The sequence below is a fragment of the Ovis aries genome, chromosome 19 (genome assembly GCF_016772045.2).
Source record: "Ovis aries strain OAR_USU_Benz2616 breed Rambouillet chromosome 19, ARS-UI_Ramb_v3.0, whole genome shotgun sequence".
In the NCBI taxonomy this organism is placed as follows: domain Eukaryota; kingdom Metazoa; phylum Chordata; class Mammalia; order Artiodactyla; family Bovidae; genus Ovis; species Ovis aries.
Window position 1 is genome coordinate 16,447,028 of NC_056072.1, and position 128,946 is coordinate 16,575,973.

Sequence of the window (128,946 nt, forward strand, 5' to 3'; positions counted from 1 at the left end):
CCCATTATAGTTTAACAAAGTGTTTCCAGATATATTGACGTCATGGTCAACAGGAAGAGTGAAATGCATGCAGGTGTAGAAGCACAGCTGTGTGGACTGGAATATCCTTGCAGTAAGAGAGACAAGCTGAGCAGTCATGCTGGCTTGGCAGGAGAGTAGTTGAGCTTGAGAACCCGAATATGGAAGGCCTTCCTGAACTCATGGCTTTTCTTGGGGCTCTGGAATGATGAAGAATTAGAATGTGTTGCTTATATTCAGTGAATCAAAATGTAATTTGTGACTTTAGAAGAACATGAGATGAGGCCACATGAGATCCACAAAATGAGAGAGGAAGACAGAAGGATGGTTGAACTTGCCTGAGGTAACACAGCTATTCTCAGGTGAAATTGAAATTCCAGTCTCCTTGCTTTTCCCTCTGATTTCTCTTTATTGTACTTCTGCTCCATGATGCCTCTTTCTTTGTGTCTGTTATGCCCTAATTCTGAGAATGGGAGAAGCTCACTTTAGATCAAGAAGATTTTTGGCCTGTAGAATAAGACCTTATTGCATGTAAGTGAGGCGGAGAAATAAGTTGATTCTGCATTTTAACCCCATCTTTCCCCCTACATAATGCAGAAATCTGGTCTTGACCCCTAGTAGCTCTAGTTTCACTTTCTTGCAGCTGCTGGCTAGAGCAGGGCTAAGGTCATCTTAGTTCAGTGGGATTTTTTGGTGTCCATTCCTCCAATCCATTTTCCACCTCTCACTGAAGAAGCTCATCACAAATTGCAGTTAAGCCCCAGATTCCTGTTTCTAGTAACCTGCTCTGCCTGGGGCACCCCACTGCAGGGTTAGTTTCCACCCAGCAGAGCCTTTTGATAGAGATTCTTTCAAGTCTAAAAGGGAACAAATATGTAGGCTTAGTATCTCTGGCATGTGGAATATTAGGGCTATGGAGGAAGAAGATGGTCTCTGATTCAAAAGAATTGCGAGGCTGAGACACTGGGTAAAAAGAAAGGCAAGCCCAACGTTGTTCTCTGGCTTGTCAGCTAACAGTTCTACAAAGAGTCCTCTTTTAGCTGAAGATAGTGATGGTTTCAGTCTGGCATTTCCACTCCTGTTTTCAGCATCATAAATGGACTCCATTTTGTGAAAATGGTCCATCTGGGAATTTTTTAAAGTTTATTTATTTTAATTGGAGGCTAATTACTTTACAATATTGTCCATCTGGAAATTTGAGCAGATAACTTTGTTGCATCTCATTCACTTAAATGCTTCCTGAAAGCCTACTACTGCACACTAGGGATATTGATGGTAAGAAGTGTTAGTCACTCAGTCGGGTCGGACTCTTTGTGACCCAATGAACTGTAGCCTGCCAATGGTATTCTCTGTCAATGGTATTCTCCAGGCAAGAATACTGGAGTGGGTTGCCATTCCCCTTCCAGGGAATCTTCCTGACATGGGAATCTAACCTGGGTGACAGCCCTTTTTTCCTGAGCTTGCAGATCATTGGAAATGCCTGGAAGTGGATCAGGTGCCCTGCTGCCAGTGGCTTCATTCCTGGAATATGCAAATACTGCCTGAATGAAGATCAGCAAGATCTAAAGTTTCTCAGAAGGGGGGCAGGGGTGCTACCTTGAAGGCAGGAAAGTCCTGTAAGTCATTGCAGTCAGTGGGGCTTGAAGCTGGGATTTGGGGAGCATGGTAATGTTCTGCAAACATTATTGACCATGTTTTAAGTACCAGAAAGTCTTGGTAAATTACACGGATTAACTTCATTTAATCCTGACAGCAACACTATGAAATTTGGTATCTTTGAAATTAATATTTTTTTTTAAAATTAATATCTTTATAAGTGAGGGAAGTGGCACAGAGGGCTAACTTGACCAGGTTCACACAGAGAGAACCTGGGACTTCAAGGCAAAGCAGAGCTCTTGTCTTTTGGCCAATTGTTGATCAAACAGCCGGAAGCAGTAGGGTGTTTTTGGTTCCTATGAGGAGACCAATTATCTTACAATTGAGAACGTGTAGCAGAAAGGTTGAAGCCAGGTTTAGGGAAACTTTCAGAAAACCATCAAAGGATGATGACCTGGAACAGAATTTGGGGGAAGATAAACGTGGTCCGATTGCTGGGTAAATTAACCTGGGGTAAGAGCTCCCGGGAACGACCCCGACTCTCACTTGACTTCAGCATCCTTATTCGGGGAGGAGGTATACTGAGGTGCGTTTGCGACTGTGTCGGTGCGGGGAAAGAAGCCCGGCGGCTTGCCAGGGAGGAGACGGCTGCATTTGCTGGTGCGGCGCGTATTGTTGCCGTCAGGCTGGGCTGGAGCGCGGGAGGACCTGCGGGCTGCCTGGGAACCCGCAGACGCGAGAGGGCGGAGAAGCGCGGCGGGCGGTGCCTCGCGTTTCGCTTGGTGAGCAGACTTGGCCGTCCCTGGCAGCGGCTGGTCCCGGGAGTTGAGCTGGCCTCCACGCCTCTTCTTTCTGGAAGAGCCAGGCCTTTGGAGCACAGGCCTGGGGGTTGGGACCGGCTCCCTTGGAGAGGGAGGGAGGAAGGCTGTACCAGAGCCCTGGTCTGGGAGGCCCGGTTCCATTTATTTGTACTTGAGTGAGCGAACTTGTGGGTTACTTCCGTTTTTTGTGTCCTAGAAACAAATACTATCCCTCGTTTTGCCACTTCACAAAGTTGTGCGGGTTGAATAAGTGAATGTGCAAGTCATCTCTTTCTTTTCATTAAGTTTTTATTACTAATAGCAACAGGGTAGGTGCTGTGTGAAGACATCCAGACTCAACAGTTTAACAGCTGCTGCTGCTGCTAAGTCGCTTCAGTCATGTCCGACTCTGTGCGACCCCATAGACGGAAGCCCACCAGGCTCCCCCGTCCCTGGGATTCTCCAGGCAAGAACACTGGAGTGGGTTGCCATTTCCTTCTCCAGTGCATGAAAGTGAAAAGTGAAAGTGAAGTCGCTCAGTCGTGTCCGACTGTTAGAGACCCCATGGACTACCAGCCCACCAGGCTCCTCCGTCCATGGGATTTTCCAGGCAAGAGTACTGGAGTGGGGTGCCATTGCCGTACTATGTATTGTATGCTTATCAGCCGGTATTGTTCTAAATACGTTCCATGCATTAATTCATTTATACATCATCACAACCCTATGAAAATAATTATCAGTTCCATTTAACATTTGTTAAGAATGGAACACAGAAAACATAAAGTAACTTACCCATACCACTTGTTGGCTAATAGCTGATGGAACGTGGATTCAAACCCAAGAGACTGCCAGTTTCCAGCTCATGTTATATACTTGTCTTCAAAGTTTAGTGGAGGGAGATGGAATGTAATCAGAGTGTTAAACACAGAATGGAAAGTACTACAGTAGATAATGGGTGACATTCTTTTAGAATGTTGAGAAAGTGCCTTGGAAAGGTGAAGGAAACTTTTCTAGAGGAAGAAATGTGGTTCATACTTGACCTGAATATTAAAATTGTTTAGAGGTGTGAATTAATCTGATTAGAAATTTGAAGGTAATTAACTTGTTCGGTGTCAAGAGGTGCTAGTGGATTGGGACAGATTAGACTGGTAACCCTGTCACTGTCTTTTGATAAATATTCTTTCCTTTTTCTTCATAGGGGTTCCTAAACCCTTTCCTCTTAGGAGGTCCCTAACATCTTCCAATAGGCTCTCTGTCTTTTGTTGAAGATTCTGGTTCACACTAAGACTGTCTTATTTTCCTGAAATTCATCAGCCTATGATTGTGAGACTGAGGTGTTGTCCTGTTGTTCACTTTGTAAGGCAAGCGCAGAGAAAAAGAAGCGAGCCGGGCAGTCAGGCAAGAAAAAGAGATTTATTAGAGGGAAAAGAGAGGATGACTGGCTCTTAAGGAGAACCAGCATTCTCCCTTTCTGATGGAGTCCTTCTTATACTCCACCAGTGAAAAATTCTCTGAAGGGATGGTCATGTAGCCAGAGGTCTGGAATCTGGTGTTCTTGCAGCTTTGAGAAGATAGACACTAGTGAGATAACAGGATGCCATTTGGGCAATTTGGTCAGTCTCACAGATCACCTGATTTATTATCTGTTTTCTAGGTTGACATAACGAGCTATCTTATTAATGAGACCCCATGTGGGCCCTATCACACTTAGCCTATTTATTTATTTTGGCCATGCCAGGCAGCATGCAGGATCTTTGTTCCCTGAGCAGGAATCAGACCCATGCTCCCTGCTATGGAAGCCCAGAGTCTTAACCACTGGACTACCAGAGAAGTCCCTCAGCTTATTCTTAACAAGAGGCCATCTCACTGCTTAACAAATAGTGGCTGCTCACTTAGTACTTTTCATATAAATGAATAACCAGCTTCAATCAAAGAGGGAGTGAAAGGGCTTGATTTGAGATTTCTGCTTTTTCCCCATCTATCTTTGGAGTCAAAGGATCACAAAATGTTGGTACTAGAGGAAGCTTTAAATATTATTTTTTCACAGATTAAAAAAAAAAATGAAATCACAATTGAAGTTGAGTGACTTGCTTCAGGTTACCGAATGAGATAGTGGAAGAGCAGAGACTAGAACCCAGACATTTTGATTCAGTCTAGTGCTTGTCTCATTGCCTTTCACTATTGCCCCACAGTCTTTGATTTTTGAAATCAGTGGCTTCTCCTTTAGGTTTGGAGTGTGTGTATGGTTGAGGGGGTGTTGGTGGGCTCCAATCTTATTCCTGGTGGAGAAATTTTACCCCAGGATGCTTGGTCCTTAAGAGCACCAGCCCTCTTTTTTGGTGCATCGTCACCTCTCCCTGACTTTTCGTCATTAGTGATACTCTCCCAGGAGAACGACATGCTTTCATTTAGACTTAAAATAGTCATTTGGGTATGGATGGGCTATCCCTGAATTCCCCTGAATCTACAGTATGAAGGAAGTAAAGTAAACTAACAGTTTATGGGTAGTCTTTCTCTTCCCTCTGCACCTCAGATTCCTACTCCTCCTCATGGGAAGTGTGTCCAGGAGACAAACCGGTATTGCTTGCGTTCCTAACAGCTTGTCTCTGGGCAAGTGAAATCTAACTAGAGCCCCGGATGGGTTGTTATGGGAGTGTTATGGGCCACCATTAGGCAGACTTAAGGTGGCAACCACCAAGTGACCACTGAACCTAGACCTTGCAGACCAAACACAGAACTCTCCAGAAATGGGGCTCTCTTACTCAAATCAGAGAGTGGCTTGCTGTGAAAGAAGGCTCTGGGGTAATTGGTTACAGGATAGATCAGAGTGTGCAGTAATTTCTTATCATGGATACTTAAACCGAAGTCAGGTGGAACACCCTGAAACCACTCACTGAACTGCTAAGTATGATGGTCTAATCGTGTAGTGGTCAGAAACTGATAGTAAGGACATCCCCGGTTGGTCCAGTGGCTAAGACACTTCGTTCCCAATGCAGGAGGCCCAGGTTCCATCCCTGGTCAAGGAAGTAGATCCCACATAGTGCAACTAAGAGTTTCCATGCCACAGCTCAAGATCCCACACGCTAAAGCTAAGATCTGGCACAGCCAAATAAGTAAATAAAAAGAAACTGATAGTAAATTATTGGAAGACCCATTGTAAAGGTGAATTAAATGTTTCCCTAGAGGATATGCAATGAGTTCCTGGCCTTGTCTGGAACAAGAGCTAGAGTAATCACACCAGTGTTATTGGCCATTAGAAGGCAATGTGGAGCCTGGGTATCCGTTACACTCAGTAAGAATAGTACTAGGTGAACTGGATTTTTAGGTAATGGGAACTCTGTGAATAGATATGACTATTTATTTCCCAAAGAATTCATTCTAGTCTAATATGTACACATAATACATGTATACATATGTGTCTATGTGTGCACTGAGAGATCTTAGAAGAAAAATATCAACAGTTTCTTCTGGATGGTAGGAGTTCAAGTAATTTCATTTTTGGCCTAATCACTTTTTATGATATGTTTCATTCTATATAATTAAGAAAACAAAATGATTTTTATTTGGGGACAATAAAATTAGAGGAAATAAAGATGTGCTTAGAGTTTTGGTTTTCTATTTAGCTATGTGAACCACTTAAGAGTTTATTTTTGTGTTTAGTATGTTCATAATGGAAGTTTATACAGCAGATAAAGATAAATTCACACAAAATAGTCACTTTATTAACAAACATTGTGGTACAAGACTGCCCAATCAGATCAGTCTCTGACCATAAACTATTAAAAAAATTTTATTGTATTATAAACATTGTGAGTTGACTCACAATGTTATGTTAATTTCAGGTGTACAGCAAAGTGATCAGTTATACATATACATATATTCAATCTTTTTCAGATTCTTTCCTCATATAGGTTATCAAAGAATACGGAATAGAGTTCCCTGTGCTGTAGAGTAGGTCTTTGTTGGTTATCAATCTTATAAATAGTAGTGTGTGTATGTTAATTCCAAGCTCCTGATTTATCCCTTCTGCCCACGTTTCCCTTTTGATAACCATACATTTGTTTTCAAAATCTGTAAGTCTGTTTCTGTTTTGTAAATGAGTTCATTTGTATCGTTTTTAAAAATTAGAGTCCACATATGAGAGATATCATATGGTATTTGTCTTTCTCTGTCTACTTTACTTCACTTAGTTCATCTTTAAGTCCAAACATGTTACTGTAAAAGTAATTATTTTGTTCTCCTTTAGGACTGAGTAATATTCCATTGTATATGTGTATCATATCTTCTTTATCCTTTCCTCTGCTGATGGACATTTAGGTTGCTTCCATGTCTTGGCTATAGTAAATTGTGCTGCAGTGAACATTGAAGTGTATGTACCTTTTCTGATTATGGCTTTCTCTGGATATACCCCAGAGTGAGATTGCTGGATCATATGATAGGGCTACATTTAGTTTTTTTAAGAAACTTCCCTACTGTTCTTCATAGTGGCTGTTACCAATTTCCATTCTCACCAACAGTATAGGAGGGCACCCTTTTCTCCACACCCTCTCCAACATTAATTGTTTGTATTTCGATTATGACCGTTCTGACCAATGTGAGGCTATTCCTCACTGTAGTTTTGATTTGCATTTCTCTAATTAGTGATGTTGAGATCTTTTCATATACTTTTTGTCCATCTGTAATTCTTTGAAGAAATGTCTATTTAGATCTTCTGCCTATTTTTTTATTTTTTTGACATAGAACTGCGTGATCTGTTTGTATATATTGGAGATTATGACTGTAAACCATTTGTGCAGATATACCAGTGTATATCAGTTGACTCTCAGCCCCAGTAGATCTGTATGTATCAACATGAAATGATCTCACAGACATATTCCTTAGTGAAAAAAAGCATCAAATTGTATAGCAGCATCTATAGAACAATTTTATTTATGTAAAAAAATCAAATGCTATATATGTGTAAAAAATATGTAGAAAAAAAGACTGAAAGTATATACTTCAAATTATCTCTGGGAAGGAGATGGGTTTGTTATGGTAGAGTGGGGTGGTGATGGTTATACAAATTACAGTTTTATCCTATATACCTTCATGTTATTACAATATTTTAAAGTGAAGATACATTCATGTGTAACTTGTATAATTAACATAGAAGGTGACCTCAGGAAATAAGAATGTGTTTGTGTCTCCAGACCATCTAGAGAAGAGAATGCTCTGATGGTGGGGTGCCTCAATATTTGTTCTCTGATTCTGTGCAGCTTTATGAGTGCACCAAAGTTTGATGCTGTTAAGATTGTCTAAGTAGTCCACTCTTTCTCCGTTTCTGTGCTTCCTGAGGTGTGTCCTGATGACAACAATTTGGTTGTCATACAGTTTTTCTATAGTGGGGAGAATGTATTAACCAGCTGGATGTTAAGCATAAAAAATTTTCACTGTAAACTAGTAAAGTGACTTTGTGTTTGCTACATCATTCTCCTTGTGAATTTGATTAGTACCTGTCAGATAATGAAGAATTTTTTTGGCTTCAAAGGTGAGGGCCAGATCCTGGCTGTAGTGAAGTTACTATCCAGTAGGGTCTTCTTCCTTAAGGACCACCTCTATCTTATTTTTCTGTAAACAAAACAGTGGCATATTATTTTCTTTCATTGAGCAGAGCTCTAGTTTCCAAACCTGTGAGATTTCCCAGTTGTATGTAGGGGGAGAGCAATGGATGCTGAATGTTTTGGAGAGAGAGAGGTCCAAAGAGACACTATCAAGGTGAGTGAATAGGGAAGGATTGGTGAGATGGACCTAGCAAACGTTAAAGCCTGGATCATCTTTGAAATCTTGACAGAGAAGCTCTTCACTTATTACTAGTCTGTGAAGATACTACTTATAGGCAACTGAAGGAAACATCATTACTTTTCACCCATTTTTTTGAGGACTAGAGACTGAGTAGTAATTTTCCCCAACACTTAAGTTACCCAAGATTAGTATCTTATTATTCTATTTATCAGTCTGGATAATCCTAAATTACTGGATCAGGTTTTAGTATTTGTGTGTTTCAGAATAAATCACAATAGGGAAGTTTATAGATTTCCTAAGACCTGTCATTACTTAATCTCTTTCTGCCAATCACCTATTCTAATCTTTTCCCCCCATCATTGTAATCTCCCTCTGTTATTGACAAGAGGATAAAAATCAGGGCTCTACAATGCAGGTCCTCTGATCTGCACGTAGGATATTTTCCTTTGCGAATTTTTTTCAGGTGAGAAAACCAAGCCTGATGGTGCAGTGTTAAATGACTTGAAAAGATGCGGAAGATCAGAGATCCTGGTCATCAGAGGTTTGCATTCGAAGCTGAAGATGCATGCTGAACAAGAACTAGGAAGGGAAATTGTGAGCAATGACTGGGAGGACACCACGTGCACACAGACCTTTTATAGGAGAGCAGTGTTACTCTAAAGATAATCATCTTTGAGAAAGTTCCTTGTAAATATTATGAATTTGACAGAACATTTCTTATAAACTGGAGCCTATCAGACAGATGTCCTTTTATTGTTACAGACAGCATGAGTTCCAGCCAGATTTCACTGCATATGAAACATCAGCGATTTAACAGGCAGAAGAAACCTTCAGAATGTAGTGAATGTGGAAAGTGTTTTACTCAGAGACCACCTCTTACCCAGCATCAGAGGATTCACACAGGAGAGAAGCCCTATGTATGTACTGAATGTGGAACTTGCTTCCGTAAACAGTCAAATCTTACTCAACATCTTAAGATTCATACAGGAGAGAAACCTTATAAATGTAATGAATGTGAGAAAGCTTTTCAAACAAAAGCAGTCCTCATCCAGCATCTGAGAATTCATACTGGGGAAAAACCATATAAATGCAGTGAGTGTGGCAAAGCCTTTTGTCAGAGTCCATCCCTTATTAAACACCTGCGAGTTCACACTGGAGAGAAACCCTATAAATGTAGTGAGTGTGGCAAAGCCTTCAGTCAGAGTATATGCCTTACTCGTCATCAGAGAAGTCATTCTGGAGATAGACCTTATAAGTGTAATGACTGTGGGAAAGGCTTTAATCAGAGCACATGCCTCATGCAGCATTGGAGGATCCACTCAGGAGAGAAGCCCTATACATGTACCAAATGTGGTAAAGCTTTCACTCAGAACTCTTCCCTTGTTGAACATGAGAGGACTCACACTGGAGAGAAACATATTTATAAGTGTAGTGAGTGTGAAAAAACCTTCCGCAAGCAAGCACACCTTAGTGAACATTACAGAATTCACATTGGAGAGAAACCTTATGAGTGTGCTGACTGTGGGAAATCCTTCAGGCACAGCTCAGCACTTGTGCAACATCAGAGGCTTCATGCTGGAGAATAAACTTGAGATACAACCAGGGTGAAATATGAAAACAATTTTTTTTTTTAATTCTTAGATTAGGATTCAGCACTAGCTTAGCACTTGGGCGACATCAGAGGCTTCATGCTGGAGAATAAACTCGAGATACAACTAGGGTGAAATATGAAAACAATTTTTTTTTCAAAATTCTTAGGAGATTAGGATTCAGTCTTTGGCTGGGATGAATATTTTGTGTGTTGCACAAGAGGCAATTGTGTCCTAAAAGTTAATAAAATAGACCTACAGAGTCTTGACTATGAGGGCTTCTCTGCCACTTAATGGGTATCTATCTAACCTTACCTGTCTGAGCCTCAGTTTTTCCCATCCCCCCTAAAAAATTATGATGATACTTATTACGGTTATCTTGAGAATAAAATGACTCGTATATAATAACGAGCTGCTGTTAGTTGATTTTGAATGATTGATAGATGTTCCAGAAGTCAATATTGTTATTGAAAACAAAGTTCAACATCTTTTTTTCTTTTGGTTCCATAATGTATTTTTTCTAAAGAATATTCTTGTAATTGGACTGTGATTTCATACTTAATCTACAGAAGGCTGTTTATGCTATGATGTGAAGATTTAAATAGGAGAACACATTTCAGACCAGTTTCTCCTTGAAAAAAATTCAAATTTGATCAGAGAAGGAAGAAATTACTGGGATTTGAGTGAACATTTTGGGTACTCTAAAGAGCTTTATGTAGATTTTTAGATCCATTGTATGCTGTGCTAAGTTTGCTTCGCAAACCTGTGGACTGTAGCCTGCCAGTCTCCTCTGTCCGTGGGATTCTCCAGGCAAGAATACTGGAGATACAGAGATATGTGGATGGGAGTGCCTCACAACAATGAATGGCTTCGTAAAGCTCAATAGAAGCAAAGAAATCAAAGGACACTTTTGATTGTGCCTCATATAATGCTAATAAGCTGCTCAATGTAAACAAGCATATCTGACACTAAAATGTACCCTTGTAAGAAAAGCAGGAGCTGTTTTCCAAATTCCAGAGTCAAGAAAAAATAGAAAGGAACTTGATTTCCTTGAAGTCAAATAGGCAATGTCAGAGTTGAATTTCAGTCTAGATCCTGGTTTTTATGGTACCAAACTCGCAGGTAATTTTCCATCACTGAACATTTCCATTATGTGAGATGCCAAAATTGTGAAAACCATTAAAGGAAAAAAAGGGTTTTTTTTTTTAACTTACAGTAGTGTGTACTTATTGAAACACAATTATAAGAGTGGAAAATTAAAATTATATGCTTTTATCAAATAAATATACTAAAATAGTTATTTTAGTATATTTATTCTAGCCTTTCTTCTCTGCTTAGTTTTTCTTTCTTTCATTAAAAAAAAGTAACTGGGGGATTCCCTAGTGATCCAGTGGTTAGGTCTCTGCATGTCCACTGCTGTGGGTCCAGGTTCAATCCCTGGACAGGGAACTAGGATCCCACAAGCTGCATGGCAAGAAAAAAAAAGTAACTATGATAATTGTGTTATATCTTGCTATTGATTTAACATAAGGATTTAGACATACTATTAAAGACTTCCTATAAACCTTGTTTCAATGGCTGCCTAACATTTTACTGAATTATTCATTATTTACTGACTTGTTTCTCTTGTTTGATATTTAAATTAATGCCATTTTTTTTTTCTTATAAATCCACTTGTCCACTTAGTGCATTGCCTGACACATGGTATGTTCTCTTGTTAGTAATATTATTAATTCACTGGTGAAACATGTTTGTATATAAAGCTTTTTCATCATTTTAAGTTATTGCCTTAGGATTTAATTTTTTAAATTTCATTAATTTTTTTGACTGGATGATACAAGCTTATGGTTTAACGTTTTAAAAGTACAAAAGTAAACAGTGAAAAGCCTTTTTGCCAGCCACTCCAGATAACCAATATTATCAGTTCCTTGTTTTCCTTCCAGAGATAGATGACTATAAGCAAAGAAATATGTTTTCCTCCTTTTTTGGAAACAGGCCTTTTTTTTTTTTTCTTTTGGCTGTACCATGCTGTATGCAGATTCTTAGTTCCCCAACCAAGGGTCAAACTCATGCCCCTGCAGTAGAGGCATGGATTCCCAGCCACGGAGTCTTGCCCATTAGACCACCAGACACGTCCCTGAAAACAGACTTTTATTTATTTATTTATTTTGGCCCTGAGGCATGTGGAATCTTAACTCCCTGCCAGGGATCAAACCCTCACCCCCTGCATTGGAAGGCGGAGTCTTAACCACTGGACCGCCCGGGAAGTCCCAAAAACAGACTTTTAAAGAACAGTTTTGGGTTCACAGCAAGACTGAGTAGAAAATACATGGAGTTCCCACACATGTAAAATCTCCCCATTCTCAGTGTCCTGCATCTGGGTGATACAGTCGTTACAGTCATGAACCGACATACCATGAACTAAAAGCTCATAGTTTTAAGTTAGGGTTGACTCAAAAAAAAAATTAAAGTATAGTTGACTTACAATGTTGTGTTAGTTTCTGGTGTACAGCAAAATGATTCAGATATATATGTACATATGTGCTCAGTCACTCAGTCACGTCCAACTCTTCTGTGTCCCCTGGACTGTAATCCACCAGGCTCCTCTGTCCATGTGATTTCCCAGGCAAGAATATTGGAGTGGGTGACCATTTCCACCTGGGAAGGCCACATATGTGTGTGTGTATGTGTGTGTGTGTAAACGTATATACACATATGTATGGGCTTCCCAGGTGGCTCAGTTATAAAGAATCCACCTGCCAATGCGAGAGACTTGGGTTTGATCCCTGGGTTGGGAAGATCCTCTGGAGAGGGAAATGGTAACCCACTCCAATATTCTTGCCTGGGAAATTACATGGACAGAGGAGTCTGGTGGGTTACAGTCCAGGGGACACAGAAGAGTCGGACATGACCTTGTGACTAAATAACAAAAACAACACATATGAATATACACATTCTTTTCCATTATGGCTTATCACAAGATAGTGAATATATTTCCCCGTGTTGTGCAGTAGGATCTTGTTGTTTATCCATTCTATATATAATAGTTTGAATCTGATAGCCCCAAACTCCCAATCGAACCCTCCCCTTCCCTCCCCAACCCCACCGCAACCGCAAGTCTGTTCTCTATTTGTTTCTGTTTTGTAAATAAGTTCATTTGAATCATTTTCTATTGGATCCCACATATAAATGATATCATACGATACTTATCTTTCTCTGTCTCACTTCACTCAGCGTAGCAGTCCCCAGATTCATCCCTGCTGCTGCAAATGGCGTCACTTTGTCCTCTTTTATGACTGAGTAAAATCCCATTGTCTACGTGTACCGCATCTTCTTTATCCATTCATCTCTTTTTGGACATTTAGGTTGTTTCCACGTCTTGGCTATTACGTTTTTTCTATGAACACAGGGATGTGTGTATCTTTCCGAATTATAGTTTTGTCTGGAGTGGAACTGCTGGATCATATGGCAACTCTATTTTTAGAGTTTTGAGAAACCTCCATACTGTTCTTCATGGTGGCTGTACCAATTTACATTCCCACCCACAGTATAGGAGGGTTCTCCTTTCTCTGCACATAAGGGTTCTTAAGAGTCATGCATCCTAAGGGTTTGGATAAACATATAATGACATGTATGCACCATTATTGTTTCATACAGAATAGTTTCACTGCCCTAGAAGTCTTCTGTGCTCCACCTATTTATCCCCACATCCTCCCCACCCCTGGCAACCACTTATCTTTTTATTGTCTTTATAGTTTTGCTTTTTTTAGAATGTCATGTAGTTGGAATTGTATGGTTTTGTAATTTTTGAATTAGTTATTTTCACTCAGTAATATGCACTTAATTTTCTCCATGTCTTTTCATGGCTTGACAGCTCATTTCTTTTTAGTGCTGAATAACATTCCATTGTCTGGATGTACCACAGTTTATCCATTCACCTACTCAAGTATATCTTGATTGTTTTCAAGGTTTGGCAGTTATAGCTGCAATGAACACCTGTGTTCAGTTCTGTGTGTGGACATAAGTTTTCAAGTTCTTTGGGTACATACCCTGGGGTGTAATTGCTGGATCATGTTTAGTTTTGTAAGAAAGGGCCAAACTGTCTTCCAAAGTGGCTAAACCATGTTGCATTTCCCACCAGCAATGAATGAGAGTTCCTACTGTTCCACATTTTTGTTAGCACTTGGTGTTGTCAGTGCTCTGGATTTGAGTAATTTTAATATGTGGGTAGTGATAGCTCATTGTTTTGTGTTTCGATAACATACAAGGTGGAGCATCTTTCTATGCCTACTTGCCGTCTGTATAGCTTCTTTGGTGAGGTATCTGTTCAGGATGTTTCCTCATTTTTAATGGGATGTCCAGCTTCTGTTGCATACAAGTTTATAGAAACTGTCTCCAGGAGGTAGACAATACTGTCTCAGTTACACCAGAGACCTGGCTTGACTTGTTGACCCAAGGAGAGGTAGGGGCAATGGGAAAACTGACTCTCTGCTACCGTCTACTCAGGGCACCAGGTAGGAGGGGAGGAGTGTAGCTGTGCATGGCTGGATTGGTGTAGGGAGGAGAAGGCTGGGAACGACTCACTGTCAAGGTGGTAGGACAGACAGTTTGTGTTCTCAGACCTGACACTGCAGGTTCAGAAGGATCGGGCTCTGGAGAGAATGAAGGCTGTGATGGGATGAGTAGCACAAGAAGGTATGACTAGACTTGGAGAATTTGGGGAATCAGCTACATGGATACAAAGTTCAGGTCCCATCCTGCAGCTGACGAAGTTGTTCAGCTCTCCCCCAGCAGCTCCTGGGACCAGGACTGTGCTGTCACTGTTGCCAGTCTCTAAGGAAACATTCAAATCAATGATGATAACTAAATGGTCCTTCTGTGCCAGGTTCTGGGACCACACATGCCTAAATCGTGTTAAACTTGGGGCTCCCATTAGCCTAGAATGATTGTGGGGCAGTGGAGAGTTCCTAACCTGAGACTTGGACAGATGCCTTCTGTCTAGCCTTTCGCTTGTCTGAAAGACCTCATGTATGTCTCGGGAGAAGCAGTAGGTTGGTGAGAGTAGATACAGTGAAGAGACTGTTTCCATAGCAGTGTGAGGCTCTGAAAGCAACAATCTCTGGACAGACAGGGCCCAGGACTGGGGAAAGGGTCACAGAAACGGGAGCCTGCTGCCTGATTTGACTGTATGGGCCTGGTTATCTTGAGCCACACAGATATAATTGCATTTTGCACTGTTTGTTGTTAAATATAAAAACATCTCTGACCTTTACAAAGTGGGAGAGACTTCCTCATGAGCTGCAGGACTCCTAATGAGTTAAAAATTCCTGTCTACCCCAGTAATACCTAAAACTGTACTGTCCAATACAGTGGCCGCTAATTACATGTGAATACTTTGGCTTATAGGATTTTAGTTCCCTGATCAGGGATTGAACCCCAGCCCTTGGTAGTGAAAGTGCTGAATCTTAACCACTGGACCACCAGGGAATTTCCTATATGTGACTATTTAACCTAATTAAAATTAACAGAAGGAAAAGTTAAGTTTCTCATTCTAGCCACATTCCAAGTGCTCAATGGACCTGTGGCTAAGCAAAGCTAAGCTATGATATAAAACATTTCTGTTACTATGGAATAGTCTATCAAACAGCTGGCCTTGATGTTTGGCTTTCCTCGGCCATAAACTTCAAAATATTTTTTGGAAGCTGATACAGATTTATTGGCCTTTTAATTTGAAGAGTAAGCATATTAAATTAACCTACCATTTATTATAAACATTGTTTCATAGAAGAAACACCAGAGATAAGAAACCTATCTCAGAATAAAGGACTTCTTCAGAAGAAACTGTGTGTGTGTGTGTGTTAGTTGCTTAGTTGTGTCCAACTCTTTGCAACCCCATAGACCGCAGCCCACCAGGCCCCTTCGTCCATGGGATTCTCCAGGCAAGAACACTGGAGTGGGTTGCCATTTCCTTCTCCAAAAGAAACTATAGAAAGAAAGAAAGTGAAGTCGCTCAGTTGTGTTCGACTCTTTGCGCCCCCCCCCTTGGACTGTAGCCTACCAGGCTCCTCCATCCATGGAATTTTCCAGGCAAGAGTACTGGAGTGGGTTGCCATTTCCTTCTCCAAGAAGAAAGTATAAGCTGGCATCTTTGCACTGACACTGGCAGAGAAGCTCTGGTGTCTGTACTGACATTCTGTGCTTTGTCAGCTGTTAGGATTTGGGTCTCTTCGGTATTAGACTTGAGCTCCATCTTTGAAAAGGGCATCAGGAAGGTCCTAGGGGGATCTTCCTGGCTTTTGGAAAGTGATATGCCCTTCTCAGTTCATCATGTCAGGAAGTCATGATGTCAGTATACTGGTGATGTTATATGATCATTTAGATAATGTGGCACCTGCCTGGTTCTCCACGGTGACTAGTTTTCCTTTTGTAATTAATCAGTCTCTGGTGGAACTATACTTTGATACTATGCAAATATCGTTTTTCAGCATATTTCTGGCCACTAATTTCCTTTTTTTTTTTCTTGGCTGTGACATGTGGCATATTGGATCTTAGTTCCCTGAACAGGAATCGAACCTGAGCCCCCTGCAGTAGAAGCATAGTCTTAACTACCAGACCACCAGGGAAGTCCCTAATTTTGATATCTTTTGATGAATCTTGCCAACACCACGTGTTAGTTTCCCATGGCCACTGTAACAAACTGTCACAAACTCAGTGGCTTAGAAGAACAGAAATGTGTTCTCTTAAGAGTTCTAGAAGTCAGAAGTTTGAAATCAGTTTTGTTAGGCTGAAGTCAGTGTTGGCAGGTCTGCTGTCTCTCTGAAGACTTCAGGGGGCGTCGTCGTCTTACAGCTCCTGGTGGCTGTGAGCATTCGCAGCCTCTCTTTGTAGTTTCTTGTCTATGTCTAAATCTGTCTGCCTCTCTCTTGTAAAGAGATGTGTGATGGTTTTCAGAGCCTGCCCAGATAATCCAGGATTCTCTTGAGAACATTAATCATACCTGCAAAAACTTTACCACATAAGGTAACATTCCCAGGTTCCGAGGAATTAGGACCAAACTCTTTGGAGGTTGCCATTCAGCCCACTGGAACTTATTACTGTGGAATTTGCCAATTTTTTTCATTTTTGGTGGCCACACCACACGGCACATAGGATTTTAGTTCCCCAACAAGGGATCAAACCAGTGTCCCCGCATTGAAACTGGAGTCTTAACCACTGGTCCACCAGGAAGACCTGTGATTTTTCTATTTCCATCATTCCTCCTACACTGATTAATTAGGATTCTTTTGCAAGGAAGACCTATCCCTTCTCTTCTCCTTCCGTCCTTTTGACATACCCCCATTACTCTCTGAGGACCGCCTTACTTTGGGGCACAGACGTTCCATGCTTTTGTTAACTTGGATGCACTGAGTCTTAGTTGCAGCATGCAAAGTCTTAGTTGCAGCAAGTAGGTTCCAGTTCCCTGACCAGGGATTGAACTTCAGTCCCTTGCATTGGGAGTGTGGAGGCTTAGCCACTGGACCACCAGGGAAGTTCCCAGGCTTGTCTTTTTATTAATATGATTCCTGCCTCAGCCTTGGGATCACATTATTGGCCTAATTGTCTAACCTGTACATATGGTCCATTCATGAGAAGCAAGGAGGCACTCTGCGGCTGGTGTAGGGGGAAGGATTATCCTCTCCCCTCTGGCCCCAAACTCTCATCTTTCTCAGAAAACTAGATTCTGCAGTTAACAGGACCCACTGTCCTTAGAAAGCAGTTTACAGAGATGAAACAGTGCTGTGAAGGCTGCTCAGCATCTCTCACCTGCCACTCTGCCTTGATCGTGGGCTTTTGTCAGATGTGCTTCCTGGCTGGCACCACTCACACTGTCAGAAGTATCGCCTACAGTCAGGGCTTCATCAGCATGGTACATTTTTAAATTTAAGATCTTTTAACCAGTCTTCCATGTTACTTGTTTAAATTTTTGGCTTCATCTCCCTTACTATAGGCTTTATCAGTATTTCTCAAATTTGAGTGAGCATCAGAACCTTCAAGTGGGCTTGTTACAGAGAATGCTGGGCCCTACACCTTAAATTTCTGGTTCTCAGGCAAGGCATACAAATTTGCATCTTTAGGTTCCCAGAGGTGCTGATGCTGCTTGTCCAGGATCTATACTTTGAGAATCACTGGCCTATTAAAATATTAGAGAAAGTCATTCTCACTGTATTTATTTTGCTCTTAATATGTTGGGTACTGTTCTGGGTACTGAAGATACAGAGATAAGTAAGACAAGGTCCCTGTCCTCAAGACTCCTACCTGTAGATCCTAAGACATATTAAAATTTACAGTGATTAAAGCAGTGGGGTGTTGGTACAAGAATAGATATAGCAATGATACAGACTAGAAAAACCCTGGTTTATATAACAAGTTGGGTACACATTAAAGATAGCACTGCAGAATGGCTTTGGGACTAGTCTGTGTAACTTACAGAGCCTATTTCAAGACTTGCAAGCCCACTCACTTGAATCACTTTTGAGACTCTTTACATTAGGTCTTAAAATGACTGAAAGACAGATGTAGCACCAAATTCGTACATGGAACCTCTGAAAATCCTAATTCCTGGCTGGTGAAGAATGGGATCTTGACAAGTCTCTGGTTGTGGTGGACTTGCTGTAATGAGGAAAATTTTTAGGTAACATGAAAAACAGTTGAGCTTCCCTGGTCAGTCAAAGAAAATGCTGGTTAAATAGGACTATTAAACACCATTTTCAATACATCAAATTGATAAAAATGTAAAGGTGCTAGTCCAATGGTGGTACACTGTTATCAGAGATGAGGTGATGTGGGTTCTTGTAGGTGGTATGAATAAAATGGTAAAACCTACCTAGAAAGCAATTTGAAAGCATCAAAAGCTTTAGAAATATTCAAATACTTTGATCTAGTAATTCTGTTTCTAGCAACTCATTCTAAGGAAATCATCAGAAATACACTTGGAGGTTTCTATACATACACATTCTACCATTGTATCATTAGGCTGCATGTCACAGAAACCCGACTGAAGTTTAACTATGGAGGTGTTTATCCTCATGGATCAGTAAGTCCAAGGCTGGTACAGCAGATCCTCCAGGCATGCCATCAAGATCCAAGCTCCTGGAGTCTGTCCAGTGTACCAGCCGGAACAAGTGGCTGTCTTTTTCATGCCCCCAAATGGTTCTGGAACTTCTTGGTTGCCTGTTTGTGCTCCAGGCAGGATGGAGAGAGGACAACCGTTCATGCTTGCCAAATCTGTCCTTTTGTATCAGATATACAGGAAGCAGATTTCCACTTGTACCTTTTTTAAAAATCATGTAACAACTATAGTCACCATGTGATACAGTAGATCCGAACTTGTATCATGGTCCCTGTATTAGATCCTTGCTCAAGATCTACTTGTATCTCTTAATTTATCGGAGCTGTCACAAGGCTGTCCTTAGCAGGAGCTGGGGAAGTATTGGTAACTAGGCCCACGATGATTTCCCTCATCCAAAGTGAGGTTCTGCTGAAGAGGATGATAAAACATGGGAGCTGTTTAATTACAAAATCCTCTGTAGTTATTAGTGTCAGGATTTTGAATTTTACTGACCTGGAAAAATGCTCATGTACAATGTCAAGTGAGAAGCAGGATAGAGAACATACAGAATACAGTAAAAATTTGGTTACAAAAATATAATTTACATACACACACATCAAACATCAGGAAATGTTAGTGGTAGTTAATGTTAGAGAATTAGCAGTTCAGGTCAAAAGGGTATTAATGGATAGATACAGTTTTTATCTTGCTGAATGTTTTCTGAATTTTCTAAATTTTCTTCAATGAACTTATATTACTTTATAATAGGAAAAAAGATGTTATTTTTTAAAAATCCCATATATTCTTAAAGAAGTCCATAATATGTATTTATTCATTTTCATCTTCATTGTCAAAAGAAAGGAGGCTACTGTTTTTGATCTGCTTTCGTGAGCTCTTTTCAACTGAGTCCTGCTTATTTCTTTCATCTTCTTCTTTTGTTTTTTTCTTTTTTGAGCTTGCTGATAAACCTGCATATTTTTCATCTGAGGAACGCTTGACTGGTTTTCGATACATAATTCTTCCATCAGCTGAAGCTGGCTCTTCATCTGCACCAAAAAACAAAGTTAAAACACTTTCTTTCTCTCATTATTTTTGACTTTATTGGAGAGTCAGATGGCAAGAAAATCTCATACTGTATTTATGGATGTTCTTGAGTAAATTCAGCCTGTTCTCTGCTCCCTCTAGCTATGTACCCACAAGACATGCAGTCACTTAATAAAAAACCTAATAAAAACTCATTTACTGAAGTATACTGTAATACTGGCAGTCCACAATTCAAAACAATCAGGAGATACACACACACACACACACACACACACACACACACATATTTTAAACTTTTTATTTTATATTGGAGTACAGCTGATTAACAATATTGTGATAGTTTCAGAATGACTCAGGCATACATATACATGTTTCCATTCTCTACCAAACTCCCCTCTCATCCAGGCTGCCACATACCATTGGGCGGATAATACTGTGCTATACAGTAGGTCCTTGCTGGTTATACATAATCATGCTGTATTTTTAAGTATTCTGAAAAGTGATTGTTTGAAACTTCTCCTCCGAAAGCAATGTAATAAAAACTTACAAATAATGAATAAAATGCTATATAGCATACCACACTTCAGGCACTAAATAGACCTCTGTTGACTAGTGTGTAAACCTAACCAGCTATTTAAAAAAAAAAAAAAAACAGGATGTTTTTACTTAAATTTGCATTTAATCCTTTTAACAAACCAGGAAGGTGGGTACAATTATTGTCCCCCCATTTTACTGATGAGGTAACTGAGACTGAGAGGTGAAAAAACTTGTTCAGAGTCACAAATCTGGTAAATGAAATTTGAACTAGGACTATCTCCTTCAAACATACCATCAGTTCAGTTCAGTCGCTCATTCATGTCTGACTCTTTGCGACCCCATGAATCGCAAAACACCAGGCCTCCCTGTCCATCACTAACTCCTGGAGTTCACTCAGACTCATGTCCATCGAGTCAGTGATGCCATCCAGCCATCTCATCCTCTGTCGTCCCCTTCTCATTCTGCCCTCAATCCCTCTCATTCTGCCCTCAACCTCCTTGCTGAAGTGGTCAGCAAACCACTTCAGTATTCTTGCCTTGAGAACCCCATGAACAGTATGAAAAGGCAAAATGATAGGATACTGAGAAAGGAACTCCCTGGGTAAGTAGGTGCCCAACATGCTACTGGAGATCAGTGGAGAAATAACTCCAGAAAGAATGAAGGGATGGAGCCAAAGCAAAAACAATACTCAGTTGTGGATGTGACTGGTGATAGAAGCAAGGTCCGATGTTGTAAAGAGCAACACTGCATAGGAAACTGGAATGTCAGGTCCATGAATCAAGGCAAATAAACAGGAGATGGCAAGAGTGAAGGTCGACGTTCTAGGAATCAGCGAACTAAAATGGACTGGAATGGGTGAATTTAACTCAGATGACCATTATGTCTACTACTGTGGGCAGGAATCCCTTAGAAGAAATGGAGTAGCCATCATGGTCAGCAAAAAGGTCCAAAATGCAGTACTTGGATGCAATCTCAAAAACGACAGAATGATCTCTGTTCATTTCCAAGGCAAAGCATTCAATATCATGGTAATCCAAGCCTATGCTTGGAAGAAGCTGAAGTTGAACGGTTCTATGAAGACCTATAAGACCTTTTAGAACTAACACCCCAGAAAGATGTCCTTTTCATTATAGGGGACTGAAATGCAAAAGTAGGAAGTCAAGAAACACCTGGAGTAACAGGCAAATTTGGCCTTGGAGTACGGAATGAAGCAAGGCAAAGGATAATAGAGTTTTGCCAAGAGAACGCACTGGTCATAGCAAACACCCTCTTCCAACAACACAAGAGAAGACTCTACACATGGACATCACCAGACGGTCAACAACGAAATCAGATTGATTATATTCTTTGCAGCCAAAGATGGAAAAGCTCTATACAGTCAGCAAAAACAAGACCGGGAGCTGACTGTGGCTCAGATCATGAACTCCTTATTGCCAAATTCACACTTAAATTGAAGAAAGTAGGGAAAACCATTGACCATTCAGGTATGACCTAAATCAAATCCCTTATGATTATACAGTAGAAGTGAGAAACAGACTTAAGGGACTAGATCTGATAGACAGAACTATGGACAGAGGTTCGTGACATTGTACAGGAGACAGGAGACCATCCTCATGGAAAACAAATGCAAAAAAAGAGAGATAAGAAAGCCTTCCTCAGCGATCAATGCAAAGAAATAGAGGAAAACAACAGAATGGGAAAGACTAGAGATCTCTTTAAGAAAATTAGAGATACCAAGGGAACATTTCATGCAAAGATGGGCTCAATAAAGGACAGAAATGGTATGGATCTAACAGAAGCAGACGATATTAAGAAGAGGTGGCAAGAATACACAGTAGAACTGTACAAAAAAGAGCTTCACAACCCAGATAATCACGATGGTGTGATCACTCACCTAGAGCCAGACATCATGTAATGCGAAGTCAAGAGGGCCTTAGAAAGCATCACTATGAACAAAGCTAGTGGAGGTGACGGAATTCCAGTTGAGCTATTTCAAATCCTGAAAGATGATGCTGTGAAAGTGCTGCACTCAATATGCCAGCAAATTTGGAAAACTCAGCAGTGGCCACAGGACTGGAAAAGGTCAGTTTTCATTCCAATCCCAAAGAAAGGCAATGCCAAAGAATGCTCAAACTACTGCACAATTGCACTCATGTGCTCACATGCTAGTAAAGTAATGCTCAAAATTCTCTAAGCCAGGCTTCAGCAATATGTGAACCGTGAACTTCCAGATGTTCAAGCTGGTTTTAGAAAAGGCAGGAGAACCAGAGATCAAATTCCCAACAACCACTGGATCATCGAAAAAGCAAGAGAGTTCCAGAAAAACATCTATTTCTGCTTTATTGACTATGCCAAAGCCTTTGACTGTGTGGATCACAATAAACTGTGGAAAATTCTGAAAGAGATGGGAATACCAGACCACCTGACCTGCCTCTTGAGAAACCTGTATGCAGGTCAGGAAGCAACAGTTAGAACTGGACATAGAACAGACTGGTTCCAAATAGGAAAAGGAGTACATCAAGGCTGTATGTTGTCACCCTGCTTATTTAACTTATATGCAGAGTACATCATGAGAAACGCTGGGCTGGAAGAAGCACAAGCTGGAATCAAGATTGCCGGGACAAATATCAAACATACCATACCATTATATAAAATGATTTCATACCTAACGTTAAATTGGTGGGAAAACCAGCTTACTTTCAGACATACCTGCTTTGGCAGCCTTTATTTCCGCCTTAATTTTCATGACTTCTTCAGCTGACAGATCTCCCTTTTTTAAAACCACCACTTGGGGCTGTTCATCTTCTTTGTCACTGTGATCACCATCTTCTTCTGGGAGCTGAGGCTGGATTCTCTAGGAAAAAACACAAACACAACAAATTTAGTTCTGACCCTGAACTAAATACAACCACTGTCTGTGAGAAACTGTAATCAGTAGAGTGAGAAGAGTAACCTTATTGACTAAATGTGTTCGGCAGTCAATTTTCAAGTTAACTCTTAAGAATCTAACCTCGCCAGAGTAGGGAAGAGGTCCACCTGCCAGTTATTCTGGGGTGCCTATCCAGGGGAACCAGTTTCCATCCCAGCAGGACCCCAACCTGCAGTTCCTGATGTCAGGGGCCCTCTGTTCCATGCCCAGTCTACTCAGGGAAGTGCTGGACTGCACCAGTTCTTGCTGCTCTTCATCAACCCTTTTCACTTCCATCTCTTCTCAAAGCATAACAAACAAAAATACACCACCAAAGTACAGGAAACAGCAAGTAAAAGGTCCTCCTTCTCTGCTTATCTTTCTTCCCTCCCAGCAGCTTGTTTGGTGGGTATCCCATCAGCTGTTCTAAGTGTATAAAAATGTGGAGGTATAGAAAACATTTTGTATACAAACAGGACGCTAAACATACTACTATATAACTTGATTTCTTTTTTCTTTTTAAATTATTAAAATTCCCAAACATAAAAAAGTACAGAGAATAATGTAACAGAAACCATGTACTCACTTTACACAAGTAACACATGGTAACATTTGGCTAATTGAGATTTTTAAGAAAAATATCAGACACCATAAAAGCTCCACTTGCCCAACTTTTTTATTCAAAGAAAAAACAAAACGCTTTGCACAAAACCCTGAGATACATATGGCATCACCTATTTTTAAAAATTACTATTATTTAACTCTATATATGGTTATCTCATGGTTTATTTCATCAGTTCTTTGTAAGCAAAAATTTTGGTTGTTTGTAGTTTTTTCTACTACGATAAAATTTTTGCATGTTTTTGTTCACTTTTCCAAACTTATACATGGAATTCCCTGAATGGAAATGCTAGGTTTCAAGGCTTGCACACTCCACACACAGTATTCAAACAGCTGATTAGTCCACTTCTCACAGAGCCTTCCTTGTCCCCCAAACAGGGCATCAAAGCCCTGCAGGATCTGGCCTGAGTCAATAACCACAGCTATAAGCACAGTCTTATCTTCTTGCCATGCTCATGGCCTCTGGGCTCCAGGCAGGTTTGAGTTTTGCAGATCCCTGAACATATTAGCTCCTCTGCCTCCCCTGTCACTGCGTAAATTCCCAGGGCCTAGAAGGCCCCACTGACCCTGGCCAACTCCTAATCAATCTGCCTTCTAGACTCAAATCCTTCAGCAGTGCTTTTGAGATCCCACCTGTTCTTTTCATATAGTCTATAGCTCACAGGTGGCATGTACCACACCGTGTCATCAATGTTTTCCTGACTCTACTAGGCAACACAGTATGTGTTTCTTCTCTGTATCTAAAGGCACAGAGCCTGGCAAACAGCAGAGACAAGAAACACTGACCAACACGATGAATGACCAACAGGATGATAAGCACAGTCATCTAACCATTGTAACTTCTCACACACTAGTTGAGGTCACAGACACTGTACTAGGAAAATAAAGATGGATTAAGATACTTAAAAGAATTAGATTTACTGATGGAGATATACAGGAGAGCAAGCAGCTGCAATGCAGAATGATAAGTACTACAGATAAGATATGGATAGAGTGATACAGGAGAGCAAGCAGCTGCAATGCAGAATGATAAGTACTACAGATAAGATATGGATAGAGTGAAGAGAACAGAGGAGTAACTATTGAGGGGGAGGTTCAAAGGGCTTCACTGAGATGGTGACCCATGAAGGTTGCAATAAGGCAGGCAGGAAGCTGTTTAAGTACATGGCAGGGAGTTCCCTAGTGGTCCAGTGGTTAAGAATCTGCCTTCCAACAAAGGGGATGTGGGTTCAATCCCTAGTCTGGGAACTAAGATCCCACATGCCATGCAGGGCAACTAAGCCCACTAGAGACAATTACTGAGCCTGCGCACCCTGGAGCTCAGAACCACAACTAGAGAGAAGCTAGCATCCCACAACAAAGATCCTGCGTCCCACAGTTAAGACCTAATGCAGTCAAATAAATATTTAAAAATTAAAGAACATAGCATTCTGGAAATCCATCTCTTTGTCCTTTCAGAGTCTGGCCCAGTGCCTGGGGTTAACACATACTCACTGGACTAACTGCACTTGAGTCAATCTTGGGTTCTACTAGGTGACAAGGGAGTGGGTCTTACTGCAAATGCTAGATAAAGTGCTAAATAAATTATTTCTCCACACATGTCTTAAGCATAAGGGCATGTCTCTTTCTATTAGAAGAGATAGGGCAGGTTTTGATGTGAATCAGTTCAGGAAGGAGCTTGGGAGGGCACAGAAATTGACTCTCATGATCCTATTCAGATCTAGGATATGAAAAGTATTTGCTTTCCATCTTTTTTTTTTTTTGTAAGAACAAAGGACAGAAGTATATCTAAGACATTCTTAAAGATGTTCTAGATTCGAGGCTTCAGTTCAGTTCATTTCAGTTGCTCAGTTGTGTCCGACTCTTTGTGACCCCATGAATCACAGCACGCCAGGCCTCCCTGTCCATCACCAACTCCCGGAGTTCACTCAAACTAATGTCCATCGAGTCAGTGATGCCATCCAGCCATCTCTTCCTCTGTTGTCCCCTTCTCCTCCTGCCCCTAATCCCTCCCAGCATCAGAGTCTTTTCCAATGAGTCAACTCTTCGCGTGAGGTGGCCAAAGTACTGGAGTTTCAGCTTTAGAATCATTCCTTCTAAAGAAATCCCAGGGCTGATCTCCTTCAGAATGGATTGGTTGGATCTCCTTGCAGTCCAAGGGACTCTCAAGAGTCTTCTACAACACCACAGTTCAAAAGCATCAATTTTTCGGCGCTCAGCCTTCTTCACAGTCCAACTCTCACATCCATACATGACCACAGGAAAAACCATAGCCTTGACTAGACGGACTTTAGTCGGCAAAGTAATGTCTCTGCTTTTGAATATGCTATCTAGGTTGGTCATAACTTTTCTTCCACGGAGTAAGCGTCTTTTCATTTCATGGCTGCAATCCCCATCTGCAGTCATTTTGGAGCCCCCCAAAATAAAGTCTGACACTGTTTCCCCATCTATTTCCCATGAAGTGATGGGACCGGATGCCATGATCTTCGTTTTCTGAATGTTGAGCTTTAAGCCAACTTTTTCACTCTCCTCTTTCATGTTCATCAAGAGGCTTTTTAGTTCCTCTTCACTTTCTGCCATAAGGGTGGTATCATCGGCATATCTGAGGTTATTGATATTTCTCCCAGCAATCTTGATTCCAGCTTGTGTTTCTTCCAGCCCAGCGTTTCTCATGATGTACTCTGCACATAAGTTAAATAAGCAGGGTGACAACATACAGCCTTGATGTACTCCTTTTCCTATTTGAAACCAGTCTGTTGTTCCATGTCCAGTTCTAACTGTTGCTTCCTGACCTGCATACAGATTTCTCAAGAGGCAGGTCAGAGGATATTAAAAAGAAAGAAAGTGAAGTCGCTCAGTTGTGTCCAATTCTTTGCAACCCCATGAACTGTAGCCCACCAAGCTCTTCCATCCATGGCATTTTCCAGGCAAGAGTACTGGAGTGGGTTGCCATTTCCTTCTCCAGGGGATCTTCCCAACCCAGGGGGACGACACTATTACCTACAGTGTTAACTACAGGTTTTGGAATGAGCAAGTGAAAATGAAGAAACAGAAAAATGATCGTTCCTAAAGTACTATCTACCAAGGATGGGGCGCTTTACCTGCGTCAAGTCATTTTCAGAATACAGCAACACTGTGAAAACGACCAACAGCTTTCTCGGGGCAAGAGGCTGTAGTTGTTTGAAGAGGAGCAGCTTGGGGTCCGATGACCTTCGGACTGAAGGCCCAGCATGGGTGGGAGGCGGGACCCGTCAGTATTTGGCCTCCAAGGCAGAAGCCGAAAGTAGCGGAGCCGGCCGCGTTTCTGCAGTAACCAGATAGGCCCGGGCTCACCTTGGTTTCTACGGTGGGCCCTTCCTTGTAGCCGACCCGTTCCTTGAAGCGGGCCAGGAAGGCCGGCTCGGCTGGCCGCACATAGGACACCTGGTTCCGCTTGCTCATAGCTGCTCTGGGGGAAAACAGTCCTCCCCGGCCGCCTGGAGGATGTACAGAGGCGGCGGCGCCTACTCGTGACGTCACATAGCCCCGTCACCTGACCCAAGGCCGGGCAACATGGCGGCCTCCATGCTGGCGTCAACGTCAGACCTGAGCGCCAAATTTAAATTCGCGGCCATCTTGAGTGGGCGGAATCCCCGCGCAGTGCGCGGCTGGAAGGGAGTATTGTTGCTCCGTAGGTCTCGGGACCGAGGGCTGAGGGGACGATGGCGCCCGGCTGCAAAAGTAAGTGAGGAGCCCCCGCTTCGAGACCCCGTTCCCTCCCACAAGTACAAGCTTTCCTGCTGGCCGTGAAGGGCAGGAGCGCACAGAACGGCGAGGGAGGGTGTTTGGCGTCTCTGTCTCTCCAAGATAGTACATTAATAGAACAGCTGTCTTCCCATCTGTGTATTGGGCGCACGCTAAGAGCCTGGCGCAGTTCTAGGCACTGGGGCTGAGCCGCAAAGCGAAACGGAGAGCTGTCATCCAGGCGCTCCTAAGCGAGGTGCTGATTCTTCCCTCCCGATCTCGGACCTTCCATTCGTCGCTGGTCCCTTCCTGAGTCCCAGTCGGGGCTGCCTCTTTAGTATCCTCACATGAGGGTCGGCTCACACTCTCCCCACTTTCTGCTTAATTCTACATTACTGACTTTTCTGAAGGGGAGAACCTACTATATTGTTCTATGCACCTCGTTCTCTTTTGGAAGGTCCGCTGTGGACTCTTCTTAGATAGGAGATTTTAAAGCACAGAATTCAGTGGTGTCTTTACATTCTCACAATCCCGTTTTTTCTTCTCAAGGAGACCCCTGGAAGTTCTTCCTTTTTCTCACGGAGGGGAGCCTGTCGTTTTTGCTTTTGATAAAACCTTCCATTGTCCTTTGCTGTTCCTGGCTACGTGCCCCACCTCTTACATTGCCTAACCCTTTAAGAAATCTTGGTTTTTAAAGCCAAGGGACTGGATTTTGGACTAACTTAATGTATCTTAGTGAATGGTATGAATGGTAAGGAGGCGATGTTAGAAGATGAAAGAAATGGTGAATTTTTGGTGTTTGAGTCTTCCAATAACGTTAATGCTTTTAGCTGTCCATCGTAATTCTTTTCTAATATGTTGTTTCACTTACTTTTTAGGTCGCTCGTACCATTAAAACATCCTTATGCTCTCTTTTTCCATCTAAAATGTTCGTTTTCCTCCAACATTTTCAGCATTCAGAGGATATTAGCGCACAAATTGGTACATTATTGGACCAAAATATTCATTGTGCTTTCTGCACAATCAGTGTTTGTTCAATAAATCTGGACTCAAGCAAGAGAATTGATACCTGTGCTATAATTAGAGCAACTGTTTCCTTAATGGAAAATATATTGTCGAATCCACAGCCCATAGTTTACGTTTGTTAGATGTCCCAGTGATGTATTTTTATAGTTTTTCCCTAAAACCAGATCTGATACCAGATTTCTCATTGCAGTTTCACTGCATTTAGTACTCATTTCTGACCTCTTTAAAAGAATTTTTTAGCAGATAATTGAGATAGATCACATACTATCTCATATAGTTTCTCATATAAAATGTTAAATTCAGTGGTTTTTAATATATTTACAGATATGTGCAACTATCACTGTAGTCAATTTTAGAATCTTTTCATCACCTCAAAAAAATCTCATATCCTTGAGCTCTCACCCGCTACCTCCCCATCCCCCACCTGCCCTAAGCAACAACTAATTGGCTTGCTATCTTGTCTAGTTGTAGTCATTATTCAAAGTGGCATGTTGAAGTTTCCAACTATTATTGGTGAAGTCTCCAACTATTAATAGTCTCCAACTAAAATTGTCTGTTTTCTGTTCATTTCTTGTCAGTTCTAGTATTTTGGTGCTTTGGTATTAGGTAGATATGTTTTTATCTGTGTTATTTTCCTGGTGATTCGACCCTTTTATCATTATAAAATGTTCCTCTTTATCTCTAGTATCTTTGTCTTAAAGTCTATTTTGTCTGAAACCTGTGTGGCCACTCCCACTTTCTTATGATGGATGTTTGCATGAAATAATCTTTTTTTCATCCTTTCACTCTCAAAGTGAAAGTGTATCTTTGAATCTAAAGGGTGTTTCCTGAAGACAGTATATAGTCGAACAATCTTTGCCTTTTGATTGGGTTGTTTAATCTACTCATGTGTTGTTATTGATTTGGTTGGATTCGCAGCTGCCATTTTACTTTTCTTTTTCTGTGTGTCTCATGTCTTTTATGTTCCTCTGTTCTTCATTCACTGTGTTTTTGTTTAACGGTTGCTCTAGGGTTTAACATATCCATTTTAACAGCGTTAGCTTCAGATTTATACTAGCTTAATTCCAGTGATATAAACATTACTCCTGCATAGATCTATTCCCTTTTATCCTCTTTTTTGGTGGTGTTATTATTGTTATTGTTATTATCTGGCTGTAATGTCTTGTGGGATGTTAGTTCCCTGACCAGGGATAGAACCCCAGCCACTGTAGTGAGAGCCCAGAGTCCTACCCACTGGTCTGCAAGGGAATGCCTGGTATTGGTGTTAAACACAGTAACATGTATTGTTACAAACGCAACAGTATGTTGCTTTACATCTTATTCATTTCCTTAGTCTATGACGGGTTTGTTCCTACTCACCTTCTTTGTGATATTTTGGCAAATATACACATAGTACGTTTCTATATGTTATACATCCAATGATACCTTATCAGTTCAGTCGCTCAGTCTTGTCTGATTCTTTGCGACCCCATGGACTGCAGCACACCAGGCTTCTCTGTCCGTCGCCAGCTCCCAGAGCTTACTCAAACTCATGTCCGTTGAGTTGGTAATGCCATCCAACCATCTCATCCTCTGTCATCTGCTTCTCCTCCTAACTTCAATCTTTCCCAGCATCAGGGTCTTTTCCAATGAGTCAGTTCCTTGCATCAGGTGGCCAAAGTACAGGAGTTTCAGCTTTAGCATCAGTCCTTCCAATGAATATTCAGGACTGATTTCCTTTAGGATAGACTGGTTGGATCTCCTTGCTTTCCAAGGGACTCTCAAGAGTCTTCTCCAACACCATAGTTGAAAAGCATCAATTCTTCAGCGCTCAGCTTTCTTTATAGTCCAACTCTCACATCCATACGTGCCTATTGGAAAAACCATAGCTTTGACTAGACGGACTAGCTTTGACCAGTTGGCAAAGTAATGTCTGCTTTTTAGTATGCTGTCTAGGTTGGTCATAGCTTTTCTTCCAAGGATCAAGCATCCTTTAATTTCATGGCTGCAGTAACCATCTGCAGTGATTTTGGAGCCCAAAAAATAAAGTCTGTCACTGTTTCCACTTTTTCCCCATCTATTTGCCATGAAGTGATGGGACCAGATGCCATGATCTTCGTTTTCTGAATGTTGAGCTTTAAGCCAACTTTTTCACTCTCTTTCACTTTCATCAAGAGGCTTTTTAGTTCTTCACTTTCTGTCATAAGGGTGGTGTCATCTACATATCTGAGGTTATTGATGTTTTTCCCGGAAATCTTAATTCCAGCTTGTGCTTCATCCAGTCTAGCATTTCTCGTGACGTACTCTGCATATAAGTTAAATAAGCAGGGTGACAATATACAGGCTTGACGTACTCCTTTCCTGATTTGGAACCAGTCTGTTGTTCCATGTCCAGTTCTAACTGTTGCTTCTTGACCTGCATACAGATTTCTCAGGAGGCAGGTCAGGTGGTCTGGTATTCCCATCCCTTGAAGAATTTTCCACAGTTTGTTGTGATCCACACAGTCAAAGGCTTATGATTCTTTATATGCTATGCTAAATTGCTTCAGTAGTGTCTGACTGCAACCTACCAACTGCAGCCTGCCAGACTCCTCTGTCCATGGGATTTTCCAGGCAAGAATACTGGAGTGGGGATTTGGGGGATCCCCATGGGGTCCAGTGGGGATCTGGAGTGAAGTGAAGAATACTTCTCCGGGGGAATCTTCCTGATAGGGGTCAAACCCACTTCTCTTGCATCTCCTGCATTGGCAGGCAGGTTCTTTACCACTGGCGCCACCTGGGAAGCCTGATACCTTTTATACATATTATTATATACATTTTTGTTTACAACTTTAAAAAATAAACAGGAGAAAACAGACATTTCTACTTTTTTTTTCTTTTTTTATAGTTATATGATTGCTGTAACTTGATGCTCTTTGATTTTTTTTTCCATGTGAATTTCAATTTTATTGTCTGTGATCACTTACCTGGTCTTAAGACTTAATGAAGCTCAGGTTCTTGATACCTTGTCAGGAAAGAATTCAGTGAGAGACAAAGTGATAGGTAAGAGTTGAATTTATTTAAATATAAGCACACTCCACAAATGGAGTATGGACCATCTCAGAAGGTGAGGGGCCTCGAAATGTGGCATGTGGTTAGTTTTTATGGGCAGGGTAATTTCATAGCCTGTTGAGTGGGAGGATTATTTCAGTTACTTCACAGAAAGGAGGGAGATTTCCAGGAACTGGGCCACTACCCACTGTTTGTTTGTTGAAGCCTGGCTTGGAGAATTTTGAGCATTACTTTACTAGCATGTGAGATGAGTGCAATTGTGCAGTGGTTTGAGCATTTTTTGGCATTGCTTTCCTTTGGGATTGGAATGAAAACTGACCTTTTCTAGTCCTGTGGCCACTGCTGAGTTTTCCAAATTTGATGGCATGTTGAGTGCAGCAATTTCACAGCATCATCTTCCAGGCTTTGAAATAGCTCAACTGGAATTCCATCACCTCCACTAGCTTTGTTTGTAATGATGCTTTCTAAGGCCCACTTGACTTCACATTCCAAGATGTCTGGCTCTAGGTGAGTGAGCACACCATCGTGATTATTTAGGTCATGAAGCTCTTTTTCGTACAGTTCTTCTGTGTGTTCTTGCCACCTCCTCCTAATACCTTCTGCTTCTGTTAGGTCCATACCATTTCTGTCCTTTATTGAGCCCATCTTTGCATGAAATATTCCTTTGGTATCTCTAATTTTCTTAAAAAGATCTCCAGTCTTTCCCATTCTGTTGTTTTCCTCTATTTCTTTGCATTGATCGCTGAGGAAGTCTTTCTTATCTCTCCTTGCTATTCTTGCAACTCTGCATTCAGATGCTTGTATCTTTCTTTTTCTCCTTTGCTTTTCGCTTCTCTTCTTTTCACAGCTATTTGTAAGGCCTCCTCAGACAACCATTTTGCTTTTTTTGCATTTCTTTTCCATGGGGATGGTCTTAATCCCTGTCTCCTGTACAATGTCACGAACCTCTGTCCATAGTTCATTAGGCACTCTATCAGATCTAGTCCCTTAAGTCTATTTCTCACTTCTACTATATAATCATAAAGGAATTTGATTTAGGTCATACCTGAATGGTCTAGCGGTTTTCCCTACTTTCTTCAATTTAAGTGTGAATTTGGCAATAAGGAGTTCATGATCTGAGCCACAGTCAGCTCCCGGTCTTGTTTTTGCTGACTGTATAGAGCTTCTCCATGTTTGGCTGCAAAGAATATAATTAATCTGACTTCGGTGTTGACCATCTGGTGATGTCCATGTGTAGAGTCTTCTCTTGTGTTGTTGGAAGAGGGTGTTTACTATGACCAGTGCATTCTCTTGACAAAACTCTAGCCTTTGCCTTGCTTCATTCCGTATTCCAAGGCCAAATTTGCCTGTTACTCCAGGTGTTTCTTGACTTCCTACTTTTGCATTCCAGTACCCTATAATGAAAAGGACATCATTTTTGGGTGTTAGTTCTAAAAGGTCTTATAGGTCTTCATAGAACCGTTCAACTTCAGCTTCTTCAGCGTTACTGGTTGGGGCATAGACTTGGATTACTGTGACACCGAATGATTTGCCTTGGAAATGAACAGAGATCATTGTGTCGTTTTTGAGATTGCATCCAAGTACTGCATTTCGGACTCTTTTGTTGACCATGATGGTTACTCCATTTCTTCTAAGGGATTCCTGCCCGCAGTAGTAGATATAATGGTCATCTGAGTTAAATTCACTCATTCCAGTCCATTTTAGTTCGCTGATTCCTAGAATGTCGACTTTCACTCTTGCCATCTCCTGTTTGACCTCTTCCAATTTGCCTTGATTCATGGACCTAACATTCCAGGTTTCTATGCAGTATTGCTCTTTACAGCATCAGACCTTGCTTCTATCACCAGTCACATCCACAGCTGGGTATTGTTTTTGCTTTGGCTCCATCCCTTCCTTCTTTCTGGAGTTATTTCTCCGCTGATCTCCAGTAGCATATTGGGCACCTACCGACCTGGGGAGTTCCTCTTTCAGTATCCTATCATTTTGCCTTTCCATAGTGTTCATGGGGTTATCAAGGCAAGAGTACTGAAGTGGTTTGCCATTCCCTTCTCTAGTGGACCACATTCTGTCCGACCTTCCATCATGACCCACCCGTCTTGCTTGGGTAGCCCCACACGGCATGGCTTAGTTTCATTGAGTTAGACAAGGCTGTGGTCCATGTGATTAGATTGACTAGTTTCTGTGATTATGGTTTGTGTGTCTGCCCTCTGATGCCTCTCACAACACCTACCGTCTTACTTGGGTTTCTCTTACCTTGGATGTGGGGTATCTCTTCACGGCTGTTCCAGCAAAGCGCAGCCACTGCTCCTTACCTTGGACTAAGTGTATCTTCTCATAGCTGCCCCTCCTGATCTTGAAGGTGGAGAAGCTCCTCTTGGCCCTCCTGCTGAGATAATTAATTATCCCTCCCTTAAGATCATTAATTACTGAGACCTGTTGAAGGGCAAACATTGGGCCAGGATTAGATCACAAAATAGCTTAAGCCACAATGAGTTCTTTTATGTTGAGAAAGCTATTCTTGGTTCACTTTCTTCAGGGACCCCTTAACTAGTCTGCTCACAGTTAGAATGGGTAGGGAGATCGAGGCCTGTCCCCTGTCATGCCCATGCCAGGGAGCCTGGAGACTGGTGAGTGTGAGCAACTGAAGAACAGGCTAGAAGAATGGGGTTTTTATGTTGCACTCTAAAAAATCTTTCATGACTTCTTATCTTTTTTTCTAGCTGAGTTACGCAATGTGACAAACTGTCAGTCTAATCAACCAAGGTAAGGAAAAAAATATTAAGAATGAGGCCAAAAGAATTAAGGATGTAGTATTTCAAAAACAACCATTTAGCGTAGTAAGTAAGGGATCCTTGTTTCAGTGTTCAGCTACTTGGAAATACAGAAAAATCATGTCTCCTCTCTAGCCCTGTCTCCTCACCTTCCAGGTTAAAAGATGGAATCAGTAACATAGTTCTCCTTCAGAATGACTTAGTTTATTATTGCTTTTAAGATGGAAACCAGAGATAATCAGAGTTTGGAACTACCTTTCAGTTAGTTTCAAGGAGTAAAGTCTTGAAAATGGCAATTGTGAAGAGATTGGAGGAAGTTATAGATCAGTAAAGGGTTTGGGCCATGTGTGACTCTTGAAAAGAGGTCAGTGTCAATTGACAGATTTTGGGCTTGTTGGGGAAACTTGATGCAGGATCACTAGAGGCAATAGGAGGCTCAGATTCTTTTTCTCCTGTAAATTGAGCTGCTGTGTCTTTTGTCTTTAGTAATGAAGGTGATGCTATCAAAGTTTTCGTTCGAATACGCCCACCTACAGAGGCTTCTGGATCAGCTGATGCAGAGCAAAACTTATGCTTATCTGTGCTCTCTTCTACGACTCTCCGGCTGCACTCCAACCCTGAGCCTAAGACCTTCGTGTTTGATCATGTGGCCAACATGGACACCACTCAGGTAATGATAATTTGGGGAGCTCCACTTTTCATTTGGAGCACACAAGATTCTGTTACTTGGGAGAATTTCATTTCTGATTTCATCAGTTTGATAGATTTCAGATAAGTAAGGAAGCTCACATATTCCATTAGCATTTTAGATTTAATTTTATTAAATATTTTTCTGGCTCCTTCAAAGTTTGCAACAGAATGGCAAGCCTGTTTTACTTTCCCTCTCCAACCAATGATGGAGGTTATTGAAGGTATACTTTTGAGAACCCCTGGATGATTGATAAGTAAAATTGAACTGCCTAGTTTAAGAAGGATATTTTATTTCTGGTTGCTGTTACACAAATAGGAGACTGGGTGGTTTAAACAGTAAACATTTATTTCTCAGAGTTCTGGGGGTTGGGAAATCCAAGAGCAAGTGCCGGAGATCCAGTGTCTTATGAGGAGGACTTTCTAGATTGTAGCAGCTTCCTTCCACTGTGTCCTCATGGAATTCTGTGTGTCTTGCTACAAGGGAACTCAGGCATACCTTGTTTTATTGCACTTTGCAGATACTGGGTTTATTTATACACAGTTGAAGGTTTGTGGCAGCTCTGCATCGAGCAGCTCCATTACCATCATTTTTCCAATAGCATTGCTCACTTCATGTCCCTGTGTCGCACTGTGGTCAATATTTCTTGAAATATTTCATTCTTTTTCCTTTGCAACCCCATATCCTTTGCAACTATATATTTGTTATGGTGATGTGTGATCAGGAATCTTTGATGTTACTGTTGTAACTCTTGGCATTTTTTAGCAGTAAAGTATTTTTATATTAAGACATATACATTGTCTTCTTAGAAATAATCTGTCCCACACTGAATAGACTGTAGTATAGTATGAATTTAACTTCGATGTGGACTGGAAAACCAAAAAGTTGATGTGACTCTCTTTGCTGCTGTATTCACTTTATTGAGTCGTCTGGAAATGAACCTCCAGTATCTCCAAGGTGTGTCCATACTGGATCATGAGGGCTCCACTCATGATTAATTACTTCCCAAGGACCCCATCTCCAAATACCGTCTCACTGGGGCTTACTATTTCAATGTGGGAATTTTAGGGAGGATACAGACATTCAAGGGCTTCGGACATGGCTCACTGGTAAAGAATCTGCCTGCCAAGCAGGAGATGTGGTTTCGATCCCTTGGTTGGGAAGATCCCCTGGAGAAGGAAATGGCATCCCACTCCAGTATTCTTGCCTGGAGAATCCCATGGACAGAGGAGCCCGGTGGGCTACAGTTCATGGGGTTGCAAATGAGTTGGATATGACTTAGCAACTAAAACCACTTAGAGAGTGATCGATGTAAGATTACTATGGTGTTGGGACTTCCTTGATGGTCCAGTGGTTAAGATTCTTCACTTCCATTGCACGGTGCATGGGTTTGATCCCTCGTGGGGGAACTAAGATTCCCACATGCTACAGGGCGCAGCCAAAAAATAGTTGCTATGCTTTCAATAACTTTTGCTAACTAAGAACAATTTGGTTAAAATCTAGTCAGCACTGTTCACTGGAACTTTCTGTGGTGATGGAAATGTTCTGTATCTGTGCTGTCCATTCCATTGGCCTCTAGCCACACATGGTTGTTTACGTTTAATTAAGATTAATTAAAATTTAAAACTCACCTTTTCAGATTATTAGTTTCTCAGATGTCCTAGCTACATGTGAAATACGAATAGTGTGTCTGAGGACCTGACTTTAATAGCCACATATGGCTAATGTTTATTGCATTGGACAGCACACATATTGATTGTTCTCTCATAATACACATGATTTGCATTTTTGGTGAGACATAGATTTTTAGGTCTTTTTTCACCTAGGACATGTCTGAAAAATGGAAATAGAAAGTGAGTCACATATATATTAATAATTTTAAATTTTTTAATAGCTACATTTTTGGCTGTTCTGCACACCTTGCAGGATCTTAGTTCCCTGGCCAGGGTCGAACCTGGGCCCTCAGAAGTGAGAACACCGAGTCCTAACCACTGGACCGCCACGGAATTCCCTAGTAACTACATCTTTAAAAAATTAAAAAGAAATGGGTAAAATTAATTTTAATTCTATATCTTATTTGACCTTGTATGTCTAAAATACATTTTGACATGTAATGAACATAAAGCAAGTTATTAATGAGATATTTTCCGTTCTTTTTTTCATGTTCAGCCTTTCAAACCTGATGATTGTTTTATATTTACAACACAGCTGAAATTGAACTAGACGCATTTCAGGTGCTCTGTAGCCATATGTGACTCATGGCTACTAACAGTGGACGGTGCAGGGGTCTGAATTCTTGCCTTGTTAATACAAGTGCATCTGTTGTTGTACACTCACTCAGGCGTGTCCAGCTCTTTGCGACCCCGTGAACTGCAGCCCGCAGGGCTTCCCTGTCCTTCACCATCTCCCGGAGTTTGCTCAAACTCATGTCCATTGAGTCAGTGATGTCATCCAACCATCTCATGCTCTGTTGTCCCCCTCTCCCAGCTTCAGTCTTTCCTAGCATTAGGGTCTTTTCTAATGATCCATCTACTTGTATATAAAAATGAAAGTAAAAATGAGATAAAAGTTTGTGGGAAAAGTACTGAAGAACATATAGGGGTATGTATTTTATGCTAATACCAGTATAATATTGTGTGCAACATGCTAATTTCTATATAAAGTCTAGATGTGGGGTTTAAATCTATAATTGCATAGCAGATTAATGGATATAATTATGTTTACAGTTTTATCATCTTAGATATTTTAGCCTTTTTTTGTATAGTGGATATAATTTTCACATTGCAAATGACAATTTACACACAAGTCTTATTATATTTTAGAATGTCATTTAGGGAAAATGTTTTCATTTTTGTAAAATGTTAACATGTTTGGTGCTTACATTTATAGGAGTCTATGTTCTCAACTGTGGCCAAAAGCATTGTGGAGTCTTGCATGAGCGGTTACAATGGTACCATCTTTGCATAGTAAGTTGTCCCTGTGTTCTTATACAAGGTTACGATAGTATGTGCTTCTGTTTGTTCCCTATGGCTGCTGTAACAAATGACCACATACTTAGTGGCTTGAAACAACACAGATTTATTATCTTATAGTTTTGTGAGTCAGAAGTCCAACAAGGCTCTCTGAGCTAAAATAAAGGTGTCAGCAGGACTGTGTTTTGCTTCTAGGCCATCTAGGGAGACAGAGCTTGGTAATATATGCACATACACTGAGTCATGTGTGGAGACATATCTACAATTGTTTTTGTTCCTGTCTGTTTCTTTTGAATATATACAGTAAGCTAACCTTGAGTTTATGCTGATGTCTGACTAATCCAACAGTTGAGAATCGACATGGGTTCATTCTAACCTTCCTTTCTTTTTTATCTGTAACTTCCTGGCTGACAGAAACCTGGATTCCTACTGCTATCATCCGTTTATTTATTTGTTCAGCCCCAGTACACATGTAAAGCAGTTGCCAAATTGTTAGCCTGGATCCCTGTGAGAAACAATTTTACTGAGTACATTGTTGATGCACAGACCCTTTTTTTCCCCAAGGACTACAATTTCTAATCAAAACCTCATTTTGTCAACTTAGGTCAGCTCCTTTTCTGCCTACTGCCTTAAATTCAGTGTGTCATGAACTTGTAATTCAGTTAGATGCATTTCATCCTGGGGTCTCTGAATCCTAGTTTGATGTGTTTTGCTTGTTTATCAGTCACCCTTTGTGATGTACGGCTGTATAGTGTATTGACAGTTGCAGAGTCATGTTTTTGGCATGCCTCCTGAAGAGAACAGTCCCTTTCCCTTCAAAGTTCCTCTTGCATTCATAGTCAACCACTTCTTTCTCTCCCAACAGCTGGATACGCTAATATATTTTCCATTGCCGTTGTTTTGCCTTTTCCAAAGAAATCACTCAATATGTAGCCTTTTGGATCTGGCTTTTTTGTTTGGTAAAGTGTATTTGGGATTTTTCTGTGTTGTTGCATGCGTCAATAGCTTTTTCTTTCTTTTTGTCTTTCTCTGATTGCTTCCAGTTTTTAGTGATTATGAATAAGTTAGTACAAAGATTCCAATATTGGGTTTTATGTGAACATAAGTTTTCAAATCACTTGAGTAAATATCTACAGATACAGTTGCTGGGTCCTATAGTATAAGAAACTATCAAACTGTCTTCAAGGCATATATTGAAAGTGCATAATGATGGGAATTCCCTGGTGGGCCTGTTATTCGGACTTGGTGCTTTCACTGCAGTGGCCTGGGAAAGGGAACGGCTGCTGCTGCCAAGTCACTTCAGTCGTGTCCAACTCTGTGTGACCCCATAGATGGCAGCCCACCAGGCTCCCTCATCCCTGGGATTCTCTAGACAAGAACAGTGGAGCGGGTTGCCATTTCCTTCTCCAATGCACGAAAATGAAAAGTGAAAGTGAAGTCGCTCAGTCGTGTCCGACTCTTAGTGACCCCATTGACTGCAGCCTACCAGGCTCCTCTGTCCATGGGATTTTCCAGGCAAGAGTACCAGAGTGGGGTGCCATTGCCTTCTCCGGGGAAAGGGGACTAAGATCCTGTAGACCCCTCAGTGCAGCCAAAATAAATTAAGTGCACAGTGATTGTGAATTTCTAAGTATTGGCAGCCTTCAAATATTGCTCTGTATTTAATATTAGCATGTAAGCTGACAATCTTGGCAGGTATACAAGGTGAATTTTATAATTATATTTTCCTTTTCTTCTAGCAACAGACTTCCTAATTTTGTCTAGAGCCAGAAGTTTTTAATAGAATGTAGTGAATTTAGTGAATTATATAGTTCATTTTGAATAGCTGATTGTTGTGTGTGTATATGTACCCTTGGTTTATCCTTAATAGGCTCAAAATAAAAGTAAATAAAAATCCAGAAGTCTGAAGCTTGGGTTCATCTTGCACACACTTTCTTCCTTGAAAATTTCCCTTTGCCTTTCATGCTTGCTTTTCAGTTGTGTTCTGCAGAACTAAACGTTCTCTCTTCATCAGTGAAACACTTAACCATTTTCTCATATTTCTTCTCAAGAGAAGAAAGGATTCTTTCTCACAGAATATTTTAAGTGGTAAAGCTCAAAAATGAAATCCCCAGTAACCAGAGATTATGTATCTTCAAAGTGTTTCCTGTAGGCATACTAATCATAGTATTTACTTTGAAAATTACTTTTGATAGTTGAGGGTAGAAAGGAGAAGTACATGGAGAGAAGTGAGCATTGATTTATTGGTTGAATGAGCATACTTACTGGTTCATGAGCTATTTTTAAAAATCTTTATTTATTTAATATATTTGGCCGCACCAGTTGTTGGTTGTGTCATGTGGGATCTTGTTTCCTGACTAGGGATCGAACGTGAGCTCCCAGAACTGGAAGCGTGGAGTCGTAGCCACTCGACTGCCAAGGAAGTTCCTAAAGTTATTGTTAATAGTGTCCCCTTCCCTTTCAAGTAGGGCACTCAGCAATATCTGTCACTCATTCTGAGTTAACTGAAGAACTTATTTCCAACCTGCTTCTAAAAGAAATAGATAAACAGGTAGATTATGCTGTTTTCTAGCTCTTGGGGCATTGAACCAAAAAGTAAACTCAAAATTTTATGTTTGTGCTATGAATCCAAGCTAAACACATTTATCATCCTAACTGACAACCATATTCAACTTAAATTTTTATTTTCGTATTTTGTTTGTTACCCCTGTTTCTCAGGGTACCTGAGAAATTATGACACTACCCAAAATAAGCCTATAGCATAAGGTTGTTTTTAATTGTTTCATTTTTAGCATGACCATATCTTAGTATCTTTTAAAGGTAGAATTTAGGAGAATTGCTGCATTATTTAGAACAGAAAAAAATTAGGAAAAAAATCCAGTTGGTTCTGGTTCAATAAATTATGATACATTCATGGAGTACCACATAGCCATTAAACATAAAGAGGTAGATTTCTATTTACCCATGTAGAAAAATGTCAAATAAAATTAAGAGGGGAAAAAAATAGATTGCAAAGAAGTATGAATAACATCATTCCAATTTTGTAAATAAAAATTAAATGAAAACTCTGATGGCTGTGTTTGTATACTCTGGAAGGACTAATCAGACAATTCAGAGTAGTTAGCTCTTAGTAGTAGAATAAGAGAAAGAAAATGGATCATTCACTTTTTACCTGGTATAAATTTTAAGAAAGAAAGAAAATTAGTTCTTTGTGGCGAAAATGTATATACTAGTAGACCGTATTAAAATTAGGTAGTCTTCTAAGTTTCATGTGTGAAAATAATATATAAAACATTCTTTTTTACAGTGGACAGACTGGTTCAGGGAAAACATTTACCATGATGGGTAAGTAAACTAGAGATTAACATTTACTGGCTTAGTCCACTCTTTTGTGATAACAGAACTTAACATGCTTTTTGGAAAGTCATACTTTCTGTGTTTGATGTTGAACTCATGAAATTAGGGTCATTTCCCACATTCTTGTCAGATTGCGACTTCCATTATATAATAGTGAAATCTGTGTTTTTGGCTGTTTCCAGGTCAAAGCTTAGCACAGAATATGTGCTTAACTAACAACTTTTGAAGAGGGCTTAATGAATCTTTGTATATTTATATACCCGTATAACCACTCTTCTGACCCAGACCCTTAGTCGGTAGCTGCTCCCACTCCCCACCATGGTGCATGTGTTGCTCTGACTTCTGTCGTCACTAGTCTCGCTTGCTTTTGCACGTCTGTGAATGACATTTTACTGTGTTTGCTCTTTTATGGCTGGAGTCTTTCTGTCAGCATGAAGTTTCTGAGATTCACTCATGTTATTGCATGTAGTAGTAGTTTATTTCCATTACTGTATAATATATGATTGTATGAATAGACCACATTTTCCATTCTGCTATTGCTAGAGAGTTTTAGACCCCATGAATAATGGTGTTATGGACATTTTTTTCTTGTATGTGTCTTTTAAAATTCATTTCTGTTGAACTGTAAACTTTTGGGAGTGGACTTGCTGGCTCATAGTATGTGTACGTCCAGCGTTTGCAGGTAGGGCCATGATAGAGATGTGTCAGCATGGAATTTCCCAGCGCTCCATGCACATGTCCACACTTCATATTGTCCTTTTAAAAAATTGAGTTGTTCTGGAGTGTGTGTAGTACTGTCTCATTGTGTTTTTATTTGCACTTCCTTAATTTCCACTGACCACCTTTTCTACATTTATTGAACATTTAAATAGCCTCTCTGTTAAATGCACATTCAAGCTGTTTTTCTTATTTAAAAATTAGCTTATCATTTTCTTACTCATTTGTGGGGATTCATAAAATAGATTAGCTCTTTGTCTATGATACAGATGACAGATTTTTCTCTAGTTTTTTTTTCTGTTGGCTTACATAAGTATTTCTTATGCCAAAATGTTTATTTTTATATGGTTAAATTTCAGGTTGAATTTTTAATGGTTTCTGAATTGTGAGTTTTAGTAAGAAAAGTCTTCCTTTCTCCGAAATTACAGCAACATACATAGAAATGAGTACTAAAATATGCCAGGCACTCTTCAAGGCTCTGGTGGTCTGTTCAAATAGAAGGCAATGTCAAGGCTCTCTTGGAGCTTATAATTCTCATGGGGGGGATGTACAGTTGAAAGCAAATGAATCTCTAGTGCTTAAGCCAGAGGTAATGAGTACTATGGGCTTCCCTAGTGGCTCATTGGTAAAGAATCTGCCTGCTGAGCCGGAGATGCAGGTTCAGTCCTTGGGTCAGGAAGATCCTCTGGAAGAGGAACTGGCAACCCACTGCAGTATTCTTATCTGGGAAATCCCAAGGACAGAGGAGCCTGTGGGCTACAGCCCATGGAGTTGCAGAGTTGGACATGACTTAGTGACTGAACAGCAGCAATGATAAGTGCTGTGAAGAAAAATAAGGGGATAAAAAGGAGCAGGGGGTACTGTTTTAGGTTGGTGAATCAGAGAGGGCTCTTGGGGTGACATTTGAAGAGACTTACTGTGGAGAAGGAAATGGCAACCCACTCCAGCATTCTTGCCTGGAAAATCTCATGGACAGATGAGCCTGGTGGGCTAGTCTGTGGCATCACAGAGTCACACACAACTTAGCAACTGAACAACAACAACAACACACAATCAGGCAGATTGTGATTTGGGGAAATAGTTCTTGATGGAAATGTGACATAAAATGAAGAGTGAAGTGACCTAGCAATATGGAATACAGAGTTTTGTAAGAAATTAACGTTTGTGTATAGAATAATAATTGGAAATATGCAAACAATAAAGTCCATGGCTAAAGAAAAAAAATAATAAAAGAGACTTACTGAATGAAATGAGAAGGAACCTTGAGACTATAGGAGAAGAATCTTCTGCAGAGGGGCTGTCCCTGCAAATTCACAGGCAAGCCCCGAGTTGGGAGTATGCTGAAAAGTATTCAGGGAACAGCAAGAAGACACATGGGGCTAGAGTGGAATTTTCCAGAATTAGGGGCAGGTTGGAATTGTAGCCAGAGGGCAAGTCATGGATTTTGGATTTTTTTTATGAGGGGATGTGAAGTCATGGGAAGGTTTCTTGTTTGTTTGTTTTTAAGAAGCATTGCACGAAATGAAGTTAAATTGAAAGTACTACTCAGGCAGCTGAATGGAGTAGAGGCTATAAGAAGGGGCTAGAGCAGAAGGAGGGCTTCGAGCTGAGTCAGGAGACTAGGCAAGAATAAGGTAACTGTGACGAGTGTGCTGAATATCTTTGTATAGAATTTAGCAGGAAAATGTTAAAAAATTATCTGCACATACTCTAATATTCTGTCCTCTATGTTCTTCCATTTTTCTACTGTTTGTGTTTATATACATATGTATATATACACACACACATATATTTAAGGTACAGTTTACAAGGTCCATTTAATATATTTTAGATATAGCACATCAAGAGGGTAATATTTTAAAATTTATTTTCTGTAGCTTTCTTGCATACACCAGCATTTTCTTAGTTACTGTGGTCTCTAAGGTGTAATTAACTAATACGTACAGTAAGTTTTAGAGACGGGGGAGCCTCGTGGGCTGCCGTCTGTGGGGTCACACAGAGTCGGACACAACTGAAGTGACTTAGCAGCAGCAGCTATATAATTTTTTCTGCTAAATATAGCTTGTTTGAATTAATATTCCAAAAACTCATCTACTACATTTCCCCCTTTCTCCAGTGTTAACAAAATAAGGGTAGGATTCCTCTTCAGTTTCTCTGTATAGAAATCTTGTGATGTATTCCTACAGTATCTTTGTTACCACCCTGGCTTTTAGTGCCCAATTAAGAAAATGCTAGCTAAGGCTAATTTTTATACCCTGTGAGATAGTTATTTCCATTGTTATCTCCATTTTATAGTGAAAACCTCAAAGAGATTAAGTATTTAATGAGCTCGTGGCCACACTGCCAGTATATAAAGGTCATCCGAGACGACTGACTGTCTTATGCAACAGTAAAGTATAATTGCTTGTTATTTCTGCTGATTCTGATATCTGCAGAAGGAAACATTTCAAGCTTGGGACTTCAGTGGATTTTTAAATTTATCAAACAACAGCTGCTTTTTCAAATGGCTTAGTGACTATCATGCACCTGTTGATTGGTTCTCTTATGCCATCTCTTACCACAAATTAACTTGCTTGGGAGCCCAGAAGAAACTGATTATACAATGTGTCTTCTGTTAAATTGTCTTTCACTGTTGCCATTTTGAAGGACTCCTGTTACAGAATAAAAATGAGCAGTTACATATCTGTGTTTTTATGTTTTTCTTTAGGACCATCTGAATCTGATAATTTTTCTCATAATCTGAGAGGAGTAATCCCTCGAAGTTTTGAATATTTGTTTTCCTTAATTGAACACGAAAAAGAGAAGGTAAAACTTATTGTAAAAATAAAGAGAATTCTATGCAATATCTACTTTTGAGTAGTTAATAGTTCATGATACATGGAGGGGTATAATTGGTCATCTACACGTGGATAGGCTAGAGTGGTATAAAAAAATCCTTCGGTTCTCAAGATAAAATTAAGGATTCTGAGTTTTCTATTTCTAAAGGTTTTTAGTCTATAAAACATGCATCATTCTTGACCTGACATTAAAAGAAAGTAGAAAGTAGTGCTTCTTAGACACTCAGATTTTACAGAAGAGAAAGTGTAAAGAAAATCTTAACTGAGGAAAACAGGTTCATAAAGCCATGTCACCTACCTGCACCTAGGCTGACAGTAGTAACGGGCCATCTTTACCTGCTTTACCCGCTACCATCTGACCATGATCTTGCTTCACACATGGTGTGGCTCTGTCGTTCTGGCTACGTGGGCTTCCATTTTGCATTAGCTCCCAGATTGGGCCATTCTCTTTATTGTGCATCGTTACCTTAGTGAATTCCAGGCTTAAGAGCCATTAGTGTTCTGTATTCTACTACCTATCTGCCAGGGAGACTGATATATAACATTGAGTTACCACTTAACTCCTTTGCAGAAACTGTCTCTTACCATTGTAGTTAGACAAGCATATTACGTGCCAGTGAATTAGATTTAGTGACATGCATTTCTGTGGTTAAAAATCCTATAGCAAGGCTTTTTGTTTATTTTTTGTAAGAGAGACTTTAAAAATGCCTTATTTTCTGTCATTTGGAAAATATAATAGTTGATTGAGATACACTTATGAGGAAGTCCAGTATATGACAGGTGAAAATGGAATTGCTATTTTCATCACAAGGAAAAAGAAGTTATGTAACTATGTATGGTGATGGATGTTAACTAGACATATGATCATTTTGCAGTATATACAAATATCAAGTCATTGTGTTGTATGCCCGAAACTAGTGTAATGCTCTATATCAGTTATACCTCAATTAAGCAAAAAATGGAATTCCCCATTCGGCACGCTCAAGTCCTAGTTCCCTATCTTGGTTCCGAGGTACTGTTGGAAAGGTCAGGGCTCCTGGGACCACGATTTGATGCTGCTTAAAACTGTTAATGATGTGTTGAAACTAGTAACCTATGTTTTAAAACTGACTTTTAAGTATCTTGTATCGTGTAAAGGATAATATTGTAGGGAATTTATATGTTGTGAAGTGAGTGAAAAATGAGTGCTCATGAAAGGTAGGGATGAACTCATGAAAACAATGTCACTAAACCAGGCTTCTCTTTTACAGGCTGGTGTTGGAAAGAGTTTTCTTTGTAAGTGTTCATTTATTGAGATCTACAACGAGCACATCTATGACCTGCTGGACTCTGCATCAGCTGGACTGTACATAAGGGAGCACATTAAGAAGGGGGTCTTCGTTGTTGGTGCAGTGGAACAGGTGGTGACCTCAGCGGCTGAAGCCTATCAGGTACCCTATTTTGAATGATTTGCTCCGCAGACAACATAGCGTGCTGTGAAGAAAGAAAGAACTGTGTTACTAAAGATATTTTGTAAAGCCACAGCCAGGATGTTCATGAAAAGGAAAGAAAAAAAGAGTATGACCATAGTTTATAAATTTCCCGTTTGTTAAAATAGATGTTTGACCCCTTGATTTTGGGTTAGTTTGGTATTGTTCATTCCATTCATTCACTGTCTGTCTGTCTGTCTCACCGGGTCTTAGCTGTGGCATGCAGAATCTAGTTCCCTGACCAAGAATTGAACCTGGGCCCCTTGCATGGGGAGTGCAGAGTCTTAACTGCTGGACCACATGGAAGTCCCACACTTTTTTTAAGCTAATAGTATTTTGAAATTTGTCTCATGTTTGAGTGAGGATTGCTCTTTCTCTTTGCAGCTGTGTAAATGTCATTATTTATCTGATATTTAATGTACAGTATTTGGTGTTATGAAAAGGAAGCATGAGTTAATTAACCAAAAAATAAAAGGTATAAACAGTTTCATTTTTATGCTGTGACTGTTTAATAGGGTTATAACAGCTCTATTCATTGAGTATATGTGTTGAAGCCTATACTAACTTCTTTGTATATATTATTTCATTTAATTTTTTATCTGCTTTTTGAGGTAAGCTACTAATTTCTGGGGTTGCAAAGAGTCAGACACGACTGAGCAACTGAACCGACCGACCGACGGACTAATTTCTTTTATTTATCCAATACATATCATGACCTTGCCACTCAAAAATGTAGTTCTCATACTATCAGTGTCACCTGGGAGCTTGTTAGAAATGCGGGATCTCAGCCTCTACTTCACATCTAGTGAATCAGAATCTGAACTTTAGTGGGACTAGGTGGTTAGCGTGCACATTATAGTTTGAGATGTTCTGCACTGTGAGCAGGTACCCACATTCCCATTTTACACATATGGGACTACACCTTGAAAAGATCACTTGGCCCCAGACCACACAACTGGTAGATAGTGGAGACAAGGGTTGAACTGGTATTCATCTGATTTTAGAGCCTGCTATCTGAACCTTCATGTAGCCTGCCTGCCACAGGGAATAGTGCCGGGGTCCAGCCCCGGTGGGTCCAGGGTAATTCGAAGGGGAGACGGTGTGGTGAGGAAAAACTTATTTATTTAGAAATATAAAAGAGAGATTAGGAAGACATAGTGTAGTAGGAAAATTTAGTGGAGAAAAGAGGCTGAATAACTTGGTTTATGTGGAGAACTAATAAAATCTCAGGACAAGAGATTTGCACCATCTACATTGGGCCACCAGTGCCCGTTTGAATAGCAGAGGGTGCCCCGCCTTGGGCTCCCTCTCTCACGGATCTTAGAAGCCAGGGCAAATAAGTAGACATGGCGAGCCTCCCTTCCCACTCCAGATGGGAATTCAGCAAGAAAAGGAGAGGGAAGGAGAGGGAGAAAGAGAGAGAGAGAGAGACGGGGGGAGCCAGATTTCCAAGAAACTAATTCAAGAGACTAGTCCGAGAAACTGGTCCATCCTTTATTGTTCAGAAGGCTTTTTATACTTTTGATTATACATAGAGATCAATGGATAATACAAAATTATGCAGTGTCAACTGCCCTGACTCTTATCGAGACCAGGCTTTCTCTCTGTATACCTAGTTGTATACATAAGTCTTAGGTGATTTACATCATCTTTTGGCCAGAAGGCCAATTAACATTTTATGGCCCTTTTCTGATAAGGGTTATAGTGTTGTTCTTCCCAAAGTCTGGTGCCACTTTCAGAAAGCACTAAATAAAGTTACATTATTACATAGCAAGGATACAACAATTTATAACAATGAAGGAGTACAGTGGTTTATAACAAAGAGAAAATTAATTAACTCAAAAGTCTAGTGTTGCTAACATCAAAACTACTATATTTCTTTTTCTATATCCCAATTACATTGATTAATATCCTTCAGGTGCCTAAAAAATAAAGGATATGGAGGCCTGGCGGCAAACATTAACTCAACAAACTCTTCACCAAACTAATTCTTAGCTCCAAAAGGCTCTAATATCTTTAAGATGTTTTGAGCTTCGTGCCTCTCACAGTTGGGGGCTGTAAACAATCCATAAGTTGTAAAGCCTGGTCAGTTAAGCCGAAACATTCTTTATATATGCAGGAGACTGTTAACTGGAGCTCTGAATTAACTCTTTCCAGAGAGAAGGTGGTAATGTCAGAAGAATATAGTATAGCAGAAAGTAAACAGATTTTGGTTTCAGGGTAGATGCTCAGGAAAACCCAGGGGGAACCCTGAAGCCTGACTCGCCTTGCCCATTAGGCCTCTCCGCATGACCTTGTCATGGGTGGGATCTCCTGTGCCGGCTCCTGGCAGAATAGGAAGTAAAAACAAATACTCCGTAGACCAAAAGGACTGACAAAGCTTTGGGCTTGAAGGTAATTTTGAGATTTACTTTATCTGACTTCTCATAGTTTGGGAAAAGGGTTTAGAGAGATTTTACGACTTGCGTTGATACAAATAGAGAAATGGCAAAACCCATTCTAGATCCTATGCCTTCTGATCTCCTGCTTGTTTGGTCTCATGACCTAGAGAAGAAACAAGAAACGAAAGGGAAAGGAAAGTTAGCGTGCATACGTGCATATGTTCCTCAGTAGACCAGTAGTCTCACACCACCCTCTACAGATTTCCTGCTGATGTTTGTAGCTGTTGTGAAAACGTGGAAGTTGTGATCGTGTATTTTCCTTTTGCCTAGGTGTTGTCTGGAGGGTGGAGAAACAGACGTGTCGCCTCGACATCAATGAATAGAGAATCCTCTAGGTCTCACGCAGTCTTTACAATTACAATAGAGTCAATGGAGAAAAGCCATGAAACTGTGAATATACGGACCTCCCTTCTCAATCTGGTGGATTTGGCAGGATCTGAAAGGCAAAAGGACACCCATGCAGAAGGCATGAGATTAAAGGTAAGATTGGAATTACGGTCTTCAGTTCAACTTGACTGAGAATTAGAAGTCAATACCAAGCTCAGTATTTTGATGGCTACAAAGCATTAAGAAATTGGTTCTATCCTAAAGGTATAGAAAGTTCTGTTGTAGTGTAGGGACAATAAACATACATGGGATATGACAAGTGTCAGGAGCAAGAGTATTTGAATTCACTGTCACCCAAAAGGGCCGATGGTATGAGTGGTAGCAGGGTTCAGAGGAAGGAGGACATGACATGCCCCGTACGTGGGGGAAGCATGGGAAAGAAGTAGTTCTTGAGTTAAGGGTTAAGGACTTCATTCTAGGTTAAGGCATTACCAGAGGTTCTCGGCAATGTGAACTACTAACGTATATACGCGTTGTGGTCTTCCCAGGTGGCTCAGTGGTTAAAGAATCTGCCTGCAGTGCAGACGTGGGTTCAGTCCCTGGGTCAGGGAAGATCCCCTGGAGGAGGGTACGGCAGCCCACTCCAGTATTCTTGCTTGGAGATTCCATTGGATTGAGGAGCCTGGCAGGCTACAGTCCATATAGCCGCAAAGAGTTGGATGTGACTGAAGCGAGCAAGCACACGTGCATGTGTATTGTGACCTGTACTGTCAACAAAGTGTGTGATTCCACATGTTAGGGTATATGGGTGCAGAGAGCCAAGAGTCAGAAATGGTGGAGGAGAGTGTGCTGTTTGCCTTGAAAGCGAGGATTTGAGCCTCCTGAGCTCTCAGACAGCTTCAGGCTGTCTCACATTTGTGTTTCATGGTGACATAAAGCAAAGAAAAATAGCATATGTTCATAATAGGACATATGCTGGGTCTATTCTACATGCTTCATATAAAACTATTTATTCTTCCTAAGAATTCGAGGGCATGATACTATTATCCTTTCTATTTTGAAGAAACAGAAGTAAATTTTCCAGGGGCACGTGATTGAGTTGAGCTGAGATTCAAGCAGTAGTCCAGCTCCACAGACAGTGCTCGCGACTGTGGCCCTAAACCACTTTTAAGAATGGTAACAGTGTGGCAGCTCTGAACTCAGTGCATCTTGCTTAATACTTTCCATTTCTCTTCTCTTTTTTCTATACTCCCATCTCTGCAGACTCAGTTATCAAAAATACACTGCCTAAAGTAAAAGGTTTAACCCAAACATTTTCCTCCCCAAACCACTCTTTTAAGGACATTTTATGTTTACATATAATAAATGTAAATTCTAATTTACATTTGATATATGTAAATTCGAATTTACAGAATTAGAGTGAATGTTCTCTTATCTATAATATGTTCACTAATAGCTTTGTGGGACATGGGAGTGGGATGTTAGTTACCATACCTTTACAATGTAGCAAACATTTTAACATTAAAAAAGGCTTGAAGAATATGCTTGTAATTTACTACTTTAACATGTTTTCATCTATTCTCTTCTTGATTTTATCCCTGCCTATAGGTCAGTTGAAAACTATTACAATCATGAGTTGATAACAGTATTTTTTTTCCTTCAATGATTTTTATGTTTGAATTTGAATAGTATTAGAATTGCAGTGTGTGCCTCAATAGGAGAAGGTTAGGGCACAGTTGAGGACATCTTTTTTGCTGAGAAGTTACTTACCCTTAACTAACATTGTCCCTGTCTTGCCTTTCCATTCAGACTTACCACCCTGCTAGGTATATTTTAATTCAAATTACTAAAAAGAAATCAGTGCATCTCAATTTTTGTCCTTTTCCCCTAACACCCTAGGAAGCAGGGAACATAAACCGATCATTGAGCTGCCTGGGCCAGGTGATTACTGCGCTTGTCGATGTGGGTAATGGAAAACAGAGACATATTTGCTACAGAGACTCCAAACTTACCTTCTTACTCCGGGTAAAGTAGATCACTGGGTTCCTGAGCCCCTTTTTTGGTTATGCTCACTATGACATTCTGTTTTAATGTTCTTTTGCTTTATGGTTTATCACAGGGTATTGAATATAGTTGCCTGTGTTATATAGTAGAATCTTGTTGTTCATCCATCTTATGTATAATAGTTTACATCTGCTAATACCAAACTCCCAGTCCTTCCCTCCCCCACCCCCCTCCCCTTTGACAGTCACAAGTCTGTTCTCTACATCTGTGAGTCTGTTTATGTTTCATAGATAGGTTCGTTTATGTCGTATCTTTTGGTTTCTCCCCTGAAATGTGTGCCATTTATATCATTAAACAGGATTCCCTTGGAGGTAATGCCAAAACAGTCATAATTGCAAATGTTCATCCTGGATCTAGGTGTTTTGGTGAAACCCTATCAACACTTAATTTTGCTCAAAGAGCCAAGCTGATTAAAAATAAGGTAAAATACTGAGTATATTTAAGTAAATTTAAAATATATTAAAGTATAATAAATATATATTAAAATATATTGAAGCTGGCACTTTTGTAATTGCCCTGAAATTAGCATTAGCTTTTATTTATTTCTCTGTTGTGAAAGCCTAACTGTAAGCAAGGTTTCTGTTTTCATCTTTCCTAGCCTTCTGTATAGATCGTGTAATTTGAGACCTAGATTAGGTCTTATGGTCATTATTATTTGGCCTGTTTTTTCTTAAGGGAAGGGAAAGTTTTTCCTTTGTAATTGGGTTGGAGACTAAATTTATGTACCTAAACTATGCTAGCAGAGCTGGGTGCTAAGGGTGAGAGGATCCACTAGGAAAATAATTTTGATGACCTTGACAAACTTTGTCTTTCAAGTTGTCTGTAACTCCAGGGTTTCCTTGTTTTTCTTTCTATACCGGAAGTTTCTGGGACTTCCCTGGCAGTCCAGTGGTTAAGACTCTGCTTCCACTTCAGGGGATGTGGGTTTGATACCTGATCTGGGAACTAGATCCCACATGCTGCACAGCATGGCCAAAAAGAAAGAGGAAAAAAAATAAAGTTTATTTGATATTCTTGTACAGGTGGTCCAAAACGTTTTCATGTAAATGGTCCAAGTGATAAATAATTGCAGCTTCTTGGACTGTGGATTGTATGGTCTCTGCCCCAACTACTCATCTCTGCTTTTTTTAGTAAGAAAGCAGCTGTAGATGCTGTGTAAACACGAGGACAGCTATGGTCAAGCAGCACTTGGCTAACCCCAGGTGCAGAGTGTCAAAAGACCAAGGAGTTCCCCGCTTGTTTTGGAGAGGTTTGGTTGGAGGCCTCTTTGGTTCTAAACAGAAGAATCAAAATGCATATATTAGCAAATTAATTTCCTTTCTCTTTCAAAGGAGACAGTGGTCATTCTTGCCCCACAAAATAGATTCCCTGATCATCTCATCATGGTAAAAGCAAAGAGGTTCATGATGCTTCTTCCGTTGGATAAGTCAGAAGAGTATGGGTCTGGTTACTCAGTCATTTGATTGGATTATGACCTCTTTGTAGGATATCTCTAATACAAGGAAGAGAAATCATTAGCATTTCCTGACCCTATCTCTTGGGACTTACTAGAAGTTTTTGGAGAATGGAAAGCGGCAGGGATAATTAGAATTATGACATCACCAATGTGAGATTGTGATGTCATAGTGTATAGGAGTGCCTTGTGATGAGGCTGTCCTTAAGAAGCAGAAGCAACTGGAAATGACTTCTTAACATATGAAATAAGAAAACTAGGAACCTTATACTAGTCACTATCAATGGTAAGTCCTCTGCTGCAGCCTCCCAGGGAAAAGTGACTCAGATATTGGAGACTTAAGAGTGAACAGTCCTTCCCAGTGGGCAGACCCAGCCTAAGAGAGGAACATGGGAAGCTTGGGGCTGTCAGAGATTTCCCTCTCACTCTGGAGTATTGGGTATTTGATTTGGTTGGTACTCAGCTCTTGGCCTTTTTTTTTTATTATTATTATTTTAAAAAGTTTTTTGACTCTGCCAAGTCTTAGTTGTGGCATGTGGGATCTAGTTCCCTAATCAGGGATAGAACCCAGGCCCCCTGCATTGGGAGTACTGAGTCTTAGTCACTGGACCACCAGCGAAGTCCCATTAGCTCTTGAGTCTTGTTAACACCACGTGGGTTTTGTGAGACTGTAAACTCCTTAGAAGCCTTCTGATAGAAGACATTTCTTTGAAAGAGCATTTACTGTGATAATAAAACACAAATGGAGTTGTCAAACTACCTTCCCCTCTATGAGGACTGTTAGGAAGACACAGGGTTGAATTTCTCTGGAGAGGGTGGAGCCAGGGGAGCTCAGGCCAGCCCTGCAGTTCTCACCCCTCTTTAGTGAGCAAAGACAGGGGGAGGTGACACCAAGGGAGGTGTTTGCCCTTCTTGATGGGATGGGGCTGTCGGTCGCAGGAAGAAGCAGTGTTAGGTGCATATATGCTGATGCCAGTAGTGAACCGGGATTCCCTGATAACTCAGTGAAGAGTCTGCCTGCAATGCAGGAGACCCCAGTTCGATCCCTGGGTTGGGAAAATCCCCCGGAGAAGGGAAAGGCTACCCACTCCAGTATTCTGGCCTGGAGAATTCCATAGACTGTATAGTCCGTGGGATCACAAAGAGTCAGACACGACTGAGTGACTTTCACTTCACTTCACTTCAGGAGTGAACTATCCCAGCAAGGCCCAGGGCTAGTAAACAGATGAGAGACCTAAGTGGGGCATAGGGAGGGGAGGGAAAGATCTCTGGTCCTAGGCGTGATGGCACAGGGAAAAAAAGCCTCCCCTCCCGCCAGCACACCAATTCTGGAAGCCTGCAGACTCTTGGTGAGAGGCAAGTGTCAATTTGTTTGGTCTTCATCCATACAAACCATATAAACAAACCATACAAAACAAATATACATATACTCCAGACCATACAAACAAATATAAACACAAGATTATATGACTCATAAAGCATTCTTTTAATGGTAAAAAAAAAAAAATTCTTGAACAGGCAGTGGTAAATGAAGACACGCAAGGAAACGTGACCCAGCTCCAAGCTGAAGTGAAGAGACTCAAAGAGCAACTGGCCCAGCTTACTGCAGGGCAGATGCTACCAGAAAGCTTGCACACCGTAGGTAAGATGAGCTCAGTGTACTTTAAGCTGAGGAGATCTGGGTGTGGATGTAGTATGGGAACCCTCTGATGACAGGCACAGCACTGTATGGCTATCCAGATTTCCCACGAGTGTCTGTTCCTGTTTATTTCACCTGCATAGAAACCAGACGTGGTTACTACAGAATTCACAGTTACTGCAGGTGCTGAGTTCTGTGAGATGTGGTGGGAGAGGGGTGTAGAAGTAATTTTGAAAATGCATCCCTAATAAGTGCTTAAAAAAAGAGGTACTAGTAAATCACTCAGATCCACTTCTGGATTCTGTCATATGTAATCTTTATATGTTTACTAAATTGGATATCAGAGACTTTTTTCTTCAAAGAATAGCTAATTTGTAGACTGAGTTAATTTGAAATTCATCATGTGGTGATGAGAGTCTGATTCTTTTAGAGTAATAGAGAGCAGTCCATCAAAGGCTATTCCAGCTCATTGCTTATTCTTAAAATTTGAGAGAGAAAACATTTTCCCTATTTCCTTTTGTTTTTTACTGGACCCATTACAGATAAAGATGAGACTAACTACATCAAGTATTTCCGAGAGGCAATGTTGTTCTTTAAGAAATCTGAACAGGAAAAGAAGGTAGGAAACTTTACTATAAAGGGGATTCAAGATATTTTAGGCTTTCACTGTATGGAACTTTTCTGAGTAAAATAAATGGCAAAAGTCAGTAAAACAAAGGAAGACTGAAACACTTAATTTTGACTTTGAAATTAAATGTGAAGTTAGTGTTTGTTGCTTGGTTTGTGGAAATTTAGGGAAGCCCAGATTTTTTTATGTCTAATCAAATTTTGAACTTCTGAAGTCTCTGGTAGAAAAAGTTATGCAATTGGAAGATCTCACCCTCAAAAAAGAAAAATTCATTCAGTCGAATAAAATGATCGTGAAATTCCGAGAGGATCAAATAATGCGCCTGGAAAAGCTCCATAAGGAATCCCGGGGAAGTTTTCTGCCCGAGGAGCAGGACCGTTTGCTTTCGGAACTGAGGGATGAGATTCAAACTCTGCGAGAACAAGTGAGTACGTGACATTCACAGTAATTCTAAAAAGAGATTCAGGACAAGTATAAGTCAGTCACCAAACTGGTCAGCAAATTCTTGTAATGTAATGCAAGAGAAAGTGAGTTAAATGAATTGAACTGACAGTATCATTATATAATTCAAACAGCCCCCCACCCCACTACATATGTGCGTACACACACACATCCCATTTTTCTAAAATAGTAAAACCTGCAGGGAAGAGGGAGGAAGTTGTGATATTGCTGCCATAGCACTCAGCCCCGGCAGGCCAGGTACAGTTCCTTCCAGGGGCAGTTGGGGTTATCAGAGTCAGTTTGCAGTTGAGCTCATCAAAGTTTTATTGTTTTTCCTTTTCCCTGGGAGGATGGATAGTTGACACCAGGCACATTATTAAGAAACAAAGATAATCTCTTAGCAGAGTGTACATTTTTCAAGAGGTTTTTATGCATTTTCAGACCAATACAGATATTTTGGCTTTTATTCCTTTTGTGCACAATAGACAGCTACCATATACACTTTTTTGTGCCTCAACCTTTTCATTTACTATATCTTGAGGGGCATTCCGCTGTAGTCAGTAGAGAGTTTTCTTATTATTTTCATGTGTTAATTGAAGCAGTCTCCCTTGCATGAAGAGTCTGCCACAGGGTACACCCCATATGCTTATTGAAGGTGTCTGGGTGAGTTCCAAGAGCAGATGGAGAAGTTTTGAATTTTCAGACCCAAACATAGACCTGAGAGTTGTAGGATATGCACATATTCAGTCTGATCATAAAAACTGAGATGCTCCATATTTGCTGTGGTGTCCACAGTGTTTTCTGTTGGTTTTCAGAAAAAGTTGTTCTCTAAAATGGTCACATTTGTAAATATATGTCTCTAATTCTTCCATGTCACAGATAGAGCACCACCCCAGAGTGGCAAAATATGCTATGGAAAATCATTCCCTCAGGGAGGAGAACAGAAGACTGAGACTGTTAGAGCCTGTGAAAAGAGCCCACGAAATGGATGCCCAGACCATTGCAGTCCTGGAAAAAGCCTTCTTCGAAGTATCTGGAACAGAGAAAAATGACAAAAGTAAGACATGATTGTTGTAAACATGTCTTCTAGGGGCAGGGAGATTGTTTATAAGGACCTTGATATTGCCTTGCCCTGAGGGTTTGCACTTTAGCCTCCAGACTTGGTGTGCAAATTTCCTATATACATACTTATTCTTCATGTAGGCTAATAGATACCCATGAGCAAGGGAATACTCCTATATCTCTGTCTTACAGATCTTGATACTTTACATTTTTATTAAATGGAATTTTCCTCTGCTAAGTATTTGAAAAGTGCTTAACTAATGACAATCTGAATGACTGTAGAGCTGAGATGTTTATCCCCATGATGAACAACTATATGGTGTGAGAGATTGGTCAGAGTGGTCAGACGCACGGTCCAGCCAGCACAGTTTTTGATCCTGATGTTTTGTTTGCGAGTCATCTTGCCCCTCGGTTCTGTTAGTTACACATTAGTTCTTTAAGTTTACTGTTACTCTCTGAAAAGTGGTTTAGTTAGTACTAATCTAACTTACAGGCTTGGCAGCTACTGGTATTAATGCTATGGGATTTGGTGACAGTCTGTGTTTGCTCATTCTTTGAGTATTTTCGTGGCCTTTTATCATATATTTCAGTCTTCGTTTCTTTTTAGGTTGAAATGAATTTAGTTGAAATGAAGATAATTCTAATCTTTTTATACTGCAATGATAAAGAAAAAAATGCTTTTTTAAATTTCCTTTTCCAAGCCTTTTTCCATTCTGTTATGAATTAACAAAAGAATAAAATTCTTGGAATATGGCTTGTAGAGAGACCATGATTTTAGATGTAAAGTTAAAATCAGATTCTTTGTATTATATATCCTACAGTGCTCTATATTTCATTGGCTATTTTGGCCTCAATAGTACCTTAACTTTCTTCCAAAGATACTAATGGTAATCTCTAGACCTCACTAGCTTCTAAACGTCATTCTCTGAACAATTTTTATGTGGTATTTTCCCATACTGAAACTCAGTGATACTGTCTTCAACAAATTCAGTCATCTAAGGAATTCCTAAAAATCAGTATTTTCTACTTGGTAGATGATACCAAGATCTTTGGACTGGCTGCCTTTACTGTTTATCTCCTTTGCTAAAAATTCATTGACTGCTGACACTAATTCATGCAAAATTCAACTGATGAGACTTCTCTATCCAGCAGTGTGGGTGTTATACTTCAGTCACTATTTGTTCTTTTCTCTTAATGGAAAAAGTGTTGCTTTAAATATGCCCGTTCATCCTGTTGCTTCACAGCTTCACAAAAACAACTTTTAATACTCTTCAACACATTCTGTTGTATCTTGTTTCCTCTTGAGTTACAGGCTCTTGTATGTTAGGGTTCATTTTCCACTGATTTTTTGTTTTTCCTCCTTGTGCTTCAAAATTGATACTTGGCAGAGAACTTAGAAATTATATTCTGTGATTTTCTGTCTTTCAAAGGCCAGGTTGTTTCCTTATCAGGTCAGCAAGGATACTCCCCAAAAGCTCTGAAAGAGCCGAGTTTATTAGTGAACACTGAGAAGTTAAAAGCGCAACTCCTGCAAGTTCACACAGAGCTGAGTAATTCAAAGCAAGAGTATGAGGAATTCAAAGAGCTAACTAGGTAAAGTATAAATACACATTCATACTTGCTGTTTCAGTATCCTTTAATGTTGGTTTGTCTAGTGTTTAACCTGGTTAGGATTTTAGTTGAGCATTTACCTTAAATATTCTAATATAGCAGCTAACTTGTTTTGACATGAAGCAAAAGGGCTTGCATCTTGCTCTTTTCTTTTTCTTCAGTCATTTTTAAAAAACTGAGGTACAATTGACCTAAACTTCTAGTCTTTAATAATATATTTAGTAAACTAGGTGATACAAATCTTTTGAGGGATATACCTATTGAGATGAGTATCTGTTAAACTCATTTGTGAATTCTTTATCTGACCACAAAATTTAAATCATTGCTGTTATGAATTATATTGGTATTTTTAGAAATTACAGTTTTGTTAACATTCTTGATATACTGTATAAAGGAAAGCAGATAAACCACCTTCATATTATATGTAACTAAGATTAATCCTGTTCTAAAAGATAAAGAAATATTTGTTTTAAAAATAATGTGTCACATGGAATTGTTGTTGAATTATTTGGGCTTTTGAGTTGGAGCATACCATTTGCTAGTTGAATACTTTAAACAGTCATCAATCTCTGAACTGTACCTCACCCAGTTGGAAAATGAGGGTATTAATCTGCCAAAGTCTCTGATTAAAGGAATAATTATAAAATTATGTGAGAGTATAAACTACCCTACAAATGTATGGCATTCCTTATTACCTGAAATACTCCATTTTATCTTATCTATTAGAAAAAGGCAGGTGGAATTAGAATCAGAGATTCAGTCTTTGCAAAAAGCGAACCTTAATCTTGAAAACCTTTTGGAAGCAACAAAAGTCTGCCAGCGGCAAGAAGTTTCTCAACTGAGTAAAATTCATGCTGAAACACTGAAGGTAGGTAATCTGCAGCTTAAATCAGTGGTGTCTAAATTTTTTTTTAATATTTATTTATTTGCTGTGCTGGATGTTAGTTGCAGCATTCAAACTCTTACTTGCAGCATGTGGGACCTAGTTCCCTGAGCAGGGAATGAACCTGGCCCCTTGCATTGAAAGGGCTGACTCTTAGCTACTGGACCACCAGGAATGTCCCTGCTATTTTATTTTTAACTGGCATGACCTCTGGGTTTACCTTTTTTTAAAATCAACCTTACTTTCCTTACTAATTTGAACTTTCCATATATGAATTGTTCTGTTTCTGGACTTTGTATTTTCTCCCAGTGTTCTGACTGATAACATGATAACGATGCATTGTTTTTATGACCATACCCTTTTATTTTTATGTTGACCAGGGAAGTCTCCCTAAATTGTTCTTTTTAATAGTGACTTATTGCACATTTGTTTTTTTGTATGAAGTTTTTGTGTCGACTTATCAAGTTTTATTTTTAAAAATCTTATGACAGTTTTGCTTGAGACTGCTTTGAATTGATAAATTTGTTTCCACATGGGCCTTTCTTCTGTGCTGGCTCTCAAGGATACTTTTTCTATTCTCTTGATAAATAGAATTGTAATTTTATTCTCTGTTCACATAATTACTAAATAAGTTATTCTTTTCATGTGTGCTAATGTTGTTTTCCTAATAATTTTTTGCTGCAGATCATAACAACACCAACCAAGGCTTATCAACTTAGGTCTCGGCCACTACTGAAGTTCAGCCCTGAACCAGAGAGCTTTGGCTCTGCGCAAACCCAGAAGTCTAGCAACTTGGATAATGATATCTTAAATGAGCCAGTGCCTCCTGAGATGAGTGAACAAGCTTTTGAAGCCATTTCCGAAGAGCTGAGAATGGTGCAGGTAATGTTCAGTTTTAGAAAGAAATAGACTTTCACTTCAATAAATTTTCTTTATCATTTTAACTCTTTGGTAATCTGCAGTGTTTGAACCTGTTTAGTATCAAAATGATCTATCTTTTTTTTTTTTTTTTTTAATGATCTATCTTTTTAAGGATGTAAGGTCCTTGGGTTAGAAATCAGCCTTCTCTTGTCCGTTTAATCCAGCATTTAGCAAGTCACCTTCTGGTCTCCTTGGGGTTTGGTTCTCTTGTGTTTAAAAAGACCAGTTGGCCTCTAGCTTGTAGTTCTAGAACTGATTTATAAGACACACTATTATATATGCTAAAGAAGATGAAATAGTTTGCAAGAATCTTATGATAGTTCAAATTTTAGACAGCTTTCCGTATATTTGAAATAACACATGAAGTTTGTTGACCTCAGAATTCAGTGATTTATTTTTTGTACAAGTTTTTCTACTGTCTAGTAAGCTTTGAAGCTACATCACCGCAAATTCTGAAAGTTTACCTTTCACGGACATGGAGGCCTTTCTGGTGAGGTCACTCGATAAAGGCTTGAGGAAGCATCAAAGAAGTCTTAAGATGGCTCTGATTTAGTCTTTGATTTTAATTTTAATTGCTTCTTTCCTTTGTGCTTCAAATTACCAACTTTGACAGGCCACGAGTATAATTCTGAACCATGAGAAATCATCAGTATAGTCGTTTTTTGGCTCCATACTGGCTTTTGATACCTTTGTCCATATGAGGTTTTGCGTTGTGTATTTTTTAATGCAGGAGAAATGGTGGAATGTTTGAGATGCATTAAAAGAATTTCTGACCCCTGAAGTTCTTGTGTTGCAGGAACAAATGAGTACCCTTCAAGTCAAGTTGGATGAAGAAGAGCATAAAAATGTAAAGCTTCAGCAGCAGATTGACAAACTAGAACATCATTCTACTCAGATGCAGGAGGTAAGATTGCAAGCGTGACCTCAGAAAATGTCTGAACCTCAAAGTAAGAACCTGCCAGGAAGGCAGTGACTTAGGAAGCTTGGGTCAAGGTCTCTTTGAGTTGTATTCTCTTACTTTGTTATTTCAGCGACTCCTCTGAAAAGGAGACGCACACCCCTAGTCTGAATTTAAAACTGCATTTGAAAAACAGAAACAAAGTGATTGTTTGGTGTGTGTTTTAGCTTGCCAGTATTCCTCTTCCAGTAAATTGATCTCTTTCCCAAAGCTTTTCTCATCAGAAAGAACTGATTGGACCAAACAGCAGCTGGAGCATCTCTCTCAGTTGAACGTCCTTGAAAAGCAGCTTCAAGACACACAGACCAAGAATGACTGTGAGTCTGAACACTGGGAGCTTCCTAATCTGAATGCTGTAATTCAATAACTTTTTACTGATATGGCTTAGTGTTGTGTCTGTGTTTTTAGTTGGTTGGTCCTGTTTGTTTTAAATTAGACTAGATTAGTAATGGAGAAGGCAGTGGCACCCCACTCCAGTACTCTTGCATGGAAAATCCCATGGATGGAGGAGCCTGGTGGGCTGCAGTCCATGGGGTCGTGAAGAGTCATACGACTGAGCAGCGACTTCATTTTCACTTTCATGCATTGGAGAAGGAAATGGCAACCCACTCCAGTATTCTTGCCTGGAGAATCCCAGGGACAGAGGAGCCTGGTGGGCTGCCGTCTTTGGGGTCGCACAGAGTCGGACACGACTGAAGCCACTTAGCAGCAGCAGCAGCAGTGATGAGTAATAGTAATATAAAGGGTCATTTTCTCCAAGACTGCTCTCAAAAAAATGATACAAATGATCGCTTGAAGTTTGAAGACCACTTTGAAAATGCAGTGTCTTAAATGCATATGACAAATGTTTTAAGAGTTTTAGTAGTGATAAAAAAAAAGCATAAATTATATATCTGTCTATATTTGTAGATGTGGGAATGTCATTTAATTCCCAGTTTTTCCAGTTTATGTCTCCTTTTATCAAAGTATTTACAGTAGTTTACTAAGACAAAAAAGAGAGCCATTCTCTTTTGTTTGATCTGTTTAAAAGTTGCCCAGTTTTAATTCCAGTTGGAATTAAAATTAAAAATTAATTCCAGTTGGAATTAAAATTAAAAATTAAAAAATTTTTTAGAAGACCAGAGTGTTTAACCTATGTTGGAAAGTTCTGGTACATCTCCAAAGGGTTTTCAATAAGTAAAGATTAGGTCACCTAAAGTATATTAAAATCTCTTGCATTTTTTCTTATATTAAGAATTTTGATGCACATTCTATAGGAGAAATGTAGAAAAATGAAATGACCTACATGTGAAGGTCAGATATTAACTTTTTGGGGGATAGGAATATATCAGAATTCAGGCTTCCCTGGTGGCTCAGAGGTAAAGAGTCCACCTATCAATGCAGGTGATGCAGGGTCGATCCCTGGGTCAGGAAGATGCTCTGGAGAAGGAAATGGCAACCCACTCCAGTATTCTTGCCTGGGAAATTCCAGGGACAGAGGAGCCTGGCCATCTACAGTCCATGGGGTCATAGGAGTCGGACACAACTTAGCAACTAAAACAACATACCAAAGTCCACGGGTGAGGGAGAGGAGGAAAATAGAAATCTCAGTGTTCCTGGATACCTCCCACTTAGTAGTTCAACATTTTTACATTCAAAATGGTCTCTTCAGCTTGTTTTTGCTGATTGTGTGAAGGGTACCTATCAAATTTATTTGTCTATTTTGTAAAAACACATGTGACAAAAAGCCTGTTAAGATTTATTTTGTGTTCTTTGTTTTAGTTTTGAAAAGCGAGGTACATGACCTGCGAGTCGTTCTTCATTCTGCAGACAAGGAGCTCTCTTCAGTGAAACTGGAGTACAGTTTATTCAGAGAGAGTCAGGAGAAAGAACTCAACAGCCTTTCCGAAAGACACATGCAGGTCCAGCTTCAACTGGATAATGTCAGGTAGAGTTGTTCTGTTCTGTTTTCAAGTTGCCTGATTGGCTTGTCACCTAGGACTACTTAAAGCACAAGTGCTGTTTACCCAACTCAGGCTAGTTTAAAAAATTCAGGGCTAATTTACTGGGACTTCCCTGGCTTCCCAGTGGTTAGGACTCTGTACTTTCACTGCTAAGGGCCCAGGATTGACACCTGATCAGGGAACTAAGACCCAGCACTCTGTTCCAGGTGGGGCCCAGCATGTGCAGCCACAGGGGGAAAAATGGTAATTTATTGATACTGGGAAGCCCCAGAGAAGATTTTGGTTTCAGGGACAGACTAGATTGAGTCTCAAACAATAGTGTCAGTATGCACGCCCTTCTCTGCCCACCACCCCTGCCAAGCTTTTCTTCCTCTCTTCTTCCCTCCTTCGGCTCTCTCTTTCCCTCTGTGTATTGCCCTCATTCTCTTCTGCTGTTGAGAACCTTCCTCTTTTTGACAGGGAACAGACTGCCTCAGACAGCTCCATCTTCTGTCTTCTGGTGTAACAATCCCTGCAAAGAAATAGTGTCTCTCAATTGCCATATATCAGTCCCAGAGAAAATTGCGGTTATTCTTGTTAGAGTCATCTGCTTACTTTTGGACCAGTCATTTACCAAGGGTTGGCCCAGCCTGGGTGATGTGCCTGTTCCCTCTCGAGAAGGAAGGGTATGCTCTTACTGGACAGTACAGGGTAGACCAGATCAGTAGTAGTCCACTGGAACACCGGAGGCTGGCTAGTTAGTCTAGTGCTGGTCATCTTGAAACAAAGTAATCCTAAAGATGTAAACTGCTTGTTTCCACTGTTGGTTTTTTTTCTTACTAATTTCAGCCTTTTGCAAAATATAACTTAAAGTTATCCTATGGTTTTGATGCTACTTCCCGAGTATCGCAATAATTTAATAGTGGACATTTTGATCATGATGCTCTGAGTGTGATATGAGTGTGACTCCTCACTCTAGAAAGGCTACTAATAGACAACCTTGAATTTCATTTTTATAGACTTTTCAAAGACGTAAAATCTGTAATGCTTGAGTGGTTTCTGAATATACAGTAAAGAATTAAAAATAGAGGACAAAAACTTGAGGCCTGCCTAACCAGTGTGGTGGTCAGGTCTTTTTTTGAAATTTTAACTTCTTTTTCTTTTCATCTTTTTAAATTTTTTGGTCATGCTGCACAGCATGTGGGATCTTAGCTTCCCAACCAAGGATTGTAGCTTGAAGTCCAAACCACTGGGCCACCAGGAAAGTTCCCCAGTGTGACTTAAAAAAAAAAAAAAAAGCATAACATTTAAAAAATTGAGATCTTTCCTGTAAAGATCCGTATTTCAGAATCCTCTTCAAAATCCAATGAGTGGGTGGCGCTGGGCCCACATTCTTGCCCGGCAGCCATCCTTCAGTGGAGGGGGGCCCTGTGCTGAGCTCGTGCAGCCTCCACTCCCCTGCACCATCTGCCAGGACCAAGGCTGGTGATCAGTGTTCCTTTTTCTTAGACCTGGCATTGTTTCGAACATCTAAATCACGAAATCTTACCTTGGCTTTGTCATCAATGAATTTTGTATGATCTTTTTGCACTCTTGAATTATTTGACCTGTTTTATATATACAATTTGTATCATAAATGTATATGTTCCCCTTCTCTATATGTATGGTCTTTAGCAATTTATAATTTGCTGCTTCTGCTCTGCTTGGAGTTTGTGGAACCAGATAGTTCCAGATCTGTTAGCCTCCTGTATACAAGCTGGGACATCTGTTTTGAGTGGTCCAGAGATCAGTTCATTGTTTACTAGTTCTTGGATGAACTCTTGATGTTTGAGTGTGTCACAGTATGTTGCGAAGCAGAATAAGAGGGTGAAAACCTAAAAAGCAGTAAATAATAATCATGTGACTTAAAAAGATAGTTCTATCCTGAAGGAATTTATTCTCTTGTTCAGGTCGAAGCCACATTTGCCATCTTGAAGTCTTCCTGGATTTGGAGAATATGTGCTGAGTGAATAGAGTTGAGCTAGCAACAAAATTAAGTCAGTGGCCAGTCTTTGGCTTACAAAGGGGTTAGGTCTGGACCTCCCTAAATGAGTCTCATCACCCAAAATTACCAATCAATTAAGCATGTCTGGTTGACTCCATGGAGAAAGAATAAGGAAATAGGTGGCTGCAGGCTGACACATTCACCCTGTCTTCTCCATCCCCCTCACACTGGTGTGTGTGCACCATGACCATTTCACACAAGTCTGTGAGAAGCTTTACATCAGTCAGGCTTCTGTAAGTTGGGAGTGGTCTGTAAATGGGATCAGTGAACTGCAGATAAGTCTGGCGAGCAGAACTACATTTAACATCTCTATTTACATTTGTAAAAATGTTTTCCTGATAAAGATTAGAAAATGAAAAGCTGCTTGAGAGCAAAACCTGCCTACAGGATTCCTATGACAACTTACAAGAAGTAATGAAGTTTGAAATTGACCAACTTTCAAAAAGCCTCCAAAACTGCAAAAAAGAAAATGAAACTCTGAAATCTGATCTGAATGTAAGTTAAGAAAGGTACTGGTTATTGATGAATTTGTCCTGGATGTATGACTATTTGACCTATTCCTGACTTGTGTAATGGCCCATTGTGGCTACCACGTGGAAGGTATTCCGTGTGTTTGTTGACTACACGTTAAAATCTAATATAACATTGTCTTTTAGAATTTGATGGAGCTTTTTGAGGCAGAAAAAGAACGCAATAACAAATTATTATTACAATTTGAAGAAGATAAAGAAAACAGTTCTAAGTGAGTGCTATTTATCTTTCCCATGGTTGACTAGAATATCATTTACTACTACATTCTTTATCTTGTGGGGCCTTTTTTTAAACTGCTATAGCCTGTTAGGTTATTTTTTTTTTTAATTTCAAAATGAATATCAGATTCTTTTGTATAAATAGCTGTGTAGAGAAACTTAATTTTTTCAAAACATTTAATAACTATCTACAGTATTTTTTAAATGAATAGCAATTGGTGGTGATCAGAACTTGGGACCTTCTATAAATAAATCATGGTATTTATTATTGGAAGATGGGAACTGGTTTATTGCTGCTATAAACCAGTAGAAATTATTTCTATTCTTTTCTACTGTTCTTTCTCTCTCTCTTCCTTTATTCTTCTGGTCCTTAGGATGCCATTGTCTTTCTTCCCTCTCTCTGAGTCCTTCTCCTTGGTGATCTCTCAGTCTCTTCGTTTCAGCCAACAGTAGGATAATTACTCTAGTAAGAAGAATTTGTGTTAGTTTATTCAGCAGATACTTGTAGAGTTCTGACTATGAGACAGATTCTTTTCTAGTTCTTGGTATGCAGTAGTGACTCTTATCTATCTGGGAAAGACAGTTAACATTTAGTCATTCATTCAGATGCTTAGTGATAGCCAGCAAGCCAGGCACTATTCTAGTAAATGCCAGGACATTTAGAGGTAAGACAATGAACAAAATATCCCCACCCTTAGGAGGTTTAAATGAGAGATAAGTGATAAATATATGCTCGATGTTATGTTAGGGAGTCCTAAGTACTCTGGAGGAAAATAAACTGTCCTGGCACGAAACTGGATTCTCGTTAAATAACTACTGAAGAAACTAGTTCAAATTTCTGATCCAAGTGGAATGCAACACTGTGTAGGAAGTTCAGTTGCATTGAATGTCTTTTTCATGAATGGACTCAGTTCCCGTTTCCATTGAATGAGTCATGACTAGAAGATAATTCTTGTTTTCTAGAGAAATCTTAGAAGTACTTGAAGCTGTACGTCAGGAGAAGCAGAAAGAGATGGCCAAGTGTGAGCAGCAGGTAGATATCCTATACTCTTAACTATGAAATTTGAAGTTTGTAACTTTTATTCCTGATATCTAAATAGTTTTGTTATAAAAATTGTTCTCTGTTTCAGATATTGAATATTAGTAATATAAAGATGGAGTTGGTTGTATTCTTTTCAGCTCTTTTTTTTCTAACCCCCAGATGGCTGTAATATTAATTTGTTGGTGGCTTCCTGATGGAGACCATAAAATCATTATCTTTTGGCTCAACTTTTTATTTTCAAATATTACACCTTAGTGTATACTGTTTAATACAAAAAGCAGATTTCAATTCCTTTTTTTTCTTTTGATATATGTGCATGGTTAACTTTGTGATTTAATGCTCTTTCTAAAAATATTAATTTCCCCCCATAGATGGCAAAAGTACAGAAACTAAAGGAGACTTTGTGTGCTAATGAAAAAGTAATCAGTTCTCTGGAGAAGTCTAGAGATGCTGACAAGGTAGGTAGAGGTTGAGGTTATAGCCCCCTGTGTATTCCTTATAAATGCTGCCTTCACATTGTGGTTTCCTGCTCCCAAGGTGATGGGTAGCCAGCATTTCTGTATGCATTTAGGCTGTGCTCATCTTCCAAAGTTCCTGGAGAATGAGGTCTTTTAAGTTAACTTTCCTCATAACTTGAAGTGCCAACTGTTATGTCACAACTGCAGTGTTTCTAAAACACATCCCTACCCCCTTTAACTAAGATGCCATTAATGCAACCTTTTCTCATTGATTGTCAGTCCCCTGATGTGAATACTCAAATCCCTGGTGTTGGCTTTCACTAGAATATGTATGCCTGAACATATAATTAGATATACATTCCTTTTATGTCCAGCTCTTATTCATTCATAAAACCAATGCAAATGATGAAAATACTAGAAAATCATTAAAATATAAATTGATAATATAATGTGATGATATTAATAATGTAATGTGATACCTGATATTCTGCTAAAATAAAATTGACTTCTGTTGTCCTTTGGAAAGGTAAACTATTTATCATTAAAGAATGACCTCTTTGCTGTCACTTGGTATGAAGATACCTCTCTGTCTTTGTTAGGAAGTTGTAACTGACCTTATGGGCCAGATCCAGGAGCTAAGAACCTCAGTCTCTGAGAAAACAGAAACAATAGACACCCTGAGGCAAGAACTGGAGGACATCAATGTAAGTTCTTTTGCCAAGGAGATATTAAAATTGAGCATAAGACACAAAAGCTTCACACAAAAGCAAGGTTCTGTGTACTGGTGAAAGCTCAGCATGCTTGGGTATCTGCAGAACCTGCAGAGCCTTTAGTATGCTAACATGCTGTGTGCTTCTCAGGAAGGCAAAGTCACTTGTAGTGTTTCTCAGACCTCACTGACCTGGAGAAGAGTGCGCTCTCTGCACAGTAGGGAACTGCTGATCCAAACCAGATCAGAAACGGATTGGCTGTTGTCTCTGATGGTTAAGGGTATGTGGTGTTCCTTAATTGCTTAAAAAAAAAAAAATAGCATATTTTAGTGATGTTCAGAAATGTCAATGATTTAAAAAATGAGTTTGTTTTTCTATTATTGGACTTTATCATTTCCTAAAGTAAATGCTTAATTTTTCTGCATATAAATGGTGATGCTTCCTCCATGCCTTGGGTCAAGGTAAAGTTTTTCTGTTAATGTTCCTCATTCCTCTGCTCCAAAGGGAGCTTGTTGCGCTCCATACTGATTTCTGATAAAGATGACAAAACCAGATGTATTTTCACTGATACCTGCAGGACTTTTCCACTTTTGGAATTTATACATTTACTGTTCTATTCCTTCATTCAACAAGTAGTTATTAAACTAATATGTGTTAATCTGGTCAACATCTTAGAACTCAGACTCATTCTTCAGTTACTAGAGTAGTATTACTCTAAAAATAAACTGATAATAAGGTAGACAGATCTTGTATCATAATTTTCTTTTCTGTAGGGCAAATACAACTCTGCTTTGGCTGACAAAGAAGAGAGCAAAGCATTGATTAACAGACAGGAAGCGGAGATTCTGGATCTCAAAGAAGCCCTGAAACTGAGAATACTCTCTGAGGACATAGAGGTAAATGTTAACACATCATGACTCTTTCTGCTTTTTTTAGTTGTCAATATGTTTATGTGTATATTCATGAATAAATTATAAGACTTTTTAAAAGGAGTAAGTCATAATTAGGACCATTTTCCCTAAGGTAGTTACACAATTGGTAGATAACACTAAGCTTGTTATATTTTGTTCAGTTGATTTATCTTCATTCATTTGTGCTAACACCATGCTAAGTTCTTGTAACTGACCCTCTTCTGAAAAGGAAGCAGAATGGAAATTACCCTTACTTGGATGTAGTGGCAGCAACAGGGAGCAAAGGAAGGGCTGATTAACCTCAGAGTGGCTTCTTGTGTTTTAGCTAAAACAGATTTTGTTTTGTTGTTGATGTAAATGTATTTTTTTAAAAATTAAGCAGTACTGTCATGTGGTTCAAACTTCAAAATATATAAAACAATATCCTCACGTATCCTTCCAGAAATATTTTTTGGTTAGTCCTGTATACCTTGATGGAGCCTACTATGTATACTGCTTTGTGCTTGCTTTACAAATAGTTTTCTTGCTACCCTTGAAACAAATTCAACGAGTATTTATTGAACCCTCCTGCCATACAACCTGTACTTGTTTTGCATTTGGGAATAGAAGAATGATTGAAACACAGTTATTTACCACGAAGCATGCAGTCTAGCTTAAGAGGTAGATGTGTTATGAGGTAATAAAAGACTTGGGAGCCCAGAGAGGAAGCAGTTATGCCTGGAGAATTCCTAAGAGCTTCCAGAAGGAGATAGTATTTGTACAGGACTTTGCTAGGGAGGGAAGCATGGCAGTTGTGAATGTTTGTGGAGGATCCCCATCAAGGGGAATAGTTAGTTGTGAGTGGCTAGAGATGCAAGAGCTTAGGCAGAGTAGTTTCCCGAAGGAGAACTATAGTGACCCAGGAATCGCTCTGAAGTCAGCAAAATGCAACTTGAAATAAGAATTATTTTTTGATGTTATAACTGGTGAATATTAAGACTTGAAGATATGCAGAGAAAGAGGATTACTTGAACTTTTGGTGAAGTTTAAGTTCAGCCTTTTGGGAGGTGATCTAGTAATAAGATGTAGCCTTAAATTTTTTGCATATGCTTCAAATTTGCACAGTTAGAAATTTAGCCTAAAGTAATCATCTAGATCTGGAGAGGGGCATGGCACCCCACTCCGGTATTCTTGCCTGGAGAATCTCCATGGGCAGAGGAGCCTGGCGGGGTGCAGTCCATGGGGTCGAAGAGTCGGACACCACTGAGTGACTAAGCACAGCACAAAATAATCTAGATATGAGAATAAGATGCATATGGTAGTGAGAAATTCAGATCAATTGAAATATTGAGTGGAGGGTGAAAAGATACAGCCATAAGATGAAATAGAGCCCACTCAATGAAAATAATATACAGTAAGTCACCTACATATGAACGAGTTCCGTTTCAAGAGTGCATTTTTAAGTCCAACAAAGATTTTTTGGCTGTGCTGTGTCTTTATTGCTGCATGTGGCTTTCTGTAGTTGCGGCGAATGGTGGCTGCTCTCTAGTTGCGATGCTTGGGCTTCTCATTGCAGTGGCTTCTCCTGTTGCAGAGCCCGAGCTCTAGGGTGTTTGGGCTTTAGTAATTGTTGCACATGAGCATCACTCCTGCCCTTACACTTGCTTCTGGACATCCTGGGCTTGAAATAACGATACGGTACTACTACCGCTATATACAGTAGTTTACAGTGAAGTGCACAAAAGCACAACCACTTGCAGCGGATGCACACGTGTGACAATGCATGCCCGACGCCTGAACTGACTTCCACGATTGGACGTGCAAGTATGCATCTACACCTTTGACTGGTCACAACTTGAAGGTTCATATGTAGGGAACTTACTGTCATAAAAATAAGTATATGGGGAGATATTGTGATCTATCAAGTATATGTGTGCATACTATGATGTATATGTAATATTGTATGTTTAACGTATATGTAATATACACTATTATACACACACATATACATGCGCAGGGCTTCCCTGGTGGCTCAGACGGTACAGAATCCATCTGCAATGTGGGAGACCCAGGTTTGATCTCTGGGTTGGGAAGATCCACTGGAGAAGGGAATGGTTAACCACTCCAGTAGTCTTGCCTGGAGAATCCCATGGACAGAGGAGTCTAGCAGACTACAGTCCAGGGGTCTCAAAGAGTTGGACACAGCTGAGCAAGTACCACTTTCACTTTCATACATGCACATTTGGAAAGTTAGGTGGAACAGATTCTGCTCTAATTTGGTAGAGATTACATACACTGTGGACATAGGAATTGTGCATGCAACCTCTGGGACTTCTAATTCTCTCTGCCATTTTCTATCAAGCTGCTCCCCTGAAACTTTGATGGCCTGTGATGCTCTAACACAGTTAGCTGAGGGGTACTTGTCTTTATAACTGTTTACCCTCCCATCTATAGAATCTATTGGAGAGACAACAGGTAAACTAGAGACCAGTGCCTGGAGTCCTCCCAAGGCAAGAGAGATCAGCTTTGATTACATGGGGGTGAGGGGAGAGAGGAGCAGAGAGCAGTGAGACTTCAATCTGGGTACTTAAATGAATTTACTGTAATATTTATCTCTAGACCTGATGGCTTAAATATTAACTGCTTGGTTTGTCTTATAATGGATTAGCATACAAGCCAAAAAAAAAGTTCTCACTTAAAGTTCTCATTTAAAGTTCTCACTTTCCTAGCACTTTAAAAATCCTGCATAGTAATGATTTGTAAATTGATACTGGAGCGGCACAATTAAGAGGGTCTTCTTCCGTGGGCCTTGTCCCCTAACAGAGGGACATGCTCTGCGAGGATCTGGCTCATGCCACTGAGCAGCTGAACATGCTCACCGAGGCCTCGAAAAAGCACTCAGGGCTTCTGCAGTCGGCCCAGGAGGAGCTGACCAGGAAGGATGCCCTCATCCAGGAACTTCAGCACGAGGTGAGATGCAGGGGGAGCATTACTCAGGACAGGCGTGGCGGCGGGGGAAGCAGGGCTGCATGGTGGTCACGAGGTCACCACCTTGGGTAATTCTCCACGTTCAGAAAAGCAGGCTAGCAGGGTGTGTAGGTGGGCTCTTAACAGCTTGCTTCTTTGTGTTCAGACTTGCATGGCTGTCCTCCTACCCACCCTCGACCCTTGACACATGCCAGCAAGTTCTGACTACTGTGGCAGAAGGTTATGGCAGACTTCCATCCTCATTTTTGGCTATTGTGGTTTTATATTTTGTAATTTTCCTCAGATGACCATGTGATTACTTGTGAAGCTTAAAAAGAAAGTTTCTTTTAAAGTGGAAATAATTTCAAATTATCAAACAGGTCATGAAAAAAATAACTTAAGTAGTCCATTTCCACATGCCCAGGGAAGTTTGTCTATTCTAATTGGATCATGTCCCCATGTTATTGTCCAATTTGTAACCTCCTGTTCAATTTTCCCCAGCTAAACCAAAAGAAAGAGGAAGTAGAACAGAAGAAGAATGAATATAACTTCAAAATGAGGCAACTAGAACATGTGATGGATTCTGCTGCCAATTATCCCCAGGTACTTGTCATAAACAAGAGTGCATTTCAGGAGGAATAAGCGATTTTGTGAACGATGAAAGCTGAAAATTGCCAAGACTAGCTTTGTCTTTACAGAAAAAGATTGTCACAAACACCTTCTCTGTTTTTTTGTTTTTGATGAAAAGGTACCAGTGTTTTATTTGTTTAACTTGGACAAGAATTAGGATAACAAACTATGTGTGGCCTGTGTATTTTCTTCATGGGTGGCATATACATTTACCATCTTTCATTTACCGATGAAATCTTTGTAACTACTTCGTCAGGTATTTGGATGAAATTTGATTTTATTTTAGAGCCCTAAAACACCACCACATTTTCAAACACATTTGGCAAAACTCCTGGAAACGCAAGAACAAGAGATAGAAGATTGGAGAGCCTCTAAGATTTCTTTGCAACACCTTATAACAAAACTCAATGAAGAGAGAGAAGTCAAAAATGCTGAGATTCTCAGGATAAAGGTAACTGGGTAAATTTTTTTCAATGAATTTAATGTTGCAAAATAAGCAGTATCTTTCATGGTGACTGAGGATCCACAATTCAAAAGAAACAAAACTGAAGTGTAAGATGCAGAAAAGTTTTCCTCTCAGCCCAGCTCCAAGCTACCTGGTTTGCTGTCCCTGAAGGCTCTGGGTGTAGTCAGTTTCTGAGAGCTTTTCAGTGCATCTGTAGCCAGGTGTTTAAACACAGTCTCCCTGTCCCTTTTTTTTTTTTGCCTTGTGATGGTGTCATATCATATAGGCTGTACCAGCTACTCTCATGACAGTGCTGTGAGACTTTCAGATCTTTGCCAGTTAATAGCTGGAACACATTATCTCATATTTTTTAATTTGTGCTTTTATTATTAGGAGTCAGATTGAGCATCTTTCGGTTTTTTGTTTCTATGAGCTATATCCTTCACCCATTTCTCTGTTGTTGAACTTTTTCTTAATGAGCTACAGGCGTTCTTTATATATTAGAGAGATTTGCTTTTGTCTGTGATAGTGAAAAAGTGCATTTCTCTTGTTTGCCATTTCTTTAAACTTCCTTCTAAGGTTTTTCACCTCACTTGTGGAGAGTATGGTTTTTGTGTGTGGGAGAGTGTGTTTAGGGCGACGTTAGGGCTGGAAGGTATGTGAAGGAGTGCCTGGGTAAGTGTAGTGTGGGTGTGGGGGGCGGCGGGTAGGGAGGGTGTGATGCTCCATAGAAGATTGTTTGTGAGCTCATCGCTCTGCAGTGAGTATTTGTTTTAGAACAAAATTACCTTACTATACAAATAGGATAGAGGGGATCGTTTTTATTACCCTGGTTGATACAATCTTGGTACTTAGAAGAAATTGGGTCAGGTTAAAAGAAGTAAAAAAATAGATAAGCAGAAGTAAATCAAAATGGTTGCTCCAGGATTTAACCTGGTAGTCCAATGGTTAGGAATCCCCCTGCCAATTCAGGGCACACAAGTTGGATCCCTGGTCTGGGAAGATCCCACATGCTGCAGAGCAGCTAAGCCCACGCACCACAACTGCTGAGTCCATGCAACCTCGAGCCCATGCTCTGCAACAAGAGAAACTTCCACCATGAAAAGCCCAGGCACCGCAACTAGGGATTAGCTTCTGTTTGCCACAACTAGAGAAAGCCCTTGCCTAGCAATGAAGACCCAGGGCAGCCAAAAATAGACAAATAAAAAAGAACACTCCTTACAGACAAGTATTTATTTCTTCTGGATGGTTGTGCTCACGATTTTCAAGTTAGAATACAGTGAAGTATTTTGAGGCTGTGGCACATCAGTTTTTTAAAAAATTAGAATCTATGAAATAGAATATTTACCAAAGTAGGTAAGTTTTGTTCCTCTTTTTTCATAAAGGAATTTTGATGAATTTTAATTTTAATGTGATTTTTTTTTTTGGTGCCACACACAAGATCTTCCTTGCAGCATGAGCAATCTTTTGTTGTGTCATGCAGGCTCCAGAGTCCTTATGTTTAGTTGTGGTGGCTCACAGGCTTAGTTGCCCCATGGCATGTGGGATCTTTGTTCCTTGATCAGGGATCAAATCCATGCCCCCTGCAATGGAAGCACAGTCTTAACCACTGGCCCACTAGGGAAGTCTGATTTATGTGATATTGATAAAGGACTATGTTTAAGACAATAGGGGTGTGAAAATCAATCACATTCCCAGCCCCCAAGAGCTTCTTATCATCTCCTTTTTAATCCAGTGATATGCAGAACAGTGTTCAGTGCGTGGAGGGAACTTGAAACAGAATACCTGTCTTAATATGGCCTGGGGAGCAAAATCATGCCTGCTGTCATGTGTTTTCTGAAAAGACCTGATCTGATGTTTTTAGGAGCAGTTGTGTGAAATGGAAAACCTACGCCTGGAGGCTGAGCAGTTGAGAGAGAAAAACTGGCTCCTGCAAGGTCAACTGGACGATATCAAAAGACAGAAGGACAGCAGGTAAGAAAGAGCCTCAAGAACTCTGTGGGCTGGATCTTGGCCTGCCTGGGTACTGCTGAGTGAATGAAGTCGGAGTAGGTTTCACAGCATGTGTGATGTTTCTCGATGATCCAGGAGCTGCTTCATCAGTTGCTTCTCCATCAGGTCTCATGAGGGGGTTTTCCAGAGATGGAGAAGGTCGTCATGATCTTGCTGACCCTGATGACCTTTTTATTGCTGTAGAGCTGTTGAAATTAATTTCAAATGTGTGAAATAAATAGTTGAACCAAACTGTCTACTTGTATCTGAAAGAGGGGATGGAGCTCAGGGAGCATATACATCAACAAGACAAGGATCAAGGTTCTGCCTGCAGAAAAAGAATTTCCTTGGTTTTGCTTGATGGCTTCCAGTGGAGAGAAAGCTTCTGGGAAGAACTTTAAACAGCGGTGTTCTCTTAGGTCTGGGTAGGGGGGTGTGTGTGTGTGAGTGTGTGTGTTGGTTTTGACTCAGGCAGTTTTCTAGTTGTATCTGCTAATGGCCCAGCATTTTGTCAGGGGCAGCCACAACTGGGCTATGTCCTCTCTGTTGCTTGAAAGTCGTGTGATATTGGACTAAACCTGAGTCTTTAGCACTGAAAGCACGGAGTCCTAACTACTGGACCACCAGGGAGTTCCTCCTAGATGTTTCTTTCAAGTTTTAGTGAGCAAAGGAGATGGTCATTTTGTTAAGCGTCCTCTTCTAGGGATTTACCTTCCCCTTCTGACTGATTCTGATGTAGGCGGCTCATAGTCTGCTCACCTAGTTTCCATATGCTCCACCCCCATGTCCAGGCATATTAAAGAAAAGCATTGTACATCGTATACTGTCTTTTATCAAGAGTTAGTTTAAGCATGAAACACAGAACATTTTCAGATCATTTATAAAACCACAATTTAAAATACTTCATAGCCTTGTGTTCCTTATATGAGGAGCCATACAGAACCTCCTTCATGAAAGATTAGAAAAAAGTTACAGCCCAGGGGTCAGCCTGTTTGATAACTGATGTTTCATTGGAGCAGTCAGATTCCTGCATTCAAATACCACACCCCTTGGCATTGTTGTATGTGCAGTACATGTGAAATTGATACTTGAATAAATTTGACAGTGGTTTCCCATCCTCCCTTCCTAATCTATGTAGCAGACAGAATCATTCAGACAGTCAACAGCTGAAGAATGAACAAGAAGAAGTGATCAAAGAAAGACTTGCTAAAGTATGATTTTTTTTTTTACATAATAGTTGTTTTCCTTGTCTGAGACATGCTTTTATAGTTAACGTTCATGGTTATATATTTTAGAAATCATTTTATTATTGAAATTTTGCCTTTTTTGTATTCCCACTTAAGTTTGATATTTGCCATCATTATTTGGCTATAGTTGAAAATTGAGAGTGAAGTAGTCTTCATGCGTAAATAGTAAGCCTGTTGTTCACATAGAGTTCTCCATTTAGAAGCAAGTATCCTATTTGAAGCATTAAAGGGCACAGTACATGTGTGTATTTGGGATTATGGAAAGGGATATTCCCCCCATTTTTTTGTATTTGAAGTATAGTTGATTTACAGCATTGTGTTAGTTGCTGGTATACAGCAAAGTGATTGTTATATCTATATGTGTATTCTTTTTCATATTCTTTTCCATTGTGTTTTATTATAAGATACTGAATATAGTTCCTATACTATACAGTAGGACTTTGTTGTTTATCTGCTTTACACATAGTAGTCTATATCTGCTAATCCCAAATTCCTAATTTATCCCTCTCCCGCTTTCCTTTTTGGTAACCATAGATTTGTTTTCTATGTCTGTAAGTCTGTTTCTGTTTCATAAATAAGCTCATTTGTATCATTTTTTTTAGATTCTATCTATAAGTGATACCATAAAATACTTGTCTTTGACTTACTTCACTTAATATGATAATCTCTTGGTCCATCCATGTTGCTGCAAATGGCAGTATTTCATTCTTTTTTATGACTGAGTAATATTCCATTGTCTATGTACCATATCTTCTTTATCCATTCCTCTATTCATGGACATTTGGTTGCTTCCAGGTCTTGGTTATTGTAAATAGTGATTCTATGAACACTGAGGTATGATTGTATTAAAAAGGATGTTGCTTTTATTATTATTTTATCATTTATCAGTATTTTATTATAATATTTTGTTATTATCATGGTTTTATTGCCATGAGTGAACTGATTACTTTCAGTTTTCTGTTTAGCAATGTTAAGAACTTAAGCCATTTTCTCCTTTTCTTTCTTTAATCCTCTTATAGAATAAATTGGTGGAAGAAATGCTGAAAATGAAAGGAGAGTAAGTACACTCTTGTAATTCAAGTTGTTGTTGACCTTTTCTTTATTAATACCAAGCAGTATTCCTCTAAAGGAAGAAATAATTATTATAACCACAAGGTAAGAAAATTCTTTCCTTTCTGTAATAGTGAACATAGTATGTGAACACAGTAGATGGTTACAAAATTCTTGCCTTAAATGCCTCTTGCTAAAGGGGTCCCTCATGTGAAGCCATTAAAAATATATATGCATCTTAAAGAAGTAAGTGCCAGGAAAACTTAGTTTCCCTGGGGCAGTTGATGGGTTTTCGCTTCTTGAACAGTGTAACCAATGAGAACCGACCAGATTTCCTTCTCACTGCATTTAAACCGCTGAGGCCCTCTCAGACCCAGAGATGGATACTCTGAATTCTTCTGGTCTTGACTTTGGGTCTCTTTATATGTTCTCTATGGACATAATTTTATTTTATTCATATAGTTTCATCTTTTAACTTATGTAATCTTATAAACTGCCTCAGTTCAGTTCAGTTGCTCAGTCGTGTCCGACTCTTTGCAACCCCATGAACCGCAGCATGCCAGGCCTCCCTGTCCATCACCAACTCCCGGAGTTCACTCAAACTCATGTCCATCGAGTCGGTGATGCCATCCAGCCATCTCATCCTCTGTCGTCCCCTTCTCTTGCCCCCAATCCCTCCCAGCATCAGGGTCTTTTCCAATGAGTCAACTCTTCGCATGAGGTGGCCAAAGTATTGGAGTTTCAGCTTTAGCATCAGTCCTTCCAGTGAACACCCAGGGCTGATCTCCTAGGTGTTCTTTTCAGAATGGACTGGTTGGATCTCCTTGCAGTCCAAGGGACTCTCAAGAGTCTTCTCCAACACCACAGTTCAAAAGCATCAATTCTTTGGTGCTCAGCTTTCTTCACAGTCCAACTCTCACATCCATACATGAAATATAGCCTTGACTAGACAGACCTTTGTTGGCAAAGTAATGTCTCTGCTTTTCAATATGCTATCTAGGTTGGTCATGACTTTCCTTCCAAGGAGTAAGCATCTTTTAATTTCATGGCTGCAATGACCATCTGCAGTGATTTTGGAGCCCCCCAAAATAGTCTGACACTGTTTCCATTGTTTCCCCATCTATTTCCCATGAAGTGATGGGACCAGATGCCATGATCTTCGTTTTCTGAATGTTGAGCTTTAAGCCAACTTTTTCACTCTCCACTTTCACTTTCATCAAGAGGCTTTTTAGTTCCTGTTTTTCTGCCATAAGGGTGGTGTCATCTGCATATCTGAGGTTATTGATATTTCTCCTGGCAATCTTAATTCCAGCTTGTGCTTCTTCCAGCCTGGCGTTTCTCATGATGTATTCTACATATAAGTTAAATAAGCAGGGTGACAATATACAGTCTTGATATGTACTCCTTTTCCTATTTGGAACCAGTCTGTTGTTCCATGTCCAGTTCTAACTGTTGCTTCCTGACTTGAATATAGGTTTCTCAAGAGGCAGGTCAGGTGGTCTGGTATTCCCATCTCTTTCAGAATTTTCCACAGTTTATTGTGATCCACACAATCAAAGGCTTTGGCATAGTCAATAGACTGCCTCATTCTTTGCTAAACATAATAAAGGGTATTTTTTTAATCAAGTTCAAAATAAATAAACCAGTTGGTACTAACAAAGTGATGAAACATTAGAAAGCTACTGTGTGCTCTGAATAGAATAAATCTCATCAGGAACAGAGGTTCTCCAACATTTGAAATACCATGTACCCTCTTGCACATTTTTGGAGTTGACTTTAAAATTTTTCATTGTAAGTTTAAATTATTGCAAAGGATAGAAGTTTGAGCACAGAAAATAATGATATTTAGAAATAAAGCTCTTGCTGATTTCTTTTAAAAGTTATCCAAATTATTTGATACTTTCTCTCCATTTAAAAAATACATGAAGAAATTCCTGAATCTGTAATTTTACATTGTTCCTTTTTCCTTTGAAATTATTTCCATTCTGTTCCCATGCAGAATTATATGCTAATTTAATATAGTGTTTGGAAAACTTTTAGTTGATGGCCCAGTCATATAACTTAGCAATGAAAATATGTATGGAAATTATAAGTAATTTGTAAAAGTGGATCATATTCATATGGTTCTGAGTATTATATTTTTTATGGATTGGGTATTCATTATAATTATTAAAGTATCCTGAATTTATTGTAAATTTTTACAAGTAATTATTATACTGGTAAAATTTTCTTGGAACTTCATCACTGAATGAATTTTATCTTAATGCTTTTTCTTTATTTAGCTCATTCTGTTACACTTAATTTTGGAATCAGACAGTATTCACTATCAGTTCTAGTCTTACTTTTTTTTGATCTATTTATATAAATGTTGAGAAATCTTATTCACATAGTAACTAAATGGCAATGGAAGAAGTTTTGTTAGAATATTTTTATTCAATTATTTAAGCTAGTTCAGGTTAATACGCCAAAACTTACATAGTGATTTCTCATCAAAAATTCTTTTTAATGATCAGCTGACAAAGACCACTTAACTTGTTAAAGTTTTGTTACTCAGTTGTTGAGTCATTTGCTTCATAGAGTCATATACTTAACAGAGTATAGATTTGGAATGGAGCTTTGTTCAACTCTTTTATCTACATATGAGCAGTTTGGCAACTGGTTCCCAGCCAGTTCGTTGCAGGGCTAGGACAGCACTCTGGATCACTTACTGGCTCTATGATAATCCAGCTGTATAGTTTGTAGAAGTGTAGCTATTTTAGAAATAATACCCAATTGAGACCTTCTAGTTAAAAAGAATGAAAGCATCTAAGCTGATATGTAATTTATTTCATGATCTAGTAACCAGGAATCTCCAGTGATACACTGTCCCTGGAACTATAGGAGCCCAAACTGTGGCAAATGACTCAGTCTTCAGAAAATGGCACACACAGTTTTATCAGTCCCAACTGAGATGTTTTTATTTTTTTATTATTATTATTTTTTTTTTAGTTTTTTATTTTTTTAATTTAAAAATCTTTAATTCTTACATGTGTTCCCAAACATGAACCCCCCTCCCACCTCCCTCCCCATAACATCTCTGTGGGTCATCCCCATGCACCAGCCCCAAGCATGCTGTATCCTGCGTCAGACATAGACTGGCGATTCAATTCTTACATGATAGTATACATGTTAGAATGCCATTCTCCCAAATCATCCCACCCTCTCCCTCTCCCTCTGAGTCCAAAAGTCCGTTATACACAGCTGTGTCTTTTTTCCTGTCTTGCATACAGGGTCGTCATTGCCATCTTTCTAAATTCCATATATATGTGTTAGTATACTGTATTGGTGTTTTTCTTTCTGGCTTACTTCACTCTGGATAATGGGCTCCAGTTTCATCCATCTCATCAGAACTGATTCAAATGAATTCTTTTTAACGGCTAAGTAATACTCCGTTGTGTATACGTACCACAGCTTTCTTATCCATTCATCTGCTGATGGACATCTAGGTTGTTTCCATGTCCTGGCTATTATAAACAGTGCTGCGATGAACTTTGGGGTACATGTGTCTCTTTCAATTCTGGTTTCCTCGGTGTGTATGCCCAGCAGTGGGATTGCTGGGTCATAAAGTAGTTCTATTTCCAGTTTTTTAAGGAATCTCCACACTGTTCTCCATAGTGGCTGTACTAGTTTGCATTCCCACCAACAGTGTAGGAGGGTTCCCTTTTCTCCACACCCTCTCCAGCATTTATTGCTTGCAGATTTTTGGATCGCAGCCATTCTGACTGGTGTGAAGTGGTACCTCATTGTGGTTTTGATTTGCATTTCTCTGATAATGAGTAATGTTGAGCATCTTTTCATGTGTTTGTTAGCCATCCGTATGTCTTCTTTGGAGAAATGTCTATTTAGTTCTTTGGCCCATTTTTTGATTGGGTCGTTTATTTTCTGGAATTGAGCTGCATAAGTTGCTTGTATATTTTTGAGATTAGTTGTTTGTCAGTTGCTTCATTTGCTATTATTTTCTCCCATTCAGAAGGCTGTCTTTTCACCTTGCTTATATTTTCCTTTGTTGTGCAGAAGCTTTTAGTTTTAATTAGATCCCATTTGTTTATTTTTGCTTTTATTTCCAGAATTCTGGGAGGTGGATCATAGAGGATCTTGCTGTGATTTATGTCTGAGAGTGTTTTGCCTATGTTCTCCTCTAGGAGTTTTATAGTTTCTGGTCTTACATTTAGATCTTTAATCCATTTTGAGTTTATTTTTGTGTGCGGTGTTAGTAAGTGATCTAGTTTCATTCTTTTACAAGTAGTTGACCAGTTTTCCCAGCACCACTTGTTAAAGAGATTGTCTTTACTCCATTGTATATTCTTGCCTCCTTTGTCAAAGATAAGGTGTCCATATGTGTGTGGATTTATCTCTGGGCTTTCTATTTTGTTCCATTGATCTATATGTCTGTCTTTGTGCCAGTACCATACTGTTTTGATGACTGTGGCTTTTAGTAGAGCCTGAAGTCAGGCAAGTTGATTCCTCCAGTTCCATTCTTATTTCTCAAGATTGCTTTGGCTGTTCGAGGTTTTTTGTATTTCCATACAAATCTTGAAATTATTTGTTCTAGTTCTGTGAAAAATATGGCTGGTAGCTTGATAGGGATTGCATTGAATTTGTAAATTGCTTTGGGTAGTATACTCATTTTCACTATATTGATTCTTCCGATCCATGAACATGGTATATTTCTCCATCTATTAGTGTCCTCTTTGATTTCTTTCATCAGTGTTTTATAGTTTTCTATATATAGGTCTTTAGTTTCTGTAGGTAGATATATTCCTAAGTATTTTATTTTTTTCGTTGCAATGGTGAATGGAATTGTTTCCTTAATTTCTTTTTCTACTTTCTTATTATTCGTGTATAGGAATGCAAGGGATTTCTGTGTGTTGATTTTATATCCTGCAACTTTACTGTATTCATTGATGAGCTCTAGTAATTTTCTGGTGGAGTCTTTAGGGTTTTCCATGTAGAGGATCATGTCATCTGCAAACAGTGAGAGTTTTACTTCTTCTTTTCCAATTTGGATTCCTTTTATTTCTTTTTCTGCTCTGATTGCTGTGGCCAAAACTTCCAGAACTATGTTGAATAGTAGCGGTGAAAGTGGACACCCTTGTCTTGTTCCTGACTTTAGGGGAAATGCTTTCAATTTTTCACCATTGAGGATAATGTTTGCTGTGGGTTTGTCATAGATAGCTTTTATTATGTTGAGGTATGTTCCTTCTATTCCTGCTTTCTGGAGAGTTTTTATCATAAATGGATGTTGAATTTTGTCAAAGGCCTTCTCTGCATCTATTGAGATAATCATATGGTTTTTATTTTTCAATTTGTTAATGTGGTGAATTACATTGATTGATTTGCGGATATTGAAGAATCCTTGGATCCCTGGGATAAAGCCCACTTGGTCATGGTGTATGATCTTTTTAATGTGTTGTTGGATTCTGATTGCTAGAATTTTGTTGAGGATTTTTGCATCTATGTTCATCAGTGATATTGGCCTGTAGTTTTCTTTTTTGTGACATCTTTGTCAGGTTTTGGTATTAGGGTGATGGTGGCCTCATAGAATGAGTTTGGAAGTTTACCTTCCTCTGCAATTTCTGGAAGAGTTTGAGGAGGATAGGTGTTAACTCTTCTCGAAATTTTTGGTAGAATTCAGCTGTGAAGCCGTCTGGACCTGGGCTTTTGTTTGCTGGAAGATTTCTGATTACAGTTTCAATTTCCGTGCTTGTGATGGGTCTGTTAAGATTTTCTATTTCTTCCTGGTTCAGTTTTGGAAAATTGTACTTTTCTAAGAATTTGTCCATTTCTTCCACGTTGTCCATTTTATTGGCATACAACTGCTGATAGTAGTCTCTTATGATCCTTTGTATTTCTGTGTTGTCTGTTGTGATCTCTCCATTTTCATTTCTAATTTTATTGATTTGATTTTTCTCTCTTTGCTTCTTGATGAGTCTGGCTAATGGTTTGTCAATTTTATTTATCCTTTCAAAGAACCAGCTTTTGGCTTTGTTGATTTTTGCTATGGTCTCTTTTGTTGAGATGTTTTTAAAAAGCAACAAAGAACTGAATACCAAGCCAACAGTGGTGTAGGCAGTGTTTCTGGAGTTGCACTGACTTCAGTGATGCCATCATTGATTCTTTCCGTTCTTCTGTGTTTGGTACCCTTGCTTGTGACCTCTTGGCTGCAAGATGGCTCCAAACAACATACACAGGAGGATCACAGTTTACAGTGTGGTGGGTTCGAAAGGACTTTACCAGGGGGAAAATACTCACAGGAGAGCTCAAGATTTTGTCTCCTTAGCCAAAATTAGTATGCCTGCAGGGCAAATTGAGAAAACCAGTATCTGGCAGTGGCGTAGAGATAACCACGCTCAGCTCAGACCAGTTATTTACTAGTTTTCGGGAACTGGGTGTGCTTGTCCTCTGCCTTTCTTCTCCCAAACTGAGTTTTTATAAAAATTAAATGGGTAGGGAACTGTAGTGTCTGTCATGCCACAAAGCATTTTCATCAAACAAAAGCAAAATTCATAAGACAAATGCAGAACAGCTCCAGGTGAATTAGGAAAGCATCAGTGCCAGCCCCACACTGTCCTCCTGAGTTTCCACGGAATGTAGTCTGAAAACACTGCCCTAGGAATTGTTGGCTTTAAATGATATATTCTGTGTATTACGTCATTTAAATTATCAGTGTTGTATTCCATATGCATTGTAAAACAAATAAAAAGTATTTGTTTCTTTGGGAAGGTTATAGGATTAAGTTAGTTTTGTGAAATTCTGTATAATTTTTAGGTAATCCTTTTTTCTTTCCCTTTTGAACACTTAGTTGTTTTGAACAGTTTTTCTTCAACTTTTTTCTTTATATTGGAGTATAGTTGATTAACAATGTTATGTTAGTTTCAAGTGTATAGTAAAGTGATTCAGTTATACATGTTTCTGTTCTTTTTCCAATTCATTTCCCATTTAGATTATTACACAACATTGAGCAGAGTTCCTATGCTATACTGTAGGCCCTTCTTGGTTACCTATTTTAAATACAGTGGTGTGTACATGTCCATCCCACACTCCCCGTCTATTTCTCTCTTGCCACCCTTTCCCCCTGGTAACCATAAGTTCATTCTTCAAGTCTATCAGTCTGTTTCTGTTTTATAAGTAAGTTCATTTGTATAAATTTTTATTTTTATTTTTTAGATTCCACATATAAGCAGTATCATAGGTTATTGGTCTTTCTCTGTCTGGCTTATTTTACTCAGTATGACAATTTCTAGGTCTGTCCATGGGTAACACTTCTTTTTAATGTTTATTTGCAAGTGATAGTTGCATAAAGGGCATATCCTTTAAGAAATGACTACTCTCCCATCGTCTGAGAACCAGTTTTTGAAATCAGAAATGATTACTCTAAGGGGCACTGAATAAATCTTGCAGACTCTAATAATACTTAAATAACAGTTTCCTCCAAGGGCTACATCTAAAAATCTGCATTCTAACTTTTTGTTGTATAAAAAAATGGATTATGGAACTTTGCAAAATGTAAGTTTGGGGTAAGCAAGCATTAAAAAAAAAGCTTATATTACTATCTTCCTGTTCTGTCAGAAGGGGAAGACTGAATATTAGTGATACTTTCAAATCAAACTCCTGGGCTTGGGTGACAAATGTCTGATTTGAGTACTGTCTTACACTTGTGTCCCTTTGGAATATTATAACTCGATAGTTCCCATTACAGCCTGGAGCAGCTCCAGAGCACCCTTCAGAACAAAGAGACTGAATACGTGACGATGACTGAGGAAGTCAAACGAGTCAGAATGTTGGAGTCTAAAGCATTCCAAGAAAAGCAACAACTGAGATCAAAGTTGGAAGAGCTGTATGAAGAAAAAGAGAGAACATGCCAGGTGCATTTCTGTGTTGGTTTTTATGAACAGAGCCGATCAGCATAAGGATGCTGGCTGCGATTGGGCACCCTGTAGTTGAGAGTTGCTCAGAGCATGTAGAGATGTGTGGTCATGAAAGCTGGGAGCCTGGGCTCTGTCTCTCCCTCCCTCTTCTCCTGGAAGGCATGCAGTAATGTTATTTTATTTTATTTTTTTTTTTATTTTTTTTTTTAGTACTGTTATTTTAAATGAAAAATTCAAAGCAGCTCATTTTTACCTTCCCCGGATTGATTTCCCTACAGGAGATGGAAATGTTAAGGAAACAGGTGGAGTGTCTGGCCGAGGAGAATGGAAAGTTGGTGGGTCACCAAAACCTCCATCAGAAGATACAGTACGTAGTGCGGTTGAAGAAGGAAAATGTCAGGCTTACTGAGGTAAACACCTGATTGTTCTAAATAAGCTCATTCTGATTTTTAAATGATTATTTAATTAAAGTTTAATTATTGAATCACTTAACTGCTTGGAAAAAAATTGGCCATTGCTAGTCCAAGCGTAATTTGGTTATCATACCCATGAGATTCTTGTTTACTGTTAAGTAGTTTATCAGTGGAAATTTAAACTTAATGAATGCTGAGAATACTTCTTACTGTAAGAATTAGAGCCTAAATTTTTTTTCTTTTCTTTTCCTTAAAAATTACCAGGAGTCAGAAAAGTTACGTGCTGAAAATTTATTTTTAAAAGAAAGGAAAAAGAATGAGCCATAAAGATCCAGATCAACTGCCTTCCTTGTTGGGAGACTTTTTTTTCCCCTTTTATAAAAGTAAGAGCTACCCATGCCTACTTAGTAGAACTGAATTAAGAGCCATGACTATTAATGGTGTATGTGGGGGCGGCGGGGGGGAGGGGTGGCTGACCCTCAAGTTTCTGAACACTGCATTTGTAAATACCTGTGGCAACTGGCAGTCTGCAGTTAGAGGCTGCCATTTCAAACCTTTTAAGTCACCTATAAATATTGGAAAACCTTTTCCTTTTTAAAATAAAAGCCTGTAACTGAGGCTTTACAGGGAAACAGGGATGTTGGCCAGATTTAATTTTTTCCTTCTATACTGCCATAATCTCCTTTGAATCTTGCATCAGAAACTCTAACAATATACAGGGGTTTCAAAACTTCCAGTGAAGTTAGTGACTCGCAGTGTGTATGGATAGCAAACTTGTTAATATAGATTATTTTTATATTCCTTGAAGTGTTCTCAGGAGCCTTTTTTGTTACTGTAAATATGGCCTTTTTAAAAATATAATAAAATACTTTTAAAATATACATTTTAATAATGTAATTTATAGTGTTCATTCATCATATACTTATTGAGTATATATACTTACTGAGCAGCTACTATATGCCAGGCACTGGTCATCAGTGATCAAAGCCAACAGAAACCCTGCCCTTATTACAGGAAAGAATTGACTCCATGTTGGATCTGTTTCTTTCACTTTAACCTTTGCTTCCTGTTAGTTTTGTTCACTGAAAGGATATTGTCCATACATAATAGCTTGCCTCAGAGAACCCTGTCCCTCTGGCCTGAATGTTAAACCAAAATGCCTTTGTTCAGGATCTTGTCTACCTGTGGATGACTACAGAAAGGAAGGAATTAACACATCCAGGGCTGGCCATTCCAGGAGATATTTGCCAGAATAATGGCCTTTTAACTTTACTTCTTCACCTCCCCCACTCTCTGTTCTATAAAAAAAACCTGGCATCCAGACCCTGATAAGATGGTTGCTTTGAGACATTAGTCTACCATCATCTCAGTCTGCTGGCTTTCCAAATAATCATATTCCTTGCCTCAACACATCATCTCTTGGTTACTTAGTCTGTCATGCAGCGAGCAGAACAAGCTTGGACTCTGTAACACCCTTAAAGAACTTCTGTGTATCAGCACTTTTTATTTATTGGGAGTAACCGACTCGATGGACATGAGTTTGAGTAAACTCCGGGAGTTGGTGATGGACAGGGAGGCCTGGCATGCTGTGATTCATGGGGTCGCAAAGAGTCAGACATGACTGAGGGACTGGACTGAACTGAACTGAATGTTCCGTTTTGTAGACAAGCCACATTTTATTTACTTACCTCTCAGCAGACATTTTGTTACCAGACCAAACTTGGGTTAGCTCACCCACATCTCCGTATGCAATAAAGCCAATCCACTGACACCAGGTTGTGGTGAAGAAAGGTGTAGCGTTCATTGCAGGGCACCAACTCCCCTACAGATTTCAGCAAAGCATTTTTAAAGGTAAGGTGAGGGAGAGGTGTCCCAGGGTTTGTGGTCAGTTTGTGCCCCATTTTCTGATTGGCTTTAGAAAAGGCAGAGGAACCAGAGATCAAATTGCCAACATCCACTGGATCATCGAAAAAGCAAGAGAGTTCCAGAAAAACACCGACTTCTGGTTTATGAACTATGCCAAAGCCTTTGTTTGGATCACAATAAACTGGAACATTCTGAAAGAGATGGGAATACCAGACCTCCTGACCTGCCTCTTGAGAAACCTGTATGCAGCTCAGGAAGCAACAGTTAGAACTGGACATGGAACAACAGACTGGTTCCAAATAGGAAAAGGAGTACGTCAAGGCTGTATATTGTCACCCTGCTTATTTAACTTCTATGCAGAGTACATCATGAGAAACGCTGGGCTGGAGGAAGCACAAGCTGGAATCAAGATTGCCAGGAGAAATATCAATAACCTCAGATATGCAGATGACACCAACCTTATGGCAGAAAGTGAAGAAGAACTAAGGAGCCTCTTGATGAAAGTGAAAGAGGAGAGTGAAAAAGTTGGCTTAAAGCTCAACATTCAGAAGACGAAGATCATGGCATCTGGTCCCATCACTTCATGGCAAATCAATGGGGAAACAGTGGAAACAGTGGCTGACTTTATTTTTGGAGGCTCCAAAATCACTGCAGATGGTGACTGCAGCCATGAAATTAAAAGACGCTTACTCCTTGTGTTAGGACCAAACTGGAGCCAAGATAGGCTCTAAGGGGCAGGCTAAGGTCTGAGTTTTAGTCTCTAGGAAAGCTGAGGCACTGGGAACTCCCACAGGCAGTGTAGCTTGACCAATCAGAAGAAATCCCCGTAGCCCCAGCCTGAGCCAATCAGGAATACCGCACTGGCGCCAGTCCAGATGGGGATGCCAGGTTTAAAAGTCCCGTGGGTGCCTACGGTTTAGCCAATCAGCTATGCTGTTACAGGAATAAAGAACCATCTGTATAAAAGTAAATATGATTCAGAGCTCAGGGCTCTTGTCAAGACTCCACTGCGCTGAATGAGACCTGAGCCCTAGCTCGAGCTAGCAATAAACGCCTTTGTGCGTTTACATTGCTGTGGATGTCTTATTTTCTCAGTTTTGGGAAATCGGACTTTGGGCATAACATTTGGGGGCTTGTCCGGGATCTCTTTAACTGGGAAGAATAACTCCCTCCTGGCAGAAGGGGTATCCTCACTTAGAGGAAAGGTATCCGAACGCCGGTGTCAGTTCTGGTCAGGGGCGGGTTAGTCGCCCTAGCTAGCGTAAGGCCGAGGCCCAGCAGACGCACTGGAAAGCAGCTGGCTTTGCAGGGGAGAGGGAGAGTGCTGCTCCCTCGATCCCGAATCTGGTGGGCAGTGGACGCCCTTCAGTAAGGTAACTTTAGGAGGCGAGAAAACTCAGGGGGCCCAAAGGAAACCTAGTGTTGTGTTCTCGGCCGACGTCTGTTTGTCCTCCGGTTGTCGCGTCTTTTTGTGTGCCGGCATTGTCTCTGCTCTTGGTGTGTTCCTTTTGTTTCCTGTAATTGACCCTGTGATTATGGGTCAGGGAGCTTCTACTCCGTTATCCATCATGACTAACCACTTTTCTGATTTCAAATCTAGGGCACAAAACTTATCATTATTGGTGAAAAAGAGCAGGTTGATAACTTTTTGCTCTTCTAAATGGCCCTCTCTTAATGTCAGATGGCCGCCAGAGGGGACTTTTAGCCTGCCTACCATCCAGGCCGTTAAGGAAAAGGTGCTCGCTCCCAGCCCTTCTGGACATCCGGACCAGACACCCTACATCTTAGTCTGGCAGGATCTGGTGGAAAATCCACCAGCCTGGCTGAAACCCTTCATTCCCCCTTCCCCCACTTCATCAATTCCACAGGTATTTGTCGTGGAGGCATCTAAAGGGGAAGAGCATAAAGATTGCTGTGGCCGGGCAAAGCCAGTACTCCAGGAATCCTCACTATATCCTAACCTAATTGACCAGGAAACCGATCTCTCCCCACCTCCCTATGTACACCCACCTTTACTCGCTCAGGTACTGCAGATATCTTCCAGAGGAACACAAAGAGACGCTGAACCTTTGGCCCCAAACAAGGAAGGGGGCCCTGCTCAAGGGATTTGAGGAAGGACCAGGGGGGTCCTTGGCTTGGCAGACGATGGTAACCCAGAGGCCCCCACCTCAACAGTCCAGGTGTTCCCCGTTCGGGCGGGGCCGGCCCTCCCAGACGGAGAACGAATATACCAATACTGGCCCTTTTCCACTAGTGATCTGTATAATTGGAAAACTCAGACCCCTTCGTCCTCAGAAAAACCCCAGGGCCTCATTGACTTTCTAGAATCTATCCTATTCACTCATAGCCCCACTTGGGATGATTGTCAGCAGCTGTTACAGGTGCTCTTCGCCACAGAAGAACGCGAACAGATTCTGTCGGAAGCATAGAAAAACGTTCCAGGGGTAGATGGAAGACCCACCATGCAGCCTAATTTGATTGATGAGGGATTTCCACTGACGCGACCTCACTGGGATTTTGAGTGCGCTGAAGGTAGGGAGTGTCTCCGAGTGTACCGCCAGACTCTTATGGTTGGCCTCCGAGCAGCCGCCAGGAAACCAATGAATTTGGTCAAGGTAAATTTGGTTAGACAGGAACCGAGAGCCCGGCAGCCTTCCTAGAGAGGTTAATGGAAACTTTCAGACAATACACCCCCATGGACCCACAGGCCGATGAATCACGCGCGGCCGTTATACTAGCATTTGTGACTCAGGCAGCCCCAGACATCAGGAGATAGTTGCAGAAAATAGGCTAGGGGAGCAATCAATACAAGACCTAGTGAGGGCGGCAGAAAGGGTTTTTAATAATAGGGAGACTCCCGAGGAGAGGGAAGAACGGATCAGACGGGAAGAAAGGGAATATAGGGCCGAAGAGAACTGGAAGAATCAGAGAGAACTGGCTCAGATTCTCTTGGCAGGGACCAGACGGGCCCGATCCCCAGGGAACTAAGGACACCAGGGTAAAGGATAAAGGGAGACCAGCCAGGCAGGCGCTGAAAAAGGACCAATGTGCATATTGCAGAGAGCAGGGACATTGGAAGAATGAGTGTCCTAAAAGAAACGGAGTAGGGGGACCGCCCAGGAGAGAGGCACCCTCCCCGGGAGCCCACCTTTTATATACAGGAGAAAATAGTGATTAGGGGAGTCAAGACTCGGCACCCCTCCCCGAGTCCTGGGTAACTGTGGAGGGGAAACTGGTCAGCTTCATGGTAGATACGGGAGCCCAGTACTTGGTCCTCAGTCGCAAAGAGGGACCGATGTCCAAAAAGACTAGCTGGGTACAAGGAGCCACTGGGACAAAACGATATTGCTGGACTACTAAACTTAGTCAGGTGGACTTAGGGACCCAGCAAGTGTCTCACTCCTTTCTAGTGATACCGGAGTACCCAGTACCCTTGCTAGGAAAGGATCTGTTATCCAAGGTCGATGCGCAGATCCACTTCACCCACGGGAGGATATCGGTTACGGATGGGACCGGACATCCAGTTCACATCCTGTCCCTCGCACTGGAAAATGAATACCAACTGTACCAGCCGGGACCCCCCCTCCTCCCCCGGCTGTGGACCCTACCGTGCAACCTTGGATTCAAAAATATCCTTTGGCCTGTGCAGAAACGGCAGGGGTAGGACTAGCGAAACAGAGACCCCCCCCGACCCGTTATTGTTGAACTGAAAGCGGATGCCACCCCTATACGGGTGAAGCAGTACCCCATGAGTCAGGAGGCCCGACGAGGAGTCGCGCCACACATACAACGGCTCCTGAAGGCAGGAATTCTCAGAAGGTGTTGATCCCCATGGAATACCCCCCTACTACTGGTGAGAAAGCCTGGGGGAATGGATTTTAGGCCAGTCCAGGATGTTCGTGAGGTCAACAAGCGGGTGAGTGACATTCATCCCATGGTCCCCAATCCGTACACTCTTTTGAGTGGCCTGCCGCCGGACTGTGTCTGGTACACAGTTCTGGATCTGAAAGATGCTTTTCTCGGTTTGCCTCTGGCCCCTAAAAGCCAAGAGATCTTCGCTTTTGAATGGGCTGACGAGGACAGCCAAACCACAGGACAGCTAACCTGGACTCGCCTCCCACAGGGATTCAAAAATTCACCAACATTGTTCAACGAGGCCTTGGGTGAAGCCCTCCGTGAGTATCGGGCTGATCACCCCGATGTGCTGTTGCAGTATGAGGATGACCTTATGTTGGCTGCTACTACCCAGGGGGCATGCCTAGAGGCAACAGGTGACCTCCTCCAGACTGGGGACATTAGGATACAGGGCTAGTGCGAAAAAAGCCCAAATAGCTAGACAGGAGGTCCCTTACTTAGGGTATAAGATAAAGCAGGGGCGGAGATGGCTAACACAGGCCATGAAGGAGACTATTTTGCAGATCCCCGAGCCAGCAATTCCCCGCCAGGTGAGAGAGTTTCTTGGGACTGTTGGGTACTGCAGGCTGTGGATCCTGGGGTTCGCCGAAAAGGCCCGGCCACTATATGAAGGAAGTAGGGAGAGTAAAAACTGGACTTGGACAGAGCCAATGAGACAGGCATTTCAAGAACTCCGGCAGGCTCTGCTAGAAGCCCTGGCCCTTGCTCTCCCTAACCCATCTAAGCCTTTTCAACTGTTTGTGGATGAAAAACAGGGAGTAGGAAAGGGAGTCCTGACACAACAATGGGGGCCTTGGAGGCGACCCGTAGCCTACCTCTCAAAAAGACTGGACCCGGTGGCCGCTGGGTGGCCACCCTGCCTCCGAATCACTGCAGCCACTGCTCTCCTGGTCCATGATGCCGACAAGTTAACCTATGGACAGCGGCTCCTGGTCTACACTCCCCATGCCATTGAAGGGATTCTCAAGCAGCCACCGGGTAAGTGGATCTCCAATGCCTGCTTGACCCATTACCAGGCCTTGCTGCTGGATACCCGCCGGATACACTTTCAGACGCCCTGCTTCCTGAACCCGGCCACTCTCCTGCCCGCCCCGGAGCAAGACGGCCCCTTCCACAATTGTGGTGAGATATTGGCAGATGTGGCAGCCATACGGAAAGACCTAAAAGACGTGCCCTTAAAAGACAGTGAACTAGTGTGGTTTACAGATGGAAGGAGTTTTGTGAGAGACGGACAGAGAAGGGCAGGGGCAGCAATTGTTGATGACTCAGGAAGGGCTATCTGGGCTGAAGCTCTGCCCCCTGGAACATCCGCTTAAAAAGTAGAAGTAATAGCCTTGATACAGGCACTGGAAAGGGTGGAAGGAAAAAAGGTCACCATTTATACCGACAGCCGGTATGCATTTGGCACAGTGCATATTCAGGGCCCAATATATAAAGAGCGGGGGGTTTTGACAGCAGAGGGAAAGGAAGTTAAAAACTTACCTGAGATCCGCAGACTCCTAGCAGCAGTCCGCCGGCCTCTAGCAGTGTCCATAGTACATGTCCTGGGGCACCAAAAGGGAGAGGATATCAAGGCTCGAGGCAACGGTGCCACCGATGTGGCAGCTTGCGAGGCAGCTGTCAGAGACTGCAAAGCCAACATACTGACTGTGGGATTGCCACCCCCGGGAATGGGAACCCTGCCCCCGACTCCCGGGTACTCCTCCTCTGATCTGAATTGGATTCAAGAAAATACCAAACGTCCTGTGAGTGGAGACGGATGGTATCGGACCAAAATGACAACCTGTTGCTTCCGGCTGACTTGGGTCGACACCTTTGCACGCACCTATATCAGACCACCCATCTAGGGGAGAAAAAGACTCTAGCACTTCTACAGACAGCGCGTCTGCGGTTTCCCCAACACAAGACATAGTCCGTGCCTGCAAGGCGTGCCAGATGATGAGATCAGGAAAAGGACAGCATACGAGTATAAGGTACCGGGGAGAGAGGCCAGGACAACAGTGGGAGATAGATTTTACGGAGGTAAGGCCAGGCAAGTATGGGTACCGTTACCTGTCCTGGTTGATACTTTCTCTGGGTGGGTGGAGGCATACCCCACTAAGAGGGAAACAGCAGTAATGGTGGCTAAAAAGCTCCTAGAGGAGATAGTGCCTAGGTTTGGGCTGCCGGTAACTATTGGCTCTGATAACGGACCTGCTTTTGTGAGTCAAATTGTTCAGGGAGTGGCCTCAGCCCTGGGGACCAAGTGGAAACTGCATTGCAAATACAATCCCCAAAGCTCAGGGCAGGTAGAAAGAATGAATCGGACTCTAAAAGAAACTTTGGCAAAACTGGCAATAGAGACTGGCAGGGACTGGGTGACTCTCCTTCCCTTCGCTCTCTTCCGAGCGCGTAATACACCCTACAAGTTGAACCTGACCCCCTTTGAAATTGTTTATGGGGGTCCCCCTCCCGTATGCCCTACCTTTGAGGGAAAAATCAAGCCGCCTCCTTCGTTGCGGCAGTTCCAAGCTATACTGGCTTTAAGCAAGGTGCATGTGCACATCTGGACTTTGGTCAAAGAAATCCATGAAGGCCAAGGGAAGGGGACAATCCCTTCACACAACATTGGTCCGGGGGACTGGGTTTGGGTCAAACGACATCAGTCCAAAACATTAGAACCCAGGTGGAAGGGGCCTTATGTTGTTGTTCTTACTACCCCCACTGCCTTGAAGGTCGACGGCATTGGGCCCTTGGTGCACTGTAACCACGTACGCCGTGCCACTCAAGACGAACAAGAGGCAGCCCGAGAAGAGTGGAAGGTGACACCACATCTCTTAAATCCTCTAAAATTGAAGCTCATCCGGCAGCAGGTCCCAGACGAATCGCTTTGATCCTCCTGATAGTGGCCTACTACGTTCCTGGGACAGCCAGCCACAACCCGCACCAGCCTGCCAAAATCACCTGGACACCTCAGAACAGACTGACTCGGGAGGTACTCAATTCGACCACCGGAATTCACCCCCCAACACTTGGTGGCCGGATCTGTACTTTAGCCTGGGGAAACTGATCCACAGTGGTTGGGAGGGAACATGGCTGAGGGACTACGGATTCTGGGCATGCCCTGGACACGTGAAAAACAATTGGGGAACTTGCGGGGGCCTACAACATTACTTCTGTAAGTCTTGGAGCTGTGTGACCTCCACTGACGGGGCAGCAAAATGGGAGGTGGGGAACCGGGACTTGGTCAACTTTTTGTTTGTCTATCCCCTGCCCTATCCCCTAGACATAATCGAAGACAGAGCCCGGAACACACCCTGGCACAAGATTGATCAGGTGAAAATAATATTCGATCAGGAGTTGGCTAAGCAGGCGAGGTCTTGGGTTTCCGGGTTATCTTGGGGTTTCCAGCTCAACGTCAGGTGGCCCGGCCCATACCCTGGAGGGATTTTAGTTATTAGCCAGACAGTGGAACCCATCCGGATCCAAAGTGTAGGCCCTAATCAGGTCGAGAATCCAGGCCCACAGAAAGTAACTAAGGCATACCCGACTCAGAGGGCTATGACACTGAGCCCTACGCCCTTTGTCTCCCGACCGGGGAACCAGAACAATGAGACAGAGGCCCCTGGCTCCTCGACCCCCATCCCTGACTCAAAAACGTCAGACCCATTATGGACTCTAGTTAAGGCAGCCTTTACAACCTTAAATCAGTCTAACCCAAATGCAGCTAACTCCTGTTGGCTCTGTTATACTCTCTACCCTCCCTTTTATGAAGCAATAGGCTTAAATGTTTCTTACAACCTGTCCAACAGCACAGATCCACCTCAATGTCACTGGGGAGAACGTAGGGTCGGTCTCACTATGAGAGAAGTTTTGGGAAGGGGACTTTGCTTAGGTAAAGTTCCACCTAAAAAAACTCCCTTGTGCGCCCAAACGGCCAATCTCACAAGATTAGATAAAACAAAATGGATTGTGCCTGAGGCAGGTGGATGGTGGGTCTGTTCACATACCCACGCTGACTCCGTGTTTACATGCATCAGTTTTTAATCAGAGTAAAGAGTTTTGTGTATTGGTGGCTGTAATGCCCAAAATCTTATATCACCCTGAAGAAGTTATGTACAACTATTGGGCTGGGGAGACAACAAATCAGTTGGGAGGGAGCAGAGTTATGAGAGAGCCCATCACGGCCATCACATTAGCAACCATGTTCAGTCTTGGGATTGCCGGAGCAGGAACTGGGATAGCTGCCCTGTCTCTCCAAGGTCAAGGGTTCACTTCCTTGCGGGCAGCTGTAGATGAAGACATTACACGGATAGAAGAATCAATTAGTCACCTAGAAAAATCACTAACTTCCCTGTCCGAGGTTGTCCTACAAAATCGAAGGGGGTTAGATCTGATTTTCCTACAACAAGGGGGAATCTGCGCGGCTCTGGGAGAAGAATGTTGTTTTTACGCAGACCACACCGGGGTAGTAAGAGAATCTATGGCCAGAGTGAGGGAGGGGCTAGCCCAACGAAAAAGAGAGCGAGAGGCCCAGCAGGGATGGTTTGAATCCTGGTTCCAACAGTCAACGCTGATTTCCACCCTGGTGGGCCCTCTCATAGTGCTATTATTAATACTCACCTTTGGCCCATGTATCCTAAATAAGCTTGTAACCTTTGTAAAACAGTGTATCAATACCGTCCAGCTATTCATACTCAGGCAACAATATCAGGCCTTGTCCCAAAATAAAGAGGAAGATTCCTCTATATGATCAAAGGACAGGGGGGAATGTTAGACAAAACTGGAGCCAAGATAGGCTCTAAGGGGCAGGCTAAGGTCTGAGTTTTAGTCTCTAGGAAAGCTGAGGCACTGGGAACTCCCGCAGGCAGTGTAGCTCGACCAATCAGAAGAAATCCCCGTAGCCCCAGCCTGAGCCAATCAGGAAAACCCAGCCCGCGCCAGTCCAGATGGGGATGCCAGGTTTAAAAGTCCCGCAGGTGCGTACGGTTTAGCCAATCAGCTATGCTGTTACAGGAACAAAGAACCATCTGTATAAAAGTAGATGTGATTCAGAGCTCGGGGCTCTTGTCAAGACTCCACTGCGCTGGATGAGACTTGAGCCCTAGCTCGAGCTAGCAATAAACCCCTTTGTGTGTTTGCATTGCTGTGGATGTCTTAGTCCCTCAGTTTTGGTAAATCGGACTTCAGGCATAACACTTGGAAGGAAAGTTATGACCAACCTAGACAGCATATTAAAAACCAGAGACATGACTTTGCCAACAAAGGTCCATCTAGTCAAGGCTATGGTTTTTCCAGTGGTCATGTATGGATGTGAGAGCTGGACTATAAAGAAAGCTGAGCACCGAAGAATTGATGCTTTTGAACTGTGGTGTTGGAGAAGACTCTTGAGAGTCCCTTGGACTGCAAGGTGATCCAACCAGTCCATCCTAATGGAGATCAGTGCTGGGTGATCATTGGAAGGAAAGATGCTAAAGCTGAAACTCCAGTACTTTGGCCACCTCATGTGAAGAGCTGACTCATTTGAAAAGACCCTGATGCTGGGAAGGATTGAGGGCAGGAGGAGAAGGGGATGACAGAGGATGAGATGGTTGGATGGCATCACCGACTCAATGGACATGAGTTTGGGTAAACTCCAGGAGTTGGTGATGGACAGGGAGGACTGGCGTGCTGCGGTTCATGGGGTTGCAAAGAGTCAGACTCAACTGAGCGACTGACTGAATGGAACTCTGATTGACTGATTGTGAGGTAACAGGGTCCTATCACATCACATTATCAATCCTTAGATGCCAGAAGGTCGGGGGCTATGCACTCATGGTCATTAATTCCTTCCATTTAGCAGGGGGTTTGGCATCTATAAAACACCTCAGGAAATATGCCATCAGATCCTATTATCTAGGTACTTAGGGAGGAGCTAAAGCAGAGGAAGGGTCTATCCTCGGAAGGCCCTTTAGAGTCCCGCTCAGTTATAAGTTGAACTGTTGGCAGTTGGAAGCTACTAAGAATAATGCTGCTATAAATACTTCCATGTAAGTCTTGGTGTGAAAATACGTTTCACATCTCTTGAGATATATAGAGGTGAAATCGCTGGGTCATCTGGTGAGTGTGTGTTTAACTTTTAAAGATACTGCCTGTTTTCTAAATGTACCGTTCGACTGTGCTTTTTTATGTTTCCACCAGTAGGGTGTTCCAGTTTCTCCACATCTTCACCCACACTTGTTACTGTCAGGTTTTTACTGTAGTCATCTTCTCAGGTGTGAAGTAGTGTATCACTTACATTTTCCTCAAGACTAATGATGTTGAACAGTTTCTACACATGATAAACAGTAAAATTTAAAAATATATATATACTATAATATGCATGAACCTTGGGGGAAAAAAAATAATAAGTGAAAGAAGAGGGACCCAAAAGAACACATATGATTCTATTTATGTGAATGTCCATAAAAGTGACAGAAAGCAAATAATTGGTTGCATGGAGGTGGGAGTGGGAATTTCTGTATGGGCAAAAGGAAACTTTGGGATATTATGGAAATGTTGTAAATCAGGTTTTTGGAGCTGATTGTACAACTCCATAAAATTGCTAAAAATGAAACTACCTGCACTATAGGTTAATTTTATAGTTTGTAAATTATACCTCAGTCATGCTGCAGAAAAAAAAAAATTTAGAAAATTAATGCAGGGACTTCTCTAGTGGTCCAGTGGTTAAAAATCCACCTTCCAATGTTGGGGACGTTAGTTCAAACCAGGGTCAGAGAACTAAGATCCCACATGCTGTGGGGCAGCTTAAGCCTGTGCGCCACAACTAGTGAACCCATGAGCTCTGGAGTCCCTGCACCAAAATGAAAGATCCTGTATGTCACAGGAAGACCTTATGTGCTGCAACTACATCCTGATGCAGAAAAAATAACAAATAAATAAATAGAAACTGATGTATGGTTGAATTCTCAACAGATAATACTAGTAAATCCCCAAGAGACAGAAATGAAAAACGAACAAAAATTCAGTGTAAGGTCACATACAGACACTGACTGCCCTAGAGGTGGGAGAACGTAGTGCAGTGAGGCTGGCAATAAAGAAACGTGAATCTTATCACCTCCTGAAATAAAAGTCACATTTTATAGCAAGACAAGAAAAATATAATAAACAAATCTTTGTTCTTTGACATCTTTTGCCCTGATTCTGCATTGTGTGGCAGCCAAACCTTCCCCATTGACATAAATGGCTGCTCAACCATAAAAGGCAATATTCTATCATCAGGAAGACAACTCCTTGAAATAATATTCCATTTTGATTTCATAAGGGATCACATGGTGTTTAGTTCTCGGTTATCTAAACTGTCAATAATACATCGTTTGATGTACAGCCCTCTTCAAAATCATATAACTGTGCCTTGACTTTTAACAGGTAGAACAGTTCTCAGCTTTCTGAGATGTTTTAACCACATTATAAATCCTCAATTATGGCTCTACCAAAATTTTCCGTTTCTTTTCTAGATTGATTTATTCATCAACAATCTGTATGTGTTCCCCAGGGCTGCTGCAACGACTGGATGGCTTAAAACAACAAATTTATTTTTGCACAGTTCTGGAGACTGGAGGTTCAAAGTCAGGGTGTTGTCAAGACTGAGGGCTCCAGAGGAGAATCTGTTTCATTCCTCTCTTGTGGTGTTGCCAGCAACCCTTGGCATCCCTTGGTTTTTTGTTGTTTTTTTTTTTTTCATTGTCACATGTCAGTTTATTGAGGAATTTGTGATGCTAAAGGTTAATCCTACTCACTTGATTACTTTTCATGATGTCAAATAAATTCCAAAGGCTATAAGCCATGATGTTTCACAATTACTTTTCCCATATTCAGGAAACACAAAATTCAAAGAAATGTTTGAGTGAATCTGAAAATTGCCCTCATCCTATCTTTTTTCAAAAGGTGGTAATTAAGGGTTCAGAAGTACAGTAGCAAGGAGGAAGGATGAAAGTGGGACATGAAGAAGGCAGATATTTTTGCTCAATTTCACTTTCAAAGGTTCAAATCTAAGTTTTTTTTTAACATGTTTTGCACCAAAAAAGGAATCAATACTTTTCATTCCACTCTTGTCAACTTTAGCCAGAGCCTTCTGAGCTGCGGTCCTTCTGCTATTTTCCTTTACAGTCTTGAAATCTTTGGAGTAGACTTAGTGTAAACTTAGTGTAAACTTAGTAAACTTAGTGTAATCTGATAACTTTGCTTTCTTTGATGGAGGGTTCGGCACTGAAGCTGGAGGTTCTGGAAGCTTTAAATATTTAGATGTCATCACTTAATTGTTTAGGGATATAATCAGGTATCAGACCATGGGCATAACAAACATAATCCTCGTCCTTGTCCCTGGAAACCTGGCCACCAGAGAAGAATGCAGTAGACTGTACCCAGGCACTGATATTTACCTTATTGGTTTTTAATGCTGCCATAGTCTGATTAGCCTTTTTTCCTAGCCATTTTAAGGTCTTCTCTTTGCTGTACTTGTAGTATTTCTTCATATCTATTTCTTTTTCTTCTGTCACATGTCGAAGTCACTTCTCAAGTTCAGGAAGTTTCAGCAACAAGATGCTATCTGGGAACATGTCATCCATCACAACTTGATCCAGGGGCTGAAACTTCCCCTCTTTATCAGCCTTTATAAGATAGTAGAGAAGCAGAAACAGTGGGTCCATAGGTGTGGCAAAGTGAAGAAGACCTCCTGATAGAACTGATTCATTTATAAACCAAGAATGTTTTTTTTTTCCTTGAAAACTTTTATTTCAAAAGCTGCAGTAGACACATATTGAACAAGTAAATGGCTCCTTCCCCTGAACATGGGTTAGCCAGTTTTACAAACATAAGCCCACTTTTCATCTTCTTTGAAGTATCCTTTAAATATTCCCTAATCCTGGCAGCCGCTAATCTGTTTTCCATCTCAAAAATGTTGTCATTTTGAGGATGCAGGGAGCAGGAACATGTGCTGCCAGGCGTGAGCCCCGTCCCTGCTGTTGGCACCGCTGGCCATGCCGCTCGTCTGCTCCCGGCGGCCACAGGCCTCAGCCCTCGGTGGCAAATGGCAGGAGAAGGTCCCTTGGTTCTTTGATGTATGGTTCCAGTCTCTGCTTCTGTGGCCACGTGGCTTTCTCCCACCTCTGTCTCCTTTTTATTTTGTAATGGAGGGTAATTGCTTTATAGAATTTTGTTTTCTGTCAAACAACATGAATCAGCCATAGGTGTACATATGTCCTTCTAAGAATACTAGTCAGAGTAGGACTCACTCTAATGACCTTAATTTGCCTACATTTGCAATGACTCTGAGGCAAGAGATAGATGGGCCCCAGGCTCAGCAGCTGGAATTGTTCCCCGTGGACAGATACTCCAAAGTAGCAGGATTTAGAGAAGAGTTGAGCCCTGCCCAGATAAAGAGACCGCGAATTTCTCATTCTCAAGGTCAGTGAGACCTTCCCAACTATACATGCACAGAAAGGTTCCTCGGAGGTCAAAAGGGAGGGGGCATCACCTCATGTAAGTGATATCAACCTACCCATAGGCCTCTTCCCTAGAACCCTTCTTGGCTAAGAGGCATGTGCTCACACATGAGAGGCCCCTGAGATACACCAGGTATATACCTTGCTCTGCCTGGTATATACTCATTTCAGGCAAAGCAAGATGATTGGCCACATAAAAGCCAGAAAAAATGCCCCATAAAAGTGATTCCAACTACCATGAAGGTTACTGCTGCAGCCTGGAGCTATGGCACTCTGGCTGGCAACAGAAATCCTGCTTCAAGCCACTGCAGGATGAGAAAACTCCGTTTCCAAATAAGGTCACATTCACAAGTACTGGGGATGAAGACTTCAAAACGTCTTTTTAGGGGCCACAATTCAATACATAAAGTCAATCAGATCAAGGAAAAGGAGATAAAGCCTTAGGCCAGCTCAGGACGGAGTTAGAGCTGAGTTTTGCAAAAAGCCAAAACTGGAGGAATGCCAGGCCCTTAAGTCATCCTGACAACTCTGCTGCCTGGAACAGGCCTGGCCCAGAGTGTATATTATTATTAGCTCATTTGTTTAACTGAGAAATGGACAGAGTGAAGAGAAGACGAGACTGGGGGAAGGTTGGACAGAAGGCAGAAGACACAAGAGATTCACTCCCTAGGTCATCACAGGCCTCACCCATCCTTCCTGACTCACTGTAACAGGTTTGGGGAATTTTGCACATTCATATCCCCTCCCTGGCCCCTGCAGCCTCTTAAATTTGTGACTTTGACCCCTGAAGTTGAGGGAGAGTTCGAGTGGGTCTCCCAGAACTCAATGGGTCATCTTTTGTTCATTAGCCATCTCTGAGGTTTGTTTTCATTCCTTTTTAAATAAATGCAGGATAAGGTATTCCTTGCCCTCCACAGTCCCAGTTCAGGGTGCTCTAGTTAACATCATGGTATTAGTAAGTTTCTTAATTTTATCTTATCACTCAAAACATTTGTAGCATCGGTAATGGGCTGCTTACAATATTGGGCACTGGGACATCTGGGCCTTTTGAATTGTCAGAAGCCTTAACCCAAGTCCGCTTTCTTGCTGAGTCTGCAGGTCTCTGGCACTCTGCCCAAGCATATCTAAGGCGCATGTAGATCTCTGGGGAGTCTTCAGTCTGATTGAACAGATGTGGGGCGACACCTGGGAGGGAAAGCCCGTAATGACACCGAACGACAAGGATTGAAACTGCTAGGCCACGAAGAGTTATCCCACAACAGCAACCACAGTACCACAGTCGACCTCATACATCTGGCCAGGAGTGTTCTGCGCAGTTAAACCTAACGCGGAAAGCAGCATACCCATACCCGGGAGGCAAGGCTCCCGGCGTCTCTGCCGGCGACCGCCCCTTGAGCCCCTCGCTGAGCCTCTATTGGCCACCCAACCAACGTGAGCGTCCCGCCACGTGGGGCCGCCGTCCAATCGCTGAGCTCTCTTGATCTAGCCTGAAGTCTGTCGCGGCGGGCGCACACGTGGCAGGAAGGCCGAAGGCCGATTGGGATTAGCTGCCTTCCCAGACGCCTCCCCGGGATTCTCCCAGCACCTCCTGCTGCGTGGAGCGATGTGGTGCTGCTTCTGGGAAGTATTCAAGTTCCTGTGCACCCAGGGCACATTCGGTTCGCTGAAGCTGGCCTTTGGAAACAAGGTGGAGCCTGGGCGCCCGGGGCTGTCTAGTGGGGAAGGCGGAGGAGGGGCGCTGCGGGGCTCGGGGGGCGGGGCTGAAGTGGGGCTGGGGACGCCGAGAAGCGGGAGCAGGAGAGTATATGTCGACTCGAAGTCGCCAAATCTTCATCCATTGTAGGTGGGAAGAGATTTCGGAGACTGAGGCTTGTTCTTTTAGCTGGAAGGTAAAATTTGCTCTCCAGTTGGGATAGTCTTATTTCGAGGAAGACGCACACCTACCTGCAGTCTCTCATTTTAAGCCCTTTTGCCTGAACACTACTTTCCACGTGACTCAAGGTGAGAAGCCTGTTGCCCATCTCTCGCTGGTAAAAATCTTTGTCTTTGCGCCGGGTGTTAGTTGCGGCACGGGGATTAGTTGCAGCAACTAAAAGAAAAACAAAAACACCTTGGGAATTTGGGATATCTTGAGTAGAAGGGAAGACTGAACGAAATGTTTTGGACATTCCTCCGAAGCTGAGAATTCCGAAACTGGCTCCCCACTTCTGCAGAGGTGTGACTTTTTTGCCTCTCGCATCACGAGTCATAGGCCAGCTTCTCCTTGTTTCCTTGTATCTGCGTACGCGGGGTTAGGCTGTGACCTGGGCAGTAGGCAGTCTGATTCTTGAGATTTAAAGCTTACTTTGGGCTAATCCAGCGGGAGCTGCTTCAGGTTGAGGTCAGTATCCTGTAGAGGTTAGTATCTTGCTTGAAGTTAGTATCTTGGGTGAAATCCTTGGAGGGAGTGAGTGACCGGGATGAGCCGTGAGCTGTTCTTGTCTTCTCATTTGGGCACCAGGCCTTCATAGGCCTTTGAATGAACAGGCTGCCGCTGGCACATAAGTAGAGTGACAAAATACAGCCTGTTATGCTCCTTTCCCAATTTTGAACCAGTCCTTGTTCCATGTCCAGTTTTGTTGCTTCTTGACCCACATACAGGTTTCTCAGGACAGGTAAGGTGGTCTGGTCTTCCCATCTCTTTAAGAATTTTCCACAATTTGTTGTGAACCATGTAAAGGCTTTAGTGTGGTCGGTGTGGTAGAAGTAGAGGTTTTCCTTGAATTCCTTTCCTTTCTCTATGATACAACCAATGTTGGCAATTTGTTCATCTGGAAGTTCTTAGTTCATGTACTGCCAAAGCCTAGCTTGAAAGATTTTGAGTATAACCTTACTTGCATGTAAAATGAACACAATTGTATAGTAGTTTGAACATTCTTTGGCATTGCCCTTCTTTGGGATTGGAATGAAAACTGACCTTTCCCAGTCCTGTGGCCACTGCTGAGCTTTCCAAATTTACTGACTTTCTGCGTGCAGCACTTTAACAGCATCATTTTAAGGATTTTAAGTAGCTCAGCTGAATTTCCTCCCCTAACTTTGTTCATAGTAATGCTTCCTAAGGCCCACTTGACTTCACTGTCCAGGATGTCTGACTAGGTTAGTGACCACACCATCATGGTTATCTGGGTTATTAAGACCTTTTTTGTATAGTTCTTCTGTGTATTCTTGCCACCTCTTCCTAATATCTTCTGCTTCTGTTAGGTCCTTACCATTTCTGTCCTTTACTGTGTTCATCCTTGCATGAAAAGTTCCCTTGGTAGCTCTAATTTTCTTGAAGAGATCTCTAGTCTTTCCCATTCTATTGGTTTCCTCTATTTCTTTGCATTCTTCACTCAGGAAGGCTTTCTCGTCTCTTCCTGCTATTCTCTGGAACTCTGCTTTCAGGTAGGTCTACGTTCCCCTTTCTCCTTTGGCTTTAACTTCTCTTCCTGCCTCAGTTATTTGTAAAGCCTCCTCAGACAGCCACTTTGCCTTCTTGCGTTTCTTTTTCCTTGGGATAGTTTTGGTCACTGCCTCCTGTACAGTGTTCTGGACCTCCATCCTTAGTTCTTCAGACACCCTATCAGATCTAATCCCGTGACTATTTATCACCTCCACTGTATAATCATAAGGGATTTGATTTGGGTCATACCTTTATAGTCTAGTGGTTTCCCCTACTTTCTTCAATTTAAGTCTGAATTTGGCAATAAGGAGTCCATGATCTGAGCCATAGTAAGGTCCAGGTCTTGTTTTTGCTGCAATTAATCGATCTGATTTCGGTGTTGACCATTTAGTGATGTCCATGTGTAGAGTCATCTCTTGTGTTGTTGGAAGAGAGTGTTTGTTATGACCCAATGTGTTCTCTTGGCAAAACTCTGTTAGCCTTTGCCCTGCTTCATTTTGTACTCCAAGGACAAACTTGCCTGTTACTCCAGGTATCTCTTGACTTCCTACTGTTGCATTCCAGTCCCCTGTAATGAAAAGGACATCTTTTTATTTTTTGGTGTTAGTTCTAGAAGGACTTCTGGGTCTTCATAGTATCATTCAACTTCAGCTTCTTCGGTGTTAGTGGTTGGGGCATAGACTTAGATTACTGTGATGTTGAGTGCTTTGTATCTTATATCATGTGAATGTCAGTCAAAATCGTCTGTTCGTTGCCTGCACCTTCATTCCGTGAGTAGCTTCAAGTGTGATGCTCACCGAACTCCAATCTCTCGGGGCTTCCGTGTCTGAGAGCCCTCTCAGCTCTCCTGAGCCTGACGGCTGGACTCGGGTCTCCTTCCATGATCCCTGCAAGAAAGAGGACCATCTTAGCCATCAGGCTGGGCTTGAGAAGGGCCGTCCCCAGGCGGGCCCCTCCTCCCCATGCATGTGGCATGCCATTGCTCTCCTCCACCACTTGCTGTAGTTGACAGAGGAGCTTTCTAGGGTGCTTTTGTGGCTCCTAGTGACTGGGCTCTGGTCCAGCCCACCTCTCCAGCTTCTCCCTTGCTGCCTCCCTCACACTCCTGCTCACCATGCTTGCATTACCCCCACGTCTGCATCTCAGCAGTTGTCATGTCCACTCCTGTCATCCCACCTCCATGCTTTTGTGCTTTTTCTTTTGCCTTGGATTCCCTCCCCCTTCCCCTCTCCCTGGAAACCTCCTGGTCATCCTTCCAAACCCCCAGGGAACTATGTGCTGCTCCTTCTGAGCTCCCACAGGGACCAAGGCCAAGCTATGATATACAGACTTGATAAGCCCCACTTTGACACACTGAATCCTCCAGGTTGGATCTCCATGCAGTCCAAGGGACTCTCAAGAGTCTTCTCCAACACCAGAGTTCAAAGCATCAATTCTTCGGCGTTCAGCTTTCTTTATAGTCCAGCTCTCACATCCATACATGACCACTGGAAAAACCATAGCCTTCACTAGACGGACCTTTGTTGGCAAAGTAATGTCTCTGCTTTTTAATATGCTGTCTAGGTTGGTCATAACTTTTCTTCCAAGGAGTAAGTGTCTTTTAATTTCATGGCTGCAATCACCAACTGCAGTGATTTTGGAGCCCCCAGAGTAAAGTCTGACACTGTTTCCACTGTTTCCCCATCTATTTCCCATGAAGTGATGGGACCGGATGCCATGATCTTCGTTTTCTGAATGTTGAGCTTTATGCCAACTTTTTCACTCTCCTCTTTCACTTTCATCAAGAGGCTCTTTAGTTCCTCTTCACTTTCTGCCAGAAGGATGGTGTCATCTGCATATCTGAGGTTATTGATATTTCTCCTGGCAATCTTGATTCCAGCTTGTGTTTCTTCCAGTCCAGGGTTTCTCATGATGTACTCTGTATATAAGTTAAATAAGCAGGGTGACAATATACAGCCTTGACATACTTCTTTCCCGATTTGGAACCGGTCTGTTGTTCCATGCCCAGTTCTAACTGTTGCTTCTTGACCTGCATACAGATTTCTCAGGAGGCAGGTCAGGTGGTCTGTTATTCCTATCACTTTAAGAATTTTCCACAGTTTGTTGTAATTCACATAGTCAAAGGCTTTGGCATAGTCAATAAAGCAGAAGTAGATGTTTTTCTGGAACTCTCTTGCTTTTTTGATGATCCAGTGGATGTTGGCAATTTGATCTCTGGTTCCTCTGCCTTTTCTAAATCCAGCTTGAACATCTGGAAGTTCACGGTTCAAGTACTGCTGAAGCCTGGCTTGGAGAATTTTGAGCATTACTTTACTAGCGTGTGAGATGAGTGCAATTGTGCAGTAGTTTGAGCATTCTTTGACATTGCCTTTCTTTGGGATTGGAATGAAGACTGACCTTTTCCAGTCCTGTGGCCACTGCTGAGTTTTCCAAAATGGCAGCCCACTCCAGTGTTCTTGCCTGGAGAATCCCAGCGATGGCGGAGCCTGGTAAGCTGCCATCTGTGGGATCACACAGAGTCGGACACGACTGAAGTGACTTAGCAGCAGCAGCAGCTGGCATATTGAGTGCAGCACTTTCACAGCATCATCTTTTAGGATCTGAAATAGCTCAACTGGAATTCCATCACCTCCACTAGCTTTGTTCGTAGTGATGCTTCCTAAGGCCCACTTGACTTCGAATTCTAGGATGTCTGGCTCTAAGTGAGTGATCACACCATCATGATTATCTTGATCATGAAGATGTTTTTTGTATAGTTCTTCTATGTATTCTTTACACCTCTTCTTAATATCTTTTGCTTCTGTTAGGTCCATGCCATTTCTGTCCTTTATTGAGCCCATCTTTGCATGAAATGTTCCCTTGGTATCTCTAATTTTCTTGAAGAGATCTCTAGTCTTTCCCATTCTATTGTTTTTCTCTATTTCTTTGCACTGATCACTGAGGAAGGCTTTCTTATCGCTCCTTGCTATTCTTTGGAACTCTGCATTCAAATGGGAATATTATTCCTTTTCTCCTTTGTGTTTCACTTCTCTTCTTTTCACAGCTATTTGTAAGGCCTCCTCAGGCAACCATTTTGCCTTTTTGCATTTCTGTTTCTTGGGGATGGTCTTGATCCCTGCCTCCTGTACAATGTCACGAACCTCTGTCCATAGTTCATCAGGCACTCTGTCTATCAGATCTAATCCCATGAATCTATTTGTCACTTCCACTGTATAATTATAAGGGATTTGATTTAGGTCATACCTGAATGGTCTAGTGGTTTTCCCTACTTTCTTTAAGTCTGAATTTGGCAATAAGGAGTTCATGATCTGAGCCACAGTCAGCTCCTGGTCTTGTTTTTGCTGATTGTATAGAGCTTCTCCATCTTTGGCTGCAAAGAATATAATCAGTCTGATTTTGATACTGACCATCTGATGATGTCCATGTGTAGAGTCTTCTCTTGTGTTGTTGGAAGAGAGTGTTTGCTATGACTAGTGTGTTCTCTTGGCAAAACTCTGTTAGCTTTTGCCCTGCTTCATTCTGTACTCCAAGGCCAAATTTGCCTGTTACTCCAGGTGTTTCTTGACTTCCTACTTTTGCATTCCAGTCCCCTATAATGAAAAGGACATGCACATTTTAGGGGTGAGGAAACTCAGTCTCAGAGAGGTTGAGTGATTTGCCCAACGTCACACAGATAATGAATGCCCAAATCACTAGGTCAGACCAAGACTGTGTGGCTCCAGGGTTTGGTGCTCTGAACCGCTCTGCCTATCCTGCTCCCCTCACCAGCACATTAAAGCCCTGGGGAGGTCCTGTGGAAGAGGAGCCTGTTTTGCGTTTTCTACCAGCATTCTTCAGGTCTCAGAACTCTTCCTTCACCAGTCACCTCCTACCCCTTTGAGGGTCCCTGATGCTCCCAGGAACAATCTTCAGGTCTCCCTGATCTAACCTGACCCCATTATTGTACCAGTGAAGAAGATGACGGCCATGCAAAGCCCTGCAGTGTGTGGTCACACGTGTGGGTCAGGCACCCAACCAGACGTGAAGAGTGCTGAGAGTTGGCCTCCCTGAGCAGTTCGTGGAAAGGGCAAAAAGTCGATCTCAGAGTGTTGTCCTGAGGAGACCCTACCTCCTATCCAGACACCTGCTGGATACCTAAGGATGGTTGGTGCTGATCCAGACCCTCTCACTCTCAATTTAACAGGTGTGCCCACTGAAGACTATAGGATACAATGAGATGTTTCTCTAAGATGAAGATTAGTCATTTTTCAAAGCGCAGAGAGATACATGTCTCCATCTAAGTAGACGGGGAACTGTTCACTGGGTCTCCTCATTTCAGAATATGTTATCTTGATAAGAGGATAAACTGTTTATCTGTATTTGTCTTTCTGCTGTGCACCCTGGATGATCAATAGAACCTTGCCCTGGAACTGACAATTAGATGCCCAGTTTCAACAGCCCATGGCCTGATAGATCAGTATTACTTTTCTTTTCTGGTTTTAGAATTTTATTTATTTCTCACTTAATGTGTATAATTCAGTAGTTTGTTATTATATTTACATGCTTATCAGCCATCACCACTGTCTAATTCCAGACCTTATTATCACCACAAAAGAAAAATTCTCAAGCATACCAAAGCTAAAGATCCCACATGCCGCCATGAAGATCAAGAATTCTGCGTGCCACAACAGCCAAATAAATAAATACTAAAAAATATAAAATGACATAAAATATCATTGCCCACGTCTTAAATATTCAGTCCTTATTCTTGATTTAGTCATACTTGAGATAACACAGACTAATGGGACATAGTAGGTGATTACATTGTTAACCCCACTAGGGGATTATAGGAAAAAACGTACGGGAGACCCCTGTAGGTTAATGATGACTCAAGAAAGCGGGTTTACTTATTCAGTCTTGATCAGCAACAGAACCACGCAACAGGGCCTGCCCCCAAAGGAAAAAACAATGGTGGCCTGAGCCCACATCCTGCCCGGTGAGCTCAGTAAGTTAATGACCCAAGGACACACTCTCTGCACGCATAAAAAACATCAATTTAAAGGAAAGCGATATTTCAAATGGAAGATCCTCATTATACTGTGGCCTGAAATAGGTTTTTCCAGAATGCCATGACAGGCCTGGTTTCCTTTTCCATGCTCTCATCTTTACCGAAAATCACTAAGTGCATCTCATACTCAAGGAGAGGCTGGGGCGGGGAGACTGGAATAAGCTTCTCCATTATGAAAGAGGAACAACTCCCTATTTTATTCATCATTTCTGTATAAGGAATATATTTCTTCGTTTATTCCTGTAGTTATTTTTCTAAGATTGGTTCGGAGCCCTATGTGTTTATTGAGTATGTCATATTATTGTTCACTGCTGTGCTCTTTATTTTGTTGTCCAAGGCGATCTCCCTTTGGCCACTGGGGACTTTTTCAGGTTGGCTCTCCTTCCCCTTGATGGGCCACCAGACTATTGATTATTTACTGCCTCTATAAGATCTTTCCGTCTCCTTTATTTCCAGTTTCCATGGTCAACTCAGTATTTCCTGCTTCTTTCACTTGAGACTCTTTCTGACTTTTATTGGGGATAAAGTAAAAAAAACAAAAGTCTCTCACAACTCTTCAATAATGTCTTTGGAAATAACTAGTAGATTGTAGTTGTTTTTTAGTAATTAATGACTGGGATGAAGTTTTTCACAAATATCTTCCATTTTCCAAAACTGGTCTCTTAGTACATTGAAAAGATATTTGTTCTTTGAGGAAAGATGAAGTCTCACAATAACAAACCCATACCTAGATTTTTTTTTCCTGTCTATTTATTTGGCTGCGCCACATGTGGCATGCATGACTTTAGTTCCACAATCGGGGAGTGAACCAATGCCCACAGCAGAGAAAGGGCGGTGTCCTAACCACTGGTCCACCAGGAAAGTTCCACAAACCCATACCTAGGTTTATGACTACCTCCCTCCAGCGTAAGTGCTGGCTGTCTTTTGACCATCACACTGAACCCATCCTGGCATAGAAAGGAGTCAGGTGATAATTTTTTTCTTTCAATCTGATCTCCATGAGTCTCCTTTCTCAATGGAAGAAAAGGTGTCAGGAATTTAGGTACATGTTCACGTCAGAGGAAGTGCTTCTTCAGGGTTTGATTCTGGGTTTAGTGTCACAGCCATACAGGAAGATGAAGTTATTCTGAAGCTTGAGCTGAACTAGCAAAAAGAGATTGGGATTATAATCTCTATCTGTAATTCACAATGACCTTGATGTCTTGGTGTTGAGTCCAAGTAATACTTCAGCCTGACTTTTAATATACTCTTAAGGACTGGAACCAATTTGTCGTTCATATTAAAGACTAGAATCAAACACTAAATTTTCAGGATTATGCAGGTATGTGCCTGTAACACCAGACATTTATAATAAAAGGAGTAAGGTGAATGTACAGAGATCATTATGTCTTGGGCAGAAATGGTGTATCTGTTTGCTTGGCAGTTGCTGGAATAGAACTGTGTTCTCTAATTCAAGATGTATGAAGTGCTTAATGGAGACAGTAAATTTTTTCCTACTGTCATTTTGATGAGATGGCCTTCCCTCTTGAAGAAAAGGAATCAATTCGTAAGGAGATATAAATGAATTTCAGAGAACAGAAGTCAGGCTCCAATGTGTCTTGTGATATTCACTCTTTTTAAAAAAATCAATAAAAATGTCCAATTGCAATTTAATAAAATGCACAAGATTTTATACATGAGATATTCCATATTTGCGTAACTTTTATGTTAAAAGGCCAGTCTCTTTGATTACTGATTCTTAATTCTAATCCCCTTCATTCTCTTGTTTCATAACTGCAGAGTATTCAGGTTTTTGTTTGTTTGTTTTTTAATTTGAACTTTATTCCGTTTGAAGCAAGGAACTGCTGAAGTTTGTTTGTTTGGTCGAGTGGCAGGAGGGATACTGGTTCCCCCACCAGGGATGAAACCTGAGTCCCCTGCAGTGGACGCTCCGAGCTTCAACCACTGGACCACCAGGGATGTCCCCAGGGTTTTTTGGGGGTGGCTGCACTACGTAGCTTTCAGGATCTCAGTTCCCTGACCAGGGACTGAACCCAGGCCATGGCAGTGAAAATGCTGGATCCTAACCACTAGATCACCAGGGAACTGCCTTTATTTATTTCTATTTTTAAAGATTTTTTTTAACATGGGCCATTTTTTTTAAGCCTCTTGAATTTGTTACAATGTTACTTCTGTTGTTTTTGTGTTTTGGGTTTTTGGCCCTGAGGCAGGTATGATCTTAGCTCCCTGACCAAGGATCGAACCTGCACCCCTTACATTGGAAGGTGAAGTCTTAGCCATTGGACTGCCAGGGAAATCCTCCTGTTGTTTTTCTTTGATAATTATTAGAGGATTTCCTAATCTTCTGAGATATATGTATATAAATTGTATTTGCACATTGGTCAGTTTTTAGTTTACTCTTTCCTCTGTAATTCCTGAGTATAATTATTAAACAGTCATTTATAAGAGAATGGCGTACGATACACTTTTATGGGCCAGAAGGAGCAGTAAATCAAGTAAATGCATGCTTGTGTGCTTATCATATATGTATAAATATAATCTTACTCATGTAGTGGAGCGGGCAGTATTAAGGAGAAGCCTGTTAAATAATTCAAGGAGGAAAGAGAGCCCCAAGTGTGCAATTATGTATCTGAAATAATGCATTTTCCTAGAAATAGACTCAGCCTGGAAACTGCGGGAAAAACTGCACAAAATGAAACAGCATGTGAGATGGCCATTCAAAATATGTAGGGATTACATATGTCCGTATTCAGTGTATAACTGAGTGCCTGTTAGGATCCCATGACCAGTATTAAGACGGAGCATCAGCTGTGTGCTTCCCAGAGCCTGTCTATTGGCCCTGTGGGGGAGTCAGTGTTGCTTTAAGTAGGTGCTCCAGGTGATTCTGACTCGAGGCCAGGGTTAAGCACGTGGCCTTCTGAGTACATCTGCGAGAGCTGAGGCCGACTTCAGAAAGAGGCAATGGTCTGCTCTACGCAGGCTTGGAGGGGAACGCCAGTGCAGCCCACATACCCTGCCTGCAGCGTTTCGGCACATTTAAGAAGAGAGAACACGTGTAGACAAACTCACACCTTGGTCTCCGTATCGGACCTGTTTTTTCCGGAATCTCTCCTGAGACAAAGAAGTGGAGAGACTGGCCTTATCGCCTTTTCAAGTCGGGCTTTGAAAGTTTGGCTTGTGGGTGTGGTGGAAAGCGGGGAAGGCGCTGTGCTGACGCCATTCAAGCCATAATCTCCAGATGCTGATGTCATTCCTCAACATATTTTTTTTTTTAAACTTTCTGGCCAAACCCCACGGCATGCCGGATCCCAGTTCCCCGACCAGAACCCACACCCCCTGCATTGGAAGCATGGAATCTTAACCACTGGACCGTCAGGGAAGCCCCCCTCAACACAATATTGATGAGAAAAGAACTCGGAGCAGGAGGAAGAAGAAGAGGAAATGGCAGCATCTCAGGTAAATATGCAGGAGACCTGGGTTCGATCCCTGGGTCAGGAAGATGCCCTGGAGAAGGAAATGGCAACCCACTCCAGGATTCTTGCCTGGGAAATCCCATGGACAGAGGAGCCTGGCGGGCTACAGTCAGTGGGGTAGCAAGAGTCGGACACAGTGAGTAAACCATCTTCTGCAGCTGAATACCCTGTCCTGCTTTGGAGGGTGTGTCCCCTTTTCCTCCTGAAATGCCATGGATTGAGAATGTCCAAATCATTAATTCTCTCCTGATGTCTTGCCTAGTGAGGTTGTTTTCAACCTGATTTTTTTCCCTTTTATTATTGAGATAGTCATGGCCAGCTCTTTAAAATACTCTTTTGTCCCAGAACCTTTTCTCCTTTGTTTGAATCCAGCCTACTTATAGAGGGTGAAGAATTACCACCATGAGTTTATAACTTTCAAGTATTAGAAACATTCCCTTAGTGAGACATCAACAAGGGAATGTACTGGTATCCAAGATTCCTGTTGAGTTGGGTTTAGGTGTTTGGATTTTAGGTAAGTGGCAGAAAATGTAGTGATTATATCTGGATACATTTTTCATTTGGAATAGGATTGAGAAAATGCACATATAACTGACTTACTGTACACATGAAAATAATGCAGCATCGTTAATCAACTATATATCTCCAATATAAAAAAGCTTAAGAAAATGCACATATAAACAGGATGACCTTCGTAATCTTGCTGCTGCTAAATCGCTTCAGTCGTGTCCGACTCTGTGCGGCTCCATAGATGGCAGCCCACCAGGCACCCCCGTCCCTGGGATTCTCCAGGCAAGAATACTGGAGTGGGTTGCCATTTCCTTCTCCAATGCATGAAAGTGAAAAGTGAAAGTGAAGTCGCTCAGTCGTGTCTGACTCTTCGCAACCCCATAGATTGCAGCTCACCAGGCTCCTCTGTCCATGGGATTTTCCAGGCAAGAGTACTGGAGTGGGGTGCCATTGCCTTCTCCATAGTAATCTTGAATCCCTCATAATGTTCTAAAAAAGTCTATTTTCTGTAGTTAGGAAAGTCTTGCTATTTAAATAGACTGTTAGGAACACAGAATATGGGAAGTTTGTATGGATTGAAATTTGTAAAAGTGACATTTTCATGATTGTTTCAGGTTAAGATTTTTTTATTTTTGCCAAAAACTCCCAGGCAGTGATACTGTGTCCTTCCTTGTGCTTCAGTCGTCTGCTATCCATTTATCCTCTGACTTCTGATCTTTACTGGTTCAGGTGCTTTCTTTGAGATTCTAGCACTTGAGAAGTTTGTGTTTTTTCCATTTTTATCTCTAAAAGGGTCTTAGAAAAACTTTGTGAGGGGTGTGCATAAACCATTTCAGTTAATGTAGAAATGCCATTTCTTTTCTTTTTTTTTGAGCAGACGTTTTGTTTTTATTATACATCGAAATGCTGTTGTTTAGTTGCCAAATTGTGTCCAACTCTTTTTAACCCTATGGACTGCTGCCCACCAGGCTCCCCTGTCCATGGGATTTCCCAGGCAATAATACTGGAGTGGGTTGCCATTTCCTTCTCCATCCATTTCTTTTTAATTTTGCTTTGCTTGTCATTGGTTCTGAAATATGAACTGTGTTGAGTTAAAGGCACTGAGAGTTGAGTCCAGCCTTTGGTTTGAGGAAAGGTAACAGGCTGTGTGGGTGCCACCCACATTCCCCATTGCTGTCACAGCTTTAGTGTCTGACTCTGAGACTGAAGCTTAGGAAAATGGGGAAGGAGACGTAGGAGCTCGTTTTCTCCTGAGTCTGTCGCATGACAAAGGATGGGGCGCTGTGGCCTTTCTGCATTTCAAGGGCCACCTGCCTCAGAGCATGGGAACAGGTGAAAGTGCAGAGCTGATGCCTTCAAAGATGCACAGGGGTGACTTCTCTGCATAATATGGCCCGAGAAAGAGACCTAGAAATGGAGGTGGAGGTGGAAGTGGCAGGTTTTCAGGTAAAGTCTGTGATCCACATCAGAGGCTGGGTCCCCCTTTCTTACTGAAATCCCATGTACTTAGAAATTGTGAACATTTACTTCTGACCTCTGGGTGGTGCTGACAAATTTAGTTTTTAATACATGTGTGTGTGTGTGTTTTTTTCCTAGTAATACCCCATGTTCGCTCTTTAGGATATTCCTCTCATAGCCCATCGTCTTCTCTCCATTTTCTCCATCCAAGGTCTCTTCAGAGCATGAGGAATTCCTGCCATGAATTACCAATGTGCAAATGTTGAAAATGTCCCCTTTTTTTCAGGTCAACTTGGGGATGTGTTGATACAAGATTCCCACTGGTTGTGAGGGTGGGTCCTGGCATATCAGTGAAGAAGGAGAATATGCAATGTCTGGGTCCTGCCTGGATGTAGCATCAGTCTGTATAGACAAGGATAATGAAAGTGCAGCAGTAAAGCTCTTGCTATATGGCTTAGAATAACTCAAAGTTCTAAGAGAGCTCTCAGTTGCCTCAAGGAAAGACTTCCTATTTAAAATACACCCAAGTACGGGACATGACAGTTATATATGGTTTTAAATGTGTTTAACCTGCTCTCATGATTAATTGTATTAATTTTTTTGCCAAACTGCATAGCATGTGGCATCTTAATTCCCCAACTAGGGATTGAACCTACACCTGCTGCATTGGAAGTCAGAGGATTAACCACTGGACCTCTGGGGATATCCTAGATTAATGTTTTTTTGTTTGCCATCGTCATTATTTTTCGTCAAAACTGTCCCAGCAGTGATGATGTGTGCATTGGTCAGCGGATACCGGTTTGTCCCATTACAGCTAATGTTAATTTTATTCATTTGATACAGGAACTGTCTGCCCAGGTTCCTCGACTGAAAAGCGAATTTTCCTGTCATCATTAATAGGGTCTTGGAGGGATTTACTGAGCAATGGATGTTAAAACCCACCACATTTCATGTGAATACTCCCCCTGACTGCTTCATTTTCCTTCACTTGTAGATGGCTTTGAAAAGTGGAGGCTCTCACCTTTGTTCAGGCTTTTGTGAGTAAATGTTCTGTAAATTGCAATTTTATTCCACAGTCATGTATAGGAATTCGTTTTATTACAGTTAGAATCTCCAGAAAAAGAAAACAAGAGTCCTATAGTATATATTCAGGTATCTTAAAATGCTACAATCAGCACAGGTGAGAAGTAGAATCATTTTAAGGAACTAGGGGTTTGTTGATGCAAAAAAGAATCTTCAGGATGTTTCATCTTGTCCTCAAGTCTTGAGTTGATCTGGCTTTTTCACTCTTGATCAGTGATCATTCTAGGTATTTAAAATGAAATGAGGTGTTGCCAACGTCTTAAAATCAGATATCTATTCCTTTTATAAAAAAAAAACTTTTTTATTTTTTATTGGGGTATAGCTAATCAACAATGCTGTGATGGTTTCAGATGAACAGCAAAGGGACTCAGACACGTATATACATGTATACATGTATATTCCTTAGTTTTGATTGAATAGTACTTGGAAGTAGAGTTAAGGGACTGCAAATCAGAAATGTTTCCTAAATGTTTTAAAGGGGCTGTCAGGAAATACTATTTGATGAAATAATTTTCTATAACTTAGAGTGGCCTGTCTTCTCCACTGAACACTGTACTAGATCGGAAATTGTAGAATCTCGGGGATGAGTCATGTTCCTTTTTTTAATAAACAGGTTTTGCTGTCTCTAAGCTGAACCTGGTCGCCTTTTTTGAACAAAGAAAGGAGCCCTGGGATGTGAAGAAAAGGAGACAGCAGTCACACGCCCAGGTAGGTGAGGATGAATAAGGCAGATTGCACAGGGCTGATGTCCGAAGGTGAAGGAGGAGCCGAGGCCCTAAACTGTGGCTGGGGCGGCTCTGCTCACTGGGGATTCCCTTGAGAAGTCCAGGCCTCTGTGCCCCGCTGTCACAGAGGTCCCTCTCCCGCTCCGCTCCCCATGTCCTAAATCCTCTAAGGGTTTCCTTTTGCTCCGGTGATCTTCCATGGCAACCGGAGTGAGAACCAGAGGCTTCCTCACACCCAGCGAGGTATGTTCTAACTCTTCTTCCATTGCTTAGGGGGTGCTGAGAAAATCTGTGCGTTTACAGAGTTCTTTTATGGAGTTTGTGTGGGTTTCTCCTCCCTTGTCTCCTAGAGACACCTGCACGTCCGCTGACACTGGGAACATGACTGACTGCCCCCCATTCACGTGTGTGGGGAGCAGGCCTCCCCAGGGCCCAGACCCTCTACTAGGTCTCAGAAATGAACCTGGAGCCTCGCAGTGTTTACCCAGCCTTATGATAGAATAACCTGGGCCACTTCGTTGAGATATCATTGATCCTGGGTTCTGCCAAAGATGAATTGACAGAATCTCTGGGGGTAGTTCTAAAAAATACACAAGTGATCCCAGTGGGCAATCAAAGATGAAAATGACTTTGAACATTGCTTATCAGAATTTCCCATCTATAGCAATCACTTATGGATCTCATTAAAAAACAAATACTAAGGCCCCACACTCAGGGGTTATGACTCTCCAAATCTGGGATGAAGGTCATTCATTTGAAATTTGAATGACCACTGAAGTTGCTTACCCCAGACCTCATTTCCGGCAGGATTAATCTAGAGAAATCAAGAACAGCGCCTGAGTACCTTACACACAACCACCCTATCTGAACACAAATACTGCTGCTCCCAGTGAAGACCACCACCACCTTCTGAAAAGATGACATTCTCTGCTCACCACCTGTCAGTTGAGCAGGACCTGGGGAAAGCAGTGGAGTCTGAGCAAGACTGTTGTGGGGGGACAACAAGTATTCATTCTCGAAAGGAATGTTTCATGAGGATCTACTGCGTGCTCACAGGTATGTGTTTAAGACACTGCTAAGATCCACATATTATGAGAGCTGATTGTGGTAATCTGCTGGGGTCTACGTATTCAGTGTTGGGGACTGGGTATTCTGTGTTCAGCTTTCCCAGGAGGATTTGCCTTCATGGAAATAGAGATTATCTTTATTTCTTCTCTTTCATTATCGTGGATAATAAAGAGAAAATCTACCCACCAAATTTCAAGTCCTTTCCTCTCCTTCCCTTGGGCTTCCCTTTTGGCTCAGCTGGTAAAGAATCCGCCTGCAGTGTGGGAGACCTGGATTCGATCCCTGGATTGGGAAGATCCCCTGGAGAAGGGAAAGGCTACCCACTCCAGTATTCTGGCCTGGAGAATTCCATGGATTTATAGGCCATGGGGTCGCAAAGAGTTGGACACGACTGAGCAACTTTCACTTTTCCTCTCTTTAATCTGAGTCTGAGCATCAAAAATTATAGACGCCAGATCCAGTCACAAAGGTGACAAAGTTTCCAGAACTTTATCAGAGCTCTGGTCTCTGAGCTGCTCTGAGAAGGGTGACCGAGGAATGGGGGCGGAGCCGTAGCAGGCCATTGTTTCCTTTTATGGGCGTTTAAATGGTCATTTCAAACGGAATGTGGCGTTTCCTGTTAGGCTCTGCAAGTCTGATTTTGGAAGAGGGACTATATTCTGGATGGAAACTCTGGAGCAGCAGAGCTGTGCCCACATGTTAAGCCTCAGTGAGAAGCGGGAATCTGGGGCATCAGATGGGCTGCTCTGGAGCTGGGTCTGATCCTGGGTGATCAGTGCCCCTGATTCCAGTCTGCTCTTGGGGCAGATGCATTGTTAGAGGTACTGGATTCAAGTCACCGTAAGTTTCACCTGCATTCCCTGTGTGTGCCTGTGTGCAGAAGAAAAGGCAAAAAAGGGAAAGGGTGTCAAAAACCCTAGGTAGGATAACACCACGAGCGGGGAGGCCCGGGAGGAGTGGGAAGAGACTGCCCTGAGAGTCCTCAGCCCTGGTGCCCCTGAGCAAGGTGTTCAGGGACTAGAGGAGGAGTGTGCTCCATGTGAAATGCGGGTGTGTTAGAACGTTAATTTCTGCCCATTTCAGGTTTCTAAGTGTTAATCTGAGCCTACCTCTTTTAAGTTCCAGCAACCTCAAATCAAAGGTGGTTAAGAGCACTTTATCTGCCTGCTGAACCCCTACTCATCCTTCAGGAACAGCTTCTTGATTCCTGTTCTACTGCTCTTCTCCCCAGCGCTGGTCATAAGTGGTTGTAATATTTCTGCAATCTCCCACTAGCCTGGAAACTCCATGAGGGCCTGAACAGTGTCTTATACACAGTCAGTTCAGTTCAGTCGCTCAGTTGTGTCCAACTCTTTGCGACCCCATGGACTGCAGCACGCCAGGCCTCCCTGTCCATCACCAACTCCCGGAGCTTACTCAAACTCACATCCATTGAGTTGGTGATGCCATCCAACCATCTTGTCCTCTGTCATCCCCTTCTTCTCCTGCCTTCAGTCTTTCCCAGAATCAGGGTTTTTTCTAATAAGTCAGCTCTTCACATCAGGTGGCCAACGTATTGGAACTTCAGCATCAGTCCCTCCAATGAATATTCAAGGTTGAGTTCCTTTCGGATTGACTGGTTTGATCTCCTTGCAGTCCAAGGGACTCTCAAGAGTCTTCTCCAACACCACAATTCAAAAGCATCAATTCTTTGGTGCTCAGCCTTCTTTATGGCCCAACTCTCACATCCATACATGACTACTGGAAAAACCATAGCTTCGACTAGATGGACCTTTGTCAGCAAAGTAATGTCTCTGCTTTTTAATACACTGTGTAGGTTTGTCATAGCTTTTCTTTCAGGGAGTAAGTGTCTTTTTATTTCATGGCTGCAGTCACCATCTGCAGTGATTTTGGAGCCCAAGAAGATAAAGTCTGACACTGTTTCCACTGTTTCCCCATCTATTTCCCATGAAGTGATGGGACCGGATGCCATGATCTTAGTTTTCTGAATGTTAAGCTTTAAACCAACTTTTTCACACTCCTCTTTCACTTTCATCCAGAGGCTCTTTAGTTCCTCTTTGCTTTCAGTCCTAAGGGTGGTGTCATCTGCATATCTGAGGTTATTGATATTTCTCCCTGCAATCTTGATTCCAGCTATGCTTTATCTAGCCAAGCATTTCACATGATGTACTCAGCGTATAAGTTAAATAAGCAGGGTGACAATATGCAGCCTTGACGTACTGCTTTCCCGATTTGTAACCAGTCCGTTGTTGCATGTCTGGTTCTAACTGTTGCTTCTTGACCTGCATATAGATTTCTCAGGAGGCAGGTCAGGTGGTCTAGTATTCCCATTCATTAAGAATTTTCCAGTTTATTGTGATCCACACAAAGGCTTTATTGTAGTCAATGAAGCAAAAGTAGATGTTATTCTGGAATTCTTTTGCTTTTTTTTTCTGTGATCCAGTGATGTTGGCAATTTGATCTCTAATTCGTCAGCCTTTTTAAAATCCAGCTAGAACATCTGGGAAGTTCTTGGTTCACATACTGTTGAAGACTAGCTTGGAAAGTTTTGAGCATTACTTTGCTAGCATGTGAAATGAGTGCAGTTGTTGTTATGCACCGAGCCCGTATCTCCGAACCGACCGAGAGAGCGAACAAGTCCACCACATAATGCAAAGGCAAGAAGGGAATTTTATTTCTAGCGCGCTAGGGCTCAAGCCTCATCCTACGCAGCGGAATCAGTCGAGAGCCCCGAACAAAGGAGTATGGCGGCTTATATACAGGCAGTTCTTTGTCTCAGTTACAGGAGTAGCTGGCGTTACATGATTGGCCAGGCAGGATGAGCGCATGTCCTGTCTCTTTCTGGTTGGTGTGTACGGGAAGTCTTCCTAAGTTGATCAAGGAATGCTGTTTTTTCCCAGCTAACAGGAAACATGACTCAGGTCCCTGGTGCTAAGCACCTCACTGAGCCGTCCGGCCTGCCTGACATTGTGAGGTAGTGAGAGGCTAACAGGCAGGAAGGCCAGGGGTCTCCAAACGGAGGAAATAGCCTGCAAGTGTCAGACATTCTTCTCTCTCTTAAGCGGCGGGAGGAAACAAACTAGCGATATTTTTTCCTTATCTATACAAATTTAAAAGAAGGTTTCTCTTAAAATTCTGTGTTGCCATAGTGACACCTGGTTTCACCTGAAGTTAACCAATGCCTTTTTCTTATGGAAATGTTTATCTTAAGCTATGCTAATGTACTATGCATTTACCCCAAACTGTCTTCAAGTCGGTTCCGCCTTTTGGGCTCAGAACCTACTTGGTAAACCAGTATGTTATACTCCGATGTTGTTCCTCTAATCTGTGTAAATGAAACTATTTGTATGGTGATCTGCCCTTCTTCAAGATTCAAGTTAATCATTTTATGGCCCAAGATAAACCATTTGGTGCCACGATTATCCCAAAATACATCTTATGGGTGAGGGGCCTGGTGCCATTCTGAGTTTTGAGACATTCCTCTCTTTCATTAACAGGCTGCTTGTGACTATATAACATCCAGCTGAAGACTAGCAGGGGGGTACTCTTTCTGCCCCCTTCTGATGCCTATGTCAGAAGCTTTCTCTATCTCCTTTATACTTTAATAAAACTATTACACAAGAGCTCTGAGCGATCAAGCCTCATCTTTGGCCCCGGATTGAATTCTTCTCCTGCGGGGGCCGAGAATCCCGGCGTCGTGATTCAACAGCAACCTTTCAGTAGTTTGAACGTTCTTTAGCATTGCCCTTCTTGGGACTGGAATGAAACGTGAATTTTCTAGTTGTGTGGCCACTGCCGAGTTTTCCAAATTTTCTGGCATATTCAATGTGGCACTTTGACATCATCTTTTAAGATTTAAAATAGCTCAACTGGAATTCCATCACCTTGACTAGCTTTGTTTACATACATATATGATCATTTATATGGTCCATTCATATATATACCTGTCCAATCTTTCTATATCCAGCTATTTCTAGATCACCTTATCTTGGATTTTATCTCTGAATGTCTGTGTGGGTGTCTATTGATAGAGATTACAATTTATATTTCCCAGTGTATCTATGTAAACAATTTCCTGTCCCCATATTTACAGCTGTACCTGTCTATCCACAGGTCTTATCTTTCTACATCTCCAGCTCCATTTTTCTCAGCATGTATATCCACCTCCCTATGTCACTCAAATTTGGTATGTTTTAATCAAACCTCTTCAATTACCTCTCCCCTCATCCAAGCGTCCCTTTGCCAAGTCTCAGTTTGATGTCTCAGGCTGGGAATCTGTTTCTGTTGGGGAAACTAGTTCATTTGTGATGCTTTTGGAGTCCACCTGAACGCTGTGGTGTGTATACTATTCATCTTTCTCTATCTGATTTCCTGGAGTCAGTGTGATCATCTGAGGGACTGTCAATGCAGAAGAACTGGCATGATTTTCTTGGTGTTTCTGGCTGAGTCATCATCCACTGCATGTATGTAGGCCGTCTTCCGTATCCACTCAGCTGTGAATGGACATTTTGGTGTTTTCCAATGCTTGGCTCCTCTGTGGAGCGCTGCAAGAGACATTGGGGTTCAGGTGTGATGGAGGATGGTTTTCTCTCAATAGCCGCCAGGGAGTGTGATTTAGTGATCTCCTGGTAGGTGTATTTTTCGCCTCTGAACAAACCTGCAGGCTGTGTCTGTAGAGAGCCTGTTAGCAGTCTCCATTCTGTGCAGCAGCATGGGGGGTGGGGGTTCTGTTTTCTGCACGTGGCCTCAAACATTTGTTGTTTGTAGAGTTAGCAGAGGACCAGCGCCAGATGCCACATCGGCTGCCCTTTTGCATGGCGGTTGTCTTCATGGTTGAGAGGCTGAAGAACTCTCCTGGCTCGTTGACATGTTGTAATAGTGAGGAGAATTTTCACCTTGAAATCGGCTCTGATTGCTTGGCAAATCCCGTGGATGGAGGAGCCTGGTGGGCTGCAGTCCATGGGGTCGCTAACAGTCGGACACGACTGAGTGACTTCCGTTTCACTTTTCACTTTCATGCATTGGAGAAGGAAATGGCAACCCACTCCAGTGTTCTTGCCTGGAGAATCCCAGGGACGGGGGAGCCTGGTGGGCTGCCATCTATGGGGTCACACAGAGTCAGACACGACTGAAGTGACTTAGCAGCAGCAGTATTTTGGAGAAGGCAATGGCACCCCACTCCAGTACTCTTGCCTGGAAAATCCCATGGACGGAGGAGCCTGGTAGGCTGCAGTCCATGGGGTCGCAAAGAGTCGGACATGACTGAGTGACCTCACTTTCACTTTTCACTTTCATGCTTTGGAGAAGGAAATGGCAACCCACTCCAATGTTCTTGCCTGGAGAATCTCAGGGACAGGGGAGCCTGGTGGGCTGCTGAGAATCTCAGGGACAGGGGAGCCTGGTGGGCTGCCATCTGTGGGGTCGCACAGAGTTGGACACGACTGAAGCGACTTAGCAGCAGCAGCAGTATTACCAACCACAGGATGTTTCTCCAGGGCTTGTATCATTTAGGGCCCCCGCAGGCCTTGTGAATATCTATAGCCTTAAGCATCAGGTTTGAAAGGTGTTGTTCCCAGAAATGTCCACAAGGGGGCAGCACGTATTCATGCCCGATCTAGGAATGGGGAGAAGCTAAGCTTGAACAAAAGTGTTTCTGGGTTGTACTGTACTTTGCACAGTGCCATGAAAAAACGATAAGGGCTTGAGGATTACTGTTTCCTCCCTTTGACCCTTCAGGCCCCCCGTCCCAGTCATATCAGAACCCCTGCAAAAATGCTATGCTGAGGCCCATGTCTTAGGAAGCTGAATTGAGTGCAAAGCAGAAGGCTGAAATTGGGAAGCAGAACCCCGAGGGAACATGGAGACAGGGTGACTGCAAAGCTCTTTTAGCTTGTGGTGTAGGGTAAGGGAGTTAGAGAAAGCGAGGTTCAGAAAAAGAACGAGACCAGCACTTTACAGGAACAGATCACCTTTAATGAGGCAGATTAGTGAGCTGCTGCACTCACCCAAGAAGAGAGCAAGTATATATAGGCATCTATGTGGAAAGCTACTGTCTTCAGGGGGTCTAGTCTTCTCCAAGGTTGTTCGGAGTAGTTATCTCTTAAAAGGCTGACGCAAGGAATTTTGGAGATCGGCCAGAGGCTGGACGGGCTGAGAGCCAGGCTTAATTAGCCTTAATGTCCATTTTTCTCTTTGGATGAGAGAGTTCTTTGTTTTGCATAGAATGGTGGGGAGGACCTGGAGGGGAATTTTAACTCCAGGCTATTTTGAGCCATGTAACTGTCCTTCGATTCCAGACCCTAAGAAATATATATAAAAAGCGAGAGAGAGGTGGGTGCCATTAATGTTCAGGGCTTCTTCATGCTGATAAATGGGAGTCAGTGCTTTGTGGTCTGGGAGGAAGGAAGTCCGAGGCCTGTAGTGTTGATTTTCTATTCTAGCCATCAGGGTCTCAAGCAAAACAGTCTTGACTTGGTCTCGGGAAATGGCTCGGATTTGGTCTTGGAGGTATCTCTGGAAAATATTAAACAAACAAGGCCCAAAAGTGAGTAGGAGGATCATAAACATGAATGGTCTGAGAAGGGGTAAAAGTTATAAAAGGTTCCCTGTAGCCACAGGGTGGAGATGCAATCTTCAGTGTGTTTAAGCATGGATCCTTGAGGACTCGAGACCCAGATATCTGCCAGAAGTTGTTCCAGGAATAATTGTAGCCGTGAAACCGACGGGCTCATCCATCGCCAGTTGGGGCCAGTGGAAACCATGAGAACTTTAGATTTGTAGGGCCTGTGTGAGAAACTTGATAAGTATTAGGCTGGCAAGCATTTTCATCATTGGGCTGTATAACCTTTTTTAACCGGGTGGTGTGTACCCAAGGGGTGATTTTTTTAATTTGGCAGTGGTAGGGGTCAGCAGAATTACCGTGTAGGGTCTTTGCCATTTTGGGGTTAGATCTGAGTGGGACTGAACTGTCATAGAGACCTTGTGACCTGTTTGGAGGGATGGGAGATTGGGGCGTGGTCAGGGAGTAAGTTATCTATATGTTGCCAAAGGGCATCTCGTATCTGGGCAAGTAAAGGAAAAGGAGGCGGGACGGCAGTTTGGGACTGTCTTGGGAGGTGGGGAGACGCAAAGGTATTATGGGCCTCTCATTCATGGCCTCAAACGGATTGATATTTAAGGGTGTTTGTTGGTAAGGCCCGGACCTTTAAGAGGGCTAAAGGGAGGCGTTTAGTCCACTCTCGATGAAGTGTGATCGTTAGTTTGGTCAGACTTTCTTTTAGGACTCGGTTGGCCCTCTCAACCTTACCGGAAGACCGGGGATGATAAGGAATGTGAAACCTCCAAGGAACTTGACAGGCTCGAGCACTATTTTGGGTGATTTGGGATGTGAATTTGGGCCCTTTGTCAGACTGGAGGGAGGAAGGCATTCCAAACCTTGGGAGGATTTCAGTAAAAATAAGCTGAGCCACAGTAGGGGCTCCTTTGTAGTCGGGAAAGCTTCAATCCATCAAGAAAATGTATCTATGAAGACTAGGAGAAATTTAACCCTTTTTACAGGTGGCATGTAGGGGAAATCTACCTGCCAGTCTTGTGCGGGAAGGTGTCTGTGAATTTGGTGGGTGGGGAAAGGAGTCGGGGCGAATATTAGGATTTGTCTGCCGACAAATGGTACAAGTTTGGGTCAGATTATTTAAATAAGTCACATCGTCTTTAGTCAGTTTAGTAACGTTTTGAAGGCAAGCCTTAAGTACTTTTGTAGAGGGGTGGAAGAGGGAATGTAAATATGAAAGTAATGTGTGGATGTTAGGCTCATCAATCTGGGCTATAGAAAAGACAGGACTAACAGAGGGGGGCTGCCGTTTTTTGTCGTGATCTGTTATATTGTTATAAAGGGAGATAGGACTACGTCGCTGATGTCTCCAGCAGTGTATTAGAGCAGCTTGTTTTGGGAGCTGAGCCGCATGGAGGAGTTCAGAAATAAAAGAAGCATTGAGAACAGGTGTGTCTTTTTGAGTAAGGAATCTCTTTTCTCCAGATTATAACGTTAGAATGTAATATGTTATAGACATATTTGGAGTCAGTGTAAATGTTTATCTTTTGGTCTTTGGGTAGGATCACAGCTTGTGTAAGAGCTATCAGTTCAGCCTGTTGTGAGAATGTGTGAGCTAGCTGGCAGTGTGGCTGACTTGATGAGGCAAGGGGGAATAACTTTGTCAGGCTGTCCCTGAACTATAGAGTATTGAACCCCAAATGGGGCTTGTTTTGGGGCAATGCCATCTATGAACCAGGATGGGACTTTGGGTTCAGTAAGGGGCTGATCAGTTATATGTTCAGAGGGATTAAGCGTTATATCTAAGTCTGAACACAGTCATGAGATAGGTATTCTTCTTCTAGATCTGGTGTGGGAAGTAAACTAGCAGGATTAAGAGGTTTACAAGGCATAAAAGAAAGGGATGGGTCAAGGTGGTGTGCGTGGAGGATCTGTAGTCGAGCAGGGGGCAGAGAAAGGAAAGCCCGCTTAGAGAGCAAATCTTTGAAGGAATGAGGTGAGCATCTATTTAGAGGGACATTTCGGGTTAGTTTTTGGGCTTCAGGTGTTAAGAGGGTGGTTGCAGCTAAGGCCTGGGGACGAGGTGGCCATCTGAGTGTGATGAAATAGAGTCGTTTAGATAATTAAGCTAGAGGGCCCCATATGTCCCCCCCGTTTTGGGCACAGAATCTCTAAAGCATGTCCTTGTTGAGAATGTACAAAAAGGAAAAAAGGCTTGGTGTAATCAGGTAAGTAAAGGGAAGGGGCGTGTAGTAAATATTTGATAAAAGTCTACTGGGGTGTGGAGAGAGATGGGGGCCAATAAGGGATCATCTAAGTTTCTTTGAGTAGCTTGGTAGAGAGTATTTGCGTGGAGGGCAAAATTTGGGACCCATATTTGGAAGAAGTTTAATAGACCTAATAGAGAAAGCGGTTTTCTCTTGGTCTGGGGTCAAGGCTCGAAATCTCTGAGTTGGGACTATTGTTTTAAGTCTTTGTTGGGATCCCGTGGTCAGGATATATTGAGTTTGGGTTATTACTTGAGAGGGATTTTTAAGAAAGACCTGCCCTGGGGAATGGTGTCTGGCTACTGATGGGGCTTCGGTGTCCCAGACCTGAGGATCTATTGGGGAAAGGTCAGGGAGCAGGTTTTGGGAGTGAGGGCTGGCCAGGGGTTCGGGTGCCATTTGGATGCAAAGAACTGATATGGGATCTAAGAATGGGAAGTTTACAGAAGTATGTAGCTTGGCCGGAAGATTACATCCCATCAATGTCATTGGGCATTGAGGAACTATTATAAAAGAATGTGTTAGTGTTGTTTTGCCAAAGGAACAAAGGAGAGGAGGGGTTATTTGGGGATAAAAAGGGATGTCTGAGACCCCTTTGATGGCCACTTTTGAAGGTTGGAGAGGGCTCTTAAAGGAGGTTAAAAGTGAACAGGCCGCTCCAGCATCTGTTAGAAACGAGACTTTGTGTCCGGCCACCATGTCAATTACCCGAAGCCCCGAGTCCATCTGTGTGGGGCGGACTTGGGGTCTGGAGCCTGGGCTCTGTCGCTGGAATGATTCAGGCACAGTTGGATCATCTCTCACCTCATCCGAGGAACCATGGTCTGGGATGCCAGTGCCTGCCTGAGTCCGGTTCCTGGCCCATTGTTGTTGGGCCTGGGGTGGACCCGGAGGTTTGGTGGGTAGTGTCTGAGAACAATCTATTTTTCAGCGGCCCCATTGTTTGCAGGTGCGGCAGGGTTTGCTGGGTGGCCGGGGATTTGGGTAGGACAGCCCAGTGTCCCATTTGGTTACATCTGAAGCAGGGCCCTGCACGGTTAGGTCTCATAAGGGTGGGCCGAGGTTGATGAGCCAAAGGGGTTGAATTTTTTCCTTGGATAGCTGCAGCGAATAAAGCATATTTGGCCTTTCTTTTCTTTTCTTTTTTTGCTTCTTCTTCCCTATTGTTGAAAGCTTTAATGGCTAATATTAGGAGATCTCGCTGAGGGGTTTTGGGGGCACTTTTCTGACTGGCGTAAGTTTCTGCGTATATTGGGGGCTGACTGGCTTATGAACTGGACATGTAGGTACAGAAGTCTGGCGGGGGTGGGAATATCTAGATTAGTGTATTTTTGGATTGCCTCAGTAAGCCGTGAAAGAAAAAGGGCAGGATTTTTATCTTTTTCCTGAGTCATGTCCCTAATCTCATTGTAGTTAATGTGAATGTGAGAGCTTTTTAGCATTTCTTCTAGTAAACAGGTGACCATATGATGCAGGTCCTGGATGTCGTCCACTGTGGCTCAGTTAAAGGGACTGCGTCATCAGCCACCAGATTGGTCTTACCTTGACTATGGAGCTGACCAGCGTGAGTCCTGGCTGCCTGTCATATCCGTTCTTTTCCATCAGGGGTTAAAGTGGCATTTAGGATATAATAAAGATCATTCCAGGTTAAATGATATGTTTGTGTAAGGCGGAGGAGTGTGTTTCTGTATCTAGTAGGATTTGCTGAAAAGGATCTCAATGTTTCTTCAGTTTGGCTCGCATCAGAAATGGAGAAAGGCCCAGGAACCCGTGTAGGGCCCTCCAGTCTCGCTACCCCTGAGGGGAAATGGTTTGCTTCGGGTCCTGGCCGATGGATGGGGTGGAAATTCTTTTGGGGTTTTGGAGTCATCGCTTTCTGTTTTGGAGGAGGAATGGCTGGAGGACGGGATCTCGTCTCTGGAAGCTTTTTCTTTGGGGCAGTAGGGAGGAGGCTCGTTTGTTGGGTCAAATGAGCTTTAGATTTGGATTCTTTTGTAATGGAGGTGGGGAGAGAGCAGAGGTGGATTTGATAGGTGTAACAGTCTTTGCAGAAAAAGCACAGCTTTTAAGGTCTCAGAAGGCTTGAACATAGGGGGCCTCCGACTGTTTGAGGAAGTTACTGAGATCTGATAAAATATTGAAATCAAAAGTCCCGAACTCAGGCCAGCAGTCTTGATTGTCTAATTGGTACTGAGGCCAGATCTGTATACAGAGCTGTTTTAAGCAGTTAGCTTTGAGTTCAGTGAGTAAGAGTGGTTTGAGATTCTTGAGAACACAGGCCAGAGAGAAATCTTTTGGGACAGATCAGCCAGACCCCATAATTGAAAGGCAAGCAGAGGCTCCTATTGGGAACTCGAGTCATCACCAGTAGTCGAAATAGTAGTTATGAGAAGAGAGCCCTGGGTCGAGGTGGAGCGTCCCCCACCGTCGTCTACAGAGTGGCCCTAGGCCGGGGGTCCCCGGGCCCGGAGAGGACTGAGTTCTAGCGCGCCTCTAGAACACTGTGCGGATCTTACCTTAATCTAGGGGCCAGCTCGAGTGGAATGTTGCATGTAAAGCGGTCAAATGGCAAAAGGCGTCTGTCCTGGAGTTAGTCGGTCTTGGGGAAAAGAAAGTGTAGAGAAAAGAAAGTGTAG

The 128,946-nt window shown here is 41.7% G+C and overlaps 3 protein-coding genes and 1 pseudogene across 7 annotated transcripts; 2 read left to right on the forward strand and 2 right to left on the reverse strand.

The window, feature by feature from the left end:
• The first annotated feature begins 4,641 nt into the window (after nucleotides 1-4,641).
• ZNF501 (zinc finger protein 501) lies at nucleotides 4,642-11,353 on the forward strand. Its single transcript, XM_042236554.2, has one exon. The coding sequence runs from the start codon at nucleotides 8,963-8,965 to the stop codon at nucleotides 9,779-9,781; it is 819 nt and encodes a 272-aa protein (XP_042092488.1). The 5' UTR covers nucleotides 4,642-8,962; the 3' UTR covers nucleotides 9,782-11,353.
• A 6,622-nt stretch (nucleotides 11,354-17,975) lies between these two features.
• KIAA1143 (KIAA1143 ortholog) lies at nucleotides 17,976-27,471 on the reverse strand. Its single transcript, XM_004018266.5, has 3 exons — nucleotides 27,316-27,471; nucleotides 23,163-23,307; nucleotides 17,976-19,918 (listed from the first exon to the last, which is right to left on the reverse strand). The coding sequence occupies exons 1-3, from the start codon at nucleotides 27,421-27,423 to the stop codon at nucleotides 19,701-19,703; spliced, it is 471 nt and encodes a 156-aa protein (XP_004018315.1). The 5' UTR covers nucleotides 27,424-27,471; the 3' UTR covers nucleotides 17,976-19,700.
• A 132-nt stretch (nucleotides 27,472-27,603) lies between these two features.
• On the forward strand, nucleotides 27,604-96,369 carry KIF15 (kinesin family member 15). 5 transcript variants are annotated; one of them, XM_012099496.4, is made up of 35 exons: nucleotides 27,604-27,702; nucleotides 34,482-34,524; nucleotides 35,019-35,202; nucleotides 38,110-38,186; nucleotides 41,500-41,537; nucleotides 44,974-45,071; nucleotides 46,354-46,533; nucleotides 49,284-49,493; nucleotides 51,240-51,365; nucleotides 51,703-51,825; nucleotides 54,376-54,499; nucleotides 55,039-55,115; nucleotides 55,339-55,548; nucleotides 56,445-56,622; nucleotides 58,058-58,220; nucleotides 58,965-59,106; nucleotides 59,806-60,003; nucleotides 60,839-60,946; nucleotides 61,212-61,317; nucleotides 62,762-62,927; nucleotides 65,311-65,461; nucleotides 65,623-65,708; nucleotides 66,679-66,748; nucleotides 67,129-67,215; nucleotides 67,815-67,919; nucleotides 68,699-68,821; nucleotides 71,639-71,785; nucleotides 72,284-72,385; nucleotides 72,699-72,863; nucleotides 74,722-74,831; nucleotides 75,988-76,060; nucleotides 77,116-77,153; nucleotides 84,885-85,050; nucleotides 85,332-85,463; nucleotides 85,731-96,369. In XM_012099496.4, exons 1-35 carry the CDS (start codon nucleotides 27,684-27,686, stop codon nucleotides 85,791-85,793), a joined length of 4,188 nt encoding a protein of 1,395 aa, XP_011954886.1. In that variant the 5' UTR covers nucleotides 27,604-27,683; the 3' UTR covers nucleotides 85,794-96,369. The 5 variants fall into 5 exon arrangements, with proteins under 5 accessions (XP_011954886.1, XP_014957783.2, XP_042092490.1 ...); XM_015102297.4 differs by having other exon boundaries at nucleotides 93,962-96,369; XM_042236556.2 differs by having other exon boundaries at nucleotides 58,079-58,220.
• A 2,747-nt stretch (nucleotides 96,370-99,116) lies between these two features.
• On the reverse strand, nucleotides 99,117-100,245 carry LOC101122390 (ribonuclease H2 subunit B-like; annotated as a pseudogene).
• Between the last annotated feature and the right edge of the window lie 28,701 nt (nucleotides 100,246-128,946).

Bases quoted from the DNA above. Each gene is read 5' to 3' on its own strand.
- ZNF501 (XM_042236554.2), top strand. From the start codon at position 8,963: ATGAGTTCCAGCCAGATTTCACTGCATATGAAACATCAGCGATTTAAC.
- KIAA1143 (XM_004018266.5), bottom strand. From the start codon at position 27,423: ATGAGCAAGCGGAACCAGGTGTCCTATGTGCGGCCAGCCGAGCCGGCC. The intron at 23,308-27,315 runs GTGAGCCCGGGC...GTTTTTTCCTAG, and splicing joins GGCCCACCGTAGAAACCAAG to AGAATCCAGCCTCAGCTCCC. The intron at 19,919-23,162 runs GTATGTCTGAAA...TTTTTGGTGCAG, and splicing joins AATAAAGGCTGCCAAAGCAG to ATGAAGAGCCAGCTTCAGCT.
- KIF15 (XM_015102297.4), top strand. The intron at 72,864-74,721 runs GTAACTGGGTAA...TGATGTTTTTAG, and splicing joins CTGAGATTCTCAGGATAAAG to GAGCAGTTGTGTGAAATGGA. The intron at 85,051-85,331 runs GTGCATTTCTGT...ATTTCCCTACAG, and splicing joins AAAAAGAGAGAACATGCCAG to GAGATGGAAATGTTAAGGAA.